Source organism: Hyperoodon ampullatus, assembly GCF_949752795.1.
Source record: "Hyperoodon ampullatus genome assembly, chromosome: 13".
NCBI lineage: Eukaryota > Metazoa > Chordata > Mammalia > Artiodactyla > Ziphiidae > Hyperoodon > Hyperoodon ampullatus.
In genome coordinates, this window is record NC_136926.1 from 16,970,748 (window position 1) to 17,112,545 (window position 141,798).

Below are 141,798 nucleotides of genomic sequence, written 5' to 3' on the forward strand. Positions count from 1 at the left end.
GGGCCCGGAGGAGCGTGCTCCGTCAGACAGAACGCTTGGATCACGAGCCTTCTAAGAACTAGGAGGAAGGAAGTCATTCATAAAGGAGGCAGATGCTGAACTGCAACTTTGGTTTCCTCTGGCAATTCTGATTACAGGAATGTGGTTTGTTCTTATTCCACGGAGGGCAAGAGTTTCTCTTTAAAACTTGACTCCCAGAAGCTCCCTACCAGTCTGAGTCAGGACAGAACAGGGAGGTGGCTAATTCGACCCCTGTAACCTCCACAGCAGGTGAGAACACAGGCCTGGCTGCACCCCTCTTGAAACCCGACCTCAGGACAGAGAAGTCTGTAGATATCTACAAGACTTCCAAGATCAGGAGAGAGATGCCCAGAAATCAGACTGCTGCCTGTGCTTATGAAAACAGCTGCAAGTCTTGCCTTGTTCCTGATGCAGGAAGCTTCATATTTATGGATGTTTGGAGATTTTTTAAAATCTGCTTATCAAGATTAAAGCAAAGCCTTTATTAAACATCCCTCCTTCAAACCACCTGCATTTAAACCTATACCCCTCTCCCAACTTGCAAACTGCTAGGGCTATGTGTGTGTCATTGTCACCTGGAGGGTCAGATCCAGTTGGGCTACACAATGCTGAAAAGCCACACCAAGGCACACCACACTGGGCACACCTCCATGGTTCTGTGCCCCTCAGGATCTAGGCAAAGGTTGGCAGCACTGGCCCCGGGACCAGAGCTCAAGCACAGGAGACCAGGAAGCTGAAGTCTGAGCCTCCTTGTTCCGGACCTAGCCATGCAGAGCGGACAAGCAGCTCTTCGCTACCACTGGGTGAGGCTCACCAATGTGCTTTTCCTTCTCATCTCCAAAGAAAAGGGTGAGAGATGGAGGAGGCAATCTTCAGTTGTGTGTGGGTTTGATTTAAGGCTTTGGCTGTGGTCTGCTGATATATTAAAATACTTTCTGGGAATGCCATCTCCTAAGCTCCCCATCAGAACAAACGTATTTCCAAAAATGAAAACATTGAACAAAGAGGTGGAGCTGAAATGCTGATGCAGAGCCCAGTGGACAGGCCCAGGTCTGTCAGGTCAGGATGGTGTCATCCACCTGCTCCGTGGAGTCGGCCTGGCTGGCCAGCTTCTTCAGAGACCTTCGGTTGCATTCATTCAGCACCTCCAAGCTGGCCACATCCAGGATCTTGCAGAGGGACTGGGGGGAAGATGGAAACGAGGAGACGAAGTCAGAAAATATGGCTTCAGATTTCTCCAATCAAAGACAAAAAGGAATGTTAACCCAGGACTAGAACCACTGAGGTGGGATCTGGCAAAATAAGGGAATCAGATGGATCCAGGGAAAGCCAAGACAACCACTCATCACGCCTTTCACGTGGTGAGGTATTGTTCAGTGCTTTAAAGGTTGCTCAGCGGGCAGGGGACTGAGTGACAGGACTCTGGGCCTCAACGGGCAGCACTGTGGGATCTGTTGTAGGGCTGTGTGCCACGTGAGAGTCTACTTGAAGAAGGGGCTCTGCTGCTGAAAGACGTCTGAACCCCTCAGGAGTAGAGGGATGTGTTTTTAGGCACCAGACCTGTCACTCCACTACAATCTGCCTGTCAACACTCATGCATACGGACGGGGTGGCAGTGAAGAGTGATGCTTAAACACTGTCATGCAGAAGGCCTGCAAGGCCAGTGCCCACAGACGCCCAGGGGAGGCACGCCAGTCCCGGATTCCCACCTGAAACACCTCTTCTCCCTGCCTCATCTTGAGGAGGTTGACGATTGCCTGGTCGCTGTAGGCCCTGACGACGGTGTTTTTATCCTTGGTGTTGTCAAGGAGAGCCTTCAGGATGGGCTTGATGGCCTGGGGGTCCAGGGCAGGCAGCGGGTCCCTGTTTGCCCACCAGATCATCTTCTCAGCCACCAGCCTGATGTCACTGGATGGGTTCTGCAAACACTATGAAGAGGAACGCAGGCTTTCAGCCAGGCGCATCCAGTCTGTTTCTCAAAGCAGCCCAGACTCTGCCCTGACACTCTCTTCATCGTGGAAACTGACCCCACTGCTCCCCTCTGATGCCATCCCCACTGTGCGAGGGTAATAACCAGGTGTGATTCGGACCCTATTCTCTTCCACCTCATCTCATGCCAGTCTCTCCTTTGCTCACCACTCTCGGCCCACGTGGGCGTTCAGCTTCTGCAAACACACCATGCTGCTTCCTGCCTCGGGCCTCTGCACTGGCTGGTCCCACTGCCTGGGACGTGCTTGGCCCAGATCCTCGCTTGGTTGGTTCCTTCTCGTCCTTCAGGGCTCAGCTCAAATGTCAGCCTTTAGAGGTCTCCCCGACAGCCCTATCTAAATCAGGGCCTTCCCACAGGCTTTTTGTGTACCTCCACCTCCAGAGAGATCTTGTCTGCCCTGTTCACCTCTATACCTTCAGGGTCTAGCCCGGCTGGGCGCACAGCAGGTCATCAGTAATAAACGCTGATAAAAGCTGCATGCAGGGTGATGCCGTCATACAGGCTCAATCTAATCGGAGCCCTGTAAACTCTCCACTGTGGGTGCCTGCAGGGTGGTGCAGTCAGCCTTGGGAACCTCACTACTCAGAGCGAGGTCAGCGCACCAGCAGCACTGACATTGCCTGGGAGCTGGTTACAAAGGCAGGGTCTCAGGCTTGGCCGCATCTCTTAGCATGCAGACTCTGGTTCTGTCTTGTGTGCACACAACCGTTTGAGAAGCATGCTCTATTACACAGGGGCTGGGGCCTCGCCGTCAGGCTCCCCAGCTTTCCTCCTTGGGTCTCGCAGCCACCATAACAGCCACCACAACAGCCGTACTAGTAAGTGTCATGCCTGCTAAAGGCAGGCAGGGAAGAGGAGGTTTATTAAGATTTGAACCCAGGTCCGTCCCAAAGTTTGCAAAATTGGTGTGCCTAGAAAGAATGCCTAAAATAGAGATTCTTAACGTGATTTGGGGTCATAGGTCTATTTGACGTTCTGATAAAAAGTTGGGCACTCCACTAGAGAAAAATTCACACACGACCATTTTGCATTCCGGCCCTATGGGCTCAGAGATGCCACAGGCTATCCATGGAGAGCTCCTAGAATACAGAGGACACACTTCTGGTGTTTTTTGGTCACGGGTCCTTCTCACAAGCCTGGCTGCCCTGCTCACCTTAATGAACAGGCTGGAGAGTTTGGGTGGCAGCTGTCCTCCTCCTGTCTCGATGTGATGCTTCATCAGGAAGCCCATGCCCCGGACCCCACTCACAGCAATGGGGATCTGTGGAGAGAGGAGAGAGCTAGACGGGATGGCCTCCGGCTCTGTCCTCGGGGCAGCAGGGCCAGGCACCAGCCCTTCCCCAGGACTTTCTGGGGACCCTGCCTCTTCCCCACCAGTCCTCACCCCCCGGCAGCTCTCATGGACAGGGTCTGCCATGGCTGTGAGGCAGATGAACCAAGCCCGAGTCACTAGTTCCCAGGTCAGGAATCAGAGAACTTCTGACCTAGAAGGGACCTCTAAATGCTCCAACCTGAACTCCTCACTGTTCAGATGATGAAACTGGGGCCCAGAGAGATCAAGTACTAGTCCAAGGGCACAGTAAGTTACTGGCAAAGGTAAAATTTGAACCCAGGTCTCTGACCACCGAGTCTGGCTGCCCCAAAGCCTTACCCTGTCTGCCACGGCATTGCTGAGGATCATGTCCTGAACTTCACTGCTGTATCTGCCTGCACAGAGTCTGCCGGGAGCCACATTCACAGCCACGGAGAGAGCCAGGCTCCGCCCGTGCCGAACCATCCAGTCGATGCCAGACACGTCCGCTGGGTGCAAGGACACACTGGGGTCAACCCGCACCTCAGAGCATGGCCCACCACCCACGAAGCCCACCTCCCCGACCTGAGACTCATGTGCCAGCTCGGAGCCTGGTGGAAGCCCCAGTCCACGCTGCACACGGACCTCCTTGCCCCGAGTGGACGTCAAGCAGCCATCCCTCACAAACTGCTCCAGACTGTGGCTTGTGTTCTTGGAGCAGAAACACTCGGGGCTGCAGGACCCCCAGAAACTCCATTTTGTTTTAACAGCTGAATTTCCAAGGAGAGGGTGGTCCCGCTGCCAGAAGACCCTCTGAGGCGAAGGGGAGACAGAGAGGCCCTGAAGCCCCCCGTGGACACAAGAGGCTTACCCAGCAAGTACTGCTGAAGAACAGTGCTGAGCTCCTCTTCCGTCAGAAAGGCACACAGTTCCCCCAGGCACCCGGCCGAGGAGATGCGAGTGTTGTCCTGACGGAGCAGAGAAGGCAGTGAATGGGAACGCAAGCCCACACGGGCTCTGCGGGAACCACGGTGGAAGGAAGGCAGACCCTAAGGCCAGTCCTCCCTCCAGGCACTCACGCTCCCACCACCAGAGCGGGACTGCCACTCACTGCAGCTGCCACTCGGTGCCGTGTTAAAAATTACACACCCAGCACTTAATTTTAGAAAACTCCAGCCTGTGTGCATACGTTAATCATCATCATAAAAGCAATAATAACTATATTTACATAGCACCTTTCTTCTTACAAGCCTGAATGCTTCATATTTATTATCTCAGTTACTATCAACAGCCCTGTGAGGCGGGGAGGGGCGCGAGCTCCCGCCCACAGTGCCCAGGAAAGGCGATCGGAGGACCACTTGGAGCTCTACCCCCAACCCCACACCCACCCCCGAACTGCTCATGCGTCCGCCTATGTCCAGAGAGACTCCCTGCTGCCCCGACATTACTCAGGTTTGTCCCGGGAAGTCAAACTGAAGAGCTGATCAACCCAAGGCAATAGGTAAAGGCCGAGTGTTTTGTGTCAAAACCAAAGCCACGTACATAAGCAGCTCCCTGCTGCTCTCCCTGCCAGCTAACTACGGGACACCACATAGTGGATTCAGGTTATGTGCTACAGTATCAGGAAGTGCCAACTTGGCGTGCCTCCCCCAAAACCAACCAACCAACCAGAGCCTCAAGGGCCCATGGGGAGGCATCAGCTGGGCTGGCACTCTGGATTGCCACCTTCGATCCAGCGCAAGTTCTGAGGAAGAGGGTGGTTGGCCAGCACCTTGGGCCTCTGAGCTCCCTGCCCAGGTGCCAAGCAAGGCTAAAGCTGGCTCTCTCTGACACGACAGCCACTCTCTCCAACGGGATCTATTTTAAGCTCCATTGTGGTGAAATGCAAATTGGTTTACATACTAACTTTTGCTTGTACTGTGCATGGCCCTATAAAAACCCTGACAGACTGTGACCAAAAGAAGGTGGAGTCTCCCATCTGTACCCCAGAGAAGGCCAGGGTCTCAGCTGGAGGGCCGTGATAGTCGGCCCCGTGCGTGGGCAGATGACGGGGTGTAGCTCCATGTGAACCCAGAGGCCTCTCTCCAGAGATCAGCCCCACAGTGTACATCTGGCCACACAGCAGAGGGCTGTCAGAGGGCAAAGAGAAAATTCTTCTCAGAGACTCAAGCCTTCCTGGGCCCGCCACAGCACTGGGCTGTCACGGGGTACTTCACAAATGCTTCTAGACGGGGTCAGGAAGGGCTACAGTAACGGCATCGGAACAGAACCAGGAGCCACGGGGCTCAGGTCCTGGTTTTGACTCTACCACTTGCTAGGGTGCAGCCACAAGTGAGTCTCACCCTCTCAAACAGTGCTAAGCCCTCCCACCTGGACAGACACCAGACAGTTTCCTGAGGGCTGTGCCCATGCTTCATTCACCTCTGGGCTAGGCCCTTCGGCTCAGCAAATGTTTCCTGAACCAATAAACGAAACTCTTCACTTTACAACTGGAGAAATGAGGGGCAGAGAGGGAAAGTGACTTGTTTAAGACGAGAGAACAAACGAATGAGAGACCTGGGACTTTAAAAGCCTTACTTTCCTTATCTATACAACACATCACCGACATCAATATCGATATCAAGACGCGCCTTGTCTCTCTCACTACCAGAGGCGTGGTAAACCAGAGTGATAACGAATGTCGGGAGTGATTATCACTACTGACCAAGTTCTTCTAACACAAAGCAGAGATGCTAACCAAAGGAAAGAGAAGGGAAGCCAGCCGAGCCCCCCAGCCCCGCGTCCACCTGCTGCTGTACCTCGTCATGTCCCAGCGTGCTCAGCAGGAGCGAGACGATGCTCTTCCGGATAACCACATCCACTTTGGCCCCTGCTCCTTGAATCACAAACCTCAGGGCCTGAAGCATGGTGTCCCTACAGAACCAGTGCACCCAACTTAAAACCTGGCTCTGCTTCACCACTGCTCCCGCCGCACAGGCAGGGCCCGGGCTGCTTCAGGAGCTGCCCGGCTTCCCCACGGCCACAGCTCTTCCCACCAGGGCCTCACCTGACACCCGGGTCCTCCATGACCCGGATTCCGTTCAGCAACTCTGTGAAGAGAGGATCCACCTTGATATGGATGGAGATGAGCTTCCCTAGCGCATCAGCAGCCTTCAGGCGCACGCCCCGGTTAGAGTCCTGCAGGGCTTTGGTGAAAGTGGTCTGCAGCTGGGGCAGGAAGGGCTTCAGGGCAATCCCAACCTGTTTGAGACCCACACCCAAAAGCACAGCTGAGGTGGAGTCCAGGGCCACAGTGCACTCACTATAGGCACGAAAACAAATGATCACAAACCACCATAAGCTGCCCTGACTCCCACACATAGGCCAGGAATAGATGTCCCATTAAGACAGGGGCGCCCAGCACAGAGAGGTCACATTCAGTCTCCTCTTCTGTTTTCAACATCCTGCGCTGCACTGGGAGGAGGCAAAGGCGGAGGATGACACCACCAGCACCACCAGCACTACCACCACTACCACCCCCCCACCACCACCAGCACCACCACCACCACCAGCACCACCACCACCACCGAGGGAGCCGTGGACTTGGCTTAGTGAAGCCCTGTCCACGTGGACAAGTGACTCAAAACCCTTGTCTCCAAATACACTAGAGCAGGCCGGGAGATGCTGTCAGTACCACGTAAGAACATTTTAGTGCAAAGACAGGGAAACGGACCAGGTGTGTAAGGGCAGGTACCATCTACTGAGCATTTAATGTTCAGCCTTCAGAACAATCCTATGAAACAGCCTCAGAAGGTCATCCCTGTATACATGTGCGCCCCCTCATTAACAATCCAGTCTAATCCCCGACCACACATAGAAAAACAGGCACATTTGTGACAAAATACAGGTGGATCCAAGACGAAAGATTTACTTATTGCTAAGTGGGGAAATCAAAGTAGCTGTTGGGAGGTTCAATGCCAATTAAGGTTTAGAGATACTGGGGTCGGGGTTTTGCAGGCAGCTGGGAGGCAGACCACAGAATGAAGCTGGCAAACCTGCAGTGGGAACCACCTGCCTATGGGTGGCACCTGGCTTGTGGCTTGAGGGACAAATTCCAGGAGGGAAGGGCTCCATTTGTACACAGAGTTTAAAAAAAAAAACACGAAACACAGAAAAGAACAGCAAAGAATGTAAAGATGATACTTAATTTAAAAGAAAAAAAAAAGACTCAATTTCCTACAGAATGAAGCTGATGTTCACGATCCCATTTTTTATCTGGGAAGTTGCTCCCCACACTTTTCTCCCAAAAGGAAAAAGCTACAAATCTTAAGCTTGCTTTTGTTTCCAAACCTCAAGTAAGAATTTTTTTTTTAATAACAACAAATCTTGGCTGTTTATGCTTTTTTAAATCCAAAGGGCTTAATTATTACACTGTAAAGTATCAGAAACAGTTAACGTGTTCTATCTTTGCTTCTGACACTTTGGGCAAAAACTGAAGTTAACTGCAGTTGCTCTCAGACTTCTTTTTCATTCTCTCCTCAGATTCATTTCACCTCATTTATGAGGTGGTCATAAAGAAGGGAAATGTTTTTGAACAAGGTTTTAATTGTATTTATGTGGCCCTGGATTTTGTCCTTTGACCCATTTATAAATAATAGCAACTGGGCTTCCCTGGTGGCGCAGTGGTTGAGAGTCCGCCTGCCGATGTAGGGGACACAGGTTTGTGCCCCGGTCCGGGAAGATCCCACATGCCACGGAGTCGCTAGGCCTGTGAGCCATGGCCGCTGAGCCTGCGCGTCCGGAGCCTGTGCTCCGCAACGGGAGAGGCCACAACAGGGAGAGGCCCGCATACCGCAAAAAAAATAAAAATAATAGCAATTAACATGCACTGGTGTGTCGAGTGCTTAGAATGTGTCAGGCCTCGTGCCCGATGTTATTTTATCTGAGCCCTGTGTCACACCGCCCTTCGAGAGGCAAGCAGTCTTAGTACTCTCAAAACATAGGTGAGGAAACAGGCTCAGAGGCTGCATAACTTTCCCAAGGTCATTCTGGCCATACAGCTACCAAGTGGCGGACCTGGAATTGACAATGTGCAGTGAGTCTTGACTCCAAAGTCTTAACTCCCTCTGCTCTGCCAATTCCCCATAATAAGCTGTCACCCCGCCTCCACAGGACACTGCATGCCAGCGTCCTGCACACAAACCCATTCTCTAAGGCCTGAATGGACCGAGAGCTTGAACTCATCAGTCGCTCACCTTGGCCAGCAAAAGGCTGAGTGTCTCGAGCAGAGCCGCCTTCACGTTCCAGCTGAACCGGTCCCCCAGGATGCGGATCAGAGGGCCAGTGATGCTGACCACGGAGGGTCTCAGGGCATCAGCTGAGGTCAGGCGGATCACCAGGCCTAAAGCTTTGGCTGCTTCCTCTTTCTGTTCTGGGCTGCCAGTCAGGACGCCCTCCCGCAACACTGGAAGGATGGAGGTTACTCCCTGACAAGAGAACCACACCTGAGAGTCAAATCTCAAAGGTTCTGGGCCCAGGTGTCTCCCACCCAATGCAAGGAGCTCCTGTTAGCCATCCTCTCCTCAACTCCATGAGAGATGGATTCAGGCCGCCAGGGTCGCAGCCTGAGATGGTGCTGGCTGGAGAACAGTCTTGACAGTGACAAAAAGAGCAGAGTCCCAGCAGGCCTACCACACAAGGTACCTGCACTGCTGTCACTCACTCTGTCTGAGGTGGCTTCCACTGCTTAAACCAAAGATGATGAACCCTGTCCCCATGGGGCCCCCACGGGGAAGAAACACGCTGTCTGTGAAGGTGCAGAATGGCACCTAGAGCACTAAGCCAGATTAACACAAGGGCTGCTCCAGCGGCCCCACCTCCTGGGACCCAAGGGGAAGGCGGAGGAAGGCCGCATGCCCGCCGCACCCTGCACGGGCCCTGGCTTACCTTCTTTGGAAGGCAGAACCCTGGCACGTGTTCACCTTTGCTCTCATTCCCTATGAGCCGGATTTCTTTGTGTAGTTCCTCAATTAGTGCCAGCTGGTTGCCAGCATCCAGTTTCTGTGGGAAGCCGGGACAAAGCAGAGAGGATGTCAGAGTTCTAGGTAAAGCCCTCTCAAGACTGTTTCAAAATAATATAGCCGGCGGAAAGGTGTGGGTGGGAGTATAGATAAGACTGCCCACGAATCGACAGATGCTGAAGCTAGGTGATAGGTACGTGGGGGGCCTTAGGAGTCTAGTCTTATAAGCGCCTCGTGTTGTCCACAACCAGAAGCTAGCTGTGGGGTCCACAGCTCCTCACCTTGGTGATGGCATTCAGGGCATCCCAGCTCTCCTCCAGAACCACAGGGCTGGAGTCGTTGAAGAGGCGGATCAGGCCTGAGACCAGGCTCCGCAGGTGGCTAGTGTAGTCCACCTTTGAGCGGGAACAATAGATGTTGAGGATGATGGCAGCAGCCTGCCTCATGCCCACTTCAGGGCTGCGGGTGGCTTCCAACAGATCCTCGATGATGATCCGGTGCCCGGTGTCATCCTCTACCGAGAGGATCACAGCCTGACAGTTGGCCATCTCCTAAAACCACAGGGGATGCCTCGGCTGAGCACAGCTCCTCCAGGATAGGACAGGATGGGGCAGGGTTAGAAAGCCTGTGGGAGTGGCTGTGACACTCACCAGCTGCTCAGCTGGAGTCCCCAGCTTCTCCTTCAGGGCCAACATGACCGCCGGGAGGATCACGCCAAGATGACGGGTCAGGGCGTCACCTGCCACAGACGAAAGGAAAGCCAGCACCCGGGTATTGACAGGTGGGGTCGTCAGCTGCGGAATGATGAACAGCAACTCAATAGGTGTCGCCCCGTGCTGGCCGCGGCACTAGGCTCTGGGAGATCCCATCCCACCGCAAGAGTCACCAGCCTCCCCCAGCATCTGAGTTCAGAGCTGGCCTTCACGCAGGCCCGGGGAACAGTGATGTGGCTGTGGCTTCTGGGCCAGAGGGGTTGCCACGTGTTGGGAATTACCTTGGGCACGAGGTAGGGCAACACCACACGGCTCTTGATGGCCATCACTTGCTTCAGACCATCCAAGGCAAATTCTGACACCTGCTCATCATCCTGCAGAGGGGCATTGGGGGCAATGTTCAGGAGTTGGCTCTTGTCTCCACCTCCGCTGTCTTGGACCGGCCGGCGCCAACGTCCTTCTCCACTCTCCTCCCCTCCTCCCTCTGCACCCACATGGACTGACTGTCAAAGGAGAAGCACAGAGCCAAATCCCATCCTGTGCACCCACTCCCTCTGGGGCCCACACTGAGGCTGCCTTGGCAGAATCAGCACCCCCGCGTGTTGCCTCTACAGAGATGGTAAAAGCCCGACTGGTAGGTGTGGGGCAGAGCCACTCACCAGCTGCTTCAGTAGAAACGGGAGGATGTCCTCCAGAGCCTGGTGGCCGATGGTGGAGTGCAGCTGCTCAAAGGTTTTGGCCGCCGCCTCTCTGACCTCCTCCAGCGGGTCACACAAGGCCTTCCTTGCCGTGGGCACAAGGGACTCGGAGAAATACAGCACCTGCAACAGTACAGGTGTACTGAACCCGACGTAGCAGAGGGAGAGGAAATCAGCAGGGGGCGGTGAGGACCTCTGGCCCAGCCAGGCCACCGCTGCTCCCTGGGCTTGACTTTTTTTTTTTTAACTTAGATGGTTTCTGTGGAAATGTACAAGTATGAAAAAGCAGAGAGGCTGTGTAATCTACTCCCAAGGAGCCTTCACCAGACTTAATAATTAATAGCCTGATTTTTTCTGGCAAATTCTCCAAATACTCTGGTCTCCTACAGGAACTCCAAACTCGTTCTCATGGCGAGGACCCTAGTGATGTGGCCTCCACTCCCCAGACTCTTTTGCTCATCCTCTTAGGAAACTCCAAGTCCTTCTTCAAGTCTCAACTCAAATACTTGCTCCCTGGGACTTCCCTGGTGGCACAGTGGTTAAGAATCTGCCTGCCAATGCAGGGGACACGGGTTTGAGCCCTGGTCCGGGAAGATCCCACATGCCGCGGAGCAGCTAAGCCCATGCGCCACAACTACTGAGCCTGCGCTCTAGAGCCCGCGAGCCACAACTGTTGAGCCAGAATGCCACAACTACTGAAGCCCGCACGCCTAGAGCCTGTGCTCCACAACAAGAGAAGCTTCTCACTGCAGTGAGAAGCCCGCGCACCGCAACAAAGAGTAGCCCCCGCTCGACACAACTAGAGAAAGCCCAGGCGCAGCAACAAAGACCCAGCACAACCATAAATAAATAAATAAAAATTGAAATAAAAAAAAACTTGCTTCCTTATGAAGTCTTTGCATCTGCAACGGGGCCAATGACAGCTCTGTTGCCTCTGCAACCAACTCCACCAAAGCAACGCCCCCTATGAATCTAAGGACTGAATACGAATATGGCCACCAGCAAGGCCTCAGCCTTTGGGGCACTTACTATTTAATGAATCACAGCTCTTTTGGTGACAGGATTTACCTTTATTCTTTGAAAACTGCAAATATAAAACCCCAAATGTAATACGTATACTGATACACACAGGAGGAGAAGGATCCTGTAAATCAGACGAGGCTTTTCAGGCTGAGCAATTGGCCACGTGTTCAAATTTCTGACCTGCCACCCATTCATCGCTTTGGTGCTTCCATCCCAATCGAGGGCTCTACGCCTACTCTCAACCTACTCCCCATGTTGGGGAGGATCAATGTTGGGAGGATCAATTACCGTAGAAAAGTAGGGTCAGTGAAAAGGACTCCAACCCTCTTGAATGTAGCTACTATGGAAACAGTCTCATTGCTGGAGACAATGCGTTTCCACCCACCGGGTACTCACTCTCGTCTACTCCGCTCCCTCTGAGAACGAGCGCGCCCTCCTGCTCTCCACCGCCCTCCACCACTCACACACGCGCACCTCCTTTCTCCGCTAAGTGCACCACACGTGTTACCTGAACTGATGTAGTGACACAAAAGGATTACTCTGGAGCAAGCTCAGGAGTGGTGAGGGAAAGACTATCTCCAGTCTCCAAAAGCTACTCCAGGCCTCTAAATCACTTAGGTCTTATAGCCTGTAAAACCGATGGGAAAGCTGAGAGGGAAATTCCAATGCCCTGCTGCCCCGCCGGCACCCCACTGCCAGCAACGCCCTCTGGAGCAAGGTTCACATGTCCCTGAGGGTGAAGTGTCGCTACTGGTGCAGTTTGTCCTGTAACCTCCCTGGCCCTCTGAGTCAGGTGCAGGACCTGCGGGGCCCTGAGGAGATACTCACGGCATCCCGGCTGGTGGACTTCATGATCTCGCTCAGCCCAATGCACACTCCCTGCCTCTCGTCACTCTTCCGAGACCTCAGGCCTTCCTCAAGGATGGGGATGATCTCAGGTAGGATTTTCTCCCCTAACTTCCGGACGAGATCTCCCAGTGTCCTGGCTGCAATCTGTCGGCAGAGCTCAAGTCAGGACATCGACTCCCTGCAAAACCCAGGGCACCCAGTGCACAACTCCAGAATGAGGGCCCTGGAACCTCCCAGATTTTATCCGAGCCAGACTTAACTTTCCCAAACGCTCTTACCCGTGAAGAGCCCCCACGGTGCTTGCAAAACATGACAAAATAAAATGATCTCTCTGCATCACACACACCTACACAACCTAAAACAAAAGCTGGCACCTTATATTATGACCAAGAAACTCATCATGTGCTGCCCAGTCAAGGGCCGAATTCCCTGGATCAAAAACTGTGGCCTAGAAGTCACTTAACCCTCATGCTCTTGCCCAGGAAAGGGGACTCTGAATTTGGAATAAACACTTTAAGGAAAAAACCCATCTCCTCTGAGGCCTCATGCAAACCCTTCTTCAGAGCCAAATACACATCTGCTTGCCAGGGATGGGGGTTGGGAGTGGGCCAAAGAGGACTGGCAGAAGCGGTAATCGGCCCCGGTGGGCCTCTCCTCCAGCTGCACCAGCCTTCGTTCAGCCCCTGCTGTTGGCCGCATTCCCGCCCACCTCATGACTTGTGCACATCCCATCCTGGTATCTCAAGCACTAGTCCCTTGGTCCGGAACAGTCTTTCATCACCTCCCCACCCATTAATGCTCACTCATCGTTCATCTTCAAGCATCACTTCTTCTGAGAAGGCTTCCCTGACCCCCAGCTGGTTGACCTGTTATAAGCATCGGCAGTGCCACATAGCACTTGCCATAGTTGCATTTTCCATCTGTTTTTGTGATTATTTGATTAACATTCATCTCCTCTACCAGACTATAGCTCCACGAGGCTGCCTTTCTTCTCCACTATCTCCCCAGGTCTTGGGCCCCTGCTTAGCACATAGTAGATGATAAATATTTGTTGAATAACTAAGTAAATAAATAAACGCTCCCGTGTTAGATAGGGGACCCTAGGGGCTCTCCCATTCTCTGCAGGCATCAGAGGCTGCTTGGTCAGAAGCAAGGCCTGTGAAACTTACCGTTCTCTTATCTGCACACGTGCTGGCCAGGAAACCCAGCAGGAGCCCAAAGAGGGTGGGCAGGATCTCACGCAAGGTGCGGGGGGTATTGGAGACCACAATCTTCCAGACGTGCAGCGATGCTTGCCGCACAACCAGCTGGGTGTCAGAGCGGCCCATGTACAGGCCTGCCAACACCCGGTTCCGCCGATCTACCCCCAGGGCAGTGATGATTGCCTGCAGCAGTGGAAAGAAGCAGAGAACACGAGGTGGTGAAGCCTCCACAGTGTGAGTGCCAGGGAGTCTCCCTACCATCAGCAGAGGGAGGAAAATCAAAACAAGGCATGCACCTTGTTGGACTGGGCAGTTCCGAAGTTATCATCTTCAGAGGCAGTTTCTGTGGTCATCTTCCCAGTGACTCCTGAGATGTGGAACAGGAGATCCCCAAGGAGCTGAACAGAGCTGAACCTGAGAAGGAGGCCAAGAACAGAGTCACACGGTTGCAGGAGGATGTCTCAGTGCACAACCAAGCACTGGACAGAAAAGAGACTACAAGGAAATGTACCCAAAACACTCATGGTGGTTCTCTTAGAACAGGAGAGGTCACAGACGATACTCATTTCTTTACAGTCTCCCACATATGTTCCTTCCAAGTTATCTACTAATGAACATCACTTTAATAATAAAAAAGGACATGGGCTTCCCTGGTGGCACAGTGGTTGAGAGTCCGCCTGCCGATGCAGGGGACACAGGTTCGTGCCCCAGTCCAGGAAGATCCCACATGCCGCGGAGCGGCTGGGCCCGTGAGCCACGGCCGCTGAGCCTGTGCGTCCGGAGCCTGTGCTCCGCAACGGGAGAGGCCACAGCAGTGAGAGGCCCGCGTACCACAAAAAAAAAAAAAAAAAAGGACATTTTTAAAAAGCAGATACGAAAATTTCTATAATAAAGTTATTAAAAAGAGAGAAGAGAGCACAGAGGGAAGTATTAACAAGAAACCAGGAATGTGGATCATCAGAACTACAGACATAAGGAGAGGCCTAGAAGGATAAACTTTGTTTCTCTTCAAATTAAATTAGATTTATTGTTTTTAATGATTACAGAAATATCATATTGAAACTGAAAATTCAAACAATACAAAAAAATATAAAGAGAGTGTAAACAATCACCCAGACTCCCAGCACCCAGGCAACCACTCTGACACTCCGGTGACACCCTTGTACACATCACCCTCCCACATACCATGTGTGAAGTGGGCCTGCACCACATACATCGGGCCACGGCCCGCACCTTTCCATCAACAATAGGTCGAGGAGCTTTCTGTGTCAGCTGACATAGTCCTTATGCCATTCTTTGTAATGGCCAAATCAAAGTTCATGGTGTGGATGTGCGATGACTTTTTTAAACCTACCTTCAGTTTTTCAAATGATAAACAATACCACAACAAACATCCTTCTAAATACATCTTTAAGCACTTGACTAAATATGTCCTTGCAATAAAATCCTAGAAGTAGAATTTTCAGATTAAAAAGCATTCGCATTTAAAATTTTGACACAAACTGAAGGACTGAATAGAGAAAACTTTTTAGAAGAGAATCAGAATTGAAGGCACTGCTATGGGATACTGGAGTTACAAAATGGTTAAAAGTGAGAGTTTTTGGCAACATTTTGCTTTTCATTTCTCAGTTCCCCAAACACAGAAGTATGGCTACTAGGTCTTTCCACCTGAGTTCTCACCTTATTCTCCAGAGGTCGTCAAAGAGGCCTTGCTCCAGCTGGGGCAGCAGCAGGGCTATGGCCGTCTCGGCGTACATGGAGATGACCCGCTGGCCCGCACGCAGGGCGGTATCACGCACAAACTCGTTCTCATCAGCAAGAGCCTGTGCACACAGAGGGTGGGTCAGCCAGAACTGCCTCCCCCTAGGCACCCAAACCCAAGAGGAAATGGGAATCCCTGAAGAGCAGGATGAGGACTCCTGCCACCCAGCCCCAATTGGCGGGAAGCCCTAGCTCTCTGGGAGAGCGCATGTGTCCTGCCCTCCTCAGTAATTCTATCCTCAGCATTGTCGCTGGTGCCTACTTTGAGGATACAGGGGATGATGGGCCCCACATAAGGAGTGAACTTGTCCCCGAAGGTGATGGGCAGGTAGTTGAACATCATGATATAGCCATCTCGGACGTGGGGTGCAATGTCCACTTTGCTGGCTGTAGCCACAATTTCCGGCATCAGCTTCTCCAACTTCTCCACCCCCAAGCCAGCCATGACCTCGGCCAACCCTGAAAGAAAGGGACAGAATGAGCCCACCAGATCTAAGGGTCCCCAGAGGGCACTGCCGGTCTGGCCCCTGGGCCCGCCCTGCCTCACCCTGCGCGGCGCCTGAGCGATCCACAGAGCTCTGCTCATAGGTCAGTGTCTCCATCAGCCACGGCAGCAAGTCCTCAAAGCATGACTCCCCCATGCCCTTCACCATGGCTCCAAGAGCCTTTGCAGACACCGTCCGCACCTGTCAGGTAACCAAGAGCAGGGATGGCGAGGAGATGTGGCTCAAGACCAGGTGACCATGCAGGAGCAAGGCGGGGTCCTCTAGGGTCTCCCTCCCTTTACCAGACAGACGCAAATGCAGCTTATAGGGAATTCTTAGGAATCAATTTTCTGGAACTGGGCTAAAATAACGAGCTCCTGCCCCCTCTCCTCCCAGACTCACCTCAGGTACAGGGTCCAAAAGAGAAGCTTTCAGACCAGGCGTCACACTTGGCAGGTAAGGAGCCAAGTCCTGCAAGAACAGAAGAGGTGGCTCAGCGGAGGCCCAATTCCGGCTTTCTCCAGCCCTGCTTCACGGTGGACCCTGACTACACCATTCTGCTGACTAGGAGCGCTCACAGGGGTGCTTGTCACTGGCAAAGAACCCCCACCACTCCCACTGGTTCCTTGAAGGCCCGTGTGATTGCTCAGGGAAGCCTACGAGGGACCCCAGGCCCATCCTCAAGAGGTCGAGTGAGCCCCCAGATGCAGTTCAATGCTCTTCCTCCTCCTGAGACCAAGGGCTGCCCACCCTCGGGAATCTAGGAAATTCTTTTGGCACTCCTTTCAGAATTGCATTATCATCTTTTCGCTCTCTTCACCTTAAAAGGTTTATGTCTCTTGATACGGCATTCAGCTTTCAGAAACAGTTTTAAATATAGAAAAAGCCTTATGTTCACTGCACCATCATTTAAAATAGCAAAAAACCTTGGACACTATATGACCAACAATAGAATTATATAAGTTATGATATATAAACTCGTTGGAATATTACATAACTATTAAAAACTCAGTTTTATGAATAACTTGCTATAACTTGGAAATACATTTATATTTGGAAATATCATTTTTTTACATGTAATTTAAAAACATTAACAATAATTATTTTAGCTTTTGGAGGGCTATGGATAAAATTTTTTGGTTTTCCAACTATCCCAAATTTCCTAGGATTGACTAACTTTCGCACTTTCTCTCTTGTGCCCATAGCCTCAGCAAGCAAAGCAGAGCTGTGGTAGTGAGATCACACATCCAAGCCCCTAGGAGCAAGTAAACAAACAAACAAAGTAAATCTCCCAAACTAGGCTAATTTCCTCTGAGAGGCTTACAGAAGCAAATGCTTTCGACAAGAAAACACTGCAAGCAGTCAAAGCAGCGGCCGGTTTCCCAACACTCCTGAAAGGTCAAAGGCGAGGCTGGACCTTTCCTCCCTGTCAATCTATAAAAGGAGCCCAGGGGCTTCCCTGGTGGCCCAGTGGTTGAGAGTCCGCCTGCCGCTGCAGGGGACACGGATTCGTGCCCCAGTCCGGGAAGATCCCACATGCTGCGGAGCGGCTGGGCCCGTGAGCCACGGCCGCTGGGCTGCGTGTTCGGAGCCTGTGCTCCGCAGCGGGAGAGGCCACAACAGTGAGAGGCCAGCGTACCGCAAAAAAAAAAAAGGAGCCCAGTAAGACAGGCCTCACCTGGGGGCTGAGCTAGTAAGGACTTGTATCGCTATGTTCTGGAAGATGCCCAGAGAGCCTAGATTTCTACCCTCCACCCACCAATGGTCCATTTCTCCCCCCAAATATAATCAGGGATCAAATGCTCATAGCTCTCCTGTGTCTACTGTCAGTAGGGACTCTGTGCCCTAAACCAGCATCCATTGGTCTGTCCTGTACGAGCCCCAGATAGGCTGATACCTTCTGGTCTGTCAGGGAGTACATGTTGCCAATGATCTGGGCTGCCATCTTCCGTGTGTCCGTGGAACGGTCCTGGAAGGCTCTCTGGACAATGGGCATGATGAGGGCCAGGGACGGGGCATCAATGAAGTGGACAAACTTGGTGTCCAGCAAGGTCTGCAAGCACTTCTGGGTCTTCCGAGAGGGGTCCGTCAGGGCATCCAGCAGGACTGGGGCAATGGCTGCATGTCCAAACAAGAGAGAGGCTGCTTTGTACAAGTCTATGGTGGGGCAAATCTGCTGGATCCCCAGCACTAGAGGGGGCCAAAAGAGAAGGGAGTCCAAGGTCACCCCTCCCTAGAGCCCCGCAAATCGCCAACTGAGGAAGCCAGCCTGTCTGCAAAGAGCAATTCTATTCTTGCTCCCCAAGAGGAAGCGGTGTGGGGACGGCAGCCATCACCCCTTTGCACTGCACAGTTGTGGTCTGGTGGGGCACCTGTGGGCTAGCTTCAATGGCACTGAGCTGCAGCCTCAGTGCTGGGCCTCCGTGGGAGAGCTACTTGGACAACATGGATCTTATTCTGGAAGCAGCAACCCAAAGTGGTTTTGTGAAAAAACAGTTTGGAGACACCAAAGGCCCCTGAACCAGTGGTGGGAGTGAAGCACACAATACTCAGAGCAGCTAAGCCCAGATACAACAAGCTCTCAAAAGTTCAGCACCATCAGCCCAGCAAAAGGAATTCCAAGAGGAATACCTGGCTTATCTTTTCCACAAACCCAGGGAATTCAACAACTACAAAGACAAATGCTAGTCAAGACTTTTAAGAGAATTCCCTGGCGGTCCAATGGTTAGGACTCAGTGCTTTCACTGCCAGGACCCATGTTCAATCCCTGGTCAGGCGACTAAGATCACGCAAGCCAAGCATGCAGACCAAAAAAACCCAACAACAACAGAAAACAACAACAACAACAACAAAAAACTAATAACCCAGTTAAAAAATGGGCAAAGGATTTGAATAGACAGTTTTCCAAAGAAGATATGCAAATGAAAAATAAGCACATGAAAACATGTTCCACATCATTAGTCATTAGGGAAATGCAAATCAAAACCACAATGAGATGCCACTTCACACCCAATAGGATGGCTGTAACCAAAAAGACAGACAATAACAGAGGTGGCAACTGGAACTTGCATACACTGCTGCCGGGAATGTCAAATGGTACAGCTGCATGGGGTAACAGTCTAGCACTTCCTCAAAAAGGTAAACAGTTACCACATGACCCAGCAATTCCATTCCTAGTTATCTAACCAAGAGAACTGAAATCATGCCTACAGGGAAAAAAAAAAAAACCTTGGATACAGATGTTCATAGCAACATTAATAGCCAAAAAGTGGAAACGACCCAAACATCTACTGATTGATGAACAGATAAACAAAATGTGGTATACTCATTCACTGGAATACATTATTGGGCCATAAAAGGAAAGAAGTACTGATACATGCTACAGTGTGGATGAACCTTGAAAACATAACGCTAAATGCAAGAAGCTAGACATAAAAGGCCACGTACTGTATGATGCCATTTACGTGAAGTGTCCAGAATAGGCAAACTCAGAGACAGAAAATAGATTAGTGGTTGTCAGGGGCTAGAGGTAGGAGGGGAAATGAGGAGTGAATGCTAATGGGTGTGGGGTTCCTTTCTGAGATGATGAAAATGCCCCGGAACTAAACAGCGGTGATACTTACATCATTTTGTGAATATGCTAAAAACCACTAAGCTGTACATTTTTGAGAAGTGAATTTTACATTATACAAACTAGTCAATTTAAAAAAAAAAAAAAAGGCCCCAGGCTGGATTCCGAAAATGAAGGCATGCATTTGATAGAGAGGAGACTGTTCTGGGCCTCAGAAATCCCCAGGGGTGTTGGACATTGTAAACAACAACAAAATCCACATCTACCTATTCATCCCTTAAAAAACAAAAACAAAACCCCATCATTTTCTGAATGAAAACAAGTCTGGAAATACTCAGGCTGAAAAGCACTGAATGGGTACCGATGTTCTATGCTGAAGCTTAAAAATTAACAAGTACAGTACTGGTCAAGGTAGCTGGCTGGGGTTTGTTTCTAGAAATCAATCTTTCCCTAATTACTCAAGAAAGAACCACACTAAAAAGTAAGCTCCCTGGGCTTCCCTGGTGGCGCAGTGGTTGAGAATCTGCCTGCTAATGCAGGGGACACAGGTTCAAGCCCTGGTTTGGGAGGATCCCACATGCCACGGAGCAACTAGGCCCGTGAGCCACAACTACTGAGCCTGTGCGTCTGGAGCCTGTGCTCCGCAACAAGAGAGGCCGCGACAGTGAGAGGCCCGCGCACCGCGATGAAGAGTGGCCCCTGCTTGCCACAATTAGAGAAAGCCCTCGCACAAAAAAAAACTCAGACCCAACACAGCAAAAATAAATAAATTAATTAATAAACTCCTACCCCCAACATCTAAAAAAAAAAAAAAAGTAAGCTCCCTAACCTTCCCTCTATCACAGGCCTCCTGGAATGAGAGAGAATAGAAAAGTTCCCCAAAACCTAACACTTTGGATGATGCAGATGTGGTCCAGAGCTTGTCATTTACCTGTTGACCTCAAGGCTCCCTTAGAGTCAAGCTATTTCTGGGCCAAAAACTCAGTTTCCCTACCTGAGCAGTCAACGACTGCTCCAGACCAACAGGAAAACAGACCACTTCCAAACTACTTTCCACTTATTATTGTAGGGAAAGGGCTTCCCCAAATTTAGAGGTTATCTCAATGTGAACATATCTGTCCTCAGAGGGCCTAAGCTGAATGGGTGCATGTTCCCTGCAGTGTCCAGGGATAGGAGGAGGAACCGGGGCCAGTGCCCTCGTGGGAGAGGCATACCCAGGATCTCCGGGTTCCTGATGACGGAGCCAATTTGCCTGAGCGCCTGCTGTCCGGCCTTCTGCACTTTGACGTGGGAGTCGGTGAGCACCTCCGTGAGCTTGGGCACGATGTTGGGTAGGCAGGACGACAGCTGCTTAGGAGCACAGTACGCCATCGCCCCAAGCAATTCCACCGACCCTGCAGACGGCAGACACACGCCCAGCATGAAATCACTGAGCACAGGTTGGCAAGTCGCCTGGGCTGGCTGCCCGGGCAAGGGACACGCGGCCCGCTCCTCTGCAGACTGTTCCAGCAGTCCCGGGAAGAGGGCACAGGGCCTGGCTCCAGCCAAGCAAGCAAAATGCTCCTGAGGCCTGCTGAGACTGGGAGCCTAGGCGAGAGGCTGGGCAGTGCTGGGGAGAGTGGCCAGACCTGGCTTAGAGCTGACAGTGATCCAAGGTCAATTCACTGAATTTCTCTGGCCTCAGTCTCCTCATCCACAAATGAGGAGACTGATTAAGATTGTGATTTTTCAAGATGTAGGGGGAAGCCTGAAGGACTGAGGAAGAAGCCCTGATGCTGACCCTCCCCAAACCTGAGCAACTCTGTTTTACAAATTAGGATTCCAAATAAGATTACATTTCTTAAAAAGGGTTTTCGGGACTTCCCTGGTGGCGCAGTGGTTAAGAATCTGCCTGCCAACGCAGGGGACACGGGTTCAACCCCTGGTCCGGGAAGGTCCCACATGCCGTGGAGCAACTAAGCCCGCCCCGTGCGCCACGACTACTGAGCCTGTGCTCTAGAGCCCGTGAGCCACAACTACTGAGCCCACATGCCACAACTACTGAAGCTTGTGCACCTAGAGCCCGTGCTCCACAACAAGAGAAGCCACCGTATGAGAAGCCCACGCACTGCAACGAAGAATAGCCCCCGCTCGCCGCAACTAGAGAAAGCCCTCGCGCGGCAACAAAGACCCAACACCACCAAAAATAAAATAAAAATTGATTCTTTAAAAAAAAAAAAAAAAAAAGGCGGTTTAATGGTGGGGGGAAAGGCTTTAAAATCACAGACCTAGCCACAGACAAGCCTTAAAGCTCTGGGATTTCCTGACTTAGGTCTGTGGCTCCTGTGAGAGGCCTGTTCTTTGCAAGAAAGCACACAAACTAATAAAGGAATGAGCTGCCTAACCAGAGTCTTGGCCTCATCCCTGGGCTGGGGAGCACACACAGCACAAGAGCTGTGGCTCTGGACCCCTGTGAGGGCAGTTTTCAGAACAGGAAGTTGAGACAGAGACACAGAGGGAGCGGCCTTACCAGCTTTGGTCCTCCAGGATTCCTCCTCCAGGGCCGCCAATAAGGAGGGGAGCACCAGCTTCACCCCATGAGCACTCAGGTTGCTCATCACAGCCTTGGCACAGTCATCTGCAGCCTCAAGGGAGGAGAAAAGGTGTTCAGGGGCCTCCTCGGCTACGCGAGGGTCAAGGCCTGATGCTGGACCGAGGGTTCTCCTGGTGACCAACGCTCACTGGGGGGTCTACTGCGTCAGACCCTGTGCCCAGGCCCGCAGACACAGCTGAGCAGGAGAAACGTGGTTTCTCACTTCACAGGGCTTCAGTACTTCACTGGGAACCAGGGGAGTCCGTACCAGTAACCAGTGTCCAAGATGCGGGCAGAGGGCTTGACAGCAGCAGGGGCCTCGAACCACTGCCAGCCATTCCCAAGTGCAGCCTCAGGACTTACCTCACGCACGTACTGGTTCCCATCCCCGAAGCACAGCAGCAGATGGGGCAGCACATGAACCACGTACGGCTCGAAGAGCTTCCCCAGCATGGTGCAGAGCATCTCGAAGGCAAAGAGCGCTCCTGGGGGAGAAGGCAGGACGGCTGGGAACAGGATGTCCTCTCGGGGCAGCCACAGGGCAAGCTCCCCACCACCGCCTCACCCTCTGGAAACACTCAGGGCAGCTGTGGGACTAAAGTGGCTGCCTCGTGAGGGAGCAGCCCCTCTGCCTCCCCTGAGCAGAAAGGAGGTGAGAACAGGGAGCACTAACAGCTAGAATGGCAAGTCTCTCTCAGCTGAGGGTGTTGCTGAGTTAGAAAAAAGGAAGTCCAGGCCACATCAGCAAGGATGGGATGGAATGGCTCACAGACAGCTGCCCCCCTGCAGCACACACACAAACGCCAGCCTTCAGCAGGGGAGGAAAAGCCAGATTCCCTCCTCTGGCAGCCATGGGGACTGACCTCCCATGCTGGGCGGCACCGAGCTTGGAGACACTCACCCTCTCGGCGGCGAAAGTTCTTCTTGTCCTGGATGGCATCAGTCAGCGCAGCCATCATCTCCTGCTGCTTCAGCGACAGGATGCCCAGGCCCTTTACCAGGCCCGCCAGCCCGTAAGCAGCCCCTTTGCGCTCAGCGTACTTGTCTGACTCCAGCAGCTGCTGCATCAGCCTCTGGATCATCCCTCCAGCGTCCTCCTTGATGGCGGGGACGAGGGGCGGCAAGCAGCTGGCCACAGATTCCTGGACCTGGGGGAGGGGCCCGCCGCGTCAGTGCTGCAGCTCAACCACAGCCAGGCCCTGGCAGCCGATGCAGTCTTCCACAGCACCTCACCCCCAGACGTCCCCCAGCCCCATCTCAGCCACCGCCTGTCAGACCACACAGAGCATCGGAAAGGCAGATGGTGGTACAAGCTCATGCCTGACCCGCATTCCGTCAGGGTGCACGCTACATCTGTTAGCCAGGAGAGCATCAGCCATTACAGTGCTATTTCTGGTCTGAAGAGAGAACCTAGGCCTGGGCAGGTGGGGTAAAACCTCAGGAAGATTAAACCCACTAACAGAGAAAGATCCAGAGAGAAGCATGCTACCGTGCCTCCTTAAAAACAGTCCGTCTCTCAGTTTTCAAATTTGTCAGTCACAGGGAAATGGGGCTGGGCCTTACAGGGCCAGGTCCAAATCAAGCAGTCCCCAAAGATGCTGTCAATCGTCTTCCAGCCACAGCTCATGAAGCCCGACCAGGGCAGCGAGGCAGTCTGCAGCCAGGGGCCTGGGCAGGAAGCTTGGGAGGCCAGGTACTCTGACAGACTATTTGACCATAATTCAGTAAACCTGTGGTTTTCAACTGTGCCTTTGAGGAGGGTTGTCCGAAATGCAAGTCACAGAAAATACGTGTAAATGTGTTTTTCAAATAAAAGAAAAAAAAAAAAATCCTTTGCACTGTGGCTTGGAGGCTGCATCACAAGGCCCCCAAAACATATAACTAACGCAGGGAGAGGATCAGGAAAAGGCTAACACGTCAAGAACGATTCTTTTTTTTTTTTTTAAAACCTCTATCCCCAGGGACAGGTTTACTCTAAATGCAAAAAATGACTCTTAGAGGGCTTCCCTGGTGGCGCAGTGGTTGGGAGTCCGCCTGCCGATGCAGGGGACGCGGTTTCCTGCCCCAGTCCGGGAAGATCCCACATGCCGCGGAGCGGACGGGCACGTGAGCCATGGCCGCTGGGCCTGCGCGTCCGGGGCCTGTGCTCCACAGCAGGAGGGGTCACGGCGGTGAGAGGCCCACATACCGCAAAATAAATAAATAAATAAATGACTCTTAGAAAATGAGTAGAAAAAATGAAAACATCTAAGAGGTCTACTAGAACAAAGTAACAAACTAACTCCCCCTCCAGAGGTGGGTATTCCTGACTATAAACCAGGCTGTCCCGAGACGAGATGACTCCTCGCAGAGAGCTGGGCCTTCTGGACCCTGATACCCGACTCTGTCCCTAGCATCCCACTGCCCACCCACAGTTGGGGCCCCAGGCCAGGGGGCAGGTACCTGTTGGGAGGGGGTGGAGAGAGCGGCGATGAGCTTGGCGACAATAGGCTTCACTTTGGGGTCGCTCTTTTCCAGGTGCTTGGCTAGAGAGCCCATCAGGACCACCACGCTCTGCCGCACAGCGTCATAGCTGGCATCATTGGGTGCGTTCTTCAGGAACTCCTCAAACACCGGCAGCAGCGAGTTGACGTTCTCCTGGAAAGCCAAGAGCTCCCGGAGCCGCACATCAGCCCATAGGCTGTGCCTGGGGATGACGGTCTCTGCCCCAGGACCAAGCCCAAGTCTGGCTCTGGGACAGGCATCCTAACAAGCTAGCCAGCAGTGCCAGCGGGTTTCCCAGTTTTCTGGCAGGACTGCAGCAGACTTACAAGAACTTAACACCCTTTTGGGGGGTCTTTATGACTCAAAAGAAATACAAATGGAATTTTCCACTGGGGCTAGTGCCCTGCCAGGATTTCGAGCACTCAGCATCCCTGTGGCACCACTGCTCAGCCCACCTTGGCCCAGCTTTCTCCCCACCTCCTCAGCTAGCTGAAATCTTTTACCTTCCCATGCGTGTTGAGCGTCTCAAGGGCTGCATCTAACATGCACTTCCGGACATCTGGGTTTCGGTCGTTGAGGGCATCAGGGACAAAAAATTGAAAGAGTGGCTTCACCTGAGAACTGTCCAAACACTGGGAGAGCTTGTTCAGGGCCAAAGCCAAGCCACACCTAGGAAAGAAGGGGGAGCATGTCAGGGGGGCAAGGGCAAGCCAGAGGCCTCCTCCCCTGCTGGTGGCACCTATCCCAGTATGTCACTAGGAGAGTGAGCCCGCCAACAGCAAACACTGCTGCAGGGGCAGAGCACAACACGGAGCCCAATGCCCTGTGCTTACCCACTGCTGTGCCCGCTGGTTTGGGAACGGGCCACTTGTAAAACAGAGACCTCCTATCTGCCCAGAGTTTACCTCCTACAGGGTGACCTTGGAGAGGGGACCGGCTCTGCCTCTGTTTCCCCATGTGTGAGTGCATCACCTACCTCTCTCCCTCCAGGGGAGGAGGAAAGGGAGGTGAAGGAACCAGGTGTGAAGGCATTCAGAAGTGGACATACTCTACAAAGGCTAAGTACTATTATTCTTTCAGCTACAGCAGTAAGGAGGGGCCCAGGGACCTCTATAGAAACAGAGTCCCCCCAGAGGAAAGGAGAAACATGTCGTCTAGCTAGCCAGGAGGAGCCAGAACGTGAACTCAGGTCTCTGACTCAGAGGGAGGCCTTGCTGTTTCCCTCCGCTGATCCATTATCCCATGCTGCCTCTTCACAGCACCCAGCCCAGCCAACCTGCCACACCTCAGAAAGCACTGAGTGGTACAAGGCTGAAGCAGCTGTTATACCTGGCTTCCCACTGATCTGGAGGAGATTCTGAGATAACTCGTCCCAAAGCATCCAGCACCGGGGGCGGCCGCTGCAATAGACAGGGTGATCAATGCACTGCAGTGCTCTCTCCAGTAAAGCCAGCGACCCAGGTGAGACGGGAGATGAGGCACAAGCCACCCTGAGCCACAGTGTGGCTCCTGTTTGGAGCAGGTGGGAGGTTGAACAGGGTCCAACCCACCCTCACACACCCAGACTGCATCGCGGTGCACAGACGACTCACATAGAGCTTCTCCTGGTAAATCTCCATAAGCCTGCCCATAACCTCTGCCGCCTGCCGCTGGTAACGCGCCACTGCTTGGGAGAGGGCTTCGGCCCCAGCCTGCCTCACAGCTGCCTCGTGATAGATGACGTCATCGATGAGCAAGGAGCAGAGGTCTGGCTGCAGATCTAGGCCCATGGTTGACCAGAGCCTGTAGCAGACCAAAGGTGGAGGTGGTCAGACAAGGATCTGCAGCACAGGCCCTGCCAAACCCGACCACCCGACCCTTTTTCCCTCTGTAGGCTGAGCACGCTGGGTCCAGTTATTTCACGAGGGGAAAGAGAACAGAGCAGGAAAACCAGCCTTCCGACGGCTCTCACCTCTCTGCCAGCTTCCGGATCTCCTCCTCCTTGTCAAACTTGACCACCCAGAGCCTCCGTAGAAGGTTCAGGCCATTCTTCTCATCAGTATCAGGCGCTGGTAATACCATGTGGAGTTCCAACAGCCCCTGAGAGGGGGTGGGATCACACCTTGTGAGGCATGACCTTTGGGAAGAGCCTCTGACCTGCCCACCACCACCCTGCCTCCCTCTAGGGCTGAACTGTCCAAGACGTAGCCACCAGCCGCACGTGGGTCTCCACAGTGAAATCATTTAAAACAAACTCTAACTTTTTCAGCTGCACCAGCCACATTTCAAGTGCTCAACAGCCATACGCTGGCTGGTGGCTACCACACTGGACAGCACAGATGTATATTTCCAGCCCTGCAGAACATTCCACTGGACAGCGCTGGTTAGGGACTGCCATGAGTCAGTTCAGCTCATTAGCTGCTCTTCAAAGAGCTTTTCTTTCATGAAATGATGGCATGTAGCAGTAGAATCTTTTCTAACATAAAAATTAAAAATTTAACTCTAAACATGCAAGTCAGACAAAACCTCAGAAAAAGGACATTCCCTTTAAGAAATATTTGCCACATGGCCATTGTTTTTCAAATTTTTACCAAGGACCTGTGAAAACTCTGTCACAGAGCAATAGCAGGAGCCTACAGTCTGGCATTTGGGAATCAATGTCTCATACTCCAAGGGGATCCTTTAGTTCTGGGTCCCAAAGCACCAAGAGAAAGCAAGTATAAGGTAGTAGGTTGAAGAAATGAACCAATCCTGTGAGTTACATCTGTCTATAAAAGTACCAAGATCCACATTCTGTTTTAGAAATTAGGCGAAGTCTTCCGAGGTGAAGAAAAAAAATAGGCAGTAATACATGACAACTGCTTAGCTGTTCCAATTCCTAGAATGACCCCGAACCACACTCTGTGACCTCTCCTCTTTGCCTCCAGGACACACTGGTGCATATGTGCGGCATCTCCCATCAGGGCAGCTCGAACAGGGACACTGAGGGACAAGGGACGCCAAGGTAGCCCCAAGAGGGAGTGGGCACGCACCCGGAGCGCAGTGTCCCGCACACTAGCACAGGGGGACAGCAAGGCACAGAGCAGCACGTCCACCTCCTCCTGCTCTGCAAAGGCACAGCCATCCTCGCCACTGCTGCTGGCACACAGGGTGGTCAGGGCGTCTGAAGCCAGAACCTGAGGAAGACATCCATCCGCTGGGCTCAGTTCCACAAATTTTTTTCCTACTATGGGGCCAGGCAGGGGAGCCAGGTGATGGGCTGAGGGGCCCAGGGAGGAATCTGAACTGAGAATGCCCACTCCACAGCCCTACTTGGGCTCAGACCCCAGCGCCAGGCCAAAGCCAGTGGCAGGACCCAAGCAAAACCCCTCACCAGCTGAGAACAGTCAGGCTGGCTCTCAAAAGCAGCCCCTCTGCCCAAGGCCAGAACTGAGGGCTGAGAGAAGAACTGGGACCTGAGGTTGGGGTCATGAACTGAGTCACAGCAAAAGCCAACTGGGAACCAGATCACCTGCAGTTGGGGAGAGCCTGTGCCGATCACCCAAGTCAGAAGGCGCAGCATGGCCACACGAGGCAGCAACTCTGGGCCATTCTAAGAGAGAACAGAAGGTAAGTCAGGGTGAAGGTCCAGGGAAGGTCTGTAACCAAGTCCGGTGGCACATGAAGCAGCACCCTCTCACCCACTGGGGAACATTCTGGGTCATACTGCTGACTCCACTGTAGAGACCCTGTCAGGTTTACAACTCAATCCACAGGAGCCAACCCCAGTCAACCAGGATCTTCAGCGACTAAAAATAAATAAACTTTTAACCTTGGTTGAAATTCACAGAATATGAAATACAGGTGGCCCATAAACATATGAAGAGATACTGAACCTCACAAGTAAAGTAAAAAAATGTGAAATAAAACATTACACCATTCTTTCACCCATCGTTGGCAAGATTAACACTACGTGAGGTTGTATCAGGACTGGAGAAAAGAAAACGCTTAGTGAGGGTATAGCTCAGAACATGTCACATAACCTAACAATTCCATGCCCAAGAATCTGTCCTATAGAAATGTTCACAGTGTGCAAGGGACATAAATGTACAAAGGGGCACACCACAGCGATGTTCAAAATATGGAAATGTTAGAAACAACCTTAAAATATCAATCAACAAGTAAAAAGTTAACTAAACCATGGTGCACCCACAGCATAGAACCCCATGCAGCCTGTAAAATTAGATCCATGTGACATGGATCATATGGATCCGGACACTGGAGGAGACCCAGAGAATACAGTCCCATGAAAGAAGCAGTGCAATCCATTTTTGCTTTACTGTGTTTGTGGGTATGAGTTTTGAATGTGCTTAAAAAAAAAAAGTCCACAAGGGTATAGGCCAAACTGTTAGCAACAGTTACCTCTAGGGAGTTGGCATTTCTCTTTTTGCTTCTGTACTGTTGGAATTTTACGCATGCATTACTTTGGCAAATTTTTAGAACATAATCTATTAAAAAGAAAACTCCTCAATGAATGAGCTCCAGTCTCAGAATCATAAGCAAGTCAAAGGGAGAGAGTGATCAGTACTATCTTCTGAGTTAGAAACAAAACAATAAATTAATACAAAATCCTTCAACTTCTTTGGGTCAGAAACTATCAGACACAAGAGACCCATAAGCTTCTGTGAGGTCTTGACAACCGCACTGAATACAACATTTGGCTTCTCTTCACCAATGGTTGCTGCTATAGGTACACGTATATGCTGCACGACCTCCCCCCCAGAATTGTTCATGGGTCGGGAAGCGTCGGAAGCCCCTGCCTCCCCAACGCCCTCAAGCCAAAGGGGAGCCGAGCTCCCCGGGCCAACCTCGTCCACACGCCCTGGTGGGCTGCTGGGTGAGGCCCTCAGCTGGGCGTGGACAGTGAGGATCTGAAGAATCTGGGCCATGCACTCCTCTTCCTCCTTGCTGTGGTGGGGCATCTCGGTCAGCACCATCTTCAGAAACGGGAAGACTAAGGAGAAGGCTGGCGCGGACAGGGGCACGGCGTCTGTGAGAGCAAGAAGCAGATGGATCCTGTAGGTCGGGCAGGACCCCGAGCATGGCTGCCTCAGTGTCCATCCTCAGGGCAAGTGGGTGGGGGGAAGGCTGGAGGCCCTGACACCCTGAAGCATGTGGCATGACAAGAGGGACGACAGGCAGTAGCCCAGTTCTAAAGCCAATCCTGCTCCTACCCCAAACACTGCCCAGTTCCACAATGTGAGAGTTAAAACAGACAAGGAGCTTCCAACGGCAAGAACTAAACCCTCAGTGGGGGTCACAGTGACTCAGAATACCAGGGACCAGACTCAAAAATCGTCCATCCCCCCTTTTTCAGATGAGGAAATCAAGGCCAGGGAGGGAAGAGACTCACTGGAGGCTACAGCCTCAGGAAGTCCTGGGGGACGGGGCACCATAGCTCATGCAATCCCTGCACGGTTCATACTGCCTTGTGCCCTTTGTCCGTCCTGTCCCTTACCTGGTTCTCCCTTGCCTGCCCTGCTGGTGATGGTGTGACTGTGCAGCAGGGTCACCGCCCTCTTCACGGCCACTGACAGCTCTTCCTGGCACCATGACTTATCCAGGGCACATTCTGGCTTCAGCAGGCGCAGAGTCACGTGGCTCACCAAAGTTCCTGTGTCCAAGAGAAGGGACCCAGCAGGGGATGACCCTCACAAAGACACAGAATCTGGCCCAGGTGCAAACCAGGGACCCAGGGCAGGGATGCCATGCCCCTCTGACTTAATAGTAATCAATTCTGCTCTGCCTAAGTATCCTCAACCTAATTTCTCATTTCATCTCCAGGACAGCGCCAAAGGGTAGGCAGGCCGGCAAGGAGATACCCTTCTGACACTAAGGAATTAAAAGCGCGCTGAGGGCTCTCTTGGTGGCGCGGCGGTTGGGAGTCTGCCTGCTGATGCAGGGGACGCGGGTTCGCACCCTGGTCCGGGAGGATCCCGCATGCCGCGGAGCGGCTGGGCCCGTGGGCCATGGCCACTGAGCCTGCGCGTCCGGAGCCTGTGCTCTGCAACGGGAGAGGCCACAGCAGTGAGAGGCCCGCGTACCGCAAAAAGAAGGGAATGTCAAAAAAAAAGAAAAGAAAAAAAAAAAGTGCGCTGAGAGGAGGCATGAGCCACCCAAGGGTTATTCAGTTGGGAGTTATTCAGCTCTATCCATGTGGTCCTCCCACGTTCCATGCAACAGTTCAGCCAGCCAGGTAATACTTCCGGCAGGTTCTATGTGTACCGCCTGACTCCAGCCTCACCCTGAAGGGAACATACCCCTCAGGCTCAAGGTATGTTCACCCTCAAGGTCGTTAAACAACCCATAAAGCGAGGCCTCCACAATTCCCAGCCACCCAACCTGGTCTTTGCTTCTCCACAGCCAACAGAAAGCTAAAGGCCACACAGACCTCTGGTCATCCACACGTGGCCGCTCAGGAGCTCTGGGCTACACAGACAGGCCACGTGGCACCAAACCATCCCACTGCCACTGAATTTAAAACTGCTACAGGGCTTCCCTGGTGGCGCAGTGGTTAAAAATCCTCCTGCCAATGCAGGGGACAGGGGTTCGAGACCTGGTCCAGGGAGATCCCACATGCCGCGGAGCAACTAAGCCCATGCGCCACAACTACTGAAGCTCGCGCGTCTAGAGCCCTTGCTCTGCCACAAGAGAAGACACCGCAATGAGAAGCCCACGCACCGCAAAGAAGAGTAGCCCCCACTTGCCACAACTAGAGAAAGCCCGCGCACAGCAACGAAGACCCAACGCAGCCAAAAATAAATAAATAAATAAGATAAATTTATTAAAAAAAAAAAAACACTGCTACAGAAAGATCACCGACTAGCATCTAAAAGTTGGCCCTCAGAATGACGACTCAGCAGACATAGAACGGGAGAGAGGAGGCGGCACTGTGTGCTCCCAAGGATACGCTGCCAAGGATACGCTGCTTGAGATGCCTGAGGCTGCATCCATAGGAAAACAAGTCAGTAGTCTAGGTCACTGCATGCCTCCCCACGAGCACTCGGGGGCATCTCTGTCCACCCCCATCCTGCCCCGGGGTCGTGCCCACAGCCAGCCAACAAGGACTAACCCAAAGCCTTGAGCCTAGGGGTCATGACACAGGCAGCTAAGGACAGGAAAGGGTTCTTGATCCTGGGAGCAGCGAGGGGAGATTTCAACAAGGGCAGGAAAGAGTCGACCAGGACAGGGATGTACTGGGTCAGGCCGGACGGGTTCTTGGCCAGGATGATGTCCAGCAGTCCCAGCGCTGCCTCCAGCTCATTGTCCAGCTGTAAGCAGAGTCACCCCAGAAGGCCAGTCAGCGGGGCCCTGCCCCAGGACAGTGAGGAGCAGGCGGCCCAGCACTCTCGTGGCGCAGGCGTGTGGTGGCAGTGACTTCTTACCTCCTGCAGCCGCCTCCGGATCTGTGCCTCCTTGTCCAGCTGGGCCTGCAACATCTCCTTCTGTTTGCTGGTCAGCTGCACCTCCTCTTTTATGCCTTTCTTCTTCTTTATCTCCTGAAGGGAACAGGCAAAGCAAATCCATCTCCAGGGAAGGGAACTCCCTCCCTCCCACCAAGCAGGGCACGCTCAGCTCCCCAGTCAGCACCAGGACAGCTCTACGGCTGTGACGTGGCCCCCCCAGCCTGCCACGTGGCCTCCCCTACTCCCACAAGTCCACAGCCACCTGGTTTCTACAGAACAGAGAGAGCAGTAGAGAGGCGATTTCTTGCTGGATTCTCTACTAACAAACACAAGAAGGGCCTTTATACGTTAGAGAAATGAAAAGTCCCTCCAGGTGCTGAAAAGCGTATTCTGGTAGCCATGCAGCTTCAGCCTCCCCTCCTGCCAACCCGCCCTACAGACACTCTCTTCCAGTATAAGCTAAAGCCTTGCAAAGACCGAGAGCACTCATTCATTTGATAAGTCTTTACTTAGCACCTACATGGTGCCAGGCACTGTTCTAGATGCTGGGGAGACCGTGAGAACAAGACCAAGTCTCTATCCTCACAGAGATGACGATCTAGTAGGTGCAGGTAGACCACGAACAGGGAACCAGATACATAAACAAGGTGACTTCAGATCATGACAAATGTTATGAAAGGAATAAATATGATGCATAGCAAATGAGAAGAGGCATGGGGTCTACTCTGGATAAGGTGGGCAGAGGGGTCCCCTCTCCGCGAAGGGGGTATGTGGGCAGAGACGTGGAAGACAAGAAGAACCCAGCCTTGTAAAGACTGAGGGAGGAAAAAAAACAAAAAACAAAAAAACAAAAAACCAAGGGAGGAGCAAACAAAGGCTCTGAGACAGGAAAGAGCCCTGTGTGCTTTGCTCCTGTGAGAACCAGTTCTGTCACTGCCGAATACAGCGATGAACCACGATGCCCCAGTGGCTACACTGTGCCAGGCCCTGTGCCTACTATCAAGAGGACAGATAGGTCCCGGCCTTCCAGGAGCTGGGGGGACAGGCATGGAATCAAGCAACACCACTTAGCAGAGGAAATACGTGAACTACTGCCAGCAGAGAGAAAAATTTGTTTTCCTGGAGTTGGGGGTAGAGAAAGCTACACGAGGAAGGGCAGATAAAGAGTGTGGCAGGAGGACCCAGGGTCAGTGGGGAGGTCGGAGGAGTGTGCCATGGGTCAGGATGACCCAAGGGACCAGCCTGAGGCCACCCCGTGTGTGAGGCCTCCATGTACCCACCTCCTTCAGCTCCAGCTCGATGATCTGCTCCTTGAAGGAGTAAGCTTTGTTCTCTCGCTTCATGTTGGCCTTTTTTATGCTGTCCTGCTGGGCACTGAAACACCAGAGCAGGTGATCAGCCAGGTTCAAAACAGCCACCAGGCCCTTCAGCCTCCCACCAGCCATAAGACCCCAGCTAGCTTTTAAGTCATATGCACCAGGAAAGTGCTGGATACTCTACATGCTCTTGTATCCCAGGCCTAAGTACTGTGCCTAGAACACAACAAGCACTCCTCCAATGAACAGATACATTGTTTCATTTACTCCTCACAAGACCCTACAAAGGACACATAGTCTCCATCTGACAGGCACTTCTCTGGTGGTCCAGTGGTTAAGAATCCACCTTCCAATGCAGGGGACGCAAATTCAATCCCTGGTTGGGGAACTAATATCTCACATGCCACGGGGCAACTGAGCCTGCGCACCGCAACTACTGAGCCCGCGTGCTCTAGAGTCCATGTGCCACAACTAGAGAGAAGCCCGTGCACGGCAACCAAGAGGCCGCGTGCCACAGGGAAAGATCCCGCATGCTGCCACGAAAGATCCCGCATGTTGCAACTAAGACCCGACGCAGCCAAATTAATTAATTAATTGAAAAAAAAAAAAAAGGAAAGAGAAAAAAAGAAAACTAAGGCTTGGGGCTATTGAGCCCATGAGTGGGGGCTCACCTCTGGATGATGGATTTGTCGTACAGCTCCCCGGCAGGGGTCTGCATAATAGCAAACTCCTCCCGTGTCACCTGGCACAGCGCTGGGTTCTGCACGGAAGCGGTGATGGTGCTGATGAGCTGAGGGAGGACCCGGTCTGGGGACAGGATGGAGAGGGAGCCCATGGCATTCATGGAAGACTGCCAGACAAACACAGACACGGTCAGTGTGCGCCACAGCTGGCAATGGAGAGGGGTCCTGCCAGGCCTAAATGCCCCAGGCAACTGGCTCCCCTTCTTCTTGCCCCTGCCTGCTCTTTCTGAGCACTGCCTACTGGAGTGGACAACTACAGTGTGTGCCTGCCTTCTCAGCGAGCTGTACCTACCTGGTACTAGCACCCTGATTTGGGGGGCACATTCCTCTCCCAATCTCAATCTCCGTGGCTCAGGTGGAGCTGACCCCACCCTCTCCAGAGGTAGGCACGTGACCCAGACCAGAAGGATGGGCCTCAGGATAAGCACAAGACCCAAGTCAGGTCAACCAGGGCAGTAAGACCCCATGCCAGCTAAAATGACTGGAAAACGCAAACTTTTCCCACTGGAGCTGATGGGGGACAAGAAGTAAGCCTGGAATAGCTATCTTGCCACTAAAAAGGGGAGACTGAGAATGGAGCCCATACCGTGGAAAGCAGAGATGGGACACAGATGGATGAGACAGAGAGATGGACAGAGAGCAAGAGACACACCACCTACAAGGTCCTGAAGACACCTGAGTCCCTGTCTAGTCACATCCTGGGTCTTACCAGTTAATAACGGAACAAGCAAGGTCCCTCTTGTGCTCAAACTAGTTTGCATTTTCTGCCACATGAAACCCAAGGGTTCAACCCACTTTTCATCACACCTTCACCTGTTTCTCTGAATCGCCCATCTGGACTCTGACCTGAGACCAGAATCAGCTCACACGCCAATTACCTGGTTCAGGGGGCTCTGTGTGGTGATCCTGGGAATGATCTGATCCAGGTGCCTGGTAATGAAGGCTTCCGGATCGATCTTCATCCTGGCAAGAAGCGCTGGCCACAGGCCAGATTGCACAGCCACTGAAGGGAAGGGGAGCTCTTTGAGGCCTTCTGCCTGGCCTGCTCCTACAGCACAGTCCCCGCCCCTCCAATACCCGCCCCAGGCACGCACCTAAGGACGGGTGGTGGGAGATGATCAGCATCTCCTGGGCCAGCCGTTCCGTGTTGGTGACATCACCTTCCAGCCCTGGCACCCCAGAGATGATGCATAGAGCCTCCTGCAGGACCCGCGGAGGCACGTAGGCCTTGCCCGCCTCAGTCACCTCCCCAGCATCGGTCACCAGAGCCTCTAAGGGCAGCACCTGTGGGGAGACAACACATGAGCCCCACTGCTCAGAGCCCCATGCAGGCCTGGCACACAGGAGGTGAAGAGGCCAGGGAGGCAGCTGTCTCTCATTCTGTTCTCTGGGCTCCCTGCTGGTGTGGATACTGACACCCAGTGCCCTGCACTGGGACCCACAGGCTATGAGATCGGCCTGGAAGGAAGCACCTAAAACAGCCCACAGGGGGAAAGAAGGCAACAGACACTGGTCCAGGGGACCTACCCTGAGACTGCAAGTCTGTCACTGGCCCACATCCCTCAAGCAGGCTTAGGGAAGGAGGGAAGCAGTGAAACAGGGCACAAGGAGCATTGAATTTAGGAGCCGGGTCTTGCAGGTCAACTCCCAGTTCTGCCACCCACTGGCTGGGGGACCCTGAGCAAGTGATTTCAGCTACCAGAACCCTGGACAACTCATATAAAATAAGCATAGTAAGCCTGTCAGCCTTTTAAAGGCACTGTGAAAAACTGAAAGGGACGATGGGTAGAAAACACTTTAGAAATTATAAAGTGCTTTAAAAATGAAGTGTTTTTCAGGCTTCCCTGGTGGCACAGTGGTTGAGAGTCCGCCTGCCGATGCAGGGGACGCGGGTTCGTGCCCCGGTCCGGGAGGATCCCACATGCTGCAGAGCAGCTGGGCCTGTGAGCCATGGCCGCTGGGCCTGCACGTCCAGAGCCTATGCTCCACAACGGGAGAGGCCACAGCAGTGAGAGGCCCGTGTACTGCACAAAAAAAAAAAAAAAAAAAAAAAAAAAAAAGAAGTGTTTTTCCATTACTCAAGAATAAAAAGGTTGAGCTACATGTCATAAAACATGGGAAGAAATAAAAGCATCTGAAAAGGAAAAGGAATTATATGAAACAAGGTGTTACCCAAACTCCAGGGCAGGGCAGAAGATTCTGGCATCACACAGAGTCTGAGTGAGAACAGCCCAGGAGCAGTCTAGTTAAAATCCCACAGCATAAGCAGGGTCAACTAAGGGGGTCTGCAAGCCCCAGTTCTGCAGCCCAGATGCCCTGACCTTGTGAGAACTGAGGACAGTCTTCAGCTCCTCCAGGAGTCCGTAGGCCAGCTTGAAGCCCCCGAGAGCAGACAGCAGCTTCCGAACCGTCTGCTGGGCCTGCCTGCGCACGTGCCAGGTGCGGCACAGGAGCACCGCCACCAGAGCCCGGTGGTACTGCCTGTAGCAGAGGGACAGGGCGTCCTGAGGGAAGGCCAGGCGTGGGGCTATCCACAGCCAGCCTCCCACCCCTCACACACCGCCAGGTCTCAGGCTCCTGTCAGGGTTTGTGTCATTTGGCCCAAGGGGAAAAGTAAACGAGCCCCACGTACTGAACTTTGTTGCCTGTGAGTCTGTGCGGATGGTCAAGGAAGAGTCTCTCTGTCAGATGCAGCACGGTACAGAGGGCTGGCGGGGGTACAGAAACAGCACAAGTGTTTTTAAAATAGAGAAAACATCTAGAAAGAACTGGGAAGAGCTGGAAAATGAACACCAAAATGTAAAGGGAAAGTTACAGTTCACTAGAATTTTTTTTTAAGTTTTTATTTTATATTGGAGTATAGCTGATTAACAATGTTGTGTTAGTTTCAGGTGTACAGCAAAGTGATTCAGTTATACATACACATGTATCTAATGAATTTTCTTTTTTGCTAACTACACACGTGTATTCTTTTTTTAACATCTTTATTGGAGTATAATTGCTTTACAATCGTGTGTTAGTTTCTGCTTTACAACAAAGTGAATCAGCTGTACCCATACATATATCCCCGTATCTCCTCCCTCTTGCGTCTCCTCCCACCCTCCCTATCCCACCGCTCTAGGTGGTCACAAAGCACCGAGCTGATCTCCCTGTGCTATGCGGCTGCTTCCCACTAGCTATCTGTTTTACATTTGGTAGTGTGTATATGTCCATGCCACTCTCTCACTTGGTCCCAGCCTACCCTTCCCCCTCCCCGTGTCCTCAAGTCCGTTCTCTACATCTGCGCCTTTATTCTTGTCCTGCCCCTAGGTTCTTCAGAACCTTTTTTTTTTTTTTTAGATTCCATATATATGTGTTAGCATATGGTATTTGTTTTCCTCTTTCTGACTTACTTTACTCTGTATGACAGACTCTAGGTCCATCTACCTCACTACAAGTAACTCAATTTCGTTTCTTTTTATGGCTGAGTAACATTCCATTGTATATATGTGCCACATCTTCTTTATCCATTCATCTGTCGATGGACACTTAGGTGGCTTCCATGTCCTGGCTATTGTAAATAGAGCTGCAATGAACATTGTGGTACATGACTCTTTTTGAATTATGGTTTTCTCAGGGTATATGCCCAGTAGTGAGATTGCTGGGTCGTGTGGTAGTTCTATTTTTAGTTTTTTAAGGAACCTCCATATTGTTCTCCATAGGCACACATGTATTTTGGAACAAGCAAAAGTATATTCAATATCCTGTGATAAACCATAACAGAATATGAAAAAGAATGTATATATATGTATAACTGAATCACTTTGCTGTACAGTAGAAATTAACCATTGTAAATCCAACTATACTTCAATAAAATAATTTTTTTAATTACTATGCAGTTCTAAAAAAGAATGAGAGCGCTCATTATATACTGACGTGAAATTATTTCCAAATCTAGACAGCACAATGCATACAGTAGGAATATTAACACTTGTGTCAAGGCAGAGAACTGATACATAAGGTTATTTATTGGTATAAATATAAGATATCAAAGATACACAAGAAGCTGATAAAATTGGTTCTCCATGGCCAGGGACACTGGGTGGCTAGAGATCAAAGCAAGGGTATAACTTTCAGGGTAGACTCTCTTGGGTCTTTTTTTTTTTGTATTATGTGAATATATCTCCTATTCAAAAATTAGCTAAACATTTTTTAAACATCAGGAAGTGACTAACAGTTGTAGCTCATTAAGAGAATGTTGTGATTTGTCAGTCAAAAGGCTTTTCCAATCACCAATTAGCGGCAGATACCTCTAAGGCAACCTAGAATTTTAAACATACGTTTAAAGATCAACTGTTCCTTCTCTGCCAAGATAGAAACCAGAGGTTCTTCTATCTCCTGGTGTGGGTGGAGCCAGCCACACTTCACCAGAGCTTCTCAGCTGCCTCTCAGTGCACGAAAACCTCTACGACAGCACCAGTTACCCAGTCAGCTATAATTACACCTAATATCACAGCTCCACAACTATTAGTGCTGTCTCCACAAATCTCCCACTTCCCTCCCATTTCCCTAGCCTTCCACATCCCACAGGAGTACATTCATTTTTACAAAAGCTGAGCTGTTGGCCAGATCACTCTGCTCCAGGTTTTTGCTGAGCTGTCTGGTCAAAACAACAGGCAGTCAGGGAAGGATCCTCTCTGAAGACCCACCAAAGAGACTCGGCCCCAAACTCGACTTCAACTAAGGGGGTAGTGGCTCACCATCCTCTGAAGCCATGAGCAGGAATTTGTCAGAAGTGAAAACCTGCTTCTTCTCATCCAAAATTAGCTGCCAGAAACCGCTCAGTTTGGCCTCTGCAAGAAACAAAAGGTCACTCTACCACACAGCTCCCCACATGCCAGGGCTAGTCCCCGCCATGCTGAAGCTGCGGGGGCTGGCTTTGCTGACAGACTCTCCGCTGTTGCAGCAGGCAGGAGTTCTCCCTCAGCGGGGGCAGGTCACTCCCAGGCTCACTGTCCTCTGGTTCCGAGAACTAACCAGTTCTTCTGGTGGCATTGCCTATATGAAAAGCTTTGGTGGTTCTCTGCTGCCCACAGGAGCCCAGACGAGCTGCTTCCCACCTGGAATTCCCACCTGTTCCAGGTGTCAGGCTGAACTACTTGAGGTCCACATGTGGTGCTGTCCCCGCTCTTCCCTTGTTTGAACTCACACTGGGCCAGCTAGTGAAAACCCTTCTAGCCCTCAGGGCCCTAGTTCGAATGCTCCCTCCTTCATGAAGATTTTCCTGAAACCCAACCCCTAAACTAAAAGAAATCCCTCCTTCAAAACTGCTCTTATGCCACATTTTGCCTTAAACAACAGACAACTTCTGCATATCCTCTCTCTCAGTAAAGCAGCTTAAAATTTGCTGAAACAGGGTCATGTTCTGCCTCCCCGCCACAGAAGTAGCCAGTGCCTTGGCATATAGTCAGATGGCACACAATAATATATATGTGAAGAGCTGAACTCCATTTCTAACCACAGGAATACGTTCAGCTATGTCCCCATGCAGAGTAGGATGTAGACTAAACAAGCACAGAATACCACGTAGCCACAAAAAAAGGAAAGCCTTTGGAATCTTTTCCAAGATGTGTTCAGTACGCAATATGGCATGTATAGTATGTTACCCAGCATGTTTCGGCAATTACACATGGACCATCTCTAGACACGAAACTGGTTAATACTATCCAAGGAGGGAAACTTAGTGGCTGGAAGACAGGATGGCTTAGGGGAAGCTTTTAATGTTATACCCTACAAATGTATAACCAATTAAAAACAACGTCCCACTTATCATCTGCAGGGATGAGCCTCAGCGTTGCACTGTGCAGCGGGAGTGCAGCCAGGGGACTCTGCCACTGTCCTCCTTTGCCCTGTTGCTCCAATGCTCCAGGACAGGGGCTTGTAGATAAAATCCATCCCTGCAGGTGACAAGTGGCCCTACGGCTGCCCAGTGTGGTAAGTGGCCAAGCTAATCCTGTAAAATCCTAAATATCAAGGCACTCCTCCCAAGGACTCTGAAAGAGGTCCTTGTCTGCTAGCATCCTGGACATCTCTGGACTCTTACCAGCCTGTGAGTCAGCCATCGAAAGCTTTGAGAGCAGCAAGGCAGCAGCGACCCCTTCGGTGACTACGGGAACCTGAGTGCTTTGGGAGGCTGCCTTCTCCACTGTCTGGATGAGCAAGGGCAACAAGTCCAGGGCCTGCAACAGTGTGTCACCTGTGGAGATAGGACCAGCACCTTACAGAACACCCCAATCGCAAGGAGGCAAGATTACTTGAGAAAGGAGTTATTCACCCATCTCTGAATGGCTAACGCCCTTCAGTTACCTTTCAAATCTCTCAAATAAGTGGAATTAGAATCTAGGACTTAAATCAAACTCTACAACCATAAAGCTAGAGCTAGAAGGGTCCTTACTAATCCAATAGTCCAGGTATTCACTTGATGGATAAGGAAACAGACCAAGAGAGGTGAAGTGAGTTGCCCAAGGCCACACAGCTGGCTGAGGGAGAGCCAGGGCAAACCTCAAGTTGACTAATTTCTCTCTGGGGCTCTTATCCCACACCAGACAACCTCCGGACCCAAATCCCAAAACCAGAACCAATCTGCTGACCTATGAATTAAACTCTGTTCAAAAAAAAAAAAAAAAAGAAAAAGTAGAAACCTACTAAAACTATAGCTAAATCCATGTATGTATGTGTGTATGTATGTATGTATGTATGTATGTATTTAGGCTGGACTGGGTCTTCGTTGCGGTGCACGGGCTTAGTTGTAGTATGTGGGATCTTAGTTCCTCAACCAGGGATCGAATCCTGGCCCCCTGCATTGGGAGCATGGCGTCTTAACCACTGAACCACCAGGGAAGTCCCAACCCATGTTTTCTTAATTACTAAATTGGTATGTAGAGTATTTCACAGTGAAACAAGTATTTCATTTGGATGATGCCATGGATTTGAATCCAAGAAATGTGTATTTTAAAGGTTTATTTTATGTTTGTTTTTAAAGTATCAAGCAGAACTAGCTCAAGCTAAAGAGACTAGGTTAGACCAAGACTTGGCTATTTAGAACTCAATCTAAAATCAAGTTCAATCAGTGCAGCAAAACTGCAAACTGATACACAAGTACAGACACTGTAGAGAAGGGGGTCACCTCTCTAGGGGTAGCTCTGGAGTCTCCTAAACATTTTTTTTTTTTTTTTTGGCAGTACGCGGGCCTCTCACTGCTGTGGTCTCTCCCGTAGTGGAGCACAGGCTCCGGACGCGCAGGCTCAGCAGCCATGGCTCACGGGCCTGGCCGCTCCACGGCATGTGGGATCTTCCCAGACCGGGGCACGAACCCGTATCCCCTGCATCGGCAGGCGGACTCTCAACCACTGCGCCACCAGGGAAGCCCCTCCTAAACATTTTTTTAAACCCAGTCATCATAAGTTTAAACTTTAAGTGAAATATGAGCCCATCTCAGAGGTGGACATTAGTATTAGAGATTTTTACCTTGGGGATCAAGCTCCTACAGATTTGAAGTTTCCCCTCGCTGTGCTTGGGAAGGAGGTAGATGCTCATGCCCAAATGATAGGTTTGTTAGCACTGAAGCGAGGGCAGTGGTTGTTTCTAATAGGTCCAGTGTAAAGATTATATAATTTACACCTTATAAATCAGTCTTATCAGAATCATTTCTCCATGATTTCAGAAAACGGAGTGACAGGTTTTGGTTGTGGGTCCTCTCTGAATAAAGCTTTGTATTCTGAAGGTCTGATAAGGAGGAGAAAGAAGCCAGAATCTGTTGTGGAGACTGGGCTCTGATTCTAGGCTTTATGGATGACTAAGCTAGATGCTCCCAGTGGCTCAGGAGGAAATGATGCAAAAAAAGCTGGACCGAAAGGGAAAGCCTGGAACGGTGATGACGCCCTGAAGATCACCTCGATCACCTCTGTGAGGGAAGCATCTCACCTCGGAAGCAGACCAACATGCACTGCAGATAGGCGTGCCTCACTGCAGAGGTGGAGGTTTTAAGGCTGAAGGCTTTCTTGAACCATTCAGTGAGCTTCTTGGGCACTTCTGTGGTGAACCGGTTACACCAGAGAGCCAGGACAGAGGTGGCGTGCACCAAGGTGCCTTCGTGAACTAGGGCAAGAAGCAGAAGTCCAGTTAGCCCTATGTCTTAGACCCACGTCACATCACTGCCAGTTGCATGCGAAAGCAAGTAGGAGTAAAGGGAGAGGAAGCAGTGATGCTTCAGGGAGAGGAAGCAGGGCCTGCAGAAGGGGTTCATGGCAGGCTCCAACTGTGAAAACTGGGGGTCAAGGATGGATCCAGGCTGCACCCTCACCATGGTACACAATTACCTTCTTGCTGGAGGAAGGGGATGAACAGCTCAGCCACGGTCCCACTCAGGACTTGACTGGAAGGCCCGGACACCACGTGATGACTGACACTCCCGATCCCTGGAAGGCAGGGGATTCCCTGCTCAGCCCCTCATCAGCACAAAACTACCAACACACCAGTCTTCCTGTCGCTGCCCACCTCCCCAGCAGCCATGCCTCTCCTCTGGCCATGACTGACCCCCCACTCAATCCCCCATCAGATGTCCTGCCTTTTACAGAAGCCAGACTGGGATGTCCAAAACTGTCAGAGGTGTCAAGATCCAACGGACTCACCTTACCTAACAGTTACATTACACCTCACCTACTACTACACTTCCTACTACCCGTGGAGAAATTCTGTACCTGAGAGGACGCTCATCTTCTGGGCTACAATAGTTAGTTTTCCTTCCGAGCCTGAGAGGAGAGATAGCAAAGATTCAAAATTCACATCTGCCACATTTCCCAAGGGGGTGAATAAGGTAGTCATGTGTGTGACATCAAGATACAGTTTCTGATTCCAGAAGCAGCCTTTCTATCGTGTAGCTGGGCTTAACATCACATGTACTGGCTTTTTTTTTTTTTTTTCTAACTAAAGAAATAAATAATATGTTCTTGCAGAAAATGTGACAAACAGAAAAAATATAAAAGCAACATCTAAAAATCACCCATGTTCCCACTACCTAAAATATTATTAACATTTTGGTGTATTTCCCTCTATTTTTTCGCCCTATGCACACAATAATGCCTATGCTTAAAACTGAGATCACCCCCATCCACACTGATCTGCACATGCTTCTGTTCATTCTTGACACAAGCAAACTCAGAGCACCAAGCCCCCAACAGGTCCCGGTGCCCAAGGAAAGCCAGAGGCCACACCTTGGCCATCCGCATGCCCGGGAAGGACTTGCCCACCTCCGAGGATAGCAAACAGGTGCCTGGCCAGGGCTTCCATCGCCGAGGAGTCACTGCACTGGCGGACCAGGTTCTGCAGCGCCAGCACGGCTTCATCCATCAGGCGGGGGCTGTTGGACTTCAGCTGACCTGGACACGGAGAGCCGCAGCTCAGAAGCTGCCAAGAGCTGGGTAGCCAGGCTCTCATCTTTGTCTTCCCTGCTCCCAACTCTTCAATCCTGGCTCTGTGTTCTCATTATAAAGGATCTCAGGAAAGAAACTACACAACTGTAGTTTATTTATAAACTGAGCTGTCTCCTACCCCTTTTTGTACAACAGGGACAAGTACAACCAAAACCCAAGGTGCCGCTCCAGGGGCTGGAGAGGGGTTGGGACACTCACCAGCCAGTCCTTTCACGATGTCCAGGGCATAATGGCTGAGATCGAGAGTCACTGATGCCAACAGACTGGAGATAGCTGAGGGGGACAGAAAGCACGTACCATGTTGGCCTCCAGGGGAAATGCCCGTTTCTGCCTGACTCCCCAGCCAATGCTCAGGCCTGCTGTGCAGACACATAGGACATGACCATTCTTCATCTCTGTATGGTCACATGGTGGTCACACCTTTGTCCCACAGTTCTTCTGTAAAGCTGTATACTGCCCCATCCCAATCAGCAAAAAACTGCCCCTCCAACATTCCATCCACACCTCTTACCAAGATAAAAAGAGACAAAGACTCAACTCTCATATCCTATGGTTTCAAGTGCCACCTCCACACCAAGGTCAAACTGTCTAGAGCAGAGGTTCTTAACCTGGTTTCCGGAAGGTTCTTAGACCTCTAAAAATGTATGCAGTATTTTAAGTGGGTATACTTTTGTGCATTCTTCCAGCAAGAGGGCCCATTACTTTCAACATACTCTCAAAAGGGTCCCTGATCTCTCTCCCAAGAGTCCAATGAGGTAAACAGTGAATACATCTGCCCCCGCCCCGAGCACTTCCTGCTGCCAAGAAGTGGGGACCCGGCTTATCAGGCAACTTCACCTCCCTCCCACCATCCTGTTTGGCAGGAACCTACTTTCAAGAACATTCTCTGGACTCCTCAGTAAGGCCTTCTGTATGGTGGGCAATATCAGATCCTTAAACTCCGAGTGGGACATGTATCGGAGCAGAGGGGGACAGTGATCCTACAAAGAGAAAGGAGTCAGGCGCCCAGCCTTCGTGGGGACAGACCAAGAATAAAGGATGGTTCTGAATCACAGAATTTAAAATGGGACTTAGCTTGCCCAGGTGAGTAAAGGCCACCTCACACTCACCAACAGATACTTCTGAGGCTTTACTTTGCTCATCAAGATGTTCTTCATATAAAAATCCAGCAGCGCACTCTAGGGAACACAGAGACCTGGTCAGACCCTGACGTTCTGAGATCCCTCTCGTGGGAGTGCTTCTAAAAAGTACCAATCGGTGCCCAAATGTCACGGTGTCAAGCATGAAGATCCCAGTGATCACGCCATTCCCCATCTAAAAGCCTTCCACAGCTTTCCATGGCTCCTGGGAGCAAGTCCAAGTCCTTGGCATGGCTCACAGGCCTACCTGCTACCCCCTTTCACCCAGACACCCATGTGCCCCTCCAACCGCACTTGCCTCCTCTACGTTCCTGCCCACACGCTGCTTTCTCTGCCCAAAATGCCCTTCCTCCCCTCTTGACCTCGTTAATGCTTATTCACCCTTTAAGTTCCTTCATTAGAGATGTGTTCCCTGACCCACAGCCTAAGACAAGTCCCAACGACAGAGTATCACAGCCTCTTGCGCTTTTCCTTTGCAGCGTGTCTCACAGAGATAATGAGATGACGATATGTCTAACGGCAGCCTCCTCAGATTCAGTCCTGCCCGGGAAGGGATCACAGCTCCCTCACGCACTGCTGCATCCCCAACACCTGGCACAGAGCTTGGCACAAGGCAGATGCTCAGTGGTGGGTGAATAAATGACTGCATGAACAGGTAAATCATCATCCCGTTAACTATGGCAGGATCCATCCCAAGCCACAACTGGAGGGGAAATTTTCCAGCTCCTCAAAGTTCATATATCACCATGAAAGGCCGGGGTCCCAGGTAAGAAAACCAACAAACTTCAGATAAGGCCAGCAGCTGGGGGCCACCAGGGCAAAACAAGCTCCCCCTCCTTCCCTCCAGAGAGTCCACTTGCCTTGTGCCGATTGACCACGTCCATCTCCTTGTGGCTCGTGCAGAACTGCACCAGCAGCCCCAGCATGGCTGCATAGTTCTGGTTGGGTTCTAGGCTAAGAATGGCCGACAAGTATTGTTCCACCAGTCCCGGGTTCTGAAGAGGAACGGGTAAAGCAGGTGTATCAGACGGCAGTGGAGGTGGTATGGAAGAAGAAAGGCCCGCCACCGTGCTGCCTCCTGTCACCTCTTTCCACAGCTTGGTGAGCTTCTTCACAGCACCATCCACGGCGTGCTTGTGGGAGCCGCCTAGCACCTCCAGCAGGAGCAGGCACTGCACCTCTACCTGCAGGGACAGGGAGGCTCAGGTCCGGACGTAAGATGGGAGCGGAGATCCCATGGCCCTCATAGCCTGCCCAGGACCTTCGTCAGGCCCGCCAGAACCTGAGGTCATCTCCGCCAGGCCTCTCCCACTCAATTCCAGCCAGATCCTCTTCCCTCCACCCCCTGCCCCCCCCACTTAACCCTGTCCTGGAACTACATCTGTTCACTCAAGCATTTCGTTAATAAGTATTTGTTGAGCACCTACTATGAGTTAGACAGTAAAAACACCTGGAGAATAAGACAGACACGGTCCTTGCTTTCATGCACCTCATAGTCCAGAGAGAGAAAAAGATACTAAACAAATAAACACACAAATGAATACATAATTCCAGCAAGGTTAAGTGCCATGTGAGAAAAGGATAAGCATTCTGTTTCATATATTTCTTCATCTGCCTTGACTATTCCTTCATTAATTCTACAAGCAATGAACGCTGATGAAGTGGCAGGCACTATGCTAGGCACTGTGGATACAGAAGTGAACACTGATATGCTGATCCTGCCTGTGGGGGGGGCCCACTATCCAACCCAGAGTGAAGCACCTAATAGGTGCTCAATTAAAAAGCCTCACAGAGACTGTATGTAGCACAAACACCCAAGGTCACCGGTGAGCAGTGTGGACTGCCACCCTGAGAAAAAAGGCATGCTTAAGAAGTCTGCCAAATTCCATTTGCATGTGTACAAAATGGCAGATGTACAAAGTTATTCATGGCAACAATTTTTTATAACAAAAGACTGTAACAACATAAGTGGTCATAAACAGGGAACTAGTTATATATATACCGTGGTACATCCACTCAAAGGATTAGTAAACAGTCATAAAGAATGAGAAACTCTATATAATACTCTGGAACAAATCTAAATCCAGTTAAGGAAAAAAACACAAGGCGAAGGAAAAAAGTTTGTATGTATGCTACCACTTGTATAAAAAGGTCTATTTAGTCATATACACAGAGAATACCTCTACTACATAAGAAACTAGTAATAGAGGGGGACCAAGATGGCTAGGGAAGGGGTGGGAAGGAAACTGGTATATCATTCTACACCTGTTGAATACTGAACCGATTTTTTATTTATTTATTTATTTATTTATTTATGCGGTACGCGGGCCTCTCACTGTTGTGGCCTCTCCCGTTGCACAGCACAGGCTCCGGACGCGCAGGCTCAGCGGCCATGGCTCATGGGCCCAGCCGCTCCGCGGCATGTGGGGTCTTCCCGGACCGGGGCACGAGCCCGTGTCCCCTGCATCGGCAGGTGGACTCTCAACCACTGCATCACCAGGGAAGCCCTGAACCGTTTTTTTAAAAATTATTATTAAAATAGCTTTTTAAGCTTGCTGATATCACATTCAGAACTATATTGCTGTTCTTTCTTCCTGGAACGTTCTAACCCTTAATCTGGGCATGGTTTTTTCTTTCATATCCTTCAGGTCCCTGCTCAAATGGTACCTCCTCCAAAGGCCTTCCTCCCACCATTACCGTCCACCCACTCTCTCTATCCTCCTGCCTGCTTTTCTGCTGCACGACTCTACACCTTGTCATTTATATGTAGACTTGTTTGCGTCCACCCTCTCCCCACGACTGAAAGCTATGAGAAAGTAAGGTCCTCTCACCTGTCCCCTGTTTCAGCCTCAGCTCCTCGAACAGCACCTGACACGCAGAGGGCCCTCAACAAATACTTAAGGGACTGAATGAACTACTCCTATGTGTACAGTCAACATCAGCAACGAGCAAAGGAAAAACCCAGATTCAAGACACAGAAAAAACCACCACGGTTTCAAGCTCCTGACGCATCCTGTCCCATAAACACAACACTCCGGGGTTGACCCCTCCCGCTCACTAACCCACACTGACTTACCTTGGATAACGGTTATAAGAATTCATTGGAGACGTGCTAGTGAGGGAGCCCATGATAAACCATCTTACAAGAAGGCCTTTTGGTAACAATGGAACCCACACTCTGAAGGTGGTTTTCCAGCATATCCACTAGCTGTGAGGTTTCAGTGTTCTTATCCTTCCATCAACTGCTGATGGCCAATCTATGGTCATCCCCAGAAGTATGCTGGATAAGCTTCCAGGGATGAGGCCTCAATAAGTCTTACGAGCTGGCTGTGCCAGGCAGGGATGCTCACTCCTCATTTACCTGCACAGCCCTCTGTAAGTTTCTACTGCCCTTTCACACCTCTTCTGAGCCCATCCTCATGGCAACTCTTTGAGGTGGATGGGTGAGTGGTACTTTTCCCCATTTTTGCAGCAATGGGAAATGGGCTCTGAAATTAGGTATCTGGCCAAATCTCATGGCCAAGAGTCAAATCCATACCAAGATCCTCAGACTCCTTTTTTGTTAAACCGTAAGACCATCCCTCTTGCCCTCCACTAAGCATGTCTAGGCATTCAAAAGAATCTCCCAACCTGGCCTATTGGGCCATCTCTGGTTAGCAGGCATGCTGAAAGGCAAGACAGGGAATGTGCAAGGAGCAGGCATAGAATGGGAGGAGAGAATCGGTATTTTCTGGGTTACTTGTTTTCTGCCTGTCTTCCCCATTCTGGCCTGTCACGTCTTCCACATATGCCATGAAGGCAGGGACCACGTTTCTCTTGCTCATCACTGTATTCCCAGGGCCTAGCACCATGCCTGACCCAGGAAAGCTCAAAGATATTTGATAAATAGACGAATGTTATTATGCTGCACTCATGCCCATCCACCAAAGTCACACACCTCAGGGTAACTCAAAGTGCCTGGTCACCCAGCACTAAGAGCGCTGGCCAGAGAAGGTGCTTAAACATGTCCCAACTCTGTGCAGAGAGCTGACCGGCACGCCTGCAAAGACTCGGGGAACCTACCAGTTTGTTCCAGATGTCTCCTTGCCGCTTGGCTCTCGAGGGAAAGACAATGCGCACCAGTAGGCAGGTCCAGGACAGGGCCAGCAAGGCAGCCGAGCCACTGCTCTTACTGAAAGGGGAGGGGAGGGGGGGATGAGGTCAGAGCAGCAGCCTGCATCTTGAGGACGAATGCTCACTGCAAGGCCCGGCCTGCTATGCAAGACCCTCCACTGACCTAACTGGAACTGGAAATTTGTTCCCCACAAGTCATCTGTGACAACTCAGGACAAGGAGTGCCAAACTCCCACCTCTTAGCACTCAACTCACAACTATAAATCAAAAGGATGGTTTCCTCCATTCAGTGCCTAGTGGGCATTTGGTTTCTCCTTAAAATGGCCTTACTTCCACTGGTTTCCCAACCCTGTTCCTCAGGAAAGTGGTTTCTCCGCTGGGCCTGACATCTTGGCTTCTCCGTCCATTCAGAAGGCAGACCGCTGGCGCCCCTCAGAGTTGCAAAGGGGAAAGGGGCAGGCGTGTTCGCGCCTGCTCATCCGCACCGGCTTCTCACGAGTAGGACTCCACCACCCCCAGTGGGCCATCACCTTTACCTCTTACCTGGGGACACCTGCTTTGGAGCCAATGCCTGAAGACTGCAGAGAGTGCAGAAGGTTCTTAGCAGTGGCTTCTGGCTGGGCCTCAGCCAACTGCTGGATTGCTGCCTGCAGAGCCCTGCGTGAGGCTGCATCTCTAGGAGGAGGAAAGAAGGGGAAGGTGAACGTGTGGACTCGGGGCAGGGTTGGGGGGCTTAGGCCAAGCCTGGTCTTTCTCAGGAAAATTAGACTGCACTGTATTCCAGTGGGTCATAGATGATGCGATTAGGAAGTAACTGGATAAATCTACCTCATCTGAGAGTTCTGGAAGCATCTAATAAGGGCAAATGAGCCTTAAGGCTGTAAGCAAACATCTACCTTTAGGGAACACTTCCTTTAGGCCTCAAACTAGGCCAAGTGCTTTTACACACATGACCGGTGCCAGCGTAGAGACTGAGCACTCAACGTGGCAAGCAACGTTCCAAGAACTTGACTCTTACTGACAACCACCTATGAGGTAGATAAAAGCATCATCCCTGTTCTGCAGATGAGGAAACTGAGGCACAGAGAGGTTCAGTAACTTGCCCAGGACCCAGGCAGTCTGGCTCCAAAGCCTGGGCTCTAACCACTACCCTATACCACATTTCTGCACAAACTGCTCTGGACACTGGGCCTTTGATCGGGACTCGCCTGTATCGATGCAGAGTCAAGCAGAATAATTTGCAGAGGCCTTTCACTGCTCCCTCCGGCAGATCTAAAACCAAAGATTACACAGAGGTTAATAAAATAAAATCTACTTCCTGGGCATCTGCTCGAGCCAGGCATTCTGCTGACATGATCTCTGCCCACTAGACACTCCCCGGGCGTTTCAGATAGAATTCCCAACAGGAAAAAGTAATGACAAAATAGGACTCTAAAGAAACATCTAGCACGGGAAGGCTCTTGGACAGACATCTGTTAAATGAATGAAACTAAGGCAAGACAAGTGGCCTCGAAATTTAACATGCTGTCGAGTGGAGGTGCTAGAGTACAGGAAACGTTCTGCTTCTTGATCCGGGTGCTGGTTACATGGCTGTGTTTAGTTTGTGATAATTCAGCGACCTCTTCACTTATGATATGTGTACTTTTCTTTATGTACGTTCTAACAATTGGTTTTAAAACATAGGACAAAACTTAAGTACTATGAGGGATCAGAAAAGAGAAGAACACCTATAACAGAGAGGTTTCTGAAGATTTTAAGGGCACGGAAGCTTGGCCTAACAGATGAGTAGGCTGTGGACAAATGGAAAGAGGGGCCTGCATGCAGAGTGGTGTTAACAACATGAGCAGAAGCGCCCGGGATAAGAAGGCACAATGCCTGTGCAGGGCGCATGAGGAGGAGGAGGAATAACAACACCCAACACTTAACCGGTGCTCATGAGGCATCAGGCCCTGCTCTAAGCATTTTATATACATTAACTCAATTCCTGTAAGGTGGGTACTGCAATTGAGCTCATTTTTAAGATGAAGAAACCAAGGCATGGAAAACCAAGCACGCCAGCTGAGTGAAAGAGAAACTGGTGAAACAATAGCGCTCAGTAATGGAGAGCCAACCTGTGACAGGTTCTGCATGCCAGACTGAAGCCTGCAGACAAAGAGGGGAGGGTCTGACACGGGGAAATGTACGCTGAGTGTCAGACCGGCCAGCGTGGGAGGCACCGAGAGCAGGAGGCCCACAAAGGGTTTGCACAGGGCCTCACACTTCAGGCACCCGAACGATGGGAGCATGGGGAATGAAGGAGGGGCGGGCACCCAGCTCCCCCAGGGCCCTGAGCCTGGTACTGGTCCATCTGATTTGAGGCTACCTCAGTAACGGAGGAAAAGAGTGACTGGAGCCGGGAACAGGTTGTGGCTAAGAGAACAGTAGTAATAACAGCTAACAGACACTGGGCATTGACCATAGCCAGGCACTGAGTCAAGCACCGTCCCCATGTGTTCTCATTCACGCCTCACTCCAAGGAGACAGGCTCACAGGTTAAGTAACCTGAACCGGGTCCCACAGCCTGTAAGTGGCAGAGCCATGGCCAGAACGCAGAGCCCTTCACCTCTGACTCTGAACTAGACGCCTGTGACGGGAAAGATCAGGCACAGCAGACACCGCCTCAGAGTCTCAGGCTTCAAGTACAGGGAGGCAGGACTGCGGAGAGCATCAGAGGCCTCAGGGCCAGACTAGGCTGAGCCAGGCCGACCACCCACATCGACAGCTCTGAGGAAGACTTCAACTCCTCGCCCTGGCAGAAAACACCTTGCACCACTGCACCACCTCTGATGAACTCACCTGGTGACCTGCTTGCTACCCTAACAAAAGGAGAGGCCAGAAGAGCTATCACTATGCAATGACTCCTCCTTAGACTCAAAATTAGGAAATTGAGAATTAACAATTTCATATGGGAGGTTAACTTCCACCAATCAACTTGTATATCAAAGACTACTAAACATTTTACAAACGTAATTCACCCTGAATTGTAGAATTTCAGGGTGACTGAAGAGTAAAATCACCCTGAAAAGGCCCTGAGTAGTTCATAAACTTCACCCACACATGTCGAACTCCTTAACTCCACAAAATGGGGAAAAGTGTAGTATTCAGCAGTTACTTAGCAGGGAGTCAGCCATTATGGTTCAGGGAGTCCAGCTAGGGTCTGTCACATGGCAGTCTTTTCTAACTAGAACTCTGTTCAGAAGTGACCAGAAAGACTTTTGAAGGTGCCATAACACTCATATGCTAAAGTTTTGATCCACAGGAGAATCTCTCAGACGCTCACAAACAGCAATTTACACACTACTTTAACAAGCGTGGGTATGTAACCAGGCAACAGTAGATCAGAAGCAGTGAATGAGAATGGGGGTGAGAGGGTGGCAGGAAGTAGGCTTTTTCCTAACAACAAGTGAAAGCTGACAGAAACGGAGACCCAATTCTATACCGCCATGGTTCTCAAACTGCAGCGAACACAGGAATCACCTGCGGGCTTGTTAAAACACAGACGCTGGGTTCCACCTGCAGGGTTTTGGTGAATAGGAGTCTCTGGGGTGGAGCTGAGAATTTGCATCTCAAACAAGTTTTGAGGTGATGCTGATACTGCTGGTCTAGGGACCACATTCTGAGAACCAATGCTGTATAGTAAAAACACACCAAAAGGAAACTCAAAAACTAATGAGCATTTATTGGTTGAAGGCACACTAGTCTTATGCACGCCCCATAATTTGCAGCAAGAGCCCTCGGGTTATAGTACAGAATCAGGGTAACTACATGTGCTCAGCATTTCCCAAAATGCGCTGCCCAGACCCTAAACAGGTTTCTGGCAAAAAAGAGGTTCAAGGAAGCACTGGATTAAAATGTGACATCTGGGCTTCCCTGGTGGCGCAGTGGTTAAGAATCCGCCTGCCAATGCAGGGGACAAAGGTTCGAGCCCTAGTCCGGGAAGATCCCACATGCCGCGGAGCAACTACTGAGCCTGCGCTCTAGAGCCCGCGAGCCACAACTACTGAAGCCCGTGAGCCTAGAGCCCGTGCTCCGCGACAAAAGAAGCCACCGCAATGAGAAGCCCACGCACCACAACGAAGAGTAGCCCCCACTAGCCACAACTAGAGAAAGCCCGCGCGCGGCAACGATGACCCAACACAGCCAAAAATAAATAAGTTAAAAAATAAAAGAAATAAAATGTGACATCTCACAAACTTACATGATCTTGGAATCCTTTACTAGCCAATCACTTGATAACATCTTGCTTGTTTTCACGGAACACTGACTGGGAAAAATGGTGCCCCCGGTCATAAAGAAAATGTTTTTCCATCCAATATATCACTTAAGAAAGATTGTTGGTATCTTTTAGAACTATTTCCAATGAAAATGGTTAAAACTGGTAAAAAGGTTTGGCGCCTAGAAAGATAAACTCTCCACCAACCCAACTGTTTCCGTGCAGATTATAACAAGCAAATACAGACAGTGAAGACAGAAGTTGCTGTGAGGGGAAAAGAAGGCCATGGTTCTAAACAGAGAACCCAGTTTAGTTTGAAATGAAATCAACGAAATGAAAACAAATACCTTTTCCAGCAACACATTTCCCCAGCTCACTGAGGATTTCTCTCCGTTCCTTCACACTGGCTGTTGTCACCTTCCCTGCAAAACGCTTTAGTGTCTCAGAAACCTGTGAAGACCAAGCCCACAGTGAAAAATTTCAGCAGTCAAACTACAAAACATTGCGGGGCAGGGGTGGGGGGAGACAGAGAGAGAGAGAGCGAGCTGTGGGAGGTGCGGAACTCAGTGAAGCTCTCTCTAACCCGGGGTTTCTCAACCTCCACACTCCTGACTTTGGGGGCTGCCTTTACACATCGTAGGATTTTGAGCAGCCTCTACCCAATGGACACCAGTAGCAGCACCCCATCCTCCCACCACAGCTGCGGCAACCCCAACTGTTTCCAGACATTGTCAAACATCTCCTGGGGGACACAATCACCCCCAGTTGAGTGAGATGTACTGCTTTTAACCCAACCAGTCAGCCACTCAGTATACCTCATTTAAACTTGGACAAAAAGAGGCAAGGTCAAAGGCAAAGACCTCAGGACAGAAAATATCCCTTCCAAACTATGCAAAATCTAGGGAGGGCCTACTAAATGCCGGGTATGTTCCCTTTATATTATCTCTTGTAAAACTCCCATAAGGAGGAGTATCCTAGCAAGTCATAAGCACAGCTGGCTAGCGGGTAAAAGGTCAAGAAATTGAATCCCAGCTCTGCCTCCTACCAGCTGTGGAAACTCAGTCAAATTATATCATTTCCTTGACTCTCAGATTTCCCATCTATACAATGCAGGTAACAGCAACTACCTCATGACTGTTAAACAGAGACTAAATGAGATAGTGTATGTAGAGCATCTACCTCTCATCCCAAGCACAAAATCAGCTACTACTACCAGCAAGCCTTCCAGAGAGGCACCATATCCCCATTTCACAGGTGATGAAGAAACCAACTCCCAGAGAGGAAGCCACTGCTCAGACTGGACTTGTGGGCCACAGCACCTGCATTTCTGAAACTAAACCTGAAAACAACAGGTCTAAAAACTGATGCTAACAAGTCCTTAGCTTTCAACCACCATCCATGTTACCACAACTGCATCCCCTGCACAGGGACATGAGCATGAGACCTAGAAAGAGGGGCGGTTTGCAAATATTCCTGAAAATCTGCTCCTGAACAATATTCTACAGGCTACAAAGCAGGCAGGTTGTGGATACATGAGCAGTTGAGCAGGGCATAATAAGACCCCAAGTGGGTAACACCCATCCTCTTTTTCTTTTGAGGGTATTTCACGGACAGGCCTTATTAGTAGAATAAGACTCAAGGGTGCATAGAGAGAGAAAGTAATACTGAGTTCTTCTTACAGATAAATCCCTGCTATAATTCTATTAGCAATGAATAAAATCATGTCCAAAACTGTCTTCTACACAAATTATTTGTTTTAATATTGTCTCTTGTTTTTATAGTCACTCACGTATATAATTAAAGAGTCAAAAAGTTCTGGGAGGTTTGCTCTAAAAATCAGGCGCATGCCCTCACACACAAGGACAATCTCTTTCACCAATATTGGCTGATTATTTCGGTAGTTATCGCCATATCTCTAAATAATTTGCTTGTGCTGCTACTTCTGCCTTTCTACCAAAGACCTCTCTCCCTCTTCAACTCCACCAGAGACCCTCTCCACATCCCTGACACAATTCCTTTGTTTCATAATATGGGTTAGCCCAGTAATTCAGTGTTTACATTATATGCAAATGGTATTCAATTTCCATTTAATAAAGTGTTTACTCTCTTGCACAGCTTTTTAAAAATTAACCCTGGAGTTAAATAACGGCTCCCAATGCCCATTCCCTCCTCACCTCAGTTTGCCTTGTTTTATCTGTTCTAATTAATAATTCAATCCCAAACTTTCTGCCACTTGTCTAAATCTCAATACATTTAGGCAGACCAGGTATTCTACCAAATTCCACCTTCCTGAAGAAGCCTCTCCCAGTGCTTTCCGACCTGCCCCAATTTGGTGGGTGATCTCCTACAGCTGGGACTCTATCACCCTGAAAATGTACTCTTTCTTGTGTATGGGTAAAGTACATCCTCCATCTCGTGAAGTCCTTGCAAGTTTGAAAATGTTTTGGCCTCCTACCTGAAGTTTGTCTGGGTACAGAATTCTAGGTTGAAGTTTTCCTAGAATACTGAAGACCTTTCTTCACTGAGTTCTAGCTTTCAGTACTGTTGGGAAACCCAACGCCATTCTGGTTCTTGATCCTTTGTCTGAGACCTGATTTTCCCCCCCTGGAAGTTTCTAAGATCTTCTTTTTGAGTCCAAGGTTCTAAAATTTCACATTAATGTGCTTTGTTGTGAGTCTGTTTCCAACCATTGTACTGAGCATTTTTGATCTGAAAACACATGCTTCAGTTCACAGAAAGTATGCTGAATTATTTTGTTGATGATTTCCGTGGATATTGGACCTCCCACACTTTTGTGTGGCCCTGTTTTACACAAAACAAGTTTTCTCCAGAGAGAAAACTTCCAGGCTTTTGCCAAGATGGAGAAAGAAAGCTGGGGCTCTGACTGCATCTGAAAAGGGCTTTCAACCAATCCTCCTAACTTAGCCCCTCCCCACTCACCCTCACTTCCAGAGGTTAGCTGATACCACCAATTCCCAGCTGTCAGAGATTCTGCAACATAAATCAGGTTGGTTCTCAGCTTTCCTAACTTGGCTTAGGATTCATTTCCCTTGGGTCTGCTGAATCCTTTACCGCTTATCACTTTCTAGCTTCCAAAAGTTTGCTGCTATTGTCTGCTTCCCATTCTCCCAATTCTCATTTTTTCCCCCAACTCTTTACTAGTTTTAGTGAGGCTGGAGGAGATAGCAAAAATAGATGCATATATATAATCCACCCTCTACCTAAAATTCTCACATAGCTGTTTTTCCATGCTAATATTAAATTCCTGGCTATAGTTTCTCCCCCAAAGATGAAAGAGCGTTTCAGGTTCAAGGCTCTTTTTCTTAATCAGAAAATGAATGTTACCCACTTGGGATCCTGTCAGAATAAAACTGAGGAAGATCCTTCAGAGAAGTCATTTGCTGGTGAGATCAGATGCAAAGAGCTTAAATGTTCACAGGTTTCTCTCTAGAGGAGCACCGTCCAGTAGAACTTTCTGTGTTGATGGAAATGTTCTTTTGCACTGTACAATGCAGTAGTCACCAGCCACCTATGGCTACTGGTGCACTGAAATGTGGCTAGTGCAACCGAAGAACTGAATTTTTAATTTCATTTAATTTTAACTAACTTAATTAGTCGCTTGGCTATTAATTAACTGGCTACCATACTGAACAACACAGCACTAGAGAAATTTTTTTTTTTGCATTTGAGTTTTAATGTTACACAGCGTGTATTCTCCCAATCCTTTTCAAAATACCCAAGAGACTATGCTTTTCTTTACAACATTCACTATAACAAACTTGGAACAAATTACCAGCCCCTGGGACTTCCCTGGTGGTCCAGTGGGTAAGACTGCGCTCCCAATGCAGGGGGCCCGGGTTCGTTCCCTGGTCGGGAACTAGGTCCCCACATGCGAGCCACAACTAAGAAGTCCTCATGCCGAAACTAAAACCCGGCGCCGCCTAAATAAATAAATATTAAAAAAAAAAAATTACCAGACCCTCCCTTGCACAGGAAACTCAAAATTCGCATCTTTTGAATGCTCAGCTTAAGGAATCACTCTCTGGCCTCAGGGCCTCCCTATCAAAATCAATTAAAATCTCCTCACCCCATACCCAAGTGAGCCACGCTGTCCTTTAGAGACCCATTTCCTTCTCCCATAATATCGTCTTTTCACCCTAAAACACGGCTAAAAGGAGGATGGGGTGGAGGAAAAAGGTCTTCCCTTAACTATGAGGTACTTCACAGGTGATAACACTCAGGGTGACAAGACTTCCTGAATTGTGACAGTTCTTTTATCTAACGCTGCATCTAATAACAACCATCAACATATATGGAGTCCTACTTTATTTCACTGACTCCTCACAACAACCCTACACGACAGGTACTAGTTTAGCCCCATTTTATGGATGAAAAGACTGAGAATTGGCAGGGTTAAGAAACTTGCCCAGCGTCTCAGAGAAACTGAAACTGACCAAGACTCCCAACTCAGATCTGTGTGAATCCAAAGAATATGCTATAAATCCCTGCACATGGTAGGTGCTTGAGAAATATTTGCTGAATACAAAGTTTAAGAGGGAGTTGGCGTTGGCCGGGGCTCACTGCTGGAGGGCTTCGGAGAAATGGAGCAGAGACTCCCTGAAAGGGGAACTTCGGCAACTCCGGAATCGGGGAGGGCCCGACGGGTTCCAGCCGCCGAGGCCGGAGTCCCTGATTCCTCGAGCCCGCGGCCGGTCCGCGCCACCCGGGCCGGGAGCCGGGACGAAGCCGGGTCCGGGAGGGACCGGCCCAAAGCGGCACCTGGGCCGCGCCCTCCGCAGCCGCCGTCCCCCGGCCCCCTACGCCAGCGGCACTAGCGGTCCGGCCCGACCGCCGCCGTCCGTGCCCAGTCGCCGGCCGCGTTGGCCTCGCAACCGCCCGCCTCACCTGCGTGTCCGCCGCCATCCTGCCGGCGCTGACTCCGGAACCGCTTCCGGAGCGCTTCCGGGTCACAGCGCGGGCCCACACCGCAGAGCGAGGCCGGGATGCCATTGGGGCCCGGGGCCGGGATGGCGGCGGCGGCAGCCTGGGCTTCGAGGTGGGCAACTGGACTGGGTACCGGGGTGAGCGCCGGGGATTATCAAGGCCTCCTCCCCAGGGCCTTTCTCAGCCCGGCCTAGTGGGAGACGAGGGTCCCTGAGGGTTTGTAACGCGGCGAGACCGCCCTGCAGCCATCGACCCACGAGTGCGCAGGTCCGCCCCAGACACCTCCGTGTGAGCCTCTCCTGCGTGAAGACCATTTTACAGAAGCGTGTCCTAGATACTTCCTAGAGGAGTTCCCTTGATGACAGGAACTGAGCTCGCTAAAAGGCAGGCAGCCAACTCGTGTCTTATCCTATTAAGAGTTTGTACCCCAGCGGTGGACAATGTGAGGGTTTAAAAACAGGGGTATACCTGGCAGTCAGGGGAGGACTCTAGAGCTGAGAGAAGAGCCTGCCCGGGGACAGCTCCTTAAGACAAGGCCACAGGCTGCGGGTAGTGGGCCTCATGGTCCGGAGTTGCTTTAAGTTTTATTCAGCATGCAGACCTGCCAACTCTGTAACTAGTTCAAATACGGTCTGCACAGCTCAGTTGTCGTCCCCGTCAGCAACAGCTTTCACTTTTGAGTCCTGGTTACAACTAGTACATTACTGGGTGACCCAGTGCAAATCGGTAAGTGAAACCTGATTCACAACACCTACAGCATCAGCTGTTCTATCTCCTTAAATAACAGTCACCACTAAACTCATCATTAATCACATCACCACCCAGTTTGAAAAACCCTGGCAGCACTCATCCAGTGCTCATCTCAATATGATACCCTACTCAAAGTATCTTGGAGTGACCCAGGATAGTGGCCTGATGGTCATGGAATCAATTCCATTTAATAAGAATAGTTAAAGCTGGGTCCACAAAAAGTACAGGATACTAGGAGAGCAGTACTTCACTTACAAAGAGGATACCAAATGTCAACTCCAAATAAAGCTCTATGATTTTACCATGGCTTTAATTTCTAGCACACAGAACTATAACCTCAAAATGCACAAAATGAGAAATCCAGAGACTTGTAAGAGAAGTAAGCCTTTATTTCCTTGTTTCACAAATAAAGCCAGCTGAGTTGGCTGCTTTTTGGTGATTAGTCAAAGAGACCAAATCCCATGTCCTCGTCCGACTCCTCCGACTCTTCCTTTGCTTCAACCTTGGCTGGGGCTGCAGCGGTAGCAGCAGCAGGAGCAGCAGTGCTGGCAGCTGCCACGGGGGCAGCAGCCACAAATGCAGATGGATCAGCCAAGAAGGCCTTGACCTAAAGCAAGGGGGAAAGTTCATGGTCAAAATAGTCATCTACACCCACTACTACCCACAACCCTTCAGCCTCTGCAGAGCTCTAGTTTTAAGGACCAATTTCCATATCAGTGAAATCCTCCTCTGGAAGTGACCAGACAGGACGGCTTGGGTATAGCCTGGTGATCTTAGGCCCAGCTCCTACCTGTTAACTAACCCCTCTTTAAGTCTCTTGTAATTTCTAAAGTCGCGGACACACCTCCCCTGCCTCCCAACCTCAAGTATACAGTTGGCCCTCTGTATCCCAACTGCTGATCAAAAAAAAGAAAAAATTTCCGAAAAGCAAAACCTGAATTTTCTGCACGGGGGCAATTATTTACATTGCATTCACATTGTATTAGGTATTGTAAGTAACCTAGAAGTGTTATTTAACATAACACCACTTTATACAAGGAACTTGAGCACCCATGGATTTGGTGTCCGTGGGGAGCCCTGGAACCAGTCCCCCTAGGGTATCTATACTCTTAAAAATGTATCTGCTACGTAAAACACTATTATAAAAACACTAACTCAACAGGCAGCTATTTATCCTCCTGCTAATAACTGTCAGGTCTGCTGTGGTCCTGGTAGATTTTTTTTTTACCTTTTCAGCAAGTGGGAAGGTGTAATCAGTCTCCACAGACAAAGCCAGGACCCGCTTGTACCCACTGATGATAGAATGGGGTACGGATGCAACAGTTGGGTAACCAATCTGCAGACATACGCTGGCAACATTGCGGACACCCTGTGGAAGGAAGGGGAAAAAAAATCACACTTCAGGTGTGATGTCTTTGCTGTTGAGTCCAAGCAAAGCTCGACAGCAAACAAGACTTGCTAGATTAGTATATGTCTCACACAGGACACTCCACCTCACACCAAATGCTTCTGGCAGGGAAATTCAGACCCAATAATTTATAAATGCTTTTTGCTGTTATTCTCAACATGGGCGTTCCCTATACCATGATGGTGGCATTTACTTCAAAAGCCACCATCTTGTGAAAATATAAACTATTAACATAACCATTGCATTCCAAGACAGAAAAACATTAAATTAGTTCCAGATGTGAATTTCATTCACTAGTGAGATTTCCAAAAGTAACTGGAGTTAAGAGTATGTATAATTGCAATGTTCCGTTCATCCAAGAAAAAAGGAATTATATCTCCTACCACCTTACTTGTTAACTAGAGGATATATTAGCGGCAAAAGCTAAGCAATAACAGTCCCTGAAAGAGTCCATCTTCCCAAGACAGGGTACTTGGCAACACTGATGTATTAACTACCTCATCTTCTCATTCCTCTTTTGACTCACTGACACTACTCAAAATCTCCTATCTTACTGCCCGCCCTAGAATAACAGCCCTTACCATGTGCCCAGCACTGTTCTAAGGCTTTACATTCATTAATTCATTAGATCCTTCAACAATCTTATATTGTTATTGCCATTTACAGACAAGGAAACTGAGGGACAGATTAAACAACTGTCCCTGGTTATTACACTGCTAGTCAGCTGCATGGCCAGGATTCAGTCTGAAGCTAGACACACTCTCAACTATAAATGCAAGAAGGGCCTGGAATGGGCAGTGTGTACCTCCAGGAAGCGAGAATGCAGAGTTTCCTCTGTGATGTCAAGTACTTCAGGGTTGTAGATGCTGCCATTGTCAAACACCTGCTGGATGACCAGCCCAAAGGAGAAGGGGGAGATGTTCAGCATGTTCAGCAACGTGGCTTCACTGGCTCCCACTTTGTCTCCAGTCTTAATCAGCTGCACGTCACTCTGAAGAACAAGGGAGTTGGCAGTTAACACTGGACATCCAGCAGGTTGGCAGCAACCGAGCCCGGCTAGCACTGGCAAGCCAGGTCCACTCACCAGGATTTCGATGGTGCCCCTGGAGATTTTAGTGGTGATGCCTAAAGCCTGGAAGAAGGAGGTCTTCTCAGGCCCCAGACCAGTGTTCTGGGCAGGCACAGTGACTTCGCATGGGGCTATGGCACCAGCACGGGCGGCAGCTGGCACCTGAACCAAAAAATGAGAAACAGTGAGAAGTCTTCTCTCCACAGACACAACCTGAGAAAAGTCAGTTTTGTCGCTTTTAAGGAGCCAAAATTAATAAGGTCTCTCCAACCAACCTGATTCTCCCCTTACCTTATTGGCCAGCAGCATGTCCCTGATCTCAGTGAGGTCCTCCTTGGTGAACACAAAGCCCACGTTCCCCCGGATGTGAGGCAACAGTCTGCAAAGAGAAGTTTATGGGAGACGGTCACTTTTCAGCACCGTTCTTCTCCAGGAAAAGGGAGGACACTGAGAAGGGCGGATAAAGATGCCCAGGAGGATGAACTGACTTCTCCAAAGCTGGGTTGTTTTCCAGATGCCCTCGGATGGCCTTGCGCATCATTGTATTCTTGCCCATCAGTACCACGGCCTTCCCTCGGAGAGACATGCGGATCTGCTGCATCTGCTTGGAGCCCACATTGTCTGCTCCCACAATGAAGCATTTCGGATAATCATCCAGAAGTTGCTACAGAAACAAGCCACAAACAAGCAACGTTTCACAGGACAAAAGAGGGAAGAGATTAAGAGAAACCAAATCCTACAATAACTGGTTTCCATCTCACTCCCTTTCTTCTATGCTTTGGAAATGTCTCAGAGACTGGGACAATTCCTCTTACTGCCAGCTGCCCGAGTTAAAACAACGCTAGATTTTCAAAGATTTGTTTGCCGAGTATGAATGGTGAAAATTATGTTTCTACATTCAATCAAAAAGTTTTAATTGTAACTTGCATTTTTAATTTTTCCCAACCATGAAGCATGTTTGTTTCACCAAATCAGCTGCATTAATAGAAAAAAAAATCTCTTCCAAGTAAGGTTAGATTTAAAGTATTCAAAATACAACATAAAGCAAATATAGTAAAATATTGCTTGTAGGACCTAAGTTGTGGGTATGTGATCATTTTACAACTCTTTAAGTTTTTTGTGAGTCTGAAATCCTGAATAAATGGGGAAGAATACAATGGACTAAACTCTACAACGCATCCTAATGCCTGAAGAGCAGCATGGTTAGCATTTCTAGGCAGGGGAAGACCCAACTCAAGGCCATCCAAAAGAAAGCATTCACTTAAAAGTTCAGTTTCCTAATAGGACCTGAATATGCAACAACTCGACTCTTTATAATGAGTCACTCATTACCTCAGACCTTCCCAAACAAGGAGGCAGGGGAGTAAAAGTACTATGGGCGCTATTTGGAAGCCGACAGACCTGGGCCTTAATGCCGTCACCCTAGGAGCCACTTAACGGGCCTGAGCCTGTTTACCTGCAACAAAGGGAGGAGGAAGGGCGCGGATCTCGGGAAATTGGGAAGATTAAATGAGTTTTGCCTAAAATGGCCTAATGTGGTAGTAGGCACTCAGCACATGGCTGCTGATTGTCCCCGTTAGTGCCCGGGACCGAAGCAGCACGGTGGTCGGCTGGGACCCACCCCGCACTTACGATGATCTTAAGGAAGTAATTGGACTTCCAGGTCGCCCTGTCTTCCCTGGGCATCACTGCGGTGCGTCAGGGATTGCCACGAGGGTTTAAAGACGATGTCACTGAAGAGAGAAAGGGAGCTCAAGACACCCCGACACAAGTCCCCAAGACATGGCGGGCTCCAAGCCCAAGGCACACGTGGAGCAGATCACGCGCGGGCGCCCACCACCCCGGCCCGGGGCTGCATTTGCCGTCGCCGCGGCCCAGGCCAAACAGGCCCAGACCCTGCAGTCCCGAAGCGCCCCCCCAAAGAACCATCCTCCCCGCCGCCAGTCCCGGGTGAGACTGCACGGTACGAACGAACCTCACTCCAGGACGCCTGGCAAAAGGAGGGCCTCTCGCCGGTTTGCATATTTTATAGATGAACGAAGCAGCCAATTAGAAGCTGCGGACAGCGCCCCCATCTATTGGCTGGGGTCAACGTCTATCTGGAGGAGCCGGATTGATACAGACAACCATTGGATGATATCGGTGCCATTCCAACCAACAGGAAGCTTCCTTTAAACGAAGTAGTTAAAGGAGGGCACTGCTGTGTCTTCGAGGACCTTTCTCAGAGTTGCTTCCCTCTGCCGGACTGGAGCCGCTCTCGTGTAGGCGCTAGAGTTTGCGAGCTGAGTCCACGTTTCTTCCGGTCAAGTCGCAACTAAAGAGTATGACGTAGAGCTGAGAAATAATTGCTCATGAAAAAAAAAAATTGCTCATGGTTTAGAAACAGAATGGTCTCTTGTCTTCTCTGCAGTTTGTTCTTCTCCCTGTCGAAACAAAGGAATCCTTTAAAACCTAAGTCGGATCATTTCCTCATCTGCTCAAAACTGTTTAAAGGCTCCCCATTTTCCCCTCAGTAAAAAGCCTAAAACTTAAATAGCCTACAAGGCTCTACATGATCTGTTCCCCACCTCCACCCCTATCATCTAATCTCCAGTTTACCTACTGATTCATTTCCTTCCAGCCGGATGATGTTGCACTAGCTATTACATCTTCCTGGAAGCCTTCTTGCCGATATCCACACCTCCATCTAGTCTTCGCTCAAATATCATCACCTGCTGGAGGCCTACCCTGATTGCCCTATTCAAAATTACCCAAAAACCACTCCCACTCCCCCCCTTCCTCTGTTCTATCTTTTTGGCAGCACTTACACCTTGTAACACACTATATAATTTATTTGTTACACTGTTGTTTGTCTCTCTCTGCAGAGATTTTTGCCTTGTGCCTGGCACATAGTGAGCTTATAATAAATATTTGTTGAATAAATGGATTCAGGGTTTGCAGACAGATAACCTTGGATGCATATCCTTGTTCTGCCACTTGCTAGCTGTGTCATCTTAGGAAGTGATTTCACCTTGCTGACCCTGTTTCCCTTTCCTTATCGGTAAAATGGGGATAATAGTATTCACATTCTAGAGCGATATGTCTTAAGACAACACAGTTCCTGGAATATAGGAGGAAATCACTAGATGTCAACTTATTTTATTACACCTTCATTCAACACTTATTTGAACAATTGTGCTACATCAATAAATATCTTTTCGGGGCTTCCCTGGTGGCGCAGTGGTTGAGAGTCCGCCTGCCGATGCAGGGGACACGGGTTCGTGCCCTAGTCCGGGAAGATCCCACATGCCATGGAGCGGCTGGGCCCGTGAGCCATGGCCGCTGAGCCTGTGCGTCCGGAGCCTGTGCTCCGCAGCGGGAGAGGCCACGGCAGTGAGAGGCCCGCGTACCGCAAAATAAATAAGTAAATAAATAAGTAAGTAAGTAAATAAATAAAATCTTTTGGGACTTCCCTGGTGGCATAGTGGATAAGACTCCATGCTCCCAATGTGGGGGGCCCAGGTTCAATCTCTGGTCAGGGAATGAGATCCCACACACATGCCACAACTAAGGAGGCCTGGAGATGCAACTAAGGAGCCCACCTGCCGCAACTAAGACCTGGCGCAACCAAATAAATAGAATAAAATAAATGTTTTTAATGAATGAGCTTAGATCCTAGGTCGGAAGTGGGGAGGGGTTCTCCCTATCTCCACCCTTTTCACTTGACCAAGTTAGAAACCTTGGTATGTTGTTTTCAAGGCTCCTGGTGCCTCTGATGATGAGCCTGTATAGAGAACTGCTGGAGTCCATTACTGCTAAGAGGGAGTCCATTACTGCTAAGAGCTCTTTTTAGTGACAATGTATTGATATAACTGCATGCTCAGCATTGTGCTAAGTACTTTGTGCACATTACCACTGTTAATCTTTGCAACAATCCCCCAAGGAGGTACAGTATTAGTATTTCACTTTTATTGATAAGAAAATTCAGAAGTTAAATAATACACCCAAGTCCATCAGCTGATAAGTGGTGGCTTCAGAACCGAAATCTAGGAGCAAGTTCAAAGCCCATGGGCCTCACTATGCTATACAGTCCCTTCCAAACCCTAAAGCTGTTTCCCTCCAAATGAACTTTTCCAAGTATATACATTTTCACATAGTAACTTCCCAAGGACATCCTGGCTCTGATGATATAAATATAAATATGTCTCTAATTATAGTACATCAATATAATGGAATACCATGAAGCCATTAAAAAATGATGCACATATTTATTTATTGACATGGTTAAATACAAAGTATAATTGAGTGAAAAAACAAATTACAATGAAGTGTACTGTGTTCATTTATAGAAATAAATCCAACATGGGCTGGAAATATTATCTTTGGGTGAGGGGTGAAGGTGATTTTCACTTCTGAGCTTACTGTGAAAGGGTCAGGGTTCAGACTAGAAGTCAACATGCAGCTTTTGGAGGACCATTCCAAACAACAGGAAAACTGTGAAGTTACAAAGCTGTCCAGGAAGCTCTCAAGGGCCAAGGACTGGAGTTCTGGCTCTGACGAGCGAGGAAGCATGCAAATACAGATATGACCACCAGGGGGCAGTCGAGAACCACCCTCAACTGTAAGTGAAGCCACTTTCAACTGGGAAGGTTTTACACCCGAGGTGTGGTGCCGGAACGTGGGAGTGGTGGTGTCTGGTCAATGTAGGAACACAGACAGAGACAAGCCCTGGATTCACATCCTGTCTCTGTGCTCATTCACAGGATACCTTGTGCACGTCGGTTCTATCTGAACCTCTTTCCCCATCCATGAGTGTAAGGCCACCCCCAGGCCCATGTAAGGATGCCCTTGGAGAATCCATGGCAAATTGCAGTGGGCAGGGCCTGACCCATGCAGGAAGCCAGGAGGACCACAAGTGCCCTGTGGGACAGGGATCCCATCCCCAGGGCTTTGGCATCAAGTAAGTGAACTTCAATGATTTACCCCCAAACTGTGGTCCTTGTGAGCCTGGGGAGGGTTTGGTATCTTTTCTGGGACTAAGCTGTTAATCTCAGACCACAGAAAAATGGCACTAGCACAGGTGAAAATAATGGCAAACTTTATTGGCATAAATCACAGGAATTGAAATGGGGAAAAGCCAGGTTATAAGTTTACAGAGAAAAAAAATTAAATTCATCAAATAACCATTGACCCAGAGGGTGGACCTCTGAAACCCCAGGTCCTCTAGGGGAGGGGTCACTGTAAACAGAGCAATAAGGCCTGTGGGTAGACGTGGAGACATCAGACCCGTGGCGGGGCTGACCTCCCCAGACCCGGGCTGCTCTCAGCCCTGCCCCCAAGGAGGGGCCCTCTTCCCTCCCTGGGAAGCCTCCTTGAGAGGCTCGGCACACCCAGCCTCTGCTAGGAGGCTAGCGGAGTGGTCTGGCTCTTCCTCACTTTAGACCACACTGGGACCCCGTTCCACTAACCCAGAAACCCAGCCCTACCTGTCTCATCCTTAGGGAGAGCACTCTGGGGGCTTCCTGTTGCTTCAGCAAGATCTCGTCCTTTTGCCCAGAATCCTAGCAGGCTCCCAGCCAACGACCTGGGCTGTTTTCCCCAGGACACCAGTCTCCAGGGAGGGCAGGAAATTTGGGGAAGGGATGCACCAGTGGAATGAACAAGACTGATGGTCAAAATCAGATATCAGCTTTCCTGAGGAGGCAGAAGAGCCCCAGAGAAGCAGTGAGAAGGCCGAGAATGTTCTCTTTGTTGCCAGAAAGTTCACAGGGGAGTGGACACTCCTAATGGCTTACTTAGGAAACAGCACCCCCAAAGTGTACTTCCCCCTTCTCCTCCCTCAGGAACAGGACGGATGAGGTTCGAAATTCTAGGCCCCAAAGGGCAAGACACCCTTAAGGCCAGTTTCAGTGAAGAGCTTGCTGGCCTGGATAGTAAGGAAGGGGTTTCAAAATACAGCAGTTTATAAAAAACAGTCCTTGTGAGCTGTGAAGTTAAAGAAGGGAAGTCACAGAGCTGCTCCCAGTTCACCTGCTTGTGCTAAGAAAAAATAAAATACAAATTGCTTCCCCCCCTCCAAGCCCTCAGTATAAGGCAAACCCCATATACCAGAGCCACCGTGGCACACACAGGACAGTGGCAGTGCACACGGGGGAAAGGTACAAAAGGAGACGTCTTTAAAATCTCTTCAAAATCATTTTTGTATAGAGGAGTAAAAGCAACTCAGACGATATGAATTCAAACCTCAGTGTAGAAATCTATCAAAGTTGGTACAGTGTCCAGGCACGGGGTGAAACCCCACCTCACACCATCCCCGGAGAAGGAGGAAGTGACTATAAAACATTATTGCTGGAGAGGCCTTTCTCAGTAGAACCAGAGCAGTTACAGGGGTCGGGGGGCAGCTGCCCAGGCCTGGGGAGACTGGAAGGGCAGGAGGCGCATAAGGAATCTTCCGTGGCCCCTTGGACACTTCCGCCCTTGGATGGATGGATGGGTGGATGCTGGCATTGTCTGGAGGGAGCTGCTGTCCCCCAATACTCTCAAAACAAGGATAATTAGGTTGTGTGGGGGGAATAAGGATGTAAAGAGGCCCCCATGTGACCCTGCCTGCCCTCCCCACCCCCACCCCCAGCTCCACTGCCGAAATATGAGTGAGAGACGGCTCCAGTGTGGGGTGCTGGCCTGGCCAGGCAGGTTCGTGGGGACACAGGTGGAGCCCTCCAGCCTCTGCCTCTGGGGAGGGTGAAGAGCTGGCAGCCTGGGGGGAGCTGCAGGAGGAGGAAGGAGGCCCAGAGGCTCTGGCAGGGGGTAAGAAACGCAGGCGGGACCCCTCAGGACCTTCTTGCCATCCTGCACCAGCCAAGGACATGGTTCCAGTTTCAGTCGGGTTTGCCCCTTCACCCCTAAGCGAGGCCTCTGGGTCACAGTAGCAGTTGGGAGGCTGGGCCGGGAAGCGGGGCAGAGGAAGGGATGAGCGCGCCTAGCAGAAGAGCTTGACGAAGCAGTTCTGACAGTAAGGCTTGTCGTTCTGCTCCTTGAAGGTGCCCTTGTTGAGCTGCTTGAGGCAGAAGGCACAGACAAAGTGCTCCGGGTGGAACTTCTTGGCCATGGCGGTGATGCAGCGGCCCGTGATGGGCTTCTGGCAGCCGGAGCACAGCGAGCCCCGCCGCTCGTGGTAGTGCACCTCACAGTAGGGCTGCCCGTCGTGCTCGAAGAAGCTGCCATTGACAAAGGGTGTGAAGCATTCCTGGAGACAGAAGAGGGGTGGGCCGGGGGGGGGCAGGGGGCTCAGGCTGGGGCTGGGGGCTGAGGCAGCTCCCAGGCGATGGGCAGGAGACACTCAGGGTCATCACACTCGAAACGATTCCCCCTTGCTGAGCATCCTCCACGTGCCAAGTGTGGTGTGCTCTGCTTATTGAAGTCTCCCGATGACCTTGACTTGCCACCGCTAAGTTGTACTGCCTGAATTCAGGCACGGGTCTTATGCCTGGGCACTTCAGCAGGTGGCTTAACGGTGTGCCCAGAAACCCTGGTGTCGAGAAAAGGGTTCCAGGGTCAAACTCTGCATCCTAGATTCCAATTTGGAGATCCAAAGGCACGCTTAGGTATTAAAGGCTCTGAGAAGTCTGGCAATGAACAGTTTCCCAAACTTATTTGATCAGGGGACACTTACTGGATCTCTAATAACGTCTGGGGGACATTACCGCCCAGAATGCAGTCTGGAAACCATTGCCCATTTCCGCTGAGGCTGCTAAATGCTTGTATTATCTCATTTCACTCTCACACACCCTTCTCCCGAACATGACCCGTCTCAAGGCTGCTGCACAGGACCACCTTGCCCTTGGTTTCTGCCAGCCTCAGTACAAGCCCTGGCCCAGGACCTACTGGACTTGAAGGAGTGTACCCCCTGCCTTCTCACCTCATTAATACCCCCAAACAGGGCCTGTAAATCGGATTCAGAAAGCACAGTGAGGTAGGCCCTTCTCTCCCCACTGCCCGCTCTCGGCCCCCTCCAGAGGAGGGCTGGGGGCCCCTTACCCGACACACAAAGCACTCAGGATGCCACAGGGTGTTAAGGGCCGAGATGTAGTTCTCCAGGATGGCTCGGGCGCAGCCGCCACACTTGGGGGCGAACATGTCAAAGTAATCCTTCCGGCAGTAGGCCTTGCCGTCTTTCTCGTGGAACCCTGGCGGGGGGTGTGGGGGGCAGATGAGGCCTCCAGAGGAGGAGCCACCCTGACTCCAGCCTCAGCAAGGTCTCCCACCATGACCCAGCCTCCCCAGTGCTCCGGGCGACAGCGAGTGAGAAGGTACCGCTCAGTACCTTCAGGCCCAAAGAAGGCTCCACACTGGGCACAGAAGAAGTGCTCGGGGTGCCACGTCCGGTCAAGGGCTGTCACCACTTTCTGTGAAAGCAAAGTGTGGGGCCAGAGCTGAGCGGCTGCCCCATTGGACAGATCCCACAGCTGAGACCCACAGGCCAGGCCGTCCTTCCGCCCGCCCCCAGCGCCAGCAAAGGAAAGAGTGTAACACTCCCAGGATGGGGGTCTCTCCCAGCTGTGCTCTGAAGACCACTGAGAATTCTGACTTGTTGAAGGATGTGATATGTCAGGCACACTCTGTCTCCTTTAATCCTCATGTGCAGTTGAGATCATAGGTTCTATTGTGACTCCCATTTTATAAGGGAAGAAACTCAGGCTCAGAGAGGCTAGACGTTGCCTTAACATCACACAGCAGGAGAGTGAGGGAGCCCTCACTTCACTCCATTTACCTGGGCAGGGCTCCTAACCTCTGGGAGTCTCAGCAGAAGGGAATCGGGGATGAGAGGTAGCGCTGCTTAATGTGCATTAGGACGGGCCGTGCATCCGGCCTGAGTGTGAATCCCAGTTTCCAAGCTGTGTGAGCTCGGCCACGTAATGTGACCTCTCTGAGCCTCAGGTGGCACCACCTGCACCCAGGAACTCACATCCAGGATGGGCCCGTTGCAGTAGTAGCAGCGTGGAGAGAAGAGGTTGTGATAGTCCTTTTCACAGTAGGGCTGTCCATCCCGCTCAAAGAAGTTCCGGGATCCGATCTCCTCCTGGCAGTGGGTGCAGACGAAGTGCTCCGGGTGCCACGTCTTCCCCATGGCGGTCACGACCTGAGGAGGGAGGCAGGATACCGTTCAGGATGCAGGTCTGCCACAAAGCACCCTCCCAGAGAAGCCAAGGTCCCGTGCCCACCCACCCCATCATCACCTGCCCCGCGATGGGTTTCTTGCAGGCCCCGCAGACCCCCTTGGCGACTGTGGCGACCCCCAGTTTGTTCAGGTCAGACTGCAGGCTCCCCAGCATGCTGTCAAGCTGGCTCCCAGGCTTTGGGGGCCCTCCCGGGGGAGAGCTGCTCCCTGTCTTCCCCTGGGCCATGAACTGTGGAGAGAGGGGAGAAGGCAGGTGAGGACATCCGGGCCTTGGGGACGGGGTTCACAGCACCAGGGGCTCTCCCCTCTCCTGGACAGACGGGCTGATGGAGGCAGGAAGTGCAGCCCCTCCAGGGGCTTCAGAAGCCCTCAAGGTGGGAGTGGCATCTGCAAGACATTCTGGTGTCAGAGGGGCTCACGGTGGGCCTGACCGAGCCCTGGGAACACATGGCAAGCAGGACATTAAGCCCCAGCCTTGGCACTGACCCCTCCCTCGTCCTGCCCTTCAGGGCTGCTCTGGCTGCCGTTCGGAGGCCAGCCGGCCGCCCAGCACAGCTCTCCATCCGCTCTTTGTTCCAGGCCGTGGATCTTAGATAGGGGAGGAAACAAGAATAAGAATTTCTTTTTTCTTAATTAAGGAAGAAAGAATAAGAGACCTTGTCATCGGACCATTTCACAAAAAGGACTTTAGGATGAAATGAAAAGATGGATTTTTTTCCCCTACTAGCAGTACCAAAATCAGGAGAAAAAGCCTAGAGAAAAACAACCACGAGAGAGAGGCCCAGGGAGAGATGAAGAGGGAGAGAGAGGTAAGCCTACCAAAAGGTGCAGGACTTAGGGAGGGGAGGTGATGGGGCCGGAGAGCAAGGAGGCCTCGCCAGGTACTGGGTCTGGGGCTGAAGCGGGGGAATAGGTTTTGGTTTTCCCTCTGGGAATGGCTTCCTCAGATGGAGCCTGGGGCAGGACCAAGGGGCGGCAGGAAGGGGCAGGCAGAGGGGAGGCCCCACGGGGAAGAAAGAGGGCAGCTGACGTCTCGGGGGTGAGAGCGTGGACATCAGGTTAAGCGAGGGTCCAGGGTCAAGGCCAGGTCTCAGGAAGGACCATGGTACCATGCAGGGCTTGTGGATGGAGGAACAGAGGGGGTGTGTATGTGTGCAGAGTGGGAACACCACTAGAGCATAAGGACAGGGACAGGGAGGGCTGGTGTCAGGGCCCCGGGAGGCCTGCCTGCATCGGGGGGAAGAGTGGGTCCTCGTCAGTCTGGCAGCCCATGGACCTCACAGAGGGGGGCGCAGGAGTGGGCGGGGTGGGGCCCTGCACACCATCTTCCCGTGGCCCCGCCCCAGCACTCTGGACCCCGGGGGGACCTCGAGGAAGAGCCGAGGGCCCCAGGGTGGAGGAGGTGGGCGGGCTGGGCCGGGGAGAAGAGCTGCTGGCCGAGGCGTCTTTGCGATGCTGGAGCAAAGGGCTGGGAGGAGGAGGAGAAGGCAGAACAGAGAAGGTTCTTCTCAGGGGAATGGGAGAGCCAGGAGGGAAGACAACCTGGGAGGAAGAAGAGAGGGAGAGAGATGAAGGCAACGGCGGAGGACACATCAGCTCAGCAAGTAGGGGCTCCCTGGGGCCCTCCCACTCTGGCACCAAGAGTGAGGCTGGCCTCACAAGGCCACAGGTTGCAGGAACCCCCCACCACATGCCAAACTTCCCCTCTGGCCGCTGCTGGGGAAGAACTGGAGGACCTCCGCCCTGGCCCAGCCCTGGGCACCTACTCACTACCTTCTCTACCAGCTGCCCCCTAGCCCGCCTCCCACACGGCTGCACAGTGATGATGACGCCCTCGGTCAGCCAGTCCTCGGCAGAGGTCCCCGCGGCCCCCTCGGCCTCCTCCACCTCCGGCTGGATGCCCAGCCGACCCTGCAGCTCCGCGATGAGCGGCTCCTGGGACGGGGTCCTGCTCAGGGTGGCGGGGTCCAGCCGGCGACGAGGGGAGGGCTCCCGGGACATGGGGTGAGCGTGGCCGGTCTCCCGGCTCCTTCTGATCATGGAGCGGATCTGGTGGGGGGGGAGGGAACTGTCACAGGCCACTCTGGGCTCAGCAGATGCTGCTCAGTCCACACTCAAGAGCCCCCAGGAGGGGTGGGCAGGACCAAACCACGAGAGAAAAGCCAAGCTGAGCTAGGGTGGAGGCAGGGGGCAGAGCAGACTCCCTCCAAGTCAGCCCTGACCTTGGGTAAGACACTTCACTTCCAGGGCCTCAGCTTCTCCATCCTTGAAATGGGGTAATGGTATTTTCTCAGCTGCCTTACAGGGTTATTACAAGAATTATTTGAAGGAATGTAAGTGGACATTCTTGAAAGGGCATAAGAATTTCCCTTCCTCCCTCCCTCCCTTCCTTTTTTTGATTCGTAGTAGAAAAAATGTGGTCTTTCCTTACAGTAAATCCTTCAACCAGGTTTTTTTTCCTTGTTTACATTATAACCTACTTGTTTCTAGCAGTTTGGTTTTTTTTTTTGGCCGCGCTGTGTGTCATGAGGGATCTTTGTTTCCTGACCAGGGATCAAACCCGTGCCCCCTGCACTGGGAGCGTGGAGTCTTAACCACTGGACTGCCAGGGAAGTCCTGGTTTGGTTATTTTTGTTGTTGTTTTATTTTACTTTGTTTTTGAAAAGGGCTTAAAATTTTAATCAAGAAGTGAATAATAACCGTTAACGTCAGCCACGGCTTATCGGGGACCATGTGCTATGTTCTTTCTAAGCACCTTCCAGGCATTACTTCATTAATCCTCTGGACAACCCTGGGGGAAATGGTCTATTACCCTCATTTTAAAGAAGAGAAAACTGAGGCTGGTGCGGGCATTGCCCAAGGTCACCCAGGGAGCAAGTGTTGGAGGCGTGGTTTGTATTCAGTTCTATCTGGTTCCCAAGCCCATGCTTTTCACCATTCCACACACATCCCATCAGGATGTCAGGGGAAGCTCATCTGAAGGAAAAAGCCTTAATCAAGCAAGAGGCAGAGTGCCACTAAGAGTAATTCCAGGGCCCTGGGAGCTCCGCCGGCCCCACAGAGCCCACTGCCCAGTGCTGGTTGTCAGGGTCTCAGGCCACGGCATCTCGGAATTGGCTGCCCAAGCAAACATGCGCAGAGTGGGAGGCTGCATGCAATTAGCCAGGCGTGGTCCGCGTGTGGCCTGCCGGGGCCATGTCTAGCAGCCGTGCGAGCTCACGCCTGCCTGGCCAGAGGTGGAAATCCTCTCCGTGGTGTTGGGTGTGTCCACGACCACAGCCTGTGGAAGTTCTGGCCGTTCCCTCCTGGCCTCTGCAGCGGCTTCGGTGGTGCCCTCTGGCCTCCTGGGGGTCTCGGGTCCCTGGGCTGGCCTGACCAGGCTGCCCCCCGTGGCCGTCTCTCCACCTAACTGCTCCTCCTCAACTGGGGCAGGGCATCTGCTCTCTGGCTCCCCTGGCTCTGGCCTTGCCCTCTCCTCCTGCTGTCCACATGCCTTCGTGAGACTCCAGGTATCCGGGAAGATAGCCTGACGGTCCACGGCCATGGCGGTTGGCTCGATTACTTCCTGGAAGCTGGGCGTAGCTCCCCGGGGGTACTCAGGCCTAAGCGCCTCCAGAGCCCACGGCCACTCCCATGTGGCAGCCACGGCCTCTCCTGGGCACAAAGCATTGGCCGACAGCACTTGGGGTTCCTCAGCTTCTTGGGGACCTGTGCACCCAGCGTGGGGTAGAGTGTGGCCGGGAGGCACCCTGGAGAGCTCACTCACCAGGCTCGTGTTTGGTGGGTCCCTCCAAAGGCGAGCCTGGCTCTCTGCACCCGGTGGCCCCAGAGAACTCTCCGTGGAGGGAGACCTTGAGTTGGGGGTGTCAGGCATCTCCCCAAGGCCAGCCAAATCAAGCCAGCTGGGGGCCACATTGTCCTCAGGGCAGAGGACCTCCAGGGTGTGGCTGTGGCCTCGAGGGGAGGGTTTCCTAGGGGGTGGCAGGAATACAGAGGGCCCAGGAGGAGGAGGAGGAGGAGAAAGTATGTGGTGTGGGGATGGAGCTGAGCTGGGCAGCAGCCTTGGGGAGCTCAAGGCCACAGCAGAGGAGCTGGTCTGGAGGAGAAAGACAAAAGACAGAGGGGAGAGGAGAGAGAGTTGGGAGAGATGAGGAAGGAAGCCCACTGCAAGGGGCAGGCTGGGCCTCGGGGCTCTGAGAGTCCCCGTCTACACTGACAAGACCGTCTACACTGACAAGACCAAGGTGGTGGCGAAGCTGAGGCATGAGGACTGGCCCTGGAAGAAGACCCAGCCCCCAGAAAGGTTTTCCTGGGCTTCATATCCCTGGCTCCCATCAAACCCAGGCAGCAGAAAGCAGCCTCTGAGCCATGCCTGTCGGGCACCGCCCCCCACCAATCCAAGTACAGACGAGGGAGAAAAAGCTAAGGTGAGGTGGGTCACGGGGAGGTCAGTCCAGGCACCAATCAAGGGACAGACAGCCACAGGCTGCTCTCCTCTGTCTCTCCCAGACAATCCCAGCTCTCCTACATCCCCCGAGACCTTGCCCCAGGGGCACAGTGAGAACCAGCGCAGCTTCTCAAGGGATCTCAGAAAAGCAGCACCGCCTAAAGGGTGCTGGGGCAGGGCTCCCTCGGGCCAACTCCTGAGTCCAGTGTACTTGCTCCTGACGGTGGCCACTCAGAACCACTGGCACATGAGGGCCACAAGCCCAGGCCGCTCCCATCCCCCCGGGCCCGTGAAACCCCAGCCGAAGGGAGGCTTGGAGGCACCAATGGGGCCAAAAGCCGGCTCCCCTGCTCCGATTCCCTAAGTCATGCCCCCGTGGAAGGGTGGAGTCAGCAACTGTTGGCGAGTTCAGTCCCCATCAGTCCCCATCAAAGCACTGCATCCTCTAAATAAAACATCTCAGGTCTGGCAGGCCTGGGGAGGAGATGGGGCGCCTCATGCAGGACTGGCCCAGTAGCCTGACGGGTGAGGTTTCCCAGAGAGAACTTGTGGGGACTCACAGAGACCCATGGAGGATGGAAGGAGGATGGCGAAAGAGGCCTGTGGATTCAGGAGCCAGAGGCAGAAAGAAAGGTTGTGTTGAGGACAGCCAGCCAGCGTGGGAGATGGGGCTCCAGGGCAAATGACCTCTCGGCACAGGATCCCACACGGCCCAGCAGAGCACCCCCTCCCCTACCAAGAGCAGCCATCGACACAGGGTCCTTTGTCCCAGCCTCCTGATCCCTCGCCTGGGTGGCTGGGAGCTGAGAGCACCCAGGGAGGAAGGAATGTCCTGCTGAGCACGTCCTGCCTTCACAGGCTGAGAGGCAGCTCAGTCCCCACGTGGCCGGCCTGGCCCTCCCTCCCCCATATCCTGGCAAGGCCAGGGCACTGCCTGCGGGGTCCCGGGCTCAGGGCGAGGCACCCAAACATGCAGGGGCCAAGTTCCAGCTACTCATGCTGAGGTACAGGAGGGGAAGGATGGGGGTTCTGAGGGGCCAGGGCAGGGAAGAGGGACCTCAGGGCACCTTAAAATCCGACAGCGAGGCCATCAGCTCGTCCAGCTCCCTGGTGGCAGAAGAGGCGGAGATGCGTGTCTGCTGCTGGCTGGAGGTAACTCGCTGGGGGCTGCTCATCTCGCCCTGGTTCACAGTGATGGCGGGGCTGCATGCAGGCATGGCATCAGCGGGGACCCCAGAGGCCAGCCCGTGCACCCCCAGCATGTCCCTCCTCTCCCCAGGGGATCAACAATTCAGCTCTGACACTGGGGTCCTGCCACCCCTAACCCCGGGAAGCCCACCAGCTCCCAGTCTCTCCTGGGGACCCCTCGTTGGGAGGGGCTGCTGTTAGCCAGCAGGACAGAGAACTGAGGTGAGCTGATGGGAGAGAGGCAAGGTCAGCTCAAATGGCACTTCTTTCCCAAGAAGACCAAGTCCAAGCCTGCCCGTTCAACAAGCCCCAGCATCCTGTGTATCCTCCACAACACTGCACGTACATGTGAAGCTGTTCCAACAACACAGTAACACCAAGGAGAGCTAAGACTCGGTAGACACTTACCATGGGTCCTGTGTGCACGTGCTTTACGTGTGTTATTGGGTCTCACCCCTACTGAGGTAGGTGGTCTTATCCCCCTTATCCCATTTCCCCTTATCCCATTCTACAGATGGGAAAACAAAGGCTTGAGAGACAACACTTAGTAAGTGCACAGCCAAGATGTGAACCCTATTGTGTGGCTCCAAAGCCTGTGCTGACAACTGCTGGGCTACGGGTGCCCTCAGCGTGCACAGTGTCTGTCCTTCCTGATGGATAGTGGCTCGTTGAAGGCAGGCATGGTGTCTGCGTGACTCGTCACCATCCCCCAAGGCCTGGTGCAGGGCCTGGCAAACAACAGGCACTTCAGAGGGAACGGGTGACACTGGGGATGAGACAGCAGACCCTGGAGCACGGGATGGGCTGGGCGAGACCTTCCCCTGCCTGGGAGGGCCCAGTGGAGACTCACACGGGGCTGGGCACAGAGCTCTCCAGCTCATCCAAGAGACTCTCCACGCTGGGCCGCACATCCTCCAGGCCCCGGCCTCCGTTCCGCTTGGGCTTCTCTTTGGTCAGTGGCCCAGCTTTGCCCCCCAGTGGGCTGTTATTCTCCGGGATGCCGTAGTGGGGGCTCAGAGCCCCAGGCAGTGGGGGGCTTGAGTTGGCCTCATCTTGGGAGAAGGAAAAGAGAAAAGCTGCTCAGCCCTGAGCCCTGCAGGGATCCAGAGGCCAGCAGGTGGGCCTGGTGGGCCTGACCTAGTCCTACCTGCAGGGAAGCCTGGGGGGTTATGCTGCACGGCGTTCAGCTCCAGCAGCAGGCGGTCGAGTTCAGAAAGGTTGCTGCCCAAGGAGGAGCTCATGACGGTGGGTGAAGGCTCGGCCGACTTCTGCTTGTTGGGGAAGCTTTGAGAGGCAGAGGGAAGACCTCGGTGAGAGACGCTCCCCAGCTCTGGCGGCCCCCAAATCCTCAAGAAGAATAAGGCAGAGGGGATACAGTGTCTCCACCGGCCAGAGGACGGAGAGCGGGGAAGTGATGTGGCAAGAAGAGGGGAGAAAGGAAGTCTTGCTTCAGTTCTTGAACCTTCCTCAACGCAGGGCGATGTGAGAGCCAGCCCAGCTGCTGCACAGTGATGGCAGATAAGGCCACCGGGCCAGTTGAGAGGCCTTCTGCTGTCTAACCCAGTGACCCTTGAGGCAGAATCCTCCTCCCCTCCAGCGCTGTGCCGTGCCTGTCCCTGGCCTCAGTGGCCTCTGCCCACCGATGCGCAGGATTCCCAAGCAGGGGGAGGAGCTGGGCAGTACCTGTACACGTGCTCTTCCTCGCCGGTTCGGGGACACGGAAGGCCAACGCCGTCCTGGGGGTTGGAGGCACTGGAAGTTTTAGCACTGGAGCCGTACACAGGGGACGGGGATGGAGGCTGCAGGAAGGACAGTGCTCAGAGCCTCCCCGGGGAGGAAAAGGAACAGCCCGAGTCACCCCCGGAAGGTTCCTGCTCATAGCCAGTCTCACCAGGGAGTTTCCACACTCTGACCAGGAGACAGGTGATTAACACTTGGTCACTGCCCCCTCATGTGGCGGCGGCGGGTGGGGAGAGCCAGACTCTTCCCGCCTCTTCTCCCCACTTCCCTGATCGCTGGCTCTCCGAGCCACTGCCAGACAAGCTCCTTGTGCCCTGAAGCTGACTTCCGAGCCCCTGTCCCCACCTTACCTGCTGGTGGATGAATCGGGAGGTGCTGGGCTGCCACTGGTCTAAGGGGTCAAGGACCGTGCCATTGAGGGCCTCGCTGGACGGGGGTGGAGGGACAGGGGGTGGCACGGCAATCTCCTGGTATGTGTGGTTTCCTGTTGGGTACGAGTAGGGGGTCTCCTCAGACAAGAACACAGGCCGTTTGGAGATGTGGGAGGTCGTGGACTCCAAGTCTGCCAGCAGGGCGTCTGCAGAGAGAAGGCGCAGGGAGCGGGTAAGAAAATGGATCCTGGGGACTAAGGCTCCAGTGGCAGCACCCTCCCTGCCTACACCCAAGAGTTAATGACTTCTGAGCACCTGCTCCGCCCATGGGAGAAATGACCAGCCTCAGGTCAGGAAGGTACCAGCCCAGACCAGCCTGGCTAAGAACAGCTCCCAAGGCTCTTCTCCCCAGCCAAGAAGAAGGTGCTCTGAAGGTTCCTGGGGCCGCCCTGAGGGCTCTCCTACCTCTGGGAGCTGGGCACCTGCGTTCCCTTCCGACAGGGCTGTGCAGCTGGCTGGCTGGCTGGCTGGCTGGCCGGCTGGGAGTCAGAAGTGCCTGCCTGGAACCCGCACTCTGACTCCGCAGGGCAAGGCAGAGAGAACGGGCGGGAGGGGCCCCACGTCACAGGGAGGGGCCTGGGCACTGCCAGGTCCCACTTAATTTCCAAGAGCTTAAGCCCGCTCAGCCCCCAGCCTGGAGGGGCCCCTGGGGTGGTACCTGCCCTCCTGACCAGGTAGAAGCCGAACCTCAGGCTCCAAGCTCCTCCCGAGTCTCAGGGTTGCCGGTGAGGGACAAGGCTGGTGCAGCGTTCCCCCCCACCCCCCACCGTCAGCAGAGAGGGGCAGGACTGCTCTGTAGGCTGTTTCTGAGGAAGCCTGGCAAGCAGCCTGGCCCCAGAGGCTCCAGGGCCCCACTATTCTGCTTTTAACAGCAGCAAGGGAGCCGAATCAGCCCTCAAGTGCAAGCTTCCATTACCCTGGCACTAGGCAGCCCACAGGGGGCCCTGCATCTCCCCAGTCCCCAGACAAGAAGGGTACAGCTGGAGGGGTGGGGGCAGGAGCTGCTGATCCGGCCCTCCCGGGCCCCTCAACAGCCCCACAGCCTGGCCCTACATGCCATGCCCTCGTTCCTGCTGTGCCACGGACTAGTTCACTCTCCCCCCCGCTGGCCTGCTGCAGTGGGGGAACTCGTTCCCTGGCCCTTGTGATAATAATCACCAGAAAGCAATGGCTGGATCATGGCCGTTTACTAGTAACAGGCACCGTGTTGGGCACGTTGCATACGTGGTCTCAGTTAATCCTCCTAATACCCCATGAAGTTGGAATTCTCACCCTCCCTTTACAGACGGGGAAACCGGCTTCAAGAGGTGGTGGGACTGGCCCCAAACAACAAAGCCAGTAAGTGACAGGACTGACTCCTCAGAGCCCCAAACCCCAAAAATCTGCCCTGCAAGAGGCTGCTGTGATCACAAGATGGTGTCAGATTTAAACAGTACAACTTCCTGAATGACGGGGCCCAAGCTCTGAGGGCTGCCAGTCTGATCCTTCCTGGTGGCCCTGTCCCCAACCCCACCCCTGCTCAAAGGAAGTAAGAAAGAAGCAAGGGCCTCACCCAGGGCCTGGGTCTGTGGGCCCACACCTCCCAGCTACGTGCCCTGATGTCCTACCCCCAAGGCTGGCAGCACCTACCCCAGGCTCCTACCCAGCTGATCAGAAGCTTGTTCCAAGGCCCGGGATGTCTCTGACTTCCAAGGAAGGTCAGTTCCTGCAGCCCCTGACTCCTCCAGGTCCTTTGGAAGAAGTCTGACTTCCTATCTCTAGCAACCGGAACTAGAGGGAGTCTGTGTGTCTAGGGAACAGTGGAAAAGGAACCAGTGTCCAGGGCCAATCCCAGTGGCCTCTCCACGGCCACACCTGCTGCCTTGGCTTCACAAGGCGTCCTAGCTTCCTCTGGGCCCAAGCCAGCAGGAGGGTTGGGGTCCCTCCTTCTCCATCATGGGCAGAGCCAGCCCCCAACAAGTGCAAGTCCAGTAGGGGTAACAAGGGCAGCTGCCGTGCTTGAATGCCCACCACGTGCCAGGAGTTTCACCTGTGTCACCTCTCTTCCTCCTCACGATACCACTAGCACAGATGGCAAAACTGAGGTTCAGAGAGGCAGAGGCCCCTCTCCACACTGCCTGAGCTGTGGCTGAAGTGACACCACTGGGACCTGGACTCGGGTCTCTCGGGCTCCACTCAATAGAAGACAGATGGTTAAGCTTCCTCGTCAAACCTTCTGAGCCAGGGACACCACCAGCCTCTGCGCCAAACACCTTCTCCCACCTCACTCATGACCTGACTCCAAGCCTGGCTTATGGTTCATGGATGGATTCTGGTTTATGATTTAAACAGGCTCTTCTCAACACAGATACACCTGTTGGTCAAAAGGACCAGTCCTGGGGGGTGGAGACAAAAGATCTGTGGAGTCGAGCCAGGCCTGAGTTCAGTCCCAGCTCCTCTATCTACACTACCCACAGCCACAGAGCAAATCACTTAGCTCCCTACCTCACAGCACTGGCGTGAGGTTTATATGGGATAGCAGATGCTATAGTACACGGGAAGCTGCAAACACCACATCTCATGTGCTTTGTGAAATTCAGAAAAAGATTTTCCTCCAAGGAGGTCAGGCTGGGCTGCAAAGTGCTGACTTCTCCTAAGTCCTCTATGGGTAGGATCTGGGCAAGACAAGAAAAGCGCAACCTTGAAGAGAAATGCAAAAGCAAAGTAATAAAGTAACATTCAAAGGGAAACATTTGGGGACTTCCCTGGTGGTCCAGTGGTAGAGAATCCACCTTACAATGCAGGGGACGTGGGTTCGATCCCTGCACAGGGAACTAAGATCCCACATGCCGCGTGGCAATTAAGCCTGCGTGCCACAACTACTCAGTTCGTGCGCCTCAACTAGAGAGCCTGCGTGCCGCAAACTACAGAGCCCACGCGCCCTGGAGTCTGCGCGCCACACCTAGAGAGAAAAAACCCGCATGCCGCAACTAGAGAGAAGCCCGCGCGCCGCAACGACATATCCCGCATGCCTCAACTAAGATCCGACACAGCCGAAAATGAATAAATAATAAATCTTTTTTAAAACATCCCAAAAACAGAGTGAAACATCTGTGGATGTCAGAGAGCGGAGGCACACCACTGTCCAAACTTGTGTCTGAGTGAGAGTTAGGACATGCACAGCCACTGGTTCTGCAGTGCAGCTTCCTCCTCTCTCTCCATCCATGGTCTTTGCTCTGTGATAGACAGAACTTGGTGCCACTGTCCCACCAAACCCCTCACAAGCACCTCAGGGGAGAGCCAGGAATACAGGAGGCACGGAGGAGTACTCGCTGGCCTCTACTTTGGATTCCTATGGGTGCTGAGGCCTGCTATCTCCCCACAGGCTGCAAAATGGTGATGGGCCAAAGTCTCCTTGCACGCTCAGCAAGCTCCTCCCCGGCCTGAGTAAACAGAGGTGGCAGATGGAGTTCACTTGCAGTCCACAGCGGGGGTGGGGGCGGGGGGAAGGTCCCCAGTTTTCAGCTACAGTTACTGCCTGGTGCCAGCTCTGAATACCCTAGGGGCAGGCTCAGGATTCCTTCTACACATACCCCGAAGAAGGTGTCAGAGGAAATGGTGCCGCTGGAACACACCCTCTCTCCCACGTGTTTGGAGGATGGCTTCCACACACACAGAAGCAGTAAGCAGCCAGGGCTCACTCATTCAGCCTAAGGAGGGCCTCAGACTTCCTCAGCATCGCTCCACTAAGCTTCTGGGTCCAGGCCTGAGACCACCGGAACAAGTCAGAGCGACTAGGACCACCCTAGTCACCCTGGGGAAAGAGCTCTCTCTGGGGCTTCCCAGCCCCTTGCTGGAGGAAATCACCCTAGATTCTGCAGGCGTTTTGCCTCTCCAGACCAGCGGATGCAGGCTCTGTCACTTCCATCCAAGAAGAGGGAAAGCCCAGGTCTCTGGGAGTCTATCTAGTGTATGTGTGGAGAGGGAGAGTTCTCCTTTCGAAACTGGGGATGGGGGAGTTAATGCAAAGTTTCCAGTCCACCAGAGGCAACCAGCTTGTTGCGCCCTGGCAGCGAAGGGGTGCGGACCGTCCTCCGCTGCCCGCCAGAGGGAGCTATTGGCTCATCGGCTCTCCGCCACGGGGAGTAATCGAAGGTAACCTCGCGCAATCACGGAATTTTAGAGCCGGGGAAGACCCGGGAGCCCCCAGCCGGCCATGGGTGCACCGGGAAAGTTTCAGTGCCAGGGAATGCCTGACTGAGCTGGAGGAACGGAGCAGGCTGTGAGGAGGAGCACAACGGCGCCAGCGGGGGGAAGCCTCTGGGCCGTGCCTGCAGCACACATCATTTGAAGGCGTGACTCAAGAGTGACACAAGAGACAGACACATGCCCTAGCTTCCAGTGCCCAGCGGCTGCACCTAAGCAGCCACTCAGAGGGGTTGTGGCTTCCACTGAGAGGCTGCCCAGGGGCAAGCAGGTGGGTGGGCACAGCACACGGGGCCGGGACGAGGTGAAAGGCCCTTCCCTGGGCCCCAGCAACCACCAGCCGAGCACAATCCTGAGGACAGAGAGGGTGGGGGGGTGGGGGGTGGGGTTAGCCGCTGGCTCTGCAGCCCTGAGGGGGTTAAGACTCAGGTGTCCAGGCTCTCTGCGCTGGGAGGGAGGAGACTCGGGGGCCGGTCGGGCTGCATTCCAGGGCAAATGCTGCAGCTGTGCCCCTCATATTCCCAGACCAGCTCAGGTGCCCAGGACAGAGGGAGCCCCAGGCCCCCTCACATCCCCAACATAGGGGATCTCCGCCAGACTGAGGCTTGGGGGCCTGGGCTGACCCACAGACACATGGTGCCCAATAATAAGTTAAAGAGACTCAACTAACCACCTCCACCTCCACCCCCAACTGGAGTATAAAGACAAGTCAAGCCTCTTTCACAAGCTTGGCTTCCTCCTACCCAAGCCCAGCAACTTCTTAGTATGTGATAAAGACTATCAAGATCAGAGGCCTAGAGCGGGATGGATGCCAAAGAGAGTGAGATAAAGGGCCATCCAGGATCCCTCAAATGTTGGGGGGGGGCGCGGTTACCAGAGCGATTTCATTCTTCCTCCCAGGCTCCTGGGACACGAGATGTTAGAACTCACACAGGGGAATTCTGAGGCACACAAACTCTGCTCTGTGGCCAAGTTGCTCATCCAGGCTGCCTAACTGCTCTTGTACCTCGGTTTTCTTGTCCGTCCAATGGGAATTCTACCACCTTACTCACAGGAGTAAGGATTACATGAGAGAGTGGATATAAAGTGCCTGCTTTAGCACAGTCCCTGGAATAGAGCACACGCTCAGTAGATGGAGTTCCCTCCCAGAGAGATGGTTAGCCCTGGAGGGGAAGGAGAAATGCGTTTCAACATCCTGAAGGCAAAGGATGTTGCAATCCTAGATCATCAGTTAGGGGCACCATTCTGGGGAAAACAAAGTCACCATGGAGAAGCCTGCCCAGCAGATCTTCATGATGGGGCAGGTACATGTGGGGCATCACCGCATCCCAGAGTTCACAGGCTCCCCTGCCACACCAGCGCTAGGCCGATCTAAAAGAGGTGGGGTCCTTTGGCCACCAGGAAGACCCCAGCTTGACATGCCTTATATTCTTGATACCTAGCCTAGAAGAGGCCCACAATAAGAACAAGGCTCAGCTCACCCACCTTCTTTCTGCAGGCCAGTGTAACTCAGCTTTCGCGGCCCAGGCAGGTGTCTCCTTGGGAGCTGAGAAGCAGAAGGAAGGTGTAGCAAACACTACCCTGAGAGCTCCAGCACAGCCATAAGGGACTGCCATTGCACAAGGCCTTCCCAGGCCAGGGCCAACTGTCCATTCCCTCCATTTACGGTGAGACCCAGACTCTCACAGAGACAGCAGCAGCTTGGTGAGTCCCTTCCCCACCGGACCTGGAGAAACCCAGCCTTTCAGCCTGCCTACCTTGCTGGGTTCAGAACTGTGGGCAAGAGAGATTTCGGCTCCCCTGCTGACCACCTGTGCAGGCTTGGTGGCCTCAAGTGTCAGAGCAGAAGCTGCCCAGCCTCCTTACAGCTGCCCAAGCTCAGTACCTAAGCAGTGAGCGGGGCTCGGCCCTTCCTAAGGAAGGAGCTGTGTAAACAGCAGGACCGGCTCCCCTCTACGGGGATGGTCTCATCTCAGCCCCTTTGCTGAGACTCTTCCAGATTAGGAAGGAGAGCAGGACGAGAAGGCGGGTCTCCCCCTCCCCCAGCCCTGAGCACATGAGCAGCTAGAGCAGAGGTAATCTAATCCAGGGCAGCAGGGCACTTTTACATGGTGAGTAACTCCCCAGGAATGGGGAGCTGGGTATATTTATCCTGATAACTGTCCTGGGAGGAAAGACAGATCTGTGACCAGTAAGGGCCAATCTACAATTTAGGCCAGATCTGCTCTGCACTACCCAGCCCGGGGACCCAGGGCCTGGACACCAACTAGGAACTCAATCTCCTGAAGGGGCCTCCCCGCCAATTTGGGTTCTTGTCAACTGACTGCCTCCTCTCCAAGAATTAAGGGGCCCTGTCTGTCTTGCTTGATGCCATATCCCCTGCAGGTAGAATGAATGGCTGAATGACAGCGGGGCTGTGAGGACGAGGAAGATGGGGAAGGAGCTATGAACAGAGAAAGTAGCCAGTGCCAGGATGCTGTGATTCCAGGCCCAGCCTGCTGGGTGCCCGTCATCGGGTCGGGCATCTTCTCTAGCGGTAAAACGGGCAGAACCCAATTTGTTCCCATGCCTGATAGCAAGCTCTGAGGAGGAGATAACATAATTTCCAGTGAAATTTACACAGAACCTTTCTGGAGCTCTTTGGAGTTTGTCTAAATCCAAGATATTGCTATTATCTGAATCCCAGACAGCGAACTGCTCTCCCTAAGGGGATGGAGGAGAAACAATCAATACTGTAGTGTCATTTAAATATTTAATAGCCGTGCCTGGAGGTTATGAAGACTCAGCCACCATTCTCCTTCGCTGACTCATGCCTCACTCAACAGGAACTGCCATTTTACTCTCAGCCCTGAAGGAAGTGTGGGCTGGGGGTGACACACAGGAAACCAGGGGAGACGACGGCCAGGAGTCTTCCAAGCTGCTGCTCGGAGAGGTGGGAGGCGGCCCTTTGGAGAAGGCGTTTCTTGCCTGGGCTTCCCACATGCCTTAGGAGGGCGGTTTCCTGTCTGCCCTTCCTTGCAGGGGCTGACACAACATGAGTGTGTAGGCAGGTTGGCTCTCTTTACTGGGTGCCTGGCTGGCGCCCAAGGTCATAGAGCACAGGTAACCAGAGACACGAGACAATAAAGGCGGAAAGGCAACTCCAGAGGTCACCCCCAGCTCCAGGCAGAAGCCCAACTGTGCCAGGCTCCATCTGCACTGGGCACCCACACAGGAGCCCCCAGTGACCAGGCCCTGGGCCACGGCGGCTTCCCCATCTGATGGGGCTCCAGCAGGTTAAGCAGCAACAGGTGGGAGAAGCCGCCCAGGTATACTTTGCACACCTCCACCCCCCCAAGATGGGCACAGCAGCAGGTCCAGACTGAGTGGACAGTGGAGTCTCATTTCTGTTGTAAATAACTCATCTCTGGGTCCGGGATCAGCGGGCCCCACCCTCCCCCAGAGGGCCCAGAACCCCGTGGACGCATTTCATTGGTCAGATTTCATCACCTCCTCGGGTCACCCAGAGACTCTGGACTTTTTTAAGGTCGTGTCTAGGGTTCAACTCCAGGCCCACCCCGCAGTTCCTTCAAAGGGTAAAACATGGATTTACATACAACAAGATAGACAGCATCTAACCCATGTGGCTCAGGGGCTGGAATTTTTCTCAGCTATTCCAAATCCACCCAATCCATTCCTGCAATCTGGGCTCTTTGTGGCAAGTCAGTCTGTTGCAGAGCAGGGCGGCTCCGGGGGCCTCTCACCCCTGCTAATCATCAACAGAGGTTAGGAGGGGCTTAGAAGTGAGTCATCCGCCCTACAGAGACCCAAACAGAAAGTTCAAAAGTTGGCCTGTTCCAGGAATGAGCTGTAGTCTTTTCCCGATGTTTGTGGATTTCATAGCACTACTTAGCCCCTCCTGACTAGTCAAGCTCTGACTAATGAACACGGCTCACGGTGGCCACAGGACAGGTCCGTTCTTCCCCGTCTCCAGCAGCTAGGCCATTTCCTGACCGCACTCTCTCTTGCCGGCCTTCCCCGGTTCTCCTATAGCACCTGTGATGTCCTGCAGCCCTCTTCCAGCTCCCCACATGTCACTGTCACCAAGTACCATCAGTTCTTCCTTCATGGGGCCTCTCCCCTTTACTTGCCTCCCTTTCTGTCACAGGAAGCCAACAACTTAGACGGGCATCCGAATGCACGCTCGGCCTCTTCTCAAACTCACCAGCAGCGCCTGCCCTGCGCTCCCCCATTCTAACCCTTGCAGCAGACGCCAGCAGTGTGAACTTGAAACCTCACCCCTTCTGTGCGCATCCACTAGACCGCTTGCCCTCTGAGGGCAGGAACCTCCTCCCCCCTTGCTAGATCCACAGCGCGAATACCCTCATGAGCCTCTCGGACAGTGACTGGGCGTTTGCCAAGCCAAAGAGAGTCAGAATACTCAGCCACCATGACCCTCTCTGCCTACAGAATGAGATCGGAACCCCTGGGGTTGGCATTCTGGTCTTGAGCCTCTCAGAATACAGCCCCGACTGGCCTTTACCTTCTCTGCCGGCTCACTGCAACCTGCCTCGCTGGCCAAACTGGGCCCCCTCTGCCCTTTCCCCAGCAAAGTGCCTTTATTCACAGCACTGAACATGCCTCCCACCCCCATCATCTACAGGGATATCCACACCCCCAGGGGGAGCGTGGAGGCCAGGGGCACAGGTAAACCCAGAACACCTTCTGAGGATCAAACTGACTCAGAAGCAAAAAAAAAAAAAAAAAAAAAACCCTGACTCAGAAGCAAGAAATTGAAATCACTGCCTTAAATTAAAAGGCTACTTTATGGAGTCAGGTGCAAAATGCAAACGAATTGTAAGATAAGAACTGAGGATTCAGAGAGACCTTTTGCACATGCACATGGGGGCTCAGGTGACATTTAAGCAGTCCCACAAAGCCATCCTGTCCATACCATAGATCTGTCTTCCCATGTGGCGTTGGGAGCTGGGACGATGACATATCTCTCTCTATACCCCTCCTGGCATCCCAGCCTGCATGGCAGCGTGGCCGAGTGGAAAGAACGGGCCTTCAAGTAGAGAGGGGGACAGGTTCAAATCCACACCACTCACCAGCCTGGGTGGCAGTTCTGGGCTTTAGTTACTCAGATAGCTCATAGAGCACAGGGTGAGTAATCAATGAAAAAGTGTGCGAAAACCACCACGGCTGGGGAGAGCCTCCCGGGCCTCCCGCTGCGCCACAAGGAGACAATCGGTAAAGAAACCCGCATCATCGCATCATGGCATCATTGCCGACTTTCATCTCCCTAAGGATGGGAGGGGAGGAGGCGGAGCCAGGGACTGCGGCCAGGAATCTTGGGAGCTGTGACAGGTCTGTCACTAAGTCGGGCCTCCTTGCTGAGCAAACCACTGACCTCATCCCTCTGTTCCTTGGGTTCATTCCAAGCCCTCCTCAGAGAACATCAGCTGAGCCCAGAAGCCTCCAACTCACTCCCTAGCAAGGACAGAGGCGAGAGCAAGAAGTTACAGGGCTCCAACACCCCCCAGCCCCATGCCAGCTCTGCCACCTGCTGGGAAGTCACTGCTGTCTGAGAGTTCTGTGGCACTGAACCTGGAATCTCGGCAACAGAAGGAGCTCTTAGTCTCTGACCTCCCAGAGCAAGCCCAGGGCAGAGCAAGCAGCCTTTGCTCCTGCCACTGAGGCTCCGAGCCCTGCAGAGTGCCACAAAGGAACCTAAAGACAGGGCCGCGTGACCAGAAAGCAGCTCAGACAGGGGGGCACAGGGAGAAACGTGCAGGCCTCACAACCCCATTTCATAGATCAGGACAAAGAGGCTCAGAGATGTCTGATGAGTACGCTCTGCAGCCTGGCAGAGTCCCCCACCCCCACGAGGACAGCTCTGCCTGACTGCAGAGTTCACCCATGTTCTTTCCATGACAGCCCACTGGGAGAGGAACATCGCTGTCAGCAGCTGTCCCTCATTCTGCCTGTCACCACTCTCCGCACTCTCCATTTCCAAAGCGCCAGTCTCCAGAGCCCCTGGAGCAATCCAAGAAGGCTGGCCACTGGGGTGCCCCTCTACCCCGGCCTCTGCTGGGGCCCTTGCTCTGGGTCTCCCTTCTTGTCTTTGCCCCTCAGGCAGGGCCCTGTGCCACAGATGAGCCCCTAGTGGTGGCACGGGGAGCCCCATGTTCTAGGCTAACTCGTTGCCTAGTAGGTCTACTTGCAAGACTTTTCCACCTTGTTGACCATCCAAACAGCATGATGCAAGATGGGGCTGCCCCAGGCGCTGACCTCCGCCCTCTTCTTATCTGCACAGATTGAGGAGCCTGGACCATTGTTCTGGGGCACAGTGGCTCCCCAGCCCCCACCAGAATCAGGCAGAGGTGGCAAGGGAATCATCAGGAGACAGACTGGCAGTCAAGCCTCCACTGAAGGCACCAAACAGCCAACGGAGGGAGGGACAAAGAATCTCTCGCATGATGTACGATCAATCAGCCTGAGGTGTGCCACCACCTGTCCTTAGCTAAGGATCATAAAGTATGGACATTTGCTATTTATTTGCTTTCGCTGTTTGAAAATAAGCTTAAGTGTGTTCATGCCTGTCAGCCCAGCCACATGTGTTCCAATATGCTTTCCTGAGGGAGAGAAAGAGCTGGAAGGTGCGCAGAACCCCAGGCAGCACCCTCCAGAAGAAGGATGGGCAGCTCATGATCCTTATCTGTCACGAGTATCATCTGGAGGGTATGACACTGCAGAACACAGTTGGAACCACTAGCTGAGAGAGTCAAGAGCGGGGCAGAGGGGGCAAGAAAGAGCCGGGGCCAGTGGCCCCCAGTTGACCCTCAATTACACTTTCACTTCCCTGGAAGTATCTATGCCATCCAGCCCTGGTCTTCCCACTTTCACAAGTTTGGAAGCCATCTGCTTGGTTTGGGGCAAGACAAAATTCTCGGGCTGCCTGACTGACTGTTGGTACCTCCTGAGTAAGGGAGGAGCCCGAAGTCTTGGCCCAGTCCTTCCCAAGCTCCCCACACAGGCCCTGGTGGGATGGTGTCGCTGATCTACAAAGGAGAGATACTTCCAGCCATTTCCTGAGGAGGTCAAGACAAATTTCTCTGGAAGCCCATATCCTTGCTGACTCTCTGCACTGGGAATTCAGCCTCTTCCTGGACAGGGAGGGAGCAGATGGAGGCCACAGTCCTCACGACTTTGGCTAACAAGAGTCACACTGGGAAACCACAAGAGAAAAAAAGGAGGGAAAGACCTGCCTGAAAGTAAAAGCATCCAAGGACCGTCAGTCTCGCTGGCAGGGCTCACAGGTAGGGACAGCAAGGTACAGAGGAGGAGGACGGGGCGGGAAGAGAACCAAAATAAGCCCCTGTAGTCTGCCACCTAGAAGCCTACCAGCCCCAGAACTGAAGCAGAGAGCCAAGCAGATGCCAAGCCTCACGGAAGAACCGAACAAGGTGGTCTGTGCCCCGGGGCTCACATGGCAGAAAAAGTCCCAGGGCTCAGCTTGGCTTGGCATGGCTGGCCTCCCTCCACCATGCCCAGCTGGTTACATCAGGAGATTGCCTGGGGTGGTGGGGGAAGTATCCATCTCAGCCCTGCTTTGGGTTTGATTGGAGGAGACATCTGGGGCTCTTGGGAATCCAACCCAGCAGAGCCAGGACAGATGGCAAGGGTGGTACCCCTGCAAGCCCCCCCTCACCACAACTAGAGAAAGCCCACGTGCAACAACGAAGACCCAACACAGCCATAAATTTATTTATTTATTTATTTATTTACTTACTTACTTACTTACTTACTTAAAGTGCAAGTCTCCTTATGGTTACCAGAGGAGAAAGCAGGGGAGGATAAATTTGGAATTTGGGATTAACAGATCCACACTACTATATATAAAAGAGATACACAAGGACATACTATACAACACAGGGAACTATATTCAATATTTTATAATAACCTATAATGGAAAAGAATCTGAAAAAGAAGATATATAACTGAAGCACTTTGCTATACACCTGAAACATTATAAATCAACTATACTTCAATAAAAAAATAAAACTTAAAAAAAAAAAGTGCAAGTCTCTGTCCCCATCCACCCACTCCCTGTTGTACCCCGAACTGTGAGGTCTCCCTCCATGGGCAGCGTCCCTTGCAGGGAGTCGGGGGCACGGGGGTGCCTGATCCCCCAACTCCACTGTCCTACCCCACACGTAGTTGAGGTAGGAGCTGGGACGAGAGGAGTCAAGTCTCACTGGCTGTGAACAAAGACTCCTGTTTCCACGTGAGAGGGACAAACTTCAAAACCCAGGCTCAAAGCGCAGCCATGGCGCTCTGGCCTGGCGTCCAGGTCCTCTGAGGGAAGATCCCAGGGGTGGTGCCACCCTTAGAGCCAAGGGCAGTTCAGTGTGCAGTGGCCGACAGCAGGAAGTGCCAGCAGCCACTGGGGGTGGGGCAGTGGGGCTGAGCCCAGCTGCTCAGGCCCAGGAGCACAGACTCCCGGTGAGGGCAGATTTTACAGTTCCTTACTTGCCCACGCCTACCTACCTTTCTGGTGAAATAGGAACCACACATGGCTAAGGGTTGGCCCAGATAATCTTCCAAGAGCTCTTTCAAGTAATGAACTCTGATTCTTCTTCCAGAGGGGATTCTAGAGGGAGCAGGACCCGGGGAAGGGGGGTTAAAGGAGGCAACAGAGAATATGGCAGACGCCACCAGCCCTAGGCCTGCAGGCTGCATCCCACCACACAACTCCCTGGATGTGTTTGTGGGGTTTTTATTGGCCGCGGGACCTTAGTTCCCCGACCAGGGATCGAACCCATACCCCCTGGCTCCCTGCAGTGGAGGTCCCTGTTTGTGCTTTTAAAAGAAATCTGTGTTAGTCTTAATAAATTGAGAGATTTCACATGAAAGCCAGATTGTCTGGCTTCCCAGGAGCAGTCAGAAGAGCTAGCAATAGGGGTCTACTTACCTGCAGGGCCACCACTGGCTGTAGCATGAAATCTAACGCCCTTTCTTTTTGGCCCACTCCAACCATTCACAACACCCACCGGCCTCAGCAAGTAAGTGAGTTTGCAAGGAAATGCAGTGTGAGTTTTGTAGTTGGAAAACTTCTAAGTCCCAGCTCTGCCACTTGCTGGCACTGCACCTCTTTGAGCTCAGTTCCTACATCTGTAGACTGGGTATGATAACAGCCTCTAACATCATAGGGATGGGGGAATTCCCCAGGACCTGCCTCCTCCTGTCCTTCCATCCCTCTCCCTGGGTGCCGCCTCACCTTTACCGCGGTGGCCCCGATGATGTCTACAAACACCATGCTGGGCACAGAGGTGGCAAAAATACAATGTCTGGGGACTCCTCTGGTGGTCCAGTGGTTAAGACTCCGTGCTTCCACTGCAGGGGCATGCGTTCAATCCCTGGTCAGGGAACTAAGATTCCTCATGCCACACGGCGCGGCCAGAATAACAGTGACAAAACAAAACAGTGTCTGTCCCCACAGAGCGCTAACTAGTGGAAGACTGTCATAATCTGGGCCAGGGGGAGAGAGCAGAGGTTTTTTCCAGGCACAGGAAGGAACAGAGGCAGAGGTGAGACACAGCCTGGCAGACAGAGGGGGCTGGAGCTCAGAGCACAAGTCCCAGCTTGGGGGAAGAGGAGCGCAGGACCTGCTGTGGAGTCTGGACTTACAAGGGCAAACCGTGGGGGGAGGGAACACAGGACCAGGCTTGCGTTTTACACCAGTGTGTGCAGGGGAGCCGGGAGGGAGGCGGGGCTTGACCAGAGGCGGCCCAAGAGTCACAATGCTCTAAATAAAACTAGGCGAAATCAAGGAGACCTGGTAATTGAGTGGCTATGAAGACAGAGGAGTACAGGATGCCTCCCACGTTTGTTTCCTGCGGGAGGACGGAACATCCACCAGATGAGATAGGGCAGGTGGGAGGAGAAGCAGGGCCTCGGGGAAGAGGGCGCACAGGAGCGTCAGGGTGACAAGGGCAGCGATCCAGGACAGGCAGAGCCACGGGGCTACCCAAGCCCAAGGGCCTTTCTTTTCCCCTGGCCAAGCCACCTCTGAATCTCTCCGGGGCCCAGGAAGCAGAGGTTTGGGGAACGATACAGTGCTGCCACTCCTGTGTGCTCTGGCCCGGGTGTGGGGAAGCTGTGAACTGCATGCAGCCAGCTCCGGAATTCTCAGAGCGCTCACCCCTCCCTCAGCCCACTCCCGCGGTGCCCCAGTCCAGCCCTGAAATCCAAATACAAAGCTGCCTCCATCCCCTGACAGCCCCCCTCCGGAAGAGGGGTAAAGTCAAGCGTGTTATCACAGGAACCAGGTCCTTCCTGTCACACAAGCATACAGGCTCACCACTGGGGCCAGCGGGCCCAGGACACAATCTCAGGCCCCAAACTCTTGTGGAAATGCCCTTCAGAACTGGCCCAGGGCTCCACCCCAGCTGAGCCGGGGAAGAATTTGCACTGACAGAGCTCAACACCTAACTGGAGGATAACAGAAGCCCCAGAGGCTGGCCCCACCTCAACTGCCATACCGAGGCCACCCAAAAAGGTCATTCCACTGGGGAAACAAAGGCTAGCGACTGTCCGTGGCCTTGTCGCTCAGGCTAAGTTTGATGAGTTTGTAAGATCCTGTTGGGACAACACACGGTGCCACAGCAGAGCCCATGAACTTATTAGCACATACACACAAAAGCCTCCTCCCTCCAGGCCTTTGCACATGCTGTGCCATCCACTCTCCTGTCTTCTTTTCCAGGCTAAATCCTTTCTTATCCCTTGAGACTCATCACAGTTCAGTTTCCTCTTCTGCAACACGAGTATAAAAAGGATTCGTTCTACCTACCTAAATAAATAGGAACACGTGGTTTCTATGCTGGGGGTGTCTCTTCTGTAAGAGATTTCCAAATCTTATTATGGAAAATAAACATTTTGGAGGGGGCGGGGATTCCAGCTTTTTAATTTTTCCCCTTTTACACAAAACAAAGGAGAAATAATACAGGATTAAAACGGCAAAAGTAGTTAATTGGTAGAACACATATACACAAAAAAATCAAAAAAAAAAAAAAAATCCAGATAGGAAGACAAGCCTGCTTACAATGAGGAAACACACATAAATTAAGGTAGTCTGGGGACTTTCCTGGCACTCCAGTGGTTAGGACTCCGCGCTCCCGATGCAGGGGGTACGGGGTCGAGCCCTGGTTGGGGAACTAAGATCCCTCATGCTGCATGGCATGGCCAAAAAAAAAAAAAAAAAAAAAAAAGTCAAACATATGCTATATGGGTGACAATGTTTATAGTAACATTGAAAGGGAGAAGACAACACTTATTTAGGGACAGATACACCACAATGTACAGGTTTTACAGCATCTTCTGTAAGAGATTCCCAAATCTTATTATGGAAATCCTTATGATTTATATAAAGGATGAAAGTGTGGGGCTTTTCTAAATGTCAAGACTTCAGTTAAAATAAACACACATCAAAGAGTCAGCTTAGGGTCCCATTTCCTCCAGGAAGCCCTCCCTGACCACATTCCTGGCACAGGGTTCCAGGTCCCTTTCCTTTGAGTTCCCAAAGCACCGTGCACACCCCCTATGAGAGCACATATCAAACCGGTAGGAACTGTCTGCCTGAGTGCCTCTGTCCCACCAGCCTGTGACAGCCCATTAAAGGCAGGGAGTCTGTCTCCATCCATCTTTACCTCCTTGCATCGAGCAGAGCCCAGCCCCACCAAGCCCATCTGTTGCCGAGACCTGCTCACCACTGCAGTCCACGCCACTCTGGGCTTCCGTGAGCGCTCAATACACGCTAAGCACCATGTGGGCGAGCAACACATAGCACAGGGCCCAAGCCCTCCCTCCTCTTCTATCCCAGGAAATTTCCCTCTACTGTGATCTAGTTACCTCTCCAACCAGCACCACTCCTGCCCTTTAAAGAAAAAAAAAAAAAAAAATCAAAGGAACACTGCACAAGACTTTGTGGCCTGAGCAGAGCAGCCCCTGGTGGGTACATAAGGTTTCAACTCACTGTGTGGCCTGTCTGGCTTCCTCTGTGGGTGGGGGACGGCAGGTCAGGGAAGGGGGCTGGCTCACAAGAGTGAGGCAGCTGGCGGGAATCTGGTACCCGGGCAGCCAGGCCCTGGGGCTGGTGGCACTTTCACTTGGCACTGGAGGGGGAGGAGGAAGGCAAGGAGGAACAGGGAGAAATGCAGCCCCAGCATCCTGTAGATCGGATCCTGTCACACCTCTCCCTGTGGGGCAGAGAAGCAGGAGATGGGAGCTGGAATGTGTGGATTTTCTGAACCCTGAACCACTGGAATGTGTTAGCAACACCAGCCATGGGGCTCTGTAGTTGGAGCAGCTGGTAGCATCATTGATTATCACCACCGAGCCACAGATGAGACAGCCAAAAAGCACGCACGGATTAGCGATGCAGAGGGAAGCTCCACAGGCAGGGGAAACTCGCCAGGAAAAGAAAGAGGACGACAAGTTTTTGGATGAGAAACTGAAAGAGAGAGGAAGGGAAAAAAATAATGTTTTGCAAACATTTTGGTTAATTTCTTTAGACTTAAAAAAAGCCCTTTTTACAAAGGAACAAAGAGTTCCAGAAATAGTAAATTTGTGGGTAAATGTAAAAGCCTAGCAACATAGTGTAGGTTTTATAATATAAATAGAAGTAAGATTTATGACAACAATAACACAAAAGACGGGAGGGGAGAATGGAAATATCTATACCGTTGTAAGGTTCTTACATTATATGTGAAGTGGTTTATGATTTGAAGGTAGACTGTGTTAAGTTAAACCTGTAAACCATACAGCAACCATGAAAAAAAAATAAACCAATGAAGTACAGCCAAGTAAGCCAACAGTGGAGATAAAATGGAATCTTAAAAGATACACCATGAATCCAAAAGAAGGCAGGAAAAGAAGAAAGAATAAAGAACAAATGGTAGAAACAGAAAACAAGTGGCAAGATGGTAAACTTACACCCAATTGTATTGATAATTACTTTAAATGTTAGAAGGTCTATACACTCCAATTAAAAGGTAGAGATTGTCAGACTGGATAAAAATGCAAGATTCAAAATAAGCTGTCTATGAAAAACACTTTAAATATAAAGACACAGATAAACAGTTCCTACCAGTTTGATAGGTATAGAACGATGGAGAAAGATATACCACACTCACACTAATATCAAGAAAGCTGGGGCTTCCCTGGTGGCGCAGTGGTTGAGAGTCCGCCTGCCGATGCAGGGGACACGGGTTCGTGCCCCGGTATGGGAAGATCCCACATGCCGCGGAGAGGCTGGGCCCGTGAGCCATGGCCGCTGAGCCTGCGCGTCCGGAGCCTGTGCTCCGCAACGGGAGAGGCCACAACAGTGAGAGGCCCACGTACCGCAAAACAAAAAAAACAAAAAAACAAAACAAAAAAAAGAAAGCTGGAGTGGTTCTGTGAAAATCAGACGATGTGGACTTCCAGACAGGAATATTATTAGAGATAAAGAAAGACACTTCATAACGATAAGAAGTCAATTCGTCATGAACATGTAATAGTCCTAAACACATACACATCCAATAACTGAGCTTCAAACCAGATAAAGCTAAAATCGACAGAAATGAAAGGAAAGAAGACAAATCCACAATCGTAGCTGGAGAGTTCAACTCTCTAATTGACAAAGCTCAGTAACTGAGAAAAAAAAACTTTCAAAAGGAAGCTGAAGGAAGATATAAGCAAATAACCCCAAAGTTGTAGAGCAGCAGGACAGGGAACCCACAGAGGGCTGAAGCAGAAGTGGCTGGGGGACACCAAGGAGCAGGAAAGGCTCCTCTCTTTTTGCGGGGCCCACAGACCTCGCCCAGAGGGGAGGGAAACATACCAACTGACACTATACTTCCCAGTGGTTTTCACTCCCTGACAAATCTGGGTGGGAGGGCAGTGTTCACACCTGCCATGCATCTGTTTGACCGTTTCCTCAATCACTACACTCCCAAGCACACTGTGATACACACACACACACGAAATACACACATGCACACATACCAGCCTGTCTCCCTCGCCTCCTCCCTCCCCAGTGGCATCTCTGAGTGGGAATCAGAACAGTCTACAGGAATCAGAGGGGGCTGTATGGGACAGTGGCTTACAGCAGTCTCTGGATTCCAATCCCAGCTCAGCCACTTACCAGCGATTCACTTCAGGCAAGTCACTTACCCTCTTCATGCTTTAGCATCTGCATCTATAAGAATACCTACTTCAGGGCTTCCCTGGTGGCGCAGTGGTTGAGAGTCCGCCTGCCGATGCAGGGGACGGGTTCGTGCCCCAGTCCGGGAGGATCCCACGTGCCGCAGAGCGGCTGGGCCCGTGAGCCATGGCCGCTGAGCCTGCACGTCCGGAGCCTGTGCTCCCCAAGGGGACAGGCCACAGCGGTGAGAGGCCCGCGTACCGCAAAAAAAAAAAAAAAAAAAAAAAAAAGAATACCTACTTCAAAGGGTTGTTGTGAGGAAAAAAAAATATGGTAACGCAAGTCAGGCACTTAGATCTGTGCCCGGCACAGGGAAAAGGTTATATTAATGCTGGTAACTGGTATCCCAATTATGTAAATACATATGCATTGAAGAGATTATACAGAAATGCATAAAAACAGTATTGTGGTTATCTCTGGACGATTATCTCCCTTAGTTTTCGTTATATCCTTCTTTGTGCATCTCTGTACTTTTTAAGTTCTTCTACAATGAATGTGTATAACACTGATAATCAGTATTTAAAAAAGTTAAATATTAAAAGGAACATGAATATAATTAGTCCTTTTCATAGGCATTTATAACAATATAGTAAAATAAACTTTAAAAACAATGAGGAAAACTACTATACATAAAATAGATAAACACAAGGATTTACTGTGTAGCACAGGGAATTATACCCCAAATCTTGTAATAACCTATATTGGAATATAATCTGCAAAAGAAACCCCAAAGAACAAAAAACTGAATCACTATGCTGTACACCTGAAACTAACACAATATTGTAAATAAACTTGAATTTAAAAAAGAGAGGAAGGGACTTCCCTGGTGGTCCAGTGGTTAAGACTCCGTGCTCCCAATGCAGGGGGCCCAGGTTCGATCCCTGGTCAGGGAACTATATCCCACATACCACAACTAAGAACCCACATGCCGCAACTAAAGATCCCACATGCCGCAACTAAAGAACCAAGTGCTGCAACTAAAGAACTGGTGTGCTGCAACTAAGGAACCGGCGTGCCACAACTAAAGAACCGGCGTGCCGCAACTAAAGAACCCGCATGCCCCTGTGAAGATCCCACATGCTACAAGGAAGATCCCGCACGTGGCAACAAATATTCCACATGCCGCAACTAAGACCTGGCGCAGCCAAATAAATAAATAAATAAATAAATAAATAAAAAACGAGAGAAAAAAACAATGAAGAGATATAAACATAAAAGATTTGAAAACAGGTATTCAGATAAATACTTGAACGAGAATGTTCATAGCAGCACTACTCACAATAGCCAAAAGGTGGAAATAACCCAAATGTCCATCAACAAATGAATGGGTAAACAAAATGTGGTCTATCTATACAATGGAATATTATTCAGCCATAAAAAGGGATGAAGTACCGATACACGCTATGACATGAATGAACCTCAAGAACATTATGCTAAGTGAAATAAGCCAATCACAAAAGGCCAGGTATTGTATCATTCCATTTATATGAAATGTCCAAAATAGGCAAATCCATCAAGACAGAAAGCAGATTAGTAGCTGCCAGGGATTATGGGGAGGGAGTAAAGGGAAGTGACTGCTTAACGGATACAGGGACTCCTTTGGTGGTGATGAAAATGTTCTGAACTAGACAGAGGTGATGGTTGCGCAAACTGTGAATGTCCTAAATGCCACTGATTTGTATACTTTAGAGTGGCTAATTTTATGTTATGTGAATTTCATCTTAGTTTAAAAAAAGTGAAGGGTATGTACATCACATGCATGTTTATGTATTTACAAATGTAAAGAAGATGGGTGGGTAAGATAACTACAGTTACCCCTGGTGGGGGAAGGAAGGAAGGACTTTCACTCTGTACCTTTTTCTTTTTTGTTTTTACAATAGGTATGTATCTTCTTTGACATAAAAACTTTTACAAAGTAAGTAACAATACTGGATACAAAATGGCACGAGAAAGGTCTCTAGAAGAAAACAAGGCTTGAGGCTACACTGTGGCAAGTGTGTGGTTCTAGAAATGAAGAAAACTAGGAACCCGGATATTCCCCAAGAAGGGCTAGAAAGAGGGAAAAAAGCACAGGCTTGTTCTGCTATGAAGTGCCCCAGGCAAGTACTTTCTCCTCAGAGGGTCTCAGTTTGTCCCTCTGTAAAACAGGTGGGTTGAACCTCATAAGTGATTTTCAAATGATTTTACATTTTTATTTTCAAATTTTTGAAAAACCACAAAACCCCTTTTACAATTGCAGTCTTCAGTGGAAGCCCAATATATAAACAGATACGAAGTGAGCAGCTCTGACTGAAGAGGTGATCGGCAGAGACCCCAACCACAGGAGTGGGTGACATCCTAAGGCCCCTTCCACTCTAAGAAAGACTGAATCAGTCCAGAACCACAGAGAAGGGAGAGTGCTGACTGGTCACACGCAACAGAACATTTGGAGGAAAAATCTCACAGGCAGTAGAAGCAGGGAGAAGAGAATGGGCGGAGCCGGGATGAAGCCCAAGCCAGTGACGAGGAAAGGAGCTGCTACCGGCAATGCCATCAACAGCCAGCAACCAGCAAGCCCAGGGTCCCCCAGGGGCAGATGAGCTGTGACACCCCTGGCCCCATGCCTCTGTCCAAGATCAGGCAGATAGATAATAGCTGTCTCCAGGTCAGAATTCCTGCTGCAAACAGGGTGCAAACAGGATGTTTGGGAACAGATGATCACAAGTGACCACGGGAAGCATGACAACCACCTCCAGGTGACACTCCTCTTCTTCCCCAGCTTGTTTCTGGCGTGGCTGCCTCAGCAGACCAGGCAAAAAGACTTCCAGTACGGCTCTCCAAAGACAAAGAGGCGGGAATTCTTGGAAAGTTTAGGACAGGGCAGAAGAGACCATCTGAGGGGTTCAGACAGGCAGGAAACAAGGCCACCGAGCTATCTCAGCAGCTCCCTCACCCCAAAGATGCAGCTAGGCTGACGCTCCTAAGGACGGTGAGGAAACCACACATCCACTTGTGAGGACACAGGACTTTCCAAGATGGGCAGCATGTAACCAAGTGAGCCCAGGAGGGCACCAGGTCAGGTCTCCAACGAGGCACGAGTGTAGTGTGCCAGGCGCCGTGGCCGCTCTTTCATCCCCGCCCCATACAGCTGTCCTGCAGCTCACCAGTGATGAGAACCCACCCCAGCCGGTCAGCAGAGTCCAGAGGGAGTCCATGGGGCAAGTGGTAAATCCGGAGGAAACCAAGTGCAGGCTGTGGGACACTCCCATTTCCACCCAAGGAAGAGGAATATTCCTGGAAACAGAGAGCAAGGAAAAGCCTGGCCACGATTCTCTGAGCCACTTCAAACCTGAATGGGGTCTGGGACTGACCCAACAGATCGGCTGTCCCTAAATGGGTACAGAGGCAGACAGGGGGCAGCCTAGGTAGTGGGTCCACTCAGCTGACAAAAGCCACAGTTCACGGCCCAGAAAACCAAACTCTCCCTTGTTCTACTGCTACTAGGAGCCTCATTGGCCTAGACCCATCCTGGGAGGTTTTGTAGATGTCACAGACCATCCTTTACAGCTTGCCTTCGCCAGAGGAAGGCCTGCGAGTTCTGGGAGAAGCCCTGCACTGATCCCAGAGCAGCTCGCTGGCCGCTCTCAAATTTTAGCCTTAGATGAGCAATCAGTATAAACCAAGCCACCAAACAACCTCCTCCCCCACTGCTTCCTCCTCAAAGCCACGGAAGAGCCTCAGGGGAAGCGAGATGTCACATAATCAAACCCCAACTTAACACCATCAGCACCAGGACATGACCATTTCACCTGCCCAAACACTCGTCCTCACCCCACAGGGCCACAAAGGGTCCCAAATCACATTCTCGGGGGAGCTAACAGAACTCAGAATCCTCCCCCAGGCCCAGCTAAATGGCCATCCAGGTGCGTGTGCTCTAAATGCCCGCCACCAAGGCCACAGCAGACACACGCAGCAGAGTTGTCAGGTGGAAAGGTGACAGAGAAAGCCAACCCCCCCAGAGCAATGTCTAGATTATTCCAGGGAATAATAATAAGAATGATAATCATTACCGTTTATTGAGTACTTTACAGCATTTCAGGAAATGCCCCTGTTTCACAGATGAGGGGACTGAGGCTCAGGGTATAACGTGACCTGTCAAGGTCACACAGTTGGCAAGTGGCAGCACGGATACAGACCCAGGAGAGGAGGGGCTGATAGGCGAGCCTGTGTTCTGTCTGTGGCACTATGCTGCCTCCCCACCTGCCTGGAACCCAGAGGGTTTCTGGCTCAGATTCTCCAATGGAGGAAGTGGTTTGCTGGAGGTTCAGCATCATGGTGGGTGTCTGCAGTTCACACTCATTTAATCATCAGCCACCTTCAAATATTTATTAAGCAACCGCAGAGAGAACCGAGCCATACTCGAAGGTTAGAGACACTTGAACAGCAGGTAAGATCCCTGTCTTCAACGGGCTTACAGGGCAGAGGGGGAGACAAAAGGAAAAAAGCCCAGTGTACACAGATCTGTGAAGTTACAGTGAAGCGGGAGGGTCAAGAGGCTGGCTAGTTTTAACCGGAAAAAAAACCTTCTCAAGAAGGTGACTGCAGGGCTTCCCTGGTGGCGCAGTGGTTGAGCGTCCGCCTGCTGATGCAGGGGACACGGGTTCGTGCCCCGGTCCAGGAAGATCCCACATGCCGCGGAGCGGCTGGGACCGTGAGCCATGGCCGCTGAGCCTGCGTGTCCGGAGCCTGTGCTCCGCAACGGGAGAGGCCACAACAGTGAGAGGCCCGCGTACCACAAAAAGAAAAAAAAAAAAAAAGAAGGTGACTGCAGCTGAGACCTTAAGGGCTGAGAGTGAAAGGAGACGGACAGGTCAGGAGGCTATTTTCTGCAACATGGACAAAGGGTCCAGTCTTCGGGCAGAGCTAAGTGCTTGGAGTGGTCAGAAGTCAAAGCTAACTCAGAGAATGCAGTTCAAGAAGCCCCCTAGACTTGGCAACTGTGTGTTTGCCGTAAATACAGGGCAGAAAGAAAGCATTTTTAGAACCTTTCAAAGTGGGCCCGCTGCAGGCAACAGAGAGGGCTGATGCAAGGGCGGGAGCTGTCGAATTCAACAAACCAGTGCCATGAAGGATGGGCTTCCAGTGTAGCCGACTCTGATTTTTCGAAAGAAATAACATACGGATTTTTGGGTGCAATCTCCTGATACTTTAAATACTAGCAACTAATTCAGAACATTTTTAAATACCACGCAGGCCAAGTAACACGGGTCTGCAGGCCAAACCCAACCTGCGAATTCCCGTCTCTGTGTTAAGGTTTCCAACATGAAGAACCGAAAAGAGAAGGGGTTGGGCACTCAAAGACCGAAGATCAAGTTTTTGCAACATTATCTGTGGTGATACTGGGTGTGACCCCTTCCTCTATGTGCCCTGAGCTGCAGTTTAGCTTCCTCATCTGTGAAATGGGGGAAGCTACCACATACCCCAAAGGGCTGTTGTCAGAATCATCAACAATGACGAAGCACATGAACATGTTTCCTAAACCTTAAAATGTTGCAGAAATGGGGCTTCCCTGGTGGCGCAGTGGTTAAGAATCCCCCTGCCAATGCAGGGACACGGGTTCGAGCCCTGGTCTGGGAAGATCCCACATGCTGCGGAGCAACTAAGCCCGCGAGCCACAACTACTGAGCCTGCGCTCTAGAGCCTGTGTGCCACAACTACTGAAGCCCGTGCGCCTAGAGCCCATGCTCCGCAGAGAGAAAAGCCACCACAATGAGAAGTCTGCACACCGCAATGAAGAGTAGCCCCCGCTCACCGCAACTAGAGAAAGCCCACGCGCAGCAATGAAGACCCAATGTAGCCAAAAATAAATAAATAAAATAAATAAATTTTAAACTGTTGCAGAAATGGTTTAACACAGGCCAAGAGAGGGGAAGGGGCAATAACAGAGAGAGCAGACAACAAATGAGGCCGTGAAGAGAGAGTGAGAAGGAAATGAGCTGGATCTTTGCTGGCGTGCAGACCGGAAGAATCTGGACAATAGAATCCACGTCAGGGGTGGAAATATAAATTTAGGAGTTGCCAACATACCAGTGATAAAAGAGGTCACACACGTAGATAAATTGACCTGGGTACCTAGGAGAGAAACAGGGAGCCCAGAAAAAGCCTTTGGGAAAATGCAATTTTGCGCCCCACAAAGGGATCAGAGAAGGAGGGGGGAAGGAAGCGGGGGGGTTCTGCGGAGAAGTAGATTTTAAGGAAGGGAGGGGAAATATGGCTGCTACAGAGTGAGATGCATTCTTAGCAAAAGAGAAAACGTGGAAGAACGGCCCAGGCTGCATTAAAAACAGAAAAAGGAGCAGACTAAAGAAGTTAGCAGGGGCAGACGGGGGTGGGGAAAGGAAACCAGAAGGAAAGAGGATCCAGGTGTATCTGCGGATGGGTCACATTAGACCGCGGATGTCGACACTGATGGGAGATGCTGGGGGGGTAGGGGGCCGCATGGGGAGTTACAGGAGGTGTTGAGGTGGAAAAAAGGGGATACAGCAAATAGCAGACCGTCCTGGAGGGTCTGTCTGCTGTGTGCTGAGCGCTCCCACGTCCATATCATGAGGCCTCCTGACAACGAGGGAGGCAGCAGCTCCAGCTCAGTTCACAGCCCACTTGCAGCAGAGGGTCTTTCTGTTGCTGCAAGAGGACTGAGTGTCCATGGCTCATTCAGAAAGGCTCCCAGGCCGGCGTCCAGGAGAGTCGAGCCGTCTGAGGATCCTTGCGCTGAACCGAGAGGAGATCCCCGGAGGCCTCGGCCCACCTTGCTCATGCTAGCTCACCCTGGGTTCCACTCTTTCAAAAGGCTGCAAGTGTGTGACTCGTTCTCTCCAACAAGAAAACAGAACAGAACATGGCTGTTTCTGCCAAACGAGTTCTGAATAAGCTGCATTCCATTTCATTAAAACAATTACCTGAGTCCCAGCCAAGAATTACATAAAGCTTCCTCCCAGCACCACCCCTCCCCACCCCCACCCCCATAAAACACACATCATCCTGCTCCTCAAACAGGCAGTCAGGCTGGACACACGGCTCTGAGACCTCCCTAGGACGACCCCATGATCATGACCCAGCGGCCAGCCTCTGTATCCTTGCTCGCTGACAGACAGATGTGAGGCTCACAGAAAACCCTCGTGCGAAGCACTCCCCTTACGAGGGCCGACTGGCTGCCCAAAATGCTTCTAGTAGGCACCAGGGCCCTCAAAGCCAAGGGGGCCACTGGTTCCAGAACCCAGCTATTTCTCCCAAATAGATGGGAGGCCTGGTGGACAGGATTTGAGTCCGCACAAACCAAGACAAGAGAGACCTGGGAGTGGGGATTCCAGGAGAGGGAGCCTCAAGTCTGGAGAACTGGACAGCCAGCGGAGCTGCAAGCAAGAGCCGGGGGCCACTCTGGCCGCCGTTGCCCACAGGCTAATGGTGTTCCTTTGGCCACAGATAAGAGGTTCGTGATGTGAAGCGAATGGCATTTCGTCCCCTCCCCCAGTCTCCAGCTGCCCAGAGGCTGCTCTCTGCCTTTTGTAAAGCGTTGCTCTGCATCCCACCCAGGCAACCCCTTCCAAACTCCAACCAGAGCCCAGCATCTCCCTTGCCCTGACCCTGGTCCGGTTAACATCACCACACCCAAAATAACCCCAGAGGCTCCCTCCACACCAGGGAAGCTCACTGTCTTTGCCTGGCCCTGTCCTTTTTCTGCATGGGTCACCATGTGCCCCCATCCCCAGGTGAGAGTCACCAGTCACCACCATCCCAGAACCACTTGGCTCCTGTCTCTACCCACCCAGGGAGGCCGAGAGTCACTCAGGTCAACCACAGGTAGTCACTTATGAGCACCCCTGACCGAATAACTCCAAGCCCAGTACGGAAAAGCAAGGTTTTCTTACTTTTTTCCCAGCTTTTTATCATGAAAATGTCTAAACATACAGAGAAGTTGAAAGGCCATTGCAATGAGCACCCATATACCCTCTACCTAGATTCAGTCACAGTTAATGTTTTTGCCACTTTTTTGTACACACTTGCACAAATTTTCTCTCTCCTTCTCTCTCTACATATATACACAGTATATACACATATCCCCCTTTCTTTTTTTTTTACTACATCATTTAAAACTAAGTTGCAGACATCATGATATTTCACTCCCAAATACTTTCGCATGCACCTAAATAACAATGTTCTCCCATAAAACCACAATACCACAATCACACAAGAAATAAGCATTAAAAGGCCATCTTTAAGGGAAAATTTGGCCACTGGGGCTCTGCTGGGCCTGGCCAACCACATGTTCTGCCTGTCACTGGCCTAGCATCCAAGGCCTCCCTGGAGAGGCCAGCCCTGGGCCCCACTGGTTAGGCAATCAATCCATTAGTTGGAAGACTTATCTGGATGTGAATGGACGCTTGAGGCTGGATGTGACTCCAACTGAAAAAGCAACGTGGACCAGGGAGGCCGTGGTGGCTTCAGGCCTATCCCAGGTCAGGAGACCATCTCTGGACAGCCTGCCCCCCCACCTTTTTTTTTGGCCGCACTGCCCAGCATGTGGGATCTTGATTCCGTGACAGCGATCGAACCCAGGCCCCCTGCAGTGGAAGCGCAGAGTCCCAACCAATGGACCGCCAGGGAACTCCCCTGGATACCCCTATGAATCTGCTGGTTTGTCAAGATTTCTGGGAAAATTCAACTTCCTAATGCTTTCTCTCCCTCTCTCCCTCCCACAGGACATCCTCAATTCTCCACCTCAAAAGTTTCCTAGGACTTCCTCCTCTGGAAATGGGCTGGCTCCCAATGGCAGCCATGTGCAAACACCTGAACAAAGACAGGAGAGTGTATGGGGTGGGGGGGCACAGAGGGCTCTGATTCCAACCACAAGGAGTGAAGAGGGAGCTCAGAACCCGCCCCAGGTGCTCCGCAGCAGCTGTGCTGTAAGCTCGCAGCCCTGTCTTGAGGCGAACAGGTGACTGAAGAGGTAACAGGTAAGAGAGGAATGAGGTCCTCCACTGAGCAGGAGACACTGCCACAAGTGTCCAGCATCCCATCCTCAGCATGGCATCCCCAAGAAAGAACAAATGAGAGGGAAGAAGCCACAGAAAACAGGAAAAAGACAGATGTGAGACACTGAACAGAGAATGTGTGTCTGGGAAGGGGCAGAGAAGATTTTTAGCATCCTAGAAATGGAAAGCAATCAAACCAACAGGCAACCCAAGGGCTTTCCAGGTGGCGCAGTGGTTAAGAATCCACCTGCCAATGCAGGGGACACAGGTTCAAGCCCTGGTCCAGGAAGATCCCACATGCCGTGGAGCAACTAAGCCTGTGCGCCACAACTACTGAGTCTGCACTCTAGAGTCTGTGAGCCACAACTACTGAGCCCGTGTGCCACAACTACTGAAGCCCACGCGCCTGGAGCCCATGCTCCACAACAAGAAAAGCCACCACAATGAGAGGCCCTCGCACCGCAACAAAGAGTAGCTCCCACTCGCCGCAACTAGAGAAAGCCTGCATGCAGCAACGAAGACCCAACTCAGCCAAAAATAAATAAATAAATAAATAAATAAAATTTATTAAAAAAGAATCAGCCTGCCAATGCAGGGGACACGGGTTCAAGCCCTGGTCTGGGAAGATCCCACATGCCGTGGAGCAACTAGGCCTGTGCGCCACAACTACTGAGCCTGTGCTCTGGAGCCCACGAGCCACAACTACTGAGCCCATGCGCTGCAACTACTGAAGCCCGTGCACCTACAGCCTGTGCTCCGTGAAAAGAGAGGCCACTGCAATGAGAAGCCTGCGCACCACAACGAAAAGTAGCCCCCGCTCACCGTAACTAGAGGAAGCCTGCGTGCAGCAACGAAGACCCAATGCAGCCAAAAATAAAAATAAATAAAGTTTTTAAAAAAACAGGCAACTGAGATCGATCCAGTATCATGAACAGACATGTAAAAATGGTTACAAGCCCAATCTGCATTTAAATCCCAGCTCTGCCACTCACTAGTTATAGAACTTGGGCAAGTGGGCGCACCCTTTCTGTGCCTCCATTTTACCATCTGTAAAATGGGTAGTAGTAATAATAACGGAACCTGCACCTCACAGGGCCAACATGATTCAATGAAACAATGTATGTAAGGTACCCAGCACAGGGCCTGCACATAGTAAGTGCTCAATAAACATTACAGTAAGAGTTCTGCAAACATTGTAAAAAAGAAAAAGTGTCCTGCAGATGGCTGTTATTATTAATGAAGGCACTGAGACCAGGACAACCCAGAGGAGGGCTGGAACGAGAGTGAAGCTGGGAGGAAGTTTTTTCAACATCTCTGGCCTTGGAACAAGGTAAAGGCCCAAGGGAAACTTTGGAGAGTCGGCACACTCAGGCACGATGAGTGGGGGGGAGGAGGGCTGGTCAGCACATCCACAGTTAATCTGGCCTTCCACTGGCCAACGCACAGCCACCCCTGGGGAAACTGGAAGAAAAGAATACTGAGATGTTCCCTCGGGGGACTTCAAACCCCCAGTGGCAGGGCTCTGGCCCCCAGCGGCCTGAACATTTCCACACTAAGCTATGGCTGCCCAGCAGAAAGGGCACCTGCTTAAGAATCCAGCACTCCAGGGTCTGAATTCCAGCTCTGCACCTCACTAGCACACAGCCCCGGAGAAGATCTGGCCCTGACAGAGAACCCCACTAGGAACTCACCATCACCCCATGGGCCGCGCCTGTCACAGGCCCAGCAGCTGGGTGCCCTGACCCTAGCCTAACACACAGAGGCACCACAGATGGGTGAGCCCGAAGTCCAGACTTTCCATGGAACAGAGAGGCTCCGTAGCCCGGAGTGCCCCAGGCAACTCCTCTGCTCCCCAGTACTCCCCCCAAGGACAAGGAGGCACTGTGTTCCAGAGGGTCAAGACTGCTAAGAAGCTGCACGAAGACAGGTCCAGATTCCAGCAGCAACGGGGCATTGCCAACAGCTGGCTATTCCCCCTGCAAGGGATGGGAAAGGCAAAGCTATCAAGGCCTGAACCAGACCACCCTTTGCCACCATGACCATATGGGACGGCCCCCAGGGCAGAAATGTAAAAGGTACCTAGCAATTACTCAGGAGGCCCCATGGCTCATCCCCCTGGTTAATTACCGGGCACTTACTACCTTATTATGATGAAGATGACCAAATCTGGAATTGGATCAATCTGGGTTACAGTCCCAGTGCCCCCCACTGAATTTCCCTGACTCAGATTTCTGCATCTGTAAAGCGGAGATTAAACACCTCCCTCTCAGAATGGCTGGGATGATACCAAGGAATGCTGAGTAGGATGCCTGGCTCCCATCAAGCGCACGTGATCATTACTAGCCCCCAGCTGTGGTCACTGTCCCTACCCCCACCCCAAAGTGCACTAGACACATGAAGGAGCGGAGAGAGAGGAGTCAGGTCCGAAAACATAATCAGAGTGCATCTCAGTGTTATGGGAACTCTGTCCATGAAACTCCAGCCAGAAGTCGAACAGGGAGAACTCCCAGCCAAACCAGCATCTAAACAGTAATGAGAAAAGCCACCAGCAGCCACCCCGCAGCACAAAGCAGAGAGAACACACACAGAAGGGCAGGACATGCTGTGTTCATGTTTTTCTGCCCGGAGAGCTATAAATTTGTAACTTATTAAACAACACACGGTGAGTTTGTCACTAACAGCTACAGGAAGGGGAGAGTTCCCCAATTTTTCTTAAGACCAAAAAAGTCACAGCAGAGACTCTGACCCCTCTAGACTTGCTACATGTCAATCGCCCCTGTTTCAGGGACCAAGAGGCTCACAGCTGAGAGCACTCTCAGGAGAAAAATAAAAACAAGAGGCCTGGCCTATGTGTCCAGCCTAACTAGGAAAACAGCTGACGGGCAGGGTGCTGAGCAGCCATCCAGACAGCTGATGGGGCCTGAGCGCAGAGGCAAATTCCTCTCTCCTCCTGCACAGCCCATTCCTCCCACCCCAGGCTCCGCTCAGCCAGGCGTGGCTGGCCCCCTGGGAGCTTAGGCCAAGGAAGCTGGGCAGCCCAGATTCAGACAACTGAGGAGCCTATGGGGGAAAGCAGCAGAAGTTACAAGTGGCAGCCATACCCCCTGTGACCCCTCCTCAGGAAGAAAGGCCTCGGGGTACACAGAGCTACAGACCTAGGAGCTAGGGATTAGGCTTTTAGCCATGATTTTGTCATTCTGTGGCTGTGCAGCCCTCGGCAAGTGAATCAACCTTTCTCAGCCTCAGTTTTCTCAATTTGTAGAAGGCAGGTAGTAACGATAGCAGTGGCCCTAAGGGGCTCTCAAAAAGGGCTGCTGTGAGGACAAGATGAGATGAGTTGAGGTACGGGGAAGCACTCCACGAACAGCAAATTTAAATTCCTACAATCCACTCTGCCAGGGCACTCTCTTTCCTTTCAGAGACGAACTCAGTTTCCTGGCCCTAAATGGAAGACTGTCAGAGGACAGGAATTCCAGCCTTCAACTGCGAACTCTAAAAAGACTTTCTCAGTCCTTCAAACAGCAAGGGGACTGTCTAGAAGCAACAGAACCCCCATCAGCGTTTCAGAAACCGTAACTTTGCTCGCAAATTCCCACTGGGAAAGCATTGAGACTTTCAGATCCTGATTCGAAAAATATCCCCCCAGACTCCTTTCAGCTCAGTTATTTTTATGTGAAAAAAAAAATACCTGCCTGAAAGCCATGCCAACCTTGAGTGTGTTGGAAAAACTGGTGCCAAGCCAGACCCAAAGGTAGAACTATGCTTGGCAACCATCTCACTCTGCAAAACAGGCAGGACCGGACACCATACCCAGCTCCAGGATCTCGGGGTCAGTGGGGTGGGGAGGCACCCTGATCCCAAAAGGAAGCCTCCGGGAAGCAGTCAAGTCCCAATCCTCCTCCCTGTCCGCTTGGAAATTCAGTGCCTACAAATAGCCAGTCTTAATTTAGTGCCCTGTGTGCTCAGGGGAGGCCCATCAGTCCTGTCTGATGAATCCACCCCTCAGAGCCTGAGACAGAGAAAGCATCAGCGGTCACACAAGCCACCCACAGTCCATAGAGGGAAGACAAGGCTCCTACAGAGAAGAAACTTTTCCCCCCTCCTCAACTGCCCGGCTCAGAGGCCCTCCAGCTACAGGCGTGAAGGGGAGGGAGGGAGAGTGAATCCTCCCACTCCAGAGTTCACACCACTCAAGGCATTCCTAGAACCCTGGCACCAAGCTCCCTGGGTTTAGTGTCTGGTTCCAGGAGATACTTTCCCCTGCCCTAACACCAGATCAAGACTGGACTGAGAAGAGTAATTTGGGAGCTCCACTAACAACGAAAACAGTAAAACTCTGTTCTGGGCATCTTAACTTCCTTACCTGCGTGGCTTCCCGCAAGTTATGCTGCTGAGGGGGTGGAGGGAACGTTACCAGCCTGGACAAGTTCAAAGATGGCCATACCTTGGGGCCCACTTCCCACCTCATTCCTCTGGCATTTCACCAGAGTCTGTCTCCCCAGCTTACTCTTCCAGGACGAGGCTGATCTGTGATATAAAAGGGGAGGGGCTGGTCCACAGAGTGGCCAGGGCAGTCAGTGAAATGGACTGGGGGGATCGGTGGGACAGGAGGGAAACTTGTCTTTGTGGCGGCTCAGAAGCTCATCAGAGGCTGTGTCCTCAGAGACTTATCTCTACTTGTGAATCTGACCCGTAAAATGAAAGGCGTCGGCTCGGTGGGGCTACCCCTGAAGTGGGGATGTCAGTCTGTGAAGGGGTGGTCCTCGAGGGGGTGGGAGCAGATCCTGGAATTGAGGGCCCCGCCTGTGAGATTAGGCAGCTGATCCCCAAGTTGGGTGTTCCATCTGTGCGATGGGGGTGGGGGAAAGGTCTGTGAAGTGAGGGTCCCACAGCTGGGGAGGTGGTCAGGTCCAGGCAGTGGGGGCCCGTCCCTGAGGCGGACGGGGCGGGTCCTTGACGTGGGTCCCTGAAGAGGGTCCCTGAAGCTGCTCTGGGAGATGGGGGTGGAACCCCGAGGTCGAGGGTCCGGAGGTGGGGCTGTCCTCGAAGCGAGGGGGTGGCAGCTGTGAGGACGGTGCGGGTCTGGCCTTGGCCTGGGACTCAGGCCCAGCGCGGGATCCCGGCCCCGCAGAGCCCCGGCCGGCCGAAACCAGAGCCGGGACTCGGGCCGCCACGGGTGGGATTCCGCCTGCCGCTCGCTCGTGCCCGCACCGGCCCGGGGCCGCGCACCCCTCGCTGCCTACTCCCTCGGCCTCCCGCTCACTCACCGAGGTCGTCCATGGCGGGGCCGCGGGCGCCGGGCGCCGGGAGCCGGCTCAGCGTCGCGCTCGCTGCCCGTCCCGGGGCCGCTCGTCACCTCCGCACAACTTTTCCGCCGCGAGCCTCGGCCCGGAACGGAACGCGCCGCCGCCGCGCGCGTCCCGCCCCCAGCCGCCCCCGCCGCGCGCGTCCCGCCCCCAGCCGCCCCGCGAGCACGCGCGCCCCGCCCCCGCCGCGCGCTCCGTCCGTGGTCGCCCCCGCGAGGCTGCTGGCCCCGCCCCGTGAGCACGCTGGACCCGCCCCCGCCTCCGGCCCACGAGAGCGCGCGCAGCCTGGACGGTGGGCGCCGCTGGGCGAGGCGGCAGCGCCGCCTTGTGGCCGAGCAGGCAGGTGGGACGCTCCCAGGCCTTCAGGCCCTCTCCTCTGTCAGTCTTTCTGTCTGAGAGTCACATGCCTGACTGGCTAAGAGATCCATCTGCCTGTCTTGACATCTCACAATCTGACCTATGTCTGTCCATCCATCACATGTCTGTCCACTGGAGAGTCAGATTTGTCTGTCTATCTCCGAGTAAGTCGCCTCCCAAGGGGACTCTAAATCAGTACCAGGCGAGGCAGAGAACATTTGGAGGACCTTTCCTCGGGGCGCCCTCTGGATCGATGGCAGTGAAGCTCGCAGCCCAGGCTTTGGGGCCAGATTCAATATTTTCGAGGTTATATATCCTTTAATCTTCCACATATCCATCCTCTCTAGACGGAGATTTTTCCGAAACTCTGCATGGAGCAAAAAGGACCCCACCTTAGACGGTAAAGGAAAAGCTACAGGGAGGTTACACCCAGCGCTGGGTATAGTTTCCTGAAACACCCCACTGCCATCCCAGACTCCAGAGGGGTTTTGCTCCCACAGACTCAGAAATCGGGTAATAGGGGCTTCCCTGGTGGCACAGTGGTTAAGAATCCACCTGCCAATGCAGGGGACACGGGTTCGAGCCCTGTCCGGGAAGATCCCACATGCCGCAGAGCAACTAAGCCCATGCGCCACAACTACTGAGCCTGCACTCTAGAACCCATGAGCCACAACTACTGAAGCCTGTGCACCTAGAGCCTGTGCTCCACACCGAAGAGTAGCCTCCACTCGCCGCAAATAGAGAAAGCCCACACGCAGCAACAAAGACCCAATGAAGCCAAAAAAAAAAAAAGTTCCCCTTCCCACAGAAATCCAGCCCTCAAGACCCTCTGTGTCAGGTTAGGTCCTCCAGGAAGCAGATGTTGAGATAGAGTTGGAGGAATGACTGTGAGAGAGAAAGAGGAAGAGGCAGGACTGGCAAGGAGAAACTTGGATATGACAAAGATAAGCCAACTCAATTGGGAGCCCTGGAACAAAATTTCATTAGAGGAGTCCCCATTGGGCAGAAATGTCCAGGTCCCAATTCCCCCACCATGTTCAGCCATCAGCTGGGGATGCCCATGAAGTGTGTGGCCTTGTCCTGAAGGTCCTGCATCTGGAAGCTGTCATTTCTCAAGCTGGGTGATAAGCTCTTTTTTGAAGGCAGAACCAAGTGGCTCTCCTCTGTGGATGCCACATTCTCCTCCATTAAAATTCAAGAGCTAAGACTGCTTCCCAGCTAGGCAGTCTACTGCATGCCCTTCCAACACCTTCCATGTACTCCTGTGTTGTAGGCACGTCTCTCTGCTGTAATTTACATTTAGTGGTACGATTGTTTGATAAACGTCTCTCTCCCTTTCAGACTAAGAGTGCACAAGGGCAGAAACCATGTCCATTTTTGTTCATATCTGTACTTAGTCTGTGTGTTTCACGTAGTAAGCACTCAATATATATTTGCTGAATGGCTGGCAGATGTTGTGCCTGACACTTGGAACAAAGCAAACTGTAGTCCCTTTCCTCAGAAAGTTCACAGTTTAATGGACGATTAAGATAGTGAGATCACTCATTCATTCACTCAATGATGAGATATTTATTGGCACTCCCTTCGAACAGGTCCTGTGTTGGGGCTGGTAATACAATGATGAATAAGACTGATATGGTGCCTGCCTTCTTGGGATTTAGTCCAAAAGGGCAGACAGAAGAGCAAACAGGCCTGTATGAAGGATGAATAACCTCACACCATTCCCAGCTGCCTGGAACAGCATATGCAAAGGCCTTTAAGCAAGACAGAGACCATGGTGCATTGGAAGAACTAGAAGGAAATTGCAGCATGGAATACAAGGTGAAGACTGATAATGGGGGTACAGAGGGGTTAGCAGGGGTGCCTATCCTGCATCAGACACTGGGCTAAAGCTGGGAGAGGCATAAAGAAGAACCCACAATTAGTCTAATTCACATTAAGCCCTGGAGTTTCTGGGGTGAACAGTATGCGAAAACTGTAATAGGGGATATTACAACAGGGATGTAATGTCACATTTCCTCTAGAGGAGGTCAAATGCGTTATTTTCAGAACAATAGTAACAATTATAATTGTACTATCAATATAATGAACAGGCTGTGGGCTGGGTGCTTGCCATGCTTTTTTGCATTTAATTCTGACCACAAGCCTAGGAGATGACCACTATTATCCCCTTTTCCAGTTGGAAAAGTTAAGAACAGAGAGAGTGAGTTACCCAAGGTCACGAAGCTAGTAAGTGGGAAGACTGGGATCTGAACCTGGGAATTCTTTGCTAAGGCCTGTGCGGGAAACCTGCTACTGTGCCAGGTGAAACCATTATCCTTAGACCAATCCCAGGACATACACTTGTCCCTGTCACAAAGGTCTCAAACCTTTTTCAAAGCAATATTTCCTGGAGAGGAAAAACAAGACCTCAATTGAGCCGTCAATTTTGCCCTTGGTGGGTGGAGTTCTAAGGAGAACTCAGTCTTTGGAGTTCAGTGCTGGTGACCTTGGACACTCAGACCCCTGCTTGGGATTTCCTAATGTAAAGAGCCCCAAAATACCTTTTCCTGGGACTTCCCTGGTGGTCCAGTGCTTAAGAATCCGTCTTCCAATGCAGGGGACACGGGTTCGATCCCTGGCTGGGGAACTAAGATCCCACATGCCACAGGGCAACTAAGCCTGCGTGCCACAACTACTGAGCCCGTGCTCTCTGGAGCCTGCGAGCCACAACTAGAGAGAAACCCACAGGCCACAACTAGAGAGAAGCTCGCGTGCCACAACTGGAGAGAAGTCCACATGCCGCAACGAAGAGCCCATGTGCTGCAACGAAAGATACTGTGTGCCGCAACTAAGACCTGATGCAGCCAAAAATAAATAATCAATCAATAAAAATTTTTTTAAAAGGGATCTTTAAAAAAAAAAAAACCTTTTCCTCCCCTCGGGGACTCCCATCCCCCAGCCATCAGACTTGGTTAACTCAAACCAGGTTTTCTCATACTTCCTAAGGATGAACTGGCATTGCCTTTCCGTGCTACTCAGAGAGGGGCCCATACGGCGTTGCTCTGGATTCCCATCGTAACTTAAAGGGAAATTTTCACAATGTCCAGAGCCCTTGATGTCCAGCAAATGAAGGAGGAGGATATCCTCAAATTCCTTGCAGCAGGAACCCACTTAGGTGGCACCAACCTTGACTTCCAAATGGAACAGTACATCTACAAAGGGAAATTGATGGCACCTACATCATAAATATGCAGAGAACCTGGGAGAAGTTTCTGTTGGCAGCTCGTGCCACTGTTGCCATTGAAAACCCAGCTGATGTCAGTGTCATATCCTCCAGGAATAGTGGCCAGCGAGCTGGGCTGAAGTTTGCTGCTGTCACTGGAGCCACTCCTATTGCTGGCTGCTTCACTCCTGGAACCTTCACTAACCAGATCCAGGCAGCCTTCCGGGAGCCAAGACTTCCGGTGGTTACTGATCCCAGGGCTGACCACCAGCCTCTCACAGAGGCCGCTTATGTTAACCCGCCTGCCATTGGTCTGTGTAACACAGACTCTCCTCTGCGGTATGTGGACATTGTCATCTCGTGCAACAACAAGGGAGCTCACTCAGTGGGTCTGATGTGGTGGATACTCACCCGGGAAGTTCTGCACGTGCGTGGCACCATCTACTGTGAACACTCATGGGAGGTCATGCCTGATCTCTACTTCTACAGAGATCCTGAAGAGATTGAAAAGGAAGAGCAGGCAGCAGCTGAGAAGGCTGTGACCAAGGAGGAATTTCAGGGTGAATGGACCGCCCCACCTCCTGAGTTCATTGCTACTCAACCTGAGGTGGCAGACTGGTCCGAAGGTGTGCAGGTGCCCTCTGTGCCTATTCAGCAGTCCCCCACTGAAGGCTGGTCTGCAGCTCCCACTGCTCAGGCCACTGAATGGGTAGAACAACCACTGAGTGGTCTTAAGCTGTTCTTCCACAAACTCTTAAAATGGAAATAGGTTGACGGAAAGTAGTCTCAAAAAGAAAAAAAAAAAGAACTGACATTGACAGGACATTGATGGACAGCCCTGCCAAAACTGAATTCAGGGTCCTCACGGTGAGAAGACAGTCTCCAAGAAAGTAGATCCTCCATGGGATCACTCCACGGCCGAATGTTCTGAGGCCCTCTAGTCCATGGAATGTCAGTGTTTTCAGACATGTGCTGTTCCTTCCACCTGGATGGCTCTTGATGCCTCTTCCTGTCCCAGCCCACAGGCCCCTCTACTTAGCAGTGTGGGGTAGAGGTTAAGTGCACAGCTCATTGGACTGACTCCACCCAGGTTCTAATGCCAGCTTTGTTCCTTGCTGGTGGTGAATCTCAGACCATTCACTCTTTGTGCCAGTTTCCTCCTCTGTAGAAAGAAGATAAATAATACCTACCTGTCAGAGTCATCATAGGATTAAACAAGATACCACACATTTACTACTTAGCATAAACCTTGTCACTAACAAGCACTCTCTAACTCAGCGCTATGCCCTAGAAACAAAATGCAAGCCACATATTAAAAATGTTTTAATTTTAAAATTAGTAATTAAATTTTTTTAATTAGTAATTTAAAATTTTCTAGTAGCCACATTAAAAAAGACAAAAAGAAACAGTTAAAATTAATCTTAGTATATTTTACCTAATCCAGTCCATCCTAAATGTTATCATTTCAACTTGTAATCAATATAAAAAATATCAATGAGATAGCTCATTTTTTTAATAGGAAGTCTTTGAAATCATATGTGCATTTTACACTGACAGCACATTTCATTTCCACTAGCCACAGTCCAAGGGCTCAGTAGCCACATGTGGCTAGTGGCTACCACACTGGACAGCACAGATTTAAATGATAGCTGGCATCATTATTTGGGGGGATTTCAACCTAAAAGCCATTTCCCCAGAAAACCATTCCCTGGCCTGGTAGACTATGTCAGGGCTCCTGTTATTAAGACCTTTTTTTTTAGCACCCTGAAAGTACTCCTCATAATTATACAGTTGACTCTTGAAAAACACTGGTTTGAATGGAGCGGTTCCACCTACAAGCAGATTTTTTTTTTTCAATAAATTCAGATAGTACTACACAACCCATGGTTAATTGAATCTGCGAATGCAGAACTGAAGATACAGAAGGCCGACTATGGCACTTAAGCATACAGGGATTTTGGTACATTCGGGGCTCCCGGAACCAATCGCAGATAATGAGGGACGGCTGTAATTAAACACTTCTTATGCACTCGTTTGCATCTGTCCATCTCCTACCAGATTCTAGGCTTCAGGAAGGCAGAGACTAAGTCTGTCTCATTCACTGCTCTACCCCAGTGCCTGACACAGGACACAGCACATAGTAGTTGCTGAATAAAAATATGTTGTGTGACTAACATTTGTTAAGTACCCATTTAATGAATTAAGTTTACCACTGCACTAATTGATGTTGGGAAGAAAAAGGGGATTAAGGGGAAAAAAAGATTTAGAAGAATAAATTCCAGAGCTTACAATACAGATGTGGAAGTTTTCTTTACAAAAACAGTGGTTGTTCATTGCAGAAAGAATTTTAGAAAAACAACAACAGATAAACTGAGATATAAAAATTAAAAGTATCCATAATCCCCCCAAAATTAATGACCAGTTGTAGATTCTTCTAGACCCGTCTTTTACACACATTGACACACATATTGGGAACATTTATTGTTTAGCATGTGGGAAGCAACATGTTAAGTCTTTTACATTATCATCTCATTTAATCCTCACAAAGATCCAATGGGGGTTTTATGCCTATTTTCCAAACCAGGAAACTGAGGCTCATAAATGAAGTCACGTGCCCAAGGCCACACAAGTACAAGGTGGCAAAGTCGGGATTCAAACCCAGGACTGTCTGACTTTACAGTCTAGGACATGGCTCCTGAAGGGGAGCTTGGGGACTGTGTCACACACCCCTTGGCAAGTTCAAGTTCCCCAGAGGGCTTGGACACAATGCCTTGAGGATGCCCTGCTGTTTCTGAATTTGGGGGGAGGGCAACCCCCCCCCGACTCATTGTCCTGCTTAAAATCTTCCTGACACCAGAATAAAGCCCAGTGATTTTCCACCAACTCTCCTTTCTCCTTTCTCAGCTCCAGTCACAGGGAAAGACTTTTCAATTTTTTGGCCGCACCGTGCAGCTTGCCAGATCTTAGGTCTCTGACCAGGGACTGAGCCCAGGCCCTCAGCAGTGAAAACGTGGAGTCCTAACCACTGGACTGCCAGGGAATTTCTGGGAATGACTTTAAATTCCTCCAAGCGGTCACATCCTCCTGGCTCCAGAACCCTGCAGGTACTGATACCCAGGCTAAAAGGCATCCTGTCCTCTTTCTCCTGGTTAACTTCTCTCCTCCTTCAGTTCACAGCTCAACACCCCCTCCTCCAGGAGGCCTTCCCTGACCACCACCCAGGCTTGGATAATTGGTCCCACAACCCCCACCAAAGCATATAACTCTGTGCCAGGCACCATGGGGAGACTTTTCCCTATATTATCTCATTTAATACCCACAAAATCTCTACAGCACTGGCACATTGAAGTGACCTGGGAAGCTTTTATTTTATTTTATTTTTTTGGCTGTGTTGGGTCATCGTTGTTGCGCGGGCTTTCTCTATTTGCATTGAGCGGGGGCTACCCTTCATTGCCGTGCACAGGCTTCTCATTGCGGTGGCTTCTCTTGTTGCGGAGCACGGGCTCTAGGCGCGTGGGCTTCAGTAGTTGTGGCTTGTGGGCTCAGTAGTTGTGGCTCACGGGCTCTAGAGCACAGGCTCAGTAGCTGTGGCGCACGGGCTTAGTTGCTCTGCGGCATGTGGGATCTTCCCAGACCAGGGATCGAACCCGTGTCCAGACCCTCTCCAGCATTTGTTTGTAGATTTTTTGATGATGGCCATTCTTTTTTTTTTTTTTTTTTTTGCGGTACGCGGGCCTCTCACTGTTGTGGCTTCTCCCGTTGCGGAGCACAGGCTCCGGACGCGCAGGCTCAGCAGCCATGGTTCATGGGCCCAGCTGCTCCGTGGCATGTGGGATCTTCCTGGACCGGGGCCCGAACCCGTGTCCCCTGCATCGGCAGGCGGACTCTCAACCACTGCGCCACCAGGGAAGCCCGATGATGGCCATTCTGACTGGTGTGAGGTGATACCTCATTATAGTTTTGATTTGCATTTCTCTAATGATTAGTGATGTTGAGCATCCTTTCATGTGTTTGTTGGCAATCTGTATATCTTCTGTGGAGAAATGTCTATTTAGGTCTTCTGCCCATTTTTGGATTGGGTTGTTTGTTTTTTCGATATTGAGCTGCATGAACTGCTTGTAAATTTTAGAGATTAATCCTTTGTCAGTTGCTTCATTTGCAAATATTTTCTCTCATCCTGAGGGTTGTCTTTTCGTCTTGTTTATGGTTTCTTTTGCTGTGCAAAAGCTTTTAAGTTTCATTAGGTCCCATTTGTTTATTTTTGTTTTTATTTCCATTTCTCTAGGAGGTGGGTCAAAAAGGATCTTGCTGTGATTTATGTCATAGAGTGTTCTGCCTATGTTTTCCTCTAGGAGTTTTATAATGTCTGGCCTTACATTTAGGTCTTTAATCCATTTTGAGTTTATTTTTGTGTATGGTGTTAGGGAGTGCTCTAATTTCATTCTTTTACATGTAGCTGTCCAGTTTTCCTAGCACCACTTATTAAACAGGCTTTCTTTTCTCTGTTGTATATTCTTGCCTCCTTTATCAAAAATAAGGTGACCATATGTGCATGGGTTTATCTCTGGGCTTTCTATCCTGTTCCATTTATCTATATTTCTGTGTTTGTGCCAGTACCATACTGTCTTGATTACTGTAGCTATGTAGTATAGTCTGAAGTCCAGGAGGCTGATTCCTCCAGCTCCGTTTTTCTTTCTCAAGATTGCTTTGGCTATTTGGGGTCTTTTGTGTTTCCATACAAATTGTGAAATTTTTTGTTCTAGTTCTGTGAAAAATGTCATTGGTAGTTTGATAGGGATTGCATTGAATCTGTAGATTGCTTTGGATAGTATAGTCATTTTCACAATGTTGATTCTTTCAATACAAGAACATGGTATATCTCTCCATTTGTTTGTATCATCTTTAATTTCTTTCATCAGTGTCTTATAGTTTTCTGGCAGGTGGATTCTTAACTACTGCGCCACCAGGGAAGTCCCTGGGAAGCTTTAAAATATATTTTTTGCCCAGAACTAATGCTCAGAAATTCTGTTTGAATTGATCCAGAATGCAGCCTGGGCAAGAGGATTTTTAAAAGCTCCCCAGGTGATTTTAAGTGCTCAGCCAGGGTGGAGACCCACTGGCTTCTGAGATAGATGTGATGATCCTGACACTCCTTTTACAGCCAGAGAACTGAGGCACAGAGAAATTAAGTAAGTAGCCTAGGGTCACGCAGCTAGTAAATAGTGGAGCAAAGATTTGAACCCAGAAAGTCTGGTTTCAAAGCTTCATGGAAAAAAAAAATCACTTGGTCTCAGTTCATTTCCCCAGTGATGGAGAGCTATAAGCAAGCTCTCTTCTGAGACAGACACTGAAGGCGCCTTGGGCACAGGATATTTTTAACCTAGAGAAGCCAGTGATTCTTGCAGACAGCCTGCAGGGACTTACACTGGGAAGATTGTTTGGGGGCTGGTGGACCCGTTCCCTGCTGAGATACTCCTCAGAGTCCAGCTTTTCTGTCCCCTGGAGCCAGTAGATCCAGGCTAGCTTGGGCGACAGGGTGGGAGGGGGTGGGGTGGGGGTTGGCTCCATCTGGAACTGATGTTTCCAAGGATATTTCCATACATGGTGGAAGGGGAGAGGGTCAGGATTACCTCACCCAAGCCAGCCCCTTCTCTCTGCTTTCTGCCTGGAAAGGAGCTAGAGAACAACTAAATGTTGGAACTGGATATGAATTCACTCTCCTCCTTCGTCCCCTCCCTAACCCAGAAGAGTCCTGTGAAAGCTGCAGTGTTTCAAACGTACACATCGAATATTCTCCAGATGCTCTCCTATGTTGCTTTGTGGGAGAATACACAGTACAGTCTTGGGGGGACCCAACTTGGGGGCATCTTTTAAAATACAAAATATGGGGAAATCCCTGGTGGTCCAGTGGTTAGGACTCCACTTTCACTGCCGAGGCTGCAGGTTCAATCCCTGGTTGGGGAACTAAGATTCCACAAGCTGCACGGTGCAGCCAAAATAAATAAATAAAATGCAAAATGTGAATGGTTTTTGTGCAAGCAATCTCACCTACAGAAATTTCCCATAGAAACAGCACACTAGTAGGCAAAATTCCCCCCAAAAAACCCTATGAGTAGGCAAAGATGCACATCCAAGGATGTTCATCATAGCATTGCTTATAATTGGGAAAAACTGGAAACAATCCAAATGTCCATCCATAGGGATTGGTTAGCTGAAGTGGGATATAGCCATATGGGAAGAGGGGAGCTATATGCTGACATGGAAAATAGGTCCATCATATATTAGTTTAGCAGAAAGAAAAAGGAAATAGTAGAACTGAATGTAGAATATAATCCAATGTTTGTTAATAATTAGGTTGACACGTAAATAGAACAATTTGGAGGAATAATCTCACCTATCTGTGGCTATTTTCTCTAGCCATGGAGGTGGGATTATGGTGATCTTTGACTGCCACTGCTGCATATATATAATGTTTGGATTTTATATACCAACATGCAGTAATTTTACAACCAGAAAAAAATTAGGTTGTGAAACTGAAACCAATAATATGTAAAAATCACATGGATCCACTTGAAGATGGTTAATTTTACGTTCTGTGAATTTTAATTCAATGAGAAAAAAAAAAAAGTCATTGTAACTCAAACTACCCAAAGAAAGATTCCAGTAGAGCTGAGAGCAAAATATCACATATATGTTTTATAAATTTTACCTTTAAAAAACTTGTTTTGCTTTCCTTAAGCTTTTTTTTTTTATCCTTAAGCTTTTTGTTCATATTTTTTGTGAGGTGTTTTTAAAAATTTTTTATTTATTTATTTGTTTGTTTGTTTGTTTGTTTGTTTATTTATTTTTAAGGCAAATCCATTTACTCATTATTTTTGGCTGCATTGGGTCTTTGTTGCTTCACACGGGCTTTCTCTAGTTGTGGTGAGTGGGGCTTACTCTTCGTTGTGGTGCACAGGCTTCTTATTGTGGTGGCTTCTCTTGTTGTGGAGCACAGGATCTAGGCACGCAGGCTTCAGTAGTTGCAGCACACGGGCTCAGTAGTTGCGGCATGTGGGCTCTAGAGCGCAGGCTCAGTAGTTGTGGCACACGGGCTTAGTTGCTGTGCGGTATGTGGGATCTTCCTTGAGCAGGGCTCAAACCCGTGTCCCCTGCATTGGCAGGCAGATTCTTAACCACTGTGCCACCAGGAAAGTCCCTTTTGGTGGGTTTTTTAAAATAAGTTTTTAATTTATTTTAATTTTGGCTGCGTTGGGTCTTCATTACTGCGCGCTAGCTTCCTCTAGTTGTGGCGAGTGGGGCTACTCTTTGTTGTGGTGTGTGGGCTTCTCATTGTGGTGGCTTCTCTTGTTGCGGAACATGGGCTCTAGGCACATGGGCTTCAGTAGTTGTGGCACAGTAGTTGTGGCGCAAGGGCTTAGTTGCTCAGCAGCATGTGGGATCTTCCCAGACCAGGGATCGAACCCCTGTCCCCTGCCTTGGCAGGCAGATTCTTAACCACTGTGCCACCAGGGACGTCCCTTGGTGGTTTTTCCATGCTTTTCTTTCTTGTACGCTTACAAATGAGTCATTATTTTACTTACTTGCTATTATAAATTCTAAGAAAATCACACACACACGCACATGAGTGTTTGCCAGAGCATCATCTGACTTTCCAATCAATACAAAATTTGCCATAGGAGGGAGCATTCATGTTCTGTCTCCTCCAGGCCTGTTTTGACACCCAGATTATTCATCTTGGCAACCAGCTAAGATGAAAAGAAATGGTTGGAGTGCATTTTCAGACCACACTATCAAGGAAATTTTTAGCTGCTTGAAATTTCAGCCTCTGGGTAGCACATGTCGGCTCCTCTTGTAGTTCCCACAATCGTAGTGGGGTCTTCAGGATGCCCCTTTGGGTAGTTATCACTGACCCCCTCTTTCCATCATATTTGCTCAATTGTAATACATTGGCTCCGCAGGGGACTCTTCTTCCCTTTCCTGGGACCACAGGTCCTGAACACAGGGTATTCCTTGGTCCCAGCAAACCTACCCTGGGTTCCAGAGAAGAAGTGACGTTAATTTATCTTACTTAGCCATATTCTGATGACTGATCAGGAAGTGGTTTAAGGGAGTAGTTGTGGAAAGCAAAGGGCTTTTATCATCAAATGTCAAGGATTGTTCATTCCACAGATTACTGATTACATAGGGGAAAGTGAACTTTTACAATAGAGAGAGACCCAGTTACTGTTTTACCCTGGTGCTTAAACTCAGCATCGATTATAGTGGCAGATGCAATACAAAGTTCACAACGCCATCTCTGAAGTTCTGTTGAATTGAATCAAGCTGTGGTCTTGGTTACAGGAAATAAAGGGAACACAGTCAGTGAAGTTGGAATGTGAGGCTTCTACACGATAACTGTCTTGGACCCTTCAAAATATCAGTGTCATGAAGGAAAGAGAAAAGGCAGCGGGGGCGGGGCGGGGGCTTCCCTGGTGGCGCAGTGGTTAAGAATCCGCCTGCCGATGCAGGAGACACGGGTTGAAGCCCTAGTCTGGAAGATCCCACATACCCGGAGCAACAGACACCGTGTGCCACAACTACTGAGCCCACGTATGGCAACTACTGAAGCCTATGTGCCCAGGGCCTGTGCTCCGAAGCCACCGCAATGAGAAGCACGCGCACTGCAACGAAGAGTAGACCCCACTTGCCGCAACTAGAGAAAGCCTGCGCGTGGCAACAACGACCCAACTCAGCCAAAAATAAATAAATAAATAAATTTATTTTAAAAAAAGTCAGGGGCACTTGCCTAGATTTTTTTTAAACTGCAGGTGGAAAATAAAATGGAAATGGAAAGCCACTCTGGAAGATAATTTGACAGCTTCTTACAAAACTAAACATGCAACTGACTATACGACCCAGAGAATTAAAAACTTACACTCATACAAAAACTTGTACAGGAATGCTCTTAGCAGCTTTATTTATGATCGCAAAATACTAGGAACAATTCAAATGTCCTTCCATGGGTGAATGGTTGAACAAACCTGGTACTTCCATATAATGGAATACTACTCAGCAAGGAAAAAGAATGAGCTAGTGATACATGCAACAACCTGGATGGACTGCAAGGACATATTGTTTGATGAAAAAAGTCTATCTCGGGGCTTCCCTGGTGACGCAGTGGTTGGGAGTCCGCCTGCGGATGCGGGGGACACGGGTTCGTGCCCTGGTCCAGGGGGATCCCGCATGCTGCAGAGCGGCTGGGCCCGTGGGCCGTGGTCGCTGAGCCTGCGCGTCCGGAGCCTGTGCTCCGCAGCCTGTGCTCCGCAGCGGGAGAGGCCACGGCAGTGAGAGGCCCGCGTACCGCAAAAAAAAAAAAAAAAAAAGAAAAAGTCTATCTCAAGAAGATCACATACAGTAGAATCCTTTCCTATAAAATTCTAGAAAATGCAAACTTATCTATAGCGACAGAATGGGGGAGGGGTAGTGGGGAGGGATGGGAGGGAGGGATGGATGGATTGCAAAGGAACACCAGGAAACTTTGGGGAGTAATAGATGTGTTCGCCAGCTGGTTTGCAGTAATGGTTTCATGGGTGTGTATGTTTTCAAAACTCATCAAATTGTAGGCTTTAAATATGTGTAGCTTATTGAATATCAATTATGCCTCAGTAGAGCTCTTTGTAAAAAAAAAGGGGGGGGGGGATGGGGAGAATTGTTTCTGTAAGAATTAAACGAAACAAAGCATTTTAAGCACTTTGCATGGAGTCTGGCACATGAAGTAAGCACTTCATGTGGAATCTGGCACACAGTAAGTGATCCATAGTTGGTGGTGTTGGAACTTGTCTGGTCTCCAGAATGGCTCCATCACATCCCCCCATAGTATTGAAATAATCTGTAATTACTTTGTTTATCTGCGGTTTCAAAACAGTGAGTTCCCTGAAGCAGGGACTGTGACTGATTTGCCGCTAGGGCGGTTTTCCACAGTGTGCTGCTTTGAAGCAGTAGATGCTGTTCCACCACCCTCGCCCTTACAAGCCGCATTCTTTTGCTAGAGAACAGAAAAATTTCATGGGTGGTGGCCTAATTAGGTCCAGCTGGATCTGCCACGCCCAGGGTTAGGACTTCTCAAGCCTTCTGTGCGCGAACACGCCTGGTTCTTTTAACATCACAAGCCTAGAAGCAGGTGATATAGTGGAAACCAGCACCCCCACCAACACTAAGAGAATTTCATTCCAAGGGCAGCTGTGCCCGGGACTCCACAGTGAGACTTAACGAAATCCACTGTGTCCTTTGCCCGTGATCACTTTAAAACGAAACATTGGATGACATATTTGCAGATTTTCGTCTGTTCCTGCGAATCTGTGACTTTCTTAAGAGTCCTTGTCCAATTTAGTTGTGATGGAAGTGAAGTCGATCACTTTGCAAACTGTCAGCTCCCACACAACAACTATTCCAACCAAAACTACTTTTGCTGTATTGGAACACATTCGAGCTGCGATCCAACTTAAACTAAAAAAGACACCAAAGTCTCTTCAAAAGCAGGTATACTGAGAGCCGCTAAAAACGGAACAGACAAGCCATCCACTCTCAATAATAATATAAACCCAGAAACACTTCAGTAAGAGTTAGTAGAAAACTCCCAGAAAAACCACAACAACCATTCTCTAAAATAAAATAAACAAATTTTACATCTATTATTAAACCTGCATGGCTCAGTCTCCGTAGAGACTGTCAAAAATTGCCAATGCCGACTATATTTCAAGTCGTCATGGCGGGGTATTGGGAAAAGTTTTCAATTAGCAATAATCGCGCCTCGGATAAACCTCATTGGCTACGATACTGCCACTGCGCAAAGCTAGAGAACGTGAGCACGCACCTACCTCCCCCATGGATGACAACTGCCTTTACTGTGAGGGTGAGCGACTGACAACGAGCCGGAAGATATGAAGCATTTCCCTGCAAACATTTCTGTTTAAAACCCATGTGACGAAGAGCTGCTGGGTATTAGAGCATCTGTTGTCGAACCCTAACCTTTTGAAAATAAGAACGCCTTTCGCTAAGGACGCTGGGGAATTTTATGCAAATTACCATGACATCACCAAGACGCTCCGGGTAATGACTCCCGTTCTAAAAAACAGCGGCAAGAAAAAACGGAAACAGAGAGTAATCCGAAAGGGGAACGAGTAGGTGGAGATGTGGGTGTTATAACCAAAAAAAAGGGCTTCCCTGGTGGCGCTGTGGTTGAGAGTCCGCCTGCCGATGCTAGGGGACGCGGGTTCGTGTCCCGGTCCGGGAAGATCCCACATGCCGCGGAGCGGCTGGGCCCGTGAGCCGTGGCCGCTGAGCCTGCGCGTCTGGAGCCTGTGCTCCACAACGAGAGACGCGACGGCAGTGAGAGGCCCGCGTACCGCAAAAAAAAAAAAAAAAAAAAAAACCAAAAAAACCCCCTCAGAAATGAAGTAAATATCTCAATTGTTAATACGACTTGGACAACAACTAACACGCAAGCGTAAAGAACGAACTAACTGGGGGGCAGATATGAAACGAACTGTTTCCATAAGTTAAGTCGTTTATGTTGAAGACGAAACCGAAAACGACAGGAACACGTGCTACATTTTCCTAGGAAAACAATTCCCCACCTAGTAAACAGTGAAAACTTGAGATCTGCTGGTAACTATGGCTATTCAGTGTATCCTCAACCATGCGGGTGAGCCTGGTTCTCTAGCTTACTCTAAACGTTGCTAGTTATTTTGGCTTTTCAGTGTATTCTCAACGTCGTGGGTGATTTTGAATTTCCAGCGTATCTTCCCGGAGGTTTACGGCGGTTACAAACACACATACTTTCTTTAAACCTGCATTATTCAGTCTCCGTAGAGACTGTCAAAAATTGCCAATGCCGACTATATTTCAAGTCGTCACGGCGGGGTATTGGGAAAAGTTTTCAATTAGCAATAATCGCGCCTCGGATAAACCTCATTGGCTACGATACTGCCACTGCGCAAAGCTAAGGAAAGTAACCCCCTACTCATCGTTCCCAATAAGTAAGGTTCCTATTACAGAAAGGTGAGTTGGCGCCTCAAGGCAAAACCCTTAATTATTAATGGGCTGAAAATTATACAACCATATTAAGATGTCTCGGAAATATATAAGCTGTTTCTCAGTATTCAGTTGCTTGATTTCACTTAGTTTTGAGTGGAGAATGAAGCAAAGCATTGTGGGAGGGAACATGCTAATAAACTTAATTCAGACTATAAATTGGGGAGGATGAGAAATGTGCTCAGTGTAAGGGTGCTGTGGTAAAATATACATAACATAAAATTTACTATTTGAACCATTTCTAAGTTCAGCAACCATCACCACTGTACATCTCCAGAACTTTTTCATCATTCCAAACAAACTTCCCATTAAATACTAACTCCCCATTCCTCTCTCCCACAGCTCCTGGCAACCTCTTTTCCACTTTCTATAAATTTGGCAACTCTCAGTACCTCACATAAGAGAATCACACAATTATTTGACCTTTTGTGTCTGGCTTATTTCATACCTGTTTTTAAGGTCCATCCATATTGTAGTATGTTTCAGAATTTCGTTCCTTTTTTATGGCTGATATTCTACTGTATGGAATTTTGTTATCCATTTATTCTTTGATTGACAGGAGGTTGCTTCCACATTTTAGCTATTGTGAATAATGCTTCTATGAACACTGACATACAATTATCAGTTTGAGTCCTTCTTTTCAATTCTTTTGTGTATATATCTAGAAGTAGAATTTCTGGATGATGTGCTATGTTTAACCTGAAAGGGTTTTCTGTGGACATCTTAATTCAGAGGAGAGAGGCTATTTCTATAGTTCATGAGTTTGAAGTAACTTTCACTGTTACTGGCTCGGCAAGTGGACAGCTACTAGAAACCTATATCTGAACTTGTTTCAGCTCTGAGCTGTACTCTCCAAAAGACTTTTGGTTTTTGCTACTCACTAAGATGCAACTAGTACTCTGAGAAAATATTTCCCCCAAAATTTCATTATGAAAAATTTCAGACATGAAACGTTCAAAGTATTGCTCACTGAACATTTATGTAGTCATCAACTAGATGTCAAAATGACATAAAAAGGCCTATTTGATGCTGATGTGCAGTTAATTTTTTTCCCACAGCCATAATTGTCAGGGTAGGAAAAAACAGCAGAAAAAAAGAAAGGCTAACAGTCTGATTAATTTAGAGTATTTGATTTTGATCCAACCAAGGACTTTGTCATTAATTCCTAGTGCGGTGGAGTTGTGAGAAATAAAAAGACTAGGGTCATCCAAAGAACTTCTCAGCCCTTGAGAATGTCTCGACTGGGTGGCTCATTACACCCTGTCAGTAGCTATCAAGGGAAATTGTTTCACCAGCTGTCTTGGATGACTTCATCTTCCACAGATGACTTCCCAGCACTAAGAAAAATAGAAAACTCAGCTAACTTCTCCCCAGAACATGAAATTCTTTGGGGCCTAAAAGCACAATAATCCTGTGTTCCTGGCCAATCTTTTAATGATGCTTATTCCACTTGAAGAACTGGAAAAATAATGTGGCTCTGAAGCTTTCCATAATAAAATATGCCCGGGATTGGGGGTAGTGTCATGTTTTGACATTTCCATAGGTTTTAATCAAACACCCATGTGTGCAGAAAATATTCTGGATTACAATTTTGTTTTCTTTTTTAAAATTTATTTATTTATTTATTTTTATTTATTTTTGGCTGCACTGGGTCTTCGTTGCTGTGCACGGGTTTTCTCTAGTTGCGGCGAGCAGGGGCTACTCTTGATGCAGTGCACGGGCTTCTCATTGCGGTGGCTTCTCTTGTTGCGGAGCACAGGTTCTAGGCACGCGGGCTCAGTAGTTGTGGCGCAGGGCCTTAGTTGCTCCGCGGCATGTGGGATCTTCCCGGACCAGGGCTCGAACCCACGTCTCCTGCACTGGCAGGCGGATTCTTAACCACTGCACCACCAGGGAAGCCCTATAATTTTTTGACTTCATAAAAGTTCCCAGTCTACATTTTAAAAAATTAACTTATTTGTTTTTATTTTTGGCTGTGTTGGGTCTTCTTGGTGTGTGCGGGCCTTCTCTAGTTGCAGCGAGCCAGGGCTACTCTTTGTTGCCGTGGGCGGGCTTCTCATTGTCGTGGCTTCTCTTGTTGCAGAGGATGGGCTCTAGGCGCGCGGGCTTCAGTAGTTGTGGCACACAGGTTCGATAGTGCAGGCTCAGTAGTTGTGGCACATGGGCTTAATTGCTCCACAGTGTGGGATCTTCCCGGGCCAGGGATCGAACCCGTGTCCCTTGCATTAGCAGGCAGATTCTTAACCACTGCGCCACCAGGGAAGCCCCCCAGTCCATATTTTAATCCTTTTTTCCCCCCCAGCCAATGTGGTCAGGTTAACTAAGGTACAAAAGACTCATGTCAGGCGGCTCTCTCAGCCCAGTGACCTATTTGAGGTGTGGCTGGAGATATTGTTCCCAAACTACTGAAATGGGTTACTTTACCAATATTTACTGCTATGCATTCAATGAGAGTCAGACTCTGACTCCAGCTTTCATACTACTCCTCTGGGCTTCAGTTTTGTTTGTTTGTTTGTTTGTTTGTTTTTGGCGGCACGAGCGGCTTTCGGGATCTTAGTTCCCCGACCAGGGATTGAACCTGCGCCCTCGGCGGTGAAAGCTCGGAGCCTAACCACTGGACTTCCAGGGAATTCCCCTCACTTCATTTTAAAATGGGGGAAGTGGTTCCTTAGAGTGGTCTTCAAGGTCAGTGCTAGCTGTTTTAGAACATATCCTTTGATATGTTCTAAAACACTTAGAAATCGATGTCTTATTTAGGCAATGCTACAGATCAGTGGTTCTCACTGGCTACATATTAGAAACAACTGTGAGGTTTGTAAACCGACTTGGTGCCCAAGTGTCTCCCCAGACCAATTAAATCAGAATTTCTGGGGGTAAGACCCAGGCATTGTGTTGGTTAATTTAGTAAAAACACAAGATGAGAAATAAGGGACTTCCCTGGTGGCGCAGTGTTTAAGAATCAGAATCTGCCTGCCAGAGAAGGCAACATGGGTTCGAGCCCTGGTCCGGGAAGATCCCACATGCTGCGGAGCAACTAAGCCCATGTGTCACAACTACTGAAGTCGGGGCGCCTGGACCCCGTGCTCCACAACAGTAGAAGCTACCACAGTGAGGAGCCCTCACACCACAACGAAGAGTAGCCCCCACTGGCCGCAACTAGAGAAAGCCTGCACACAGCAAGGAAGACCCAACCCTGAAGACCCAACCACGAAGACCCAGTGGAGCCAAAACAAACAAACAAAAAAAGATGAGAAAATTGGAGAAGCCACGTGGGTAAACACATTAGTCCCTGTATATTATATTTCGCTTTAATTGTTCATTTTAACTGTAAAAACATCAGTTTTTCAGCTATTTGTGAATGTATTTCTTCACAACTCACTGCAAGGTGGGAACTTGATTCCGTTTCCATGAGTGGAAAGGTTCGGAAACACTGAAGTTGAGGATGAGTCAAATCTAGATCCATTACTAAAGCTTCTAAAGAATGAATTCCTAAGTTAACGCTGTTTGGATGTACTATTTTGCACTCAGAACATTGACGTCCAAGCTCTAACCGCTTCTCTCTCAAAGAGATGATGGCTTAGTAGACAGCTGCACATCGCGTACCAGGGTTCGAAGCCTCTGACCACAAAAGGCCAACAGGGGGCGCTACTGGACAATCTGGGTCCCTCGATTGTGAAGCGCAGAGGATTGTGGGACTTGTAGTTTTTCTTGCATCATTTCAGGTTAATGAACTACATTTCCCAAAGTGCAGATACAGCCAGTCGGTCCTCCTGTAGGGCGCGGAGTGTCCCTTAAGCTGTGAAAGGTAAGTGGGTTCTGTGTGGGCTGCAGGTTTCTATAAATTGAGGATTCCACTTCTCTTTGCCCTTTGATGGGACCTGGGAGAGAGCAGCTGTTCCAACAGAGCGTCTTTTCAGCGGAGTTTCCCGAGCCCTCCGATCTCAGGAATCGGGATTATCTGTTTAGCTGTTCACGTGTTGCTGTGGACTGTCAGGGAGAAGTCAGGGTCCTGATCCCAGATCTGGAAAGCCCAGCATAAAATAATGTTTACATATGGGGTGCGTGTCACTAGAGAATTTCTGCATTTTATCGAATACTACATGAAGGCCTTGTTTTTACAGCTAGAAAAAGCTGGGGTAGAATGCCTTGTCAGGTCTCACTACTCTTCACCTTGTCCAAGAAGCCCTATTTGCAATTGAGGGTAAACTAATAGAATATGGGGGAAATAGAATAAAAGGTATGCATGTGCTTAATTACATTAATAAAATCAAAATCCCGAAAAGTCTGAGCAACAGTTTCATCAGCTAAACTGGAACTCTAATGTGCTTTAGTTTATGAAGAAGTAAGATAATTCTGATTTATAAAATGGGAAGTAGGTTTATGGGACACATGGTCCCCCAAGGGATGGTATTAACTAAAAATATAAATGTATTCCTCTGATAGAGACATCTTTAGATACAGTCATATATTAACAATGAGCAATTAAGGGACGTAAAAAAGATATTGAGGTAAACCATTAACTTTTTGAAGTTCATAAGAAATTCAGTTCTGACCAGCCAGGTGTTACTGGGAGAGACAGGCCTTATATTATGCTAGAATTCTGCTTTATCAATTTTTTAGTTTACCTCCCTCCTTTTTAAAATAGATTTTATTTTTTAGAGCCCCCCCTTTCTTTTCAGAAACCAAAATATGCAGTTTCCCTTGGATGCAGAAAGCCTTGGCAGATTTGCCAGCCATAGTTAATTTCTATCTGATGGCCACAGCATAGGAGAGCTCTGGCTGTAGGTTCTTAGGAGATCAGGAAGACAGATTGGCTTGGGCTGTTATGAAATAGTCTAGTGTGGGGACAAAGTTTTATTTTGTGGAACATATTAGAAATTCATGACCAAAACAAATTATTAAAAAGATAATAAAAAGGTAGGCTTGTTGTTTCAGGTTGGACTTCAAAGGACCCAGGAGGGTGTGGAATCAGTTTGTACTGGTGAGGGCCAGTTGTTAAATATTTGGGAATTTACTGGCCAGTTGTTAGATAAACCATTGGTAGCCTGAAACTGGCCACGATAGGATTATTTTCTTTTATCTTTTTTTGAAGGGGAGGGTAAAGGGGAAGCCAGTTTACCAACACACCCCTAGCAAAGGTCAGTTTTTTCTCTAAGCCTGGGGCCCCAGTGTTCAATACATCTGTGAGTTATTAGATGCTGAACTAGCTCACACCCTTCCAGATTTTACCAAAGATTGATTTGGATTACAAAGCAAGATTATAAATACACTCCTAAGTATCTGTGGGGGGAAGGGGGCTGTACCTTTCAAGTGAATTGTTTATCTGGGAGCTGTCCTTCTAGGTATTGCAGTCATTGATTAATTCACTATCAGTAGGCTGTTCTCATAAGCATGGAATCCACCACTGGAAATATGGTCTGGTTGGATAGCTTTCTTTTTTTTTTTAATTTTTTTTTGCCTGCATTGGGTCTTCATCGTTGCGCGCGGGCTTTCTCTAGTTGCAGCGAGTCGGGGCTACTCTTCTTTGCGGTGCGGGGGCTTCTCATTGTGGGGGCTTCTCTTGTTGCGGAGCATGGGCTCTAGGCGTGTGGGCTTCAGTAGTTGTGGCACGCGGGCTCAGTAGTTGTGGCTCGCGGGCTCTAGAGCACAAGCCCAGTAGTTGTGGTACACGGGCTTAGTTGCTCTGCGGTATGTGGGAATCTTCCCGGACCAGGGCTCGAACACATGTTCCCTGAATTGGCAGGCAGATTCTTAACCACTGCACCGCCAGGGAAGTCCCTGGATAGCTTTCTTGTTAGGTAAAAACCTGTACTCCTCTCCAGTACATTTTTCTCATACCTAGATATTATCTTCCAGAGGACAGTATTGTATGCAATGCCAACAAATTCCTATTCCCCAGCCATTTCTCAATATTGTGCTGTTGGCTCTTGTCACCCTTCTCATAAAATATTTCAAAGTACCAGTTTGCTGATTATTAGATACCTTTTGGGTTGGCAGCTTCCAGATGTAAGTTGAAATCTCGTTAGTAACCTGCTCCCAAATCCCGTTTAGGGTGGGCTGTTTTGGGGAAATAAGGATGCTACCCATCCATTCTTTATTTTTTAGTTTCTTGCCTAGAGTTAGTTAGGGTTTGTCTATATATTTTTAGGCTAAGCTTAGCCCTTTTTTTTTATCTCTATTCTGTTGATAATCGTGTGCTCTTGCTTTCATTTTTGTCTAGATCAAGGGCAGCATGAGGGAGGCATGTGTTTAAGTTACCTGCCCTAGTTCACTTTGTCTATTTAATTTCAAATATGTTTTCTCCAAATACTATATGACTGCTAAGCTAATATGGTCCAAATATTGGAGTTTTGTCTACCTTTAAGGCAAAGCATTCCACATTTTAGCTTCTCTTCAAACTTCTCCATTCTTTTCTCCCTGTCCCTCTCCCTCCCCCTTCCTTTTTTTTTTTTTTTTTTTTTTTTGTGGGGGAGAAGTTTTTTTTTTCCTTCATCTCATGGCTTTTGGCATTTCTGTACTTCCACTGTTCTGGGCATACTAGAGCATCTGCAATCCAAACATTCCTCTAAGAAATTACTTTAAAAAAATTTTTTTTTTTTTTTTGCATGGCCTGTGGGATCTTAGTTCCCCAACCAGGGATTGAACCTGCACACTCAGCAGTGAAAGCACAGAGTCCTAACCCCTGGACTGCCAGGGAATTTCCCGCCACCAATTTTTTTTTTTATTGTGGAGATAGGTAATATAATGAACCCCCATCCATGGACCCATCACCCAGCTTCAACAATTAACAACCCTTGGTTAATCTTGTTTCATTTATATACTCCACATTTTGTTTACCCATTCATCAGTTTTGTGGGGGGTTTTTCATTAAATTAAAATTTAAAAAAATTTAGGTATAGTTGAAATTTTCAGGTGTACAACATAGTGATTCATACTTTTTTTTTTTTTTTTTGCGGTACACGGGCCTCCCACTGCCGTGGCCTCTCCCGCCACGGAGCACAGGCTCCGGACGGGCAGGCCCAGCAGCCATGGCTCACGGGCCCAGCCGCTCCGCGGCATGTGGGGTCCCCCCAGACCGGGGCACGAACCCGTGTCCCCTGCATCGGCAGGTGGACTCTCAACCACTGAGCCACCAGGAAAGCCCAATGATTCATAATTTTTAAAGTTTATGTTCGATTTATAGTTATTATGAAATATTGGCTATACGCTCTGTGTTGTACTATGTATCCTTGTAACTTATTTATTTTATATATAGTAGTTTGTACCTCTTAATCCCCTTCCCCATCTTGCCCCTCCCCCCTTCCCTTGGTTACCCTGGTTTTCAAAAACCAGTTTCTCACTTGATGCTTTTTTTTTTCCCCTCTCTAGAATGAGGATGAGCTTTGGGTTAACTTTCAGGACAGCAAAAGGCCGCTGGGTGCCGAACCTCAGCCAGCAGTGCTCACACGGATCCACTGGGTTATTTGTGCCACCAAGTCCTCCTCTGGACTCTGAGAAGGTCAAAGAGTTACAGCGCTTTATCACCCTTTCCAAGAGACTCTTAGTGATGACCGGGGCAGGAATCTCCACTGAGTCGGGGATCCCAGACTACAGGTCAGAAAAGGTGGGACTTTATGCCCGCACGGACCGGAGGCCCATCCAGCATGGGGATTTTGTACGGATCGCTCAAATCCGCCAGCGGTACTGGGCGAGAAACTTTGTGGGCTGGCCTCAGTTCTCCTCCCACCAGCCTAACCCTGCACACTGGGCTTTGAGCAACTGGGAGAGACTCGGAAAGCTGTACTGGTTGGTGACCCAAAATGTGGATGCCTTGCACACCAAGGCGGGGAGTCAGCGCCTGACAGAACTCCACGGATGCATGCACAGGTGCAGGAAAGCCTAAACAGTGTGAATGCAGACATGTGCTCCATAAGAGCAGGGACCTTGGCCGTCCTGATCACTGTTGTCTTCGTTAGACCACGAGGAAATGATCTGGGAGGCAGTTATTTACTTTGGAGTTGATCCCAGCAAACTCAGTGAGGGAATGGGAAGTGAAACAGGGAAAGTGGGAAAGGCAGGGTAAGGTTTTGCTAATGAGTGGGTTACTGCTTGGGGCATCTGGGGCTCAAGCGTGTCAGGGGCTCTCTGACTGTAGAGCAGCTTCAGAACCGTCTCACTGGAAGTCAAGGGGAACTGGGGCGTTTATCCACTGCCTCCCATCCTTCATTGGCTGAGGGTCACTCTGGGGGAATTAACTCCCTAACACTTGACTCCGCTCCTCCGGAGGCTTCCATGGCCAGGGAACTCCCTCAACAGGAGAGACACAGGCACTTATAAGAGAACTGTGGGAGGTGCCCTCTGAGTGTCCCGAGGGAACTATGAGCAGAGCACCACAGCATATGCTACAAACTGCTGGGTCTCCAGTGCCTAGACACATAGATCACAGGATAGCCAGAACCCAATAAATATTGATGAAACGACCATATGTAGCCCTGGCAGTAACTTGTAGCTAATTGGAGACCGTTTTCTTATCTGTAAGCCCCAGAGATCATCCTCTGAGGACCCAGTCATAAAATATTTATTGGGTGTCTGCAACACGTGGTGTGCTACTGGTGTGCCACTTGCTGGTGTGGAGAGGTCAAAACCAAAAATATAAAACGTGGTCTGTTTAATATGTGAGAATTTTGTAATCTGTTTGGTGGGAGAGCAAAAAATAACAGGTTTAACAACAAACCACTCCACATGTGATTGTTAAATTATGTGGTTCTTGATAGACATGTTTTACAGGTTCAGAGAAACAGAGTAAAGATTGGAGTAATCAGGAAAGCTTTTATGGGTGAGGTGGGGCTGGAGAATAGCTCAGGTATGACTAGGCAAAGGAGGGAAAAGAGGGCTTTCCAAATGAAGGGAACTTGTAGAGTCTGGCCTGGTCTCGTTGGAGGCTAGTATGAAATCAGATTGTCTGGGAAGGCTAGACCCAAATCCTGGATGCATTTGAAAATTATGCAGTGCAATTTGGGTCTGTTGTGAGAGACCAAAGGGTACTGTTAGTGGTTTCTGAGCAAGAGAGCAATATGATAAAAATAGCATTTGAGGAAGCCTGGACAGGATTAGAGAGTTAGAGTGGCTCAGGAAAGTCAGCCGGAAAGACTCAGACTAAGGTGGCATCAGGGGATGGGAGAGCTAAGGATGGCTATGGGTCCATTAAAATTTTTTTTTCATGATGAAAATTTCAAACATCCACAAAAGTAAAGAGAGTAGTATGATGAACTCCCACAGACCATCACCCAGATTCAAAGAGTTTTATCAAGATTTTTTTCACGTCTACTTATCCTTTCTCTGTCTCTTTTTAAATATTTTAACACAAATCCAAGACTTCTTGTCATTTCATAGGAGGCCTTTTAAGTTAAAAAAAAAAAAAAAGCCAACACAGTCTGATGATTGACTAGATAGAGAGTAAAGGGAGAAAACTGAGTAACAAGTTTTTTTCCAAGGGTTTCAGCCCAAGTAACTGGAGGAAGGTCATGGAGAAGCTGGGGAGGGGGATTGAAGACAGAAGTTAAGTTTGACAGGACCATCAAGGAGACTTGGACTAAAGTTTGGGGGAGAGGGCAGGAGTGGAGTCCTGTATAGAGGAGGAAACTGTTAGCACAGAGGCACTGCAGCAGTGACCACAGAGACACCCTAGGGAGGGACAGTGGAAAGAAAACAGGTTGGAGGCTGGAGGAGCAGAAGAGGAACCAACTTCCATTTTTCTTTCAACAGCTATTTAGTGGGTGCCTGCCATGTGCAGGCACTGTTATGGGCGATGGGCACAGAGCAGTGGACAAAGGACTCACATTTCTCTCCTTTTTTTTTTTTGGAGGGCCATGCAGCTTGTGGGATCTTATTACCCTGACCAGGGATTGAACCTGGGCCCTGGCAGTGAAAGCCCGGAATCCTAACCACTAGGCCACCAGGGAACTCCCCAGAAAGTGTTTTAAAGAGAAGATGGCAATGGACAGCGGCAATTACAGCAGATGATTAGAGCAGAGGATGGAGGGGGAAGGGGGGAAAAAAACCCTGGTTTTGGCACTAAGGAAATTATGTGGTAAAGGCTTTGCAGTCGTGTTAAGGATAAAAGTGAGCTAGCAGAAGGTTTAAGCAGGGAGTGTGTAGTAAGGAAACAGATGCACGTTTTTCTAGAAGGTTGGCAGTGGAAGGAAGGTGGTAGATAAGAGGTCATGAAAAGGTATTAATAAAGCGGGGAAAAAATGGTGGGTGTCAGGGAAAGAAAGTGGTGACGGAGGAGCTAGAGATGGTTGGGGGTAAAAGGTCTTTGGTAGCTTCGTGCCTCCCCAGCACAGCTGGCCTCCTCTGTGGTTTCAGGGTCCTCTGCTTGGGCTGCGGCGAGCAGACTCCCCGAGGGGCGCTGCAAGAGCGGTTTGAAGTCCTGAACCCCACCTGGAGCGCTGAGGCGCACGGCCTGGCTCCGGACGGTGACGTTTTTCTCACTGAGGAGCAGGTCCAGAGCTTCCGGGTCCCGCCCTGCTCTCGATGTGGGGGCCCCCTGAAACCAGACGTCGTCTTCTTCGGGGACACGGTGAACCCTGACAAGGTTGATTTTGTGCACAAGCGGGTAAAAGAAGCCGACTCCCTCCTGGTGGTGGGATCGTCCTTGCAGGTAACTGACTTGGTGTCGGGATGGTAACTGCCCCCTTTGCGGGCTGGGGAGCCCGGGAGAGGCTCCCTATTGGTTTATCTCTTCCTGCCTCTAGAGAGCTCTTATCTGCGTCTTCTGCTCCGACAGGTGTACTCGGGCTACAGGTTCATCCTCACTGCCCAGGAGAAGAAGCTGCCAATTGCAATACTGAACATCGGGCCCACACGGTCGGACGACTTGGCATGTCTGAAACTGGATTCTCGTTGTGGAGAGCTGCTGCCTTTAATAGACCCACGCTGACCACAGCCTGATATTCTGGACCCGGAAACTGGGACTTTCACTTGAATTCTGCTGCTAATGGTAAAATGCCTTCTCAGATACCAGATTCCAGTTCCTGCTCAACTGAGAGCACTGACAAAAGAGAGAAGGGTCTAGGTTTCTTAATGTATGGCCACTCTTTTTTTTTTTTTTTTTTTGCGGTACGCGGGCCTCTCACTGTTGCGGCCTCTCCCGTTGCGGAGCACAGGCTCCAGACGCGCAGGCTCAGCGGCCATGGCTCACGGGCCCAGCTGCTCTGCGGCATGTGGGATCTTCCCATACCGGGGCACGAACCCGTGTCCCCTGCATCGGCAGGCGGACTCTCATCCACTGCGCCACCAGGGAAGCCCTGGCCATTCTTAATTGAAACTAATTTTTTAATGTGCATTACGCTATATTGTTCGATAGACTGATTTTTGAATTCTGGGCACCTAGCTATTTAAGACAATGTTCCAAAATCTGCCATTGCCTTTTTCCCCATTTAAAAAAAATAACATCTTTATTGAGATATAATTCCTAGGCCATTAAGTTCACCCTTTAAAAGTACACTTTAGAAGTATATAATTAACGTGTTTTTAGTACGCTCACAAAGTTGCACATTAATCACCACTAATTCCAGAACATTTTCATCATCCCAGGAAGAAACCTTGTACCCATTAGCAGTGATTCCCCACTCCCCACCCCCTGGTCCCTGACAACAACTAATCTTCTTTCTGCTTTTGCCTATTCTGGACATTTCATACAGTATGTAGCCTTTTGTGTCAGGCTTCTCCACTTAGCATAATGTTTTCAAGATTCATCCATATTGTAGCATGTGTCAGTACTTTATATCTATTGATATTTTCACCTATGAGTACAACCACTTTAAAAAAATGTAACAGCTTTTTTTTCAGCTTTGAGATATAATTCACATATCATACAGTTCACTCATTTATTGCATACAATTCAATAATTTTTAATATATTCCCAGAGGAGTACAGCCAGTTTGAAAAAGACTTTATTTTTTTAGAGCAGTTTGAGGTTCACAGCAGAATTGAGCAGAAAGTGCAGGAGTTCCCATATACTCCTTGCCCCTGTTCAATAACATGGTATTTATCGTTTACCTACTGAAGGACATCTTGGATGCTTCCAACTTTTTGGCAATTATGAATAAAGCCACTGGACTTCCCTGGCAGTCCAGTGGTTAAGATTCTGTGCTTCCACTACAGGGGGCACGGGTTTGATCCCTGGTCGGGGAACTAAGATCCCACATGCTGCGCAGCGCGGCCAAAAAAAAAAAAAAGAGTAAAGCTGCTATAAACATCCATGTGGAGGTCTTTGTGTGGATGTAAGTTTTCAACTCATTTGGGTAAATACCAAGGAGTGAGATTGTTGGATCATATGATAAAAGTATGTTTAGTTTTGTAAGAAACTGCCAAAATGTCTTCTAATGTGGCTGTACCATTTTGCATTCCCACCAACAATGTGTGAGAGTCCCGGCAAAGCCACTTTTTAAAAACCATTTTAGGGCTTCCCTGGTGGCGCAGTGGTTCAGAGTCCACCTGCCGATGCAGGGGACACGGGTTCGTGCCCCGGTCCGGGAAGATCCCACATGCCGCGGAGCGGCTAGGCTCGTGAGCCATGGCCGCTGAGCCTGCGCGTCCGGAGCCTGTGCTCCGCAATGGGAGAGGCCACAACAGTGTGAGGCCCGTGTACCGCAAAAAACCAAAACCAAACAAAACAAAACCATTTTAATTGAAGTATGCTGACATACAGAGAATCGCAGGCGTCATGAGTGGACAGCTTGATGAAGATGTAGGGCATCTAAATCAAGGAACAGAACACTGCTAGCACCCAAGAAGTCCCCTTGGCAAATCACTTTTTAACTAGTTCTTGTTACTAGAATAATACATATTTATCACAGAAAGTTTAGATGATACAGATAAGTAAAAAGGATTTTAATACAAGTTACCCATAATCCCACTACCGAGATAACCAAGATCTAACATTCTGGTATAACTAAATCTAAATCTGTTCTTACAAAAGTTGAATCAAGCAGTACAGTATTTTATTACATCCTGTTTGCACCTAACAGTACAGAGTGGCCATCCTGACATTCACTAAATGCTGTGGGTTTTTTTATGGTACACTGATGTACACAATCATTTCCTCCACCCCACTGGCAGCTTATTTTGGCATTAACTTGTTTCATTCCTTTTCAGATCCCTAAGGATTCATCCCTGCTTCCTCTAACTGATCGAGGCTTACCAACTGCCGCCTGCAGAGGGCAGCAAACCGACATCTCTCTGCCAGCCCGTCTCTGAACCCCGCAGCTTCCAGAGCCCAGGAGTTAAAATCTTCCAGCTGATGAGATTTGCCCCTGAAGAGGACTTTTTCAAAGCCGCAGCTTCTTTTGATAGGAAAATTGCTTTCTCCCCCTTTTTATCTCATCAGGCAGAAGAAATAGCCCAGGAAATATGTACCTCCAGAGTACTAACCTAGGGATCTCACTAATGTGGGTAAAGGGGGAAGGAAACGACTTAATTTATAATTCCGAATGCTTAAATGTCTTTAACTGAACCATTCTCATATATTTTTTGAAAAGACGAACAATGATATGAATGTTTTATAAACCAAGGAACAGAGGAAGCATTTTTTAAAATAGCACATTAGGTATGTGGACTGTTACTTTTATATTTTTTAATCAGCTAAAAGTGAATGTGGCTTTATGACACGGTTCTCTAAGGATTTCTGCTTGATTTCAGCTGCCAGAATGAGACCGGCCTTGAACCTGGTCTGCAGAGAGGAAACAGTGAATTCCCAAGTGGGTTCTTAAATTGATTCGTTTCTGCTGAGGGAAGCAGCAAGACTTGTTTGATTACTGTGTTAGCCAGAGAGAATCACTGTCGCAGGCTAAAGCTTTCTGCACGATCTCATCAAAAAGCAAAGCGGATGAAAGAGTCACAGCCTATTCTGGGTAGCCTTTTGTCTAAAATCAGGGCAAGCAATACGTGTTCATCCTGCATCTGCCTAGGAAGCAAATTTCAGTTGACTGGGATAACCCAAGATCTTGAAAACACAGAGTTCTTTTCACCTGCACAGCTGTAGGTTCGCTCACAGCCATTCATTAATTCTGAAGAGGCGTAAGGCTGTGGTAAATCTCACTCCGGCTTTTTTGCAGATAGAGATGCTAAGGTGCTCTGAACCAGATTTGCTCAGTTACCCACAGTCAGTACCACCAATAATTGCATCCAAATCTGGGTCTTTTGAATCCCAAGCCATCCTCATCCACAAATCTCATAAATGGTTACTGACCAACACTGTATTTAGGTACTAAGGCTACAAAGATACAACCTCTTGCTCTCAAGTGTCTCACAGAGGATGTGTTATCTCCCATACTCTCATCCTTTACCAGAATATGTCACAGAGTCATGCATGGAATGACAGGAGAGAAAATTTAGTCCATCCCCCCTTCATTTTATTTTTGAGGAAACTAAGATCCACACTTACCTAAGGCCACAGTATGTTGTTTCAGAGCCAGGACGAGAATCGGAGTAGATCTTTCTCCCAGTTCTTCTAGACAGCAACGCTTCCTACTTGTCTGAAGATTATAGTTAGAAGGAAGTCAGCCTGAAGTAGAAGTAGAAGACAACAGTACACCCGGCCAGGAATGGTTAAAATGTGGGCAGTGGAGAGGAGGTTAGGCTGCGAGGGAGGGAAGGCAGGCTCTTTCAACACCTAATGCTCGCACAATTTATGAAACCAAGTCTTGAGGGCCTTAGGAATGTTTGTTTTGTTCATATTTCCTCCTGAGATGGAATTCTTTGCAAAAAGTTTGTCTCAAGAGGAACCTGGTATTTCCTGAAGCTGATGCTTCTCAGGTCTCCTTACTTTACATCTTTTGCTCTCCACCAGCACAGCAGTCCCCAACCTGCTGTAAGCGCCCTCGGTTGGAATAACAGACTTCTACTAGCGGGTGCTATCAGCTTTCACTGCCCTGGTTACATGGTTTTAACTGCGTAAGCCCAGCTTTGGCTGTGACTTTCAGTCATATCCTTCCTTGTTGCTTTCCTTGTTGCTTCCACAACTGCTCTGCTATCACAGTTTTAGTAAGTACAAGTCATGAAGGCAAACAAGTACAGAATACTCGAATCTCCTTCCCACTAACTCATATTCCTTCTTTCACGCTGTCATAAATTGAGTATCCTCTCAGTTCTCCCTTAAATAACAGCATTTGTTGGGACTTCCCTGGTGGTCCAGTGGT

The 141,798-nt window shown here is 50.4% G+C and overlaps 4 protein-coding genes and 1 pseudogene across 10 annotated transcripts; 2 read left to right on the forward strand and 3 right to left on the reverse strand.

Annotated features, from left to right (window-relative positions):
• Window positions 1–927: 927 nt before the first annotated feature.
• On the reverse strand, window positions 928–58,623 carry GCN1 (GCN1 activator of EIF2AK4; the record flags this gene model as incomplete). The annotated part of the gene is made up of 59 exons (XM_079718139.1): window positions 928–1,202; window positions 1,731–1,949; window positions 3,165–3,272; window positions 3,663–3,811; window positions 4,174–4,270; window positions 6,101–6,215; window positions 6,349–6,542; window positions 8,537–8,767; window positions 9,228–9,341; window positions 9,583–9,852; window positions 9,952–10,095; window positions 10,296–10,388; window positions 10,674–10,835; window positions 12,564–12,728; window positions 13,754–13,969; window positions 14,083–14,200; window positions 15,467–15,609; window positions 15,810–16,006; window positions 16,095–16,233; window positions 16,435–16,503; window positions 17,930–18,150; window positions 20,818–20,997; window positions 22,113–22,227; window positions 22,539–22,660; window positions 23,077–23,323; window positions 24,618–24,812; window positions 25,163–25,328; window positions 25,989–26,059; window positions 26,252–26,441; window positions 26,611–26,738; window positions 27,671–27,814; window positions 28,150–28,230; window positions 29,486–29,667; window positions 30,136–30,291; window positions 31,750–31,948; window positions 32,063–32,176; window positions 33,364–33,457; window positions 34,071–34,249; window positions 35,021–35,145; window positions 35,237–35,426; window positions 36,464–36,623; window positions 36,775–36,850; window positions 38,882–38,974; window positions 40,225–40,377; window positions 42,105–42,278; window positions 42,500–42,598; window positions 42,881–42,931; window positions 43,430–43,558; window positions 43,811–43,885; window positions 44,484–44,592; window positions 44,722–44,790; window positions 45,612–45,746; window positions 45,837–45,935; window positions 48,814–48,922; window positions 49,408–49,539; window positions 50,073–50,136; window positions 53,464–53,566; window positions 58,022–58,185; window positions 58,572–58,623. 59 exons carry the CDS (start codon window positions 58,621–58,623, stop codon window positions 1,077–1,079), a joined length of 8,214 nt encoding a protein of 2,737 aa, XP_079574265.1. The 3' UTR covers window positions 928–1,076.
• Window positions 58,624–59,178: 555 nt separating this feature from the next.
• RPLP0 (ribosomal protein lateral stalk subunit P0) lies at window positions 59,179–63,277 on the reverse strand. Its single transcript, XM_079717594.1, has 8 exons — window positions 63,263–63,277; window positions 62,920–63,020; window positions 61,776–61,951; window positions 61,579–61,666; window positions 61,303–61,449; window positions 61,024–61,209; window positions 60,039–60,179; window positions 59,179–59,417 (listed from the first exon to the last, which is right to left on the reverse strand). The coding sequence occupies exons 2-8, from the start codon at window positions 62,971–62,973 to the stop codon at window positions 59,250–59,252; spliced, it is 960 nt and encodes a 319-aa protein (XP_079573720.1). The 5' UTR covers window positions 62,974–63,020; window positions 63,263–63,277; the 3' UTR covers window positions 59,179–59,249.
• A 4,968-nt stretch (window positions 63,278–68,245) lies between these two features.
• PXN (paxillin) lies at window positions 68,246–77,812 on the reverse strand (the record flags this gene model as incomplete). 5 transcript variants are annotated; one of them, XM_079717984.1, is made up of 13 exons in its annotated part: window positions 77,763–77,812; window positions 77,227–77,363; window positions 76,930–77,131; window positions 75,959–76,094; window positions 73,671–74,540; window positions 72,218–72,493; window positions 71,672–71,986; window positions 70,931–71,032; window positions 70,503–70,673; window positions 70,232–70,405; window positions 69,590–69,671; window positions 69,304–69,452; window positions 68,246–68,512 (listed from the first exon to the last, which is right to left on the reverse strand). In XM_079717984.1, the coding sequence occupies exons 2-13, from the start codon at window positions 77,318–77,320 to the stop codon at window positions 68,246–68,248; spliced, it is 2,838 nt and encodes a 945-aa protein (XP_079574110.1). In that variant the 5' UTR covers window positions 77,321–77,363; window positions 77,763–77,812. The 5 variants fall into 5 exon arrangements, with proteins under 5 accessions (XP_079574110.1, XP_079574112.1, XP_079574111.1 ...); XM_079717986.1 differs by lacking the exon at window positions 72,218–72,493 and having other exon boundaries at window positions 70,931–71,026; XM_079717985.1 differs by lacking the exon at window positions 72,218–72,493.
• Window positions 77,813–114,417: 36,605 nt separating this feature from the next.
• LOC307062507 (small ribosomal subunit protein uS2-like) lies at window positions 114,418–115,276 on the forward strand (annotated as a pseudogene). Its single transcript has one exon. The product of its transcript is annotated as a small ribosomal subunit protein uS2-like (transcript).
• Window positions 115,277–133,985: 18,709 nt separating this feature from the next.
• On the forward strand, window positions 133,986–137,707 carry SIRT4 (sirtuin 4; the record flags this gene model as incomplete). 2 transcript variants are annotated; one of them, XM_079717118.1, is made up of 3 exons in its annotated part: window positions 133,986–134,482; window positions 136,964–137,258; window positions 137,385–137,707. In XM_079717118.1, the coding sequence occupies 3 exons, from the start codon at window positions 133,986–133,988 to the stop codon at window positions 137,535–137,537; spliced, it is 945 nt and encodes a 314-aa protein (XP_079573244.1). In that variant the 3' UTR covers window positions 137,538–137,707. The 2 variants fall into 2 exon arrangements, with proteins under 2 accessions (XP_079573244.1, XP_079573245.1); XM_079717119.1 differs by having other exon boundaries at window positions 133,986–134,209.
• Between the last annotated feature and the right edge of the window lie 4,091 nt (window positions 137,708–141,798).

Excerpts from the sequence above, each read along its gene's own strand:
- RPLP0 (XM_079717594.1), bottom strand. The coding sequence starts at position 62,973 with ATGCCCAGGGAAGACAGGGCGACCTGGAAGTCCAATTACTTCCTTAAG. Across the intron at positions 61,952-62,919 it reads ATTACTTCCTTAAGATCATC|CAACTTCTGGATGATTATCC; the intron begins GTAAGTGCGGGG and ends TTGTTTCTGTAG. Across the intron at positions 60,180-61,023 it reads TGCATTCTCGCTTCCTGGAG|GGTGTCCGCAATGTTGCCAG; the intron begins GTACACACTGCC and ends TTCCTTCCACAG.